At 52.4% G+C, this 111,142-nt stretch overlaps 8 protein-coding genes and 1 non-coding gene across 12 annotated transcripts; 4 read left to right on the forward strand and 5 right to left on the reverse strand.

Annotated features, from left to right (window-relative positions):
• Window positions 1-564: 564 nt before the first annotated feature.
• TRPM4 (transient receptor potential cation channel subfamily M member 4) lies at window positions 565-37,318 on the reverse strand. 3 transcript variants are annotated; one of them, XM_045531194.1, is made up of 25 exons: window positions 37,179-37,318; window positions 36,781-36,848; window positions 32,065-32,239; window positions 31,537-31,717; window positions 31,206-31,369; window positions 29,321-29,504; window positions 25,417-25,478; window positions 25,083-25,274; window positions 24,778-24,877; window positions 21,010-21,122; window positions 20,367-20,720; window positions 20,091-20,225; window positions 14,483-14,612; window positions 14,166-14,311; window positions 13,006-13,118; window positions 12,561-12,638; window positions 8,444-8,869; window positions 4,119-4,251; window positions 3,779-3,953; window positions 3,361-3,538; window positions 2,015-2,205; window positions 1,615-1,747; window positions 1,332-1,404; window positions 1,138-1,243; window positions 565-932 (listed from the first exon to the last, which is right to left on the reverse strand). In XM_045531194.1, exons 1-25 carry the CDS (start codon window positions 37,200-37,202, stop codon window positions 928-930), a joined length of 3,639 nt encoding a protein of 1,212 aa, XP_045387150.1. In that variant the 5' UTR covers window positions 37,203-37,318; the 3' UTR covers window positions 565-927. The 3 variants fall into 3 exon arrangements, with proteins under 3 accessions (XP_045387150.1, XP_045387151.1, XP_045387152.1); XM_045531195.1 differs by lacking the exons at window positions 31,537-31,717; window positions 32,065-32,239 and having other exon boundaries at window positions 37,179-37,196; XM_045531196.1 differs by lacking the exons at window positions 565-932; window positions 1,138-1,243; window positions 1,332-1,404; window positions 1,615-1,747 and having other exon boundaries at window positions 2,204-2,286.
• Window positions 27,876-27,982, reverse strand: LOC123624944. The gene has a single exon (XR_006730299.1). It is a non-coding gene; the product is annotated as a U6 spliceosomal RNA (small nuclear RNA).
• Window positions 37,319-38,838: 1,520 nt separating the features above from the next.
• Window positions 38,839-43,082, forward strand: HRC (histidine rich calcium binding protein). Its single transcript, XM_045531197.1, has 6 exons — window positions 38,839-41,134; window positions 41,210-41,280; window positions 41,854-41,922; window positions 42,184-42,238; window positions 42,727-42,763; window positions 42,945-43,082. The coding sequence occupies exons 1-6, from the start codon at window positions 39,031-39,033 to the stop codon at window positions 42,979-42,981; spliced, it is 2,373 nt and encodes a 790-aa protein (XP_045387153.1). The 5' UTR covers window positions 38,839-39,030; the 3' UTR covers window positions 42,982-43,082.
• Window positions 43,083-43,238: 156 nt separating this feature from the next.
• Window positions 43,239-60,850, reverse strand: PPFIA3 (PTPRF interacting protein alpha 3). The gene is made up of 29 exons (XM_045531198.1): window positions 60,611-60,850; window positions 60,260-60,361; window positions 59,703-59,867; window positions 59,257-59,331; window positions 58,685-58,759; window positions 58,170-58,391; window positions 57,011-57,157; window positions 56,787-56,921; window positions 56,331-56,414; window positions 56,050-56,181; window positions 55,468-55,530; window positions 55,239-55,318; window positions 54,896-55,040; window positions 53,888-54,075; window positions 52,619-52,841; window positions 51,822-51,985; window positions 51,563-51,690; window positions 50,760-50,853; window positions 50,170-50,251; window positions 49,321-49,521; window positions 47,593-47,655; window positions 47,409-47,435; window positions 46,047-46,222; window positions 45,543-45,640; window positions 45,137-45,312; window positions 44,982-45,050; window positions 44,571-44,742; window positions 44,107-44,178; window positions 43,239-44,024 (listed from the first exon to the last, which is right to left on the reverse strand). Exons 1-28 carry the CDS (start codon window positions 60,848-60,850, stop codon window positions 44,120-44,122), a joined length of 3,585 nt encoding a protein of 1,194 aa, XP_045387154.1. The 3' UTR covers window positions 43,239-44,024; window positions 44,107-44,119.
• A 5,091-nt stretch (window positions 60,851-65,941) lies between these two features.
• On the forward strand, window positions 65,942-66,324 carry C19H19orf73 (chromosome 19 C19orf73 homolog). The gene is given in 3 exon segments (XM_045531844.1): window positions 65,942-65,988; window positions 65,990-66,169; window positions 66,171-66,324. Coding segments are annotated over 3 exon segments (381 nt in total).
• A 166-nt stretch (window positions 66,325-66,490) lies between these two features.
• Window positions 66,491-69,915, reverse strand: LIN7B (lin-7 homolog B, crumbs cell polarity complex component). Its single transcript, XM_045531199.1, has 6 exons — window positions 69,841-69,915; window positions 69,297-69,415; window positions 68,983-69,054; window positions 68,160-68,369; window positions 66,927-67,090; window positions 66,491-66,600 (listed from the first exon to the last, which is right to left on the reverse strand). Exons 1-6 carry the CDS (start codon window positions 69,875-69,877, stop codon window positions 66,579-66,581), a joined length of 624 nt encoding a protein of 207 aa, XP_045387155.1. The 5' UTR covers window positions 69,878-69,915; the 3' UTR covers window positions 66,491-66,578.
• A 4,746-nt stretch (window positions 69,916-74,661) lies between these two features.
• Window positions 74,662-91,879, reverse strand: SNRNP70 (small nuclear ribonucleoprotein U1 subunit 70). 2 transcript variants are annotated; one of them, XM_045531201.1, is made up of 10 exons: window positions 91,720-91,879; window positions 90,741-90,897; window positions 88,812-88,874; window positions 88,641-88,695; window positions 84,085-84,149; window positions 83,876-83,938; window positions 82,029-82,110; window positions 78,756-78,857; window positions 75,564-75,651; window positions 74,662-75,453 (listed from the first exon to the last, which is right to left on the reverse strand). In XM_045531201.1, exons 2-10 carry the CDS (start codon window positions 90,885-90,887, stop codon window positions 74,823-74,825), a joined length of 1,296 nt encoding a protein of 431 aa, XP_045387157.1. In that variant the 5' UTR covers window positions 90,888-90,897; window positions 91,720-91,879; the 3' UTR covers window positions 74,662-74,822. The 2 variants fall into 2 exon arrangements, with proteins under 2 accessions (XP_045387157.1, XP_045387156.1); XM_045531200.1 differs by having other exon boundaries at window positions 74,662-75,480.
• Window positions 91,880-100,209: 8,330 nt separating this feature from the next.
• KCNA7 (potassium voltage-gated channel subfamily A member 7) lies at window positions 100,210-103,059 on the forward strand. Its single transcript, XM_045531203.1, has 2 exons — window positions 100,210-100,894; window positions 101,787-103,059. Exons 1-2 carry the CDS (start codon window positions 100,340-100,342, stop codon window positions 102,600-102,602), a joined length of 1,371 nt encoding a protein of 456 aa, XP_045387159.1. The 5' UTR covers window positions 100,210-100,339; the 3' UTR covers window positions 102,603-103,059.
• A 3,935-nt stretch (window positions 103,060-106,994) lies between these two features.
• NTF4 (neurotrophin 4) lies at window positions 106,995-109,701 on the forward strand. Its single transcript, XM_045531204.1, has 3 exons — window positions 106,995-107,078; window positions 107,916-108,038; window positions 108,798-109,701. Exon 3 carries the CDS (start codon window positions 108,810-108,812, stop codon window positions 109,440-109,442), a length of 633 nt encoding a protein of 210 aa, XP_045387160.1. The 5' UTR covers window positions 106,995-107,078; window positions 107,916-108,038; window positions 108,798-108,809; the 3' UTR covers window positions 109,443-109,701.
• Window positions 109,702-111,142: the final 1,441 nt, after the last annotated feature.

A 111,142-nucleotide genomic window follows, 5' to 3' on the forward strand; every position in this document is an offset into this window, starting at 1 on the left:
TGTGTTGGTGGTTGGTGACTCTCTTGCTATTTAACTAATAATTGCTGTCAGTACAGCCTTGTCATTACCAGTTTAGTTTGTTATGGGCTATTTAGTTTAACTGCATGTATAATGATGCACATTTGCCTCAACCCTGTGCGTGCCTGGCCTGCAATTTTCCACTAATTAGACTTTTTAAGGACACATATGTATTTATCTACTCAAATATGCATCATCCGCTTCCCTATTGCCAAAGCAGATGTACACAGCACCCACTCACCCTAACTCCAGGAAATAATTTGCTTATTATCTCAGGGTTATTTTTCCACTGAAAAGGAGAAACTCGTGGGGGCACAGATGGGTTCCTGGCCTACTGAAGTGAAAGCCACCAAAATAGTGCAGACAAGAGGTACTGAGTCTGAGGCAGGCGGGAATAGTAGGGTTGAGAGGAGGGATCAGACCCCAAGATATTTGAAATATAGTAGCAAATCCACCAAGGATCCCAAACCCACCACCTAGGTTCCAGCCCCCATCCCAGAAGGATCCAGACACTCACCAGTTCCCCAAGAATCAAGCACGCAGACGTTTTTCATCTCAAATGGCTTTATTTCCCCAGTGTGGGGAGAGTGGGGTCTGTGGTCCCTGTAACCCTAAGAACCCTCCAGCCTTCCCGTGCTGTGGCAGGGCCCTCAGAGGGGCAATGGCCCAGGCTCCAGAGCTGGGTCCTCCCAGAGTGGTTGTGGTTCTGGGGGGAGCCGGACATGCTGTGGTTTGCATGGATGACATCCCCCAAGGTAGTCGTGACAGCAGCCCAGGTGGTAGTCCATGGGCCTGGGGCCCACGCCAAGGACAAGGCCTCCAGGTGCACAGGGGTCGAGGTCCAGCTGGGCCTTACTCTAGGAGCAAACACTCCTGCGGAGGCTACTCCCTGACATCCGCTGACAGAGCTCAGTCTGGGGCAAAGAGAGAAGAGAGAGCAGGTGATTGGAGGAGAGGGGAGAGACCGGCAAAAGAGAAAACACGAAGAAAGACGCACAAAAAAGCTCAAAGAAGACCAAGAGAGTGACCCAGGGACAATGAAAGGGCAGTGAGAGAGAAAAACACACACAAACACAGCAACAGAGGTGGGAAATACACAGGTTGACCCTACACACTGACCTTTGAGCCCAGGCGGGGATGGGGGTGGCGGCCCACCTGGGGGCAGCAGCGCAGAGTGGCTCAGGGCCTCGGCCACCCAGCCCAGGACGCGGCTACAGTGCCGGACCTGGGGAGTGGGAGGGATGTCAGAGGACACGGGAACCGTACTCTCCCCGCTCCTGCCACAGCACCCCAGCCAGGCCCCAAGTCCTCACCTCCCGCTCCAGTCCTTTCAGGCGCTGCTCATACTCGCGGATGTGCCCCAGCTGCTTCAACGCAGTGTCCACCCTGGAAAGGGAGAGCTTCGGGCACAGCCCACCGGCCAGCCCCTCGAAGCCCCGCCCCTAGCTCCGCCTTCTGCCTGGCGTCCTCCCCCCCACCCTACCCTGCGGGCTCCGCCTCTGTCCCTGGTCTTTGCAAGCCCTACCCCTCCTCAGCTGACGTCATGGGATGTGCCCCCAGGCCGAAAGCCCCGCCCCGCCCGGGTCCCTCTCTCACTTCTGGGACGTGCGCTTGAGACGCTCAGAGTCGCTCTCCCGCTTGTCCCGAGCGCGCACCAGCAGGAAATGCTCCTTCTGCACCGATTCCCAAGTCAACAACTTACGTTCCTCTGCCTTCGAGAGGTTGACCCCTGCAGGGCGGAGTCTGGATGGAGTCAAAGGGCCCGCCCCCCGCCTCGGGCCACGCCCCCGCATCAGGCCACGCCCCTCCACCGGACACCCTCAGGGCCGCTCTCCCAGACCCCGCCCAGGCGTTTCCACAGCACGCTCCGCCCTTCACCGCCCAAGCCCCACCCACTAGTCTTTTGGGGCCTTTACCCCTCCTACCCCGCCCCCCACCTTTCCTTGCAAGTCCCGCCCCCTGTATTTCTCCTTTTTAGGCCAAGCTTTGTTCTCACGGAAATGCGAGGAGGTGGGCGACGAAGAGGAGGAGGACCTGCGTTGCCATCGCCTGAGAAGGAGGCGCACGTGGGAAATGATGATAAGGGGCGGGGCCAGCGCTGGCCGAGAGTGGAATTCCTGGATGAGGCTGTAGCGCTGCGCCTTCCAGTAGAGGTCGCTGTTGCCCTGTACTTTGCCGAAAGTGTGGCTGTGGAAGCCAGAGGTCAAGGTCACCCGAAGTCAGAGCCCAATCAGGAGCAGGGGATCAAGATTAGATGTCAGGCACTATCTGTTCGAAGTCCAAGGCAGCAGGCAGATGTCAAGATTAATAAAGTCAGAGGTTATTACAGGATAAGATTAGAAGTCAAGTTAGAAGATCCAAGGGTCAGAAGTCAGAGGTCAAGTTGGGGATGGTATCATGTATTAAACGTAGATGTTCGAGTCAGGATTAAAGTTGGGCTCAAAAGTCCTGGACACAAATAACTAAAATCAGAAATGAAAATGGAGACATTACTACTGACCTTACAGAAATAAAAAGGATTATAAAAGAATACTATCAACGGTTGTATGTCAATTAGATAACTTAGTTGAAATGGACAAATTCCTAGAAATATACAAATTACCTAAACTGACTCAAGAAGAAATAGAAAATAGATTTATCACGAATAAAAAACCTTCCAATAAAGAAAAACCCAGGACCAGATGGCTGCATTGGTGAATTCTACCAAATATTTAAAGAAGAATCAACACCAGTTCTTCTCGAATTCTTCCAGATATTGAAAAGGAGAGAACATTTCCTAACTTTATCTATGAGGCCAGCGTTACTGTGATACCAAAGCAAGATAAAGATACCACAAGAAAATTACAAACCAAGATCCCTTATGAATATACCAGTAAATGTCCTCAAAATACTAGCAAATCTAATTCAGCATCATATGAAAAGAATTATACATCATGACCGAGTGTGATTTATCCATGTAATACACTGCATTGGTATTACTAGAACAAAGTTGGGGTGCGGGGGGAACCACATGAATATCTCAACTGACACAGAAAAGGCACTTAACAAAATTCAACATTTCATGATCTAAAAAAAAAAAAAAAAAACTTGGGCCAGGCGTGCTGGCAAATTTTATATTATACATATTTTACCCCGATAAAACAAGTTCAGCCCGGGCTCAGGGAGAGGATCAGAGTTCAACGTCCAGGTCAGGAGCAGAGTCCGGCTGGGCTTGGGAACAAGCCAGCCTTAGATTTAAGTGAGTTTGGGAACTAAAGGCAGATTTGATCAGGCTGGGTTCAAGAGTCATGAGGGGGTCGAGGGTCATGCTGGGTGAGGTTAGATCAGACAATCAGGCCTCACCTGAACATAGCGATGAGCAAATTGACCAGCAGGATGTTGGCCACCAGCAGGAAGATGACGAGGAGCAGGACCACCAGCCAGTTGGCATAAAGGGAGACGCACGAGCCTGCCTGGCGCCCTGGCGGGTACGCCCAGAAACCTGGCTCCGACGAGCAGTTGACATGCTCCATGAGGGCCACTGTGAAGGGAGACACTCAGAGATGAGGCCGGAGGGGCAGAGACCTAAGGAAGTCCGAAAGCCAGAGGGGGTAGGGTGGGCAGAGACAGAGTGGCTGGGAGGCAGAGACCCAGAGGAGTGGGGCAGAGATACAGACAGAAGGGGACAGCGTCCCATGGAGATGATGGTCGCGGATGTGGAGAGTCGTTGGGAGGAGACAGAGACTCAGGAAAGGTGTCAGATCCTGTCATCCCTCCCTACCGTCCATGTCCTCCTGAGGGATCTGCCCGAAGATTTGCAGGTAAGGCCGGTAGAAGACACGGCGCAGGATACCGGGGAGGTCACGGTCCTTGGGCCTTAGGAGCCCCTCGGTGGCCACCCCATAGGCAACGAGCCACACGCCAAGGAAGAACAGGAAAAAGAACACGTCCTTCATCTGTGGAGAGAGGAAGGTGTGGCGGAGTCTGTCCCGCCCCGGCCCCGCCCTATCTCCTAAACCACGCCCCGAGCCAAAGCCACGCCCTTCTTCCCAAATTGCTCCCTCACTGGCCCCACCCCTTTCTTCTGTGGCCCCGTCCACCCCCCAGGCTGCGACTCTCACCATCTTGTTCACGATGACGATCTTGGGCCCCAGCTGCTTGTTGACCGTGAAGATGTGCAGCAACCGCAGCGTGAAAATCATGAAGTCGAGGCAGAGGACGGTGCGGCCCAGGTCATACAGGCCCTGGGTCAGCCTGGGGTGTGGGGAGACGTGGCAGGGGTCACCCAAGGGTCACCCAAGGGTCACAAGATGCCAAAGAAAACAGGAGTCTTCCCAATACCATGCTTCAGATGAAGCTGTGGCCGCCACAGGGCAGGACCAGGATCCTCCGGTTCACCTGGGTTTACTCAAATTTAATCGGTGCCAAGCTGGTCAGCACAGGGCACGGGCCCCTATTTAAAAATGGCTGCACCCGTTAAACAGTGACTGAATGCATGATGGCTTTAGCAAAGAGCTAGTAAGAATCAGGTTGGAAAAACTGCCAGAGTTCTGGTCCAACCTATAAAAGTATAGGGTTTTATTTCTACTTTTATTTATAAAATATAACTATATAGAGTTCCTGCAAACCAACAAAGTGCCTAATAGGAAACAGGATTAACACCGTACAATCCACAGAGGAAGTTCAAATGGCCAATATACATCAGCAATTTATGAGGAAAATAAAAACTATATCCCTATTTTGCATCATCATGTACTTACACTTTTAGGTGGATTAAAAACCTAGTGTAAAAGGCAAAACATTGAAAACTTTAGAAGAAAATATAGAAGAATTTCTTCAAGAGCTTGAGACAGAATAGGATGGCATCTAAGAACCCAAAAACCTTATAAACAAGACATAAAATAACAATAAAGAAAACGTTGATGAATCTGACTACTTTGAAATAAAAAATTTCTGTGCCTCAAAAGCTAACATATATATGATGGACTGAGAAAGGCAAAACATCATGTCTTCAGTATTCCTGCCAAAAATGCACAGCCTAGATTTGATTTTGAGGGAACATAAGACAAACCCAACTACAGAGGCACCAGCCGGCCTGGGCGGCGCGAACGCGTTTAGCTCATAAAAGACAAAGACAGACAGAGGAAGGGTCCCAGGTTACAGGAGATCAACAAACAGGACAACTAAAACAAAATGAGATCGTAGATTGGCTCCGGTAGAAAAAGGGTATCAGGGAGACAAGTGGTGAAATTTGAATAAGATTTCCTGGTTTTGATGATGTAAGACTTTAACATTTGTAAGATCTGGGTGAAAGGTGAATTCTTTGTACTGTTTTTGCAACATGTTTTATAAATCTCAGTTTATTTCAAAATGAAAAGTTAAAGAATAAAAGAAAGTTTAACATACAAAAGTGAAAAGACAAGCTATAGACTACAAGAAGATATTTAGAATGACAATACTACCAAGCATTAGGATCCAGAATACAGGAGAGCACCTACATACGTGTGTATGTGTGCGCATTCGTGTACAGACAAGAGATCAATGAACCTCAATTAAAAAATGGGGCACAACAACTATGACAACAATTGACACAGTATGTGTGCCCATTAAGCTTCCAAAAAGATGCCCAACCTACTTTCTACTCAGGGATGCATAAATTAAAACAAGGAGAGGTCATGTTTACCCATCAGATTGGCAAAAATTTTTTAAGGTACAATAAACTGAGAACTACAAAAGTTTTAACAGGTATTGTCAAGTATGCCCTCAAGGGGGCACTCTCCTACCCTGATGGTAGGCGTGGAAATGGATGAAACTAGAAGGAAATCTTTGTCAAAAATATATGTACCCTTTAACCCACCAACTTTACATCTGGGATGTAAACTTTTATTATTTGGGGATAATAAAAAAACATAAATAACCTAAATGTTGATCTACAGGAAACTGGCAAAGGAAGTATGATTCATCCTTCAATCCTGGAGATGACTGGACATTTCTCCCTTGCAAGCTAAGATCTTTCCATTTTTCCCATGCAAGAATTCTTCCTTTGCCTGGAAAGTACTGGGTTTGATAAACTGTCCAAAATATCGCTGGCATTCCTAGAGCATGGTAGCACAGGGCCTTAGCCCTTTCATCTCAAAAGACACCTTAACACAATACAAGAAATAAACTGAAGCATTAGTGTTCTGCAAAACTCTCCTATCTTGCTCTCTGTTTGAATAAATTATTCATGTCAAATACTTTGTAGCATTTCTAATACAGCATAGAAGAAGCCTCTCAGTGTGTTTGCTGAGAAAAGCTTGAATGGGGGTCATCGCTGTCAACCATCCGGGATGTGTAGGCTCCCTTGTAAAGAGTCCCCAAGTTGTGTCCACAATGCTTTTTGTCTACTCTCCTCAAAAGGAGGGTGTCCTAAAAGCTTGGACCTGAAATAAAGACAGAAAAAGAGCACGAGAGAGAGAGAGAGAGAAGAAAAAAAGAAAGGAAGGGGAGGGAGGAAGGGAGGGATGAAAGAAAGAGAGAGAAACCCCATCACAAGAGGACTAGCACCAGAGCAGCAAATATCTGATTCTAACCTCGTATTATCTTGAGTTGAAAATGAAAGAGACTGTTGAGAAACTTGGGCTGATTTCTACCTCTTGAGGTTTCAGAATTTTTGTCTTACTGCCTTACGAAAACAGCACATTCATTAAATTCTGGCAAGGAGAAATCTGTCTCTTCTGATCTTTAGCCAACAATGGTTAAAATCCTTTCTTCTGAAACTTGATGTGGCATTTTCAAAGAATAAGGTATATTTGCAAATAGTAAACTGACATAGAAAGTATGTCAGGGCATATTGTAGAGAAAAAGAAAAAGATGCCCGAAGAGTAAATAAAATATCATGTATTTTGTATAAAAAGAATTATGTGTATCTGTCTGTGTAAATGAGTAGAAAAAGATGCGCACCGAACTATCAATGGCAGTAAACCCAGAGAAAGGCAGGCTGCTTGCAACGATGGAAGAAAATCTTTGGTTTCTGTTCTATGTGTTTCATGTGCTTAATTTGTTCAGTGAGGACATATTTCCACATTTAAAAGATGTTTTAAATTGCTGGCAGATGAGACAGATGTGGCCTGAGGAGTTTATAATCTTGCATGAGGACAGAAACAGCACAAGCCCTAGTCAGAGCACCATTTGGGGGCATCTTGGGGCAACACAAAGGGGAGACCCAGAGTCTGGGGAGGGTAAGAAAGGCTTCCAGAAGCAGGGATAGCCAGGCTGAAGTCTGAAGGGGGTGTCAGAGTTGGCCTGGCAAGGAAAGGAGGGAAAAGTGTTTGAGGAAAGGGGAGCAGCATGAACCAAGACCCGAAGACAAGAAAAATTGTTCCCAAGAACGTTTTGACCTACCCTGTGCCCTCCCCTTGGGCACCACTCAGTATGATCTGGAAACTGTGCAAGAAATGAACTCACACTGTACAGCTCAGTCCTAGCAACAGAAAATAATTGACGGGAATTCCTCATAATTTGTTTATGATGAGTTAGTTATGAAATAAACAGAAATAACCAAGGTATTTATGGACTAAAAGGTTGACAGAGCACTTGAGCCTCCCTGATGAAATTCAAATCTATGAAATTTGATCCAGGAAAACTGGACATGAAAGAAGTCACAGCCACAAAGGAAAAGTCACAAACACAGACCCCAGATTTGGGTGGAATTCAATACGGGACAAAAACAGGAATGATGAATCACAGATTCATTGTAAAACTTAACCCAAATAATAACCAAGTTGAAATAATTTCAGAAACTGAAAATGAAAAGAATTGAAATGAGTTTAACTGCCCTGCATGTAACATTGATCAGGGAATTTTAAATAACTGGAAAATACTTTCTCGAGAAGAATCTGTCAGTACCAGTAAATTCTGAATAAAATTTTCTAATTATGCAGATTCTAAATATCTGGGATATTTAGAACATCAAGGCCAAATGCTCCTGTGATGAAGGAATTGCACATAGGTCTCAGAGAGGGTGGAGTGTAGGTGGGGAGAAGAGAAAGAAATTGGGGAGACAGCAGCAGGGACAGGTGGGCCCAGGCCAGGGGGTAGAAAGACCCTTCTGAGGCCCTGTGGAGGTCAGGCAGGAGGGAAGAGACCAGAATGCAGGGGGCTGGGGTGAGGGTGGGAGGGGCAGAGGGCTAAGCCACGGCATGGGTGGACCTGGGGGACCAGGCAGAGAGAGTTGGGGGTCAGAAGGGCTGGGCCTAGGACAAGGGCTGTGGAGGAAGAAGAGGGAGGAAGCAAGGATGTCACCCAGGTTTGGGGGCTCTCAGAAACATCTGGTAACCTCCAGACCCAGCAATACATAGCAGCAAGGCAGAGTGGCTGGCAGTGGGGCAATTGTCTCTGTTTTTCCACAATGAGCAAGATTGTCTCGCACGGAGACCCCGGCAGGAAGGGGCGACGGGACACTCACCGGCAGCCCACGCCCAGGAGGAAGCAGGTGAGGGCCAGCAGGTCGCACTGGTTCCAGGTGTCGGAGACGTAGAGGTGCAGGCGCTGGCGCAGCGAGGCCTGGCCGGGCCCGGGGCCCCCGCTGGCCAGGCTGCCCCAGCCGCCGCCGCCCAGGCCCTGGCGCAGCTCCTCGCACAGCATGGTGAAGGCCCAGAAGTACAGCAGCAGCTCGGCCGCGCCGGGCCGCGCCGGCCGGAAGTCCACGAGCAGCACGTGGGCGAAGAGCAGCAGGAACAGCAGGTAGCTGACCACGTTGCCCACGAAGGCCGTCACCGGCGCGCCCCAGAAGTGGGACCAGCGGCGCAGGCACCCGCACCCCCAACAGCTGTCTCCGCGGCTGGGCAGTTGCAGGGCGTCGAACGATGTCTTCTCGGCGGGGTCCTCCAGCCTGGGGGGAGAGGACGGAGGGAGGAGGCCTCAGCCCAACCCCTGAGCCCTGACCTGCCCCGCTGTCACCCAGACCTCTGGCCGTGCACGTCCCACGCCTCCCGGGCACCACCTCTGACCTGGCCTGACTGGCAACTCAGTCTGACAAGAGCCACCTTGTTGTCTTTTGACCCCTGCATCTAACCTCTGACCTCTGGAATCTCCTACCATCAACACTTTGATCTTCCACGCCTAAATTCTTCTACCCTTGTGACCTCTGACCCCTGGCCTGACCGTTGACCCCCACCTGGCTTTTGCCTCTGAGTCCCTCTTCTTCCCCTTCACAACCTGTGATTCTCTATGTCTGACCTGGGAACCATCTACCGGACTTCTGACCCCAAATGACCTCTGACCCCCCCCACTTTCATAATTCAGATCCTCCCCAGGTTTGACAATTCATGTCTCTATTAGCCCCAGCCCACAAATTCCCACATGAAATTATCCAGCCCACGTTTCTCATATAACTGGTCCTTCCCCATATCTGACGCTGACCACGCAGCCACAGTTGGCCACTGAGCTCTGGCCTTCGTGGTCTGCTCGAATCTCTGGCCCTTCTTGCCTGAGATCTGACCCTCTGTCCCAATTCCATCCTGACTCTTAATTCTCACCTCAAATCAAAAATGACAACATGAATAATACTAATATTAATAAATTCAAAAAGCTAACAAGAAAAACAAACTGAGTTGGAGGGATGTCTTTTCTTTAAAAACCAAGCAGAGGCCGGGCGCGGTGGCTCACGCCTGTAATCCTAGCACTCTGGGAGGCCGAGGCGGGAGGATCGCTCCAGGTCAGCAGTTCGAGACCAGCCTGAGCCAAAGTGAGACCCCATCTCTAAAAAAAATAGAAAAATTAGCCAAGTGTGGTATCGAGCGCCTGTAGTCCCAGCTACTTGGGAGGCTGAGGCAGGAAGATCACTGGAGCCCAGGAGTTGGAGGCTGCAGTGAGCTGTGATGATGCCATTGCATTCTAGCCCAGCAACTGAGCAAGACCTTGTCTCCAAAAAAAAAAAAAAAGAAAAGAAAAGAAAAAAGAAAAAGCAGAAAGAAGAGCGAAATCTACAGAAAGAACTGCTGGGGACAGCAGGTCAGATGCAGACAGAACTCCCTAGTGACAAGGGAAAACAGTCTTGATATTCCACACTTCACCTTCTATTCATCCTGTAACAAGAACGTGCGGTGGGTACGGAGCGCCCCAAGCATCTGAGGGGAGGAGCAGGGATCTGTCCTTCAACAAAGCTCTCCACAGTGCCTGAGAGCACAGACTCAGGAATAAGAAGATCGGGGTTCAAATCTCATCTCTACCATTTACCAGCCACGTGATCTGAGGCAAGTGACTTAATGCCTGTTATTTCATCTGCAAAATGGGAGTAAAAATAGGCCCTATTGCATTTGTATAGGGCTGTTGGGAAAATTAAACGAACTGATTTTCAAAAGGCTTTAGCACAACAGCTGCCGATTGTTAAGTGTCCTGTAACATTTGCTGTTACCAACACTATCATCATCATCATCATCATCATCATCATCATCATCATATAGTGCACAAGATGGGAAATTGCTAGGCACGGCCACCATCATTGATCCTGGTATCAGACACCGGGGTGTTCTAGCCAACCTTTTTCAGTGGCCTAAAGCTGACTAAATGTTTTTCTTAGTTTTTCCTTTTTTTTTTTTTTTGAGACAGTCTCACTCTCTTGCCCGGGGCTAGAGTGCCATGGTATCAGCTTAGCTCACAGCAACCTCAAACTCCTGGGTTCAAGCGATCCTTCTGCCTCAGCCTCCTGAGTAGCTGGGACTACAGGCACGTGCCACCATGCCCAGCTAATTTTTTAAATATATTTCTAGTTGTCTGGCTAATTTCTTTCTATTTTTAGTAGAGACAGGGTCTCGCTCTTTCTCAGGCTGGTCTCGAACTCCTGACCTCAAGCGATCTTCCCGCTTCAGCCTCCCAGAGTGCTAGGATTACAGGTGTGAGCCACTGTGCCCAGCCCTTTCCTATCTTGATAAATATTTTGTATTCTTTGTACCTTGTCTTAGAAAGCTATCTATCCATACATATATTTAAATTTGACGTGTTTCATGAGCCATGTAGTGGGTGTTACAGACTTCTGGCAGTCTGATCATGTTTTTAACAGTTACCAGAAACATTTTTTCCTCTTTTCTCTTTCCTCATTTATGTGGCTAACATGCAGATGGAGGGTGCAAAGACAGATATGAACTTGGGCTTCTTCCTCTGTTTCTCTACTGCCGTGGATTCAGGCTCTTATACACACACGTGCGTGCACACACCATTGTTCAACAACAAAAATAAATGCATTAACAACAGCAGTAGTAATAATAATTCCTATTAGTTGGCATCTTCTTATCTGCTGGGCCCTAGGATATGCCTTTTATGAGTCTTCTAAATGCATCGTCCCAACTGCCCCCTCGGACACTGTGGGAGACTGTATTACTCGTCACCAAATGTCCTGGCTCCCTTTCAGTGTACACTTCTCATGGAGAATTAAGAACAATGAAATCAACATCTGATTTGTTTTTGCCACTTCCGTGTGGCAGCTTTAAGAGCACAGCCTGGTGTGCCAGGTCTCTTTTCCCTCTCCTCTGAAACCAGCAATGCCCAAGCTCGGGTGCTTGCTCACCCAGAATTGAGAGTGCATGGAGCGGATCCACCACCCTGCCACAAATGGGTTGTGAGTGAGAAACAAACCTTTGTTGTTTCCAGTCACTGAGGGTTTTGGTTTTTTTGGTTTTTTGTTTTTCTGGTTTTTTTGAGACAAGGTCCCATGCTGTCACCCAGGCTCTGGAGTGCAATGGCATCATCACAGCTCACTGCAACCTCATGCTCCTGGGTTCAAATGATCCTCCTGCCTCAGCCTCCAGAGTAGCTGGGACTACAGGCAGACGCCACCACACCCAGCTAATTTTTTTGTTGTTGTTGTTAGAGATGGGGTTTTGCCATTGCCCAGGCTGGTCTTGAACTCCTGGCCTCAAGCAATCTTCCTGCCTGAACCTCCCAAAGTGCTAGGATTTCAGGCATGAGCCACTGTGCCTGGCCTTAATCTTTTGTTATGGCAGCATTACCTGACGTCACCTGACTAATAGAGGGCAGGCGTCTCATTTACCTTCATTTTACAGAAGAGGAAACTGAGGCTCAGGGTGAAGTCACTTCCAAGGTCAGAGTCTGGATTTGAACCCAGGTCTGCTTGACTCAGAGCCAAGTTCCTCAGCACCTCTGCCATGCAACATTATCAGAAGCCTGATCAAATTTCTGTTTTGTCTGCTTAGGCTTGATTTGGCAAACACCTTCACAGAGACCACAGCATAGTGATCAAGATCAGGGCCTTGGGGTCAGGCAAAAAATAGGTGAAAAATCTTTAAATGAACCAAATCCACCCAATTCCACTTGCTACAGAAGGATGGGAGCATATAGAGGGTGAAGCAAATCAATTTCTGGTGACAGCCTCCTTGGTGGCAGTACCAAATCTCGAGGCAAGCCTTGAGCTTGGCATTTTGGAAACTTCCTCAGTATCGTCAGTGGCTTGCTGAAGCCACAATCTCTGGCCTTGCTCCCAGTCCCTGATGGGACATGGAAGCGATGGGTGTCCTGAAGCTGCCCAGGGTGTCCCCACCTCACACGATGCTGAGGGTGTCACTCACCTGACAGGACCTTCCCCATTAACTCTCTTATTCACGTCAGACTCTAGGTCCTTCTGTGTGGACCTCTCTTCTGATTTCCTGGCATTGATGGAAGAACAGTGTGAGAAATGGGGAGAAGGGTGGGGGAGAGGAGTTCTCCAGAAAAACTCAAACTTCTTCACCCACAGACATGGCAGAGAGACATGAAAGTGGCCCCCTAAAGTCACCCCAAACTATCTTCCCCTAGAGCCATGACCAGAAAGGCAGAAGAATTGCCCCTAGAGACACCACAGGGAGCATCCCCAAAAGCCTACCTCCCAGGACGGTCCCTCTGGGGGAGGGAAAGAGAGTCCCTTTCCCAGGGAAGGGACATATTGGGCAGACCAAGTACGAAAGCTGGGCAGAAATGAGCAGAAAGGAGAAACTGAACACCCCCTCACCACCACTCTACCCCCAGGGGACTGACCTGAAGGTGATGAGGTCAGTGTAGATGAGTGGGGGACAAAAGAAGGCGAGAACCAGGGCCCAGATGGGCGTGCTGCTGTCCATCTGCCCCCACCACTTCTGTGTCAGCAGAGACTGTGGGGTGTAGGGAGGATCAGGTGCCAAATTGCTCCACAATCCCCTCCCTAAGATCCCTAGCAAGGGTTGGGCCATAGCTTGCCCAACATGGGGACCATAACTATTGGGGGTGCGCACAGTGGTCAAAGGCAAAGACAACTTGTCCCAGATTTTGCCTAGCAGAGTTAAACAGCCAACAATTATTGACAGCATATGCCAGATACTAGGCTGAGCACTTTACATAGATGAGCTCACTTAACCCTCACCATTCCCCCTAGAGGGTGGGTTAACTAGTATCTTCTGCTTTCACATATGAGGCACAGAGAGGCTAAGGAAATGGCCCAAACCAGTAAGTGGTAGAGCTAGAATCCATGAGTTTAACCACTGTTCACAGCAAAGGGCTCTGGGTCACTATTTGAAATGTCAGCCAAATCATTCCAGTAGATGAGGGTGGAACTTCCTGTTAGGTGGGCAGAACTTCCTGTACTGAAAGTGGGACTCTGTGAGCTCCTATCAGATTTAAATTAAGGATACTGAGAAAGTTTTCAAACTGTCAGATTGTCAGGATCAGAGAGACTTTGGGAGCAAGCAGGGCTTCCCAAGGGAGAGGATTTCCTACAGGAAGGGTGGGATTTCCTAGGTCAAAGTTTGTCTATGTCCAAAACACTAGGTAATTGTCCAGTGAGGTCATTCCAATTGTTGAGAACCAGAACTAAGGAACTCTTAAAAAGCGGGAAAGACTTCCTGTGGATGAGGCGGGACTTCCTTTGGGAGAAATGGGAGTGGGAAGGACTTCCTGTGTGGGAGGTGGGACTTCCTATTAGGGTCAACAGGAATTACTGTATCTGGAGTGGGACTTTTTAGGAGGATGGGCTTTAATGTGGAAAGGTCGGCTTTCTGTGGCAGGGAGTAGGGCTTCTTATGGAAACAGCAGCCTTCCTGAGAGAGGAGCAAGACTTCCTGGGGAAGGGATGGTCTCCAGGGGGAGGGGCTGCTCAAGACCATGATGTCAGGATCTTATCCCCATAGTTTCCAGAGTCCAGCTGGGGACTCTTAGATGCTCACCTGTATCCCATCCTGGGCAAAGAAGGCACGAGCGTCAGCCTGCATGGCAAGCTGGAGGCAGGTGGCATCGCCCCAGAGTGGGCAGTGACGAAAGAGTAGTTGGGTGGCCCGATTCTCGCTGCTGTGGAAGCACTTGCCAAAGAGGTCTGGGGCAGGGAATTTATATGAGAGTGAAGGGAAGCAGTGGGGAGACGGTGTGAGAGGAAAGGACAGGGAACTTAAAGAGAAGGGGCAGGCATATTCAAGGAGTGGGAAGATACACATCCCCCATCTATGGCAGCCCCCATCCGCGCTCCCAGGAACCATGCACCACGCACCAACAGCCATCCCCTCAAACTTAGTGGCCAGGTCTTTCCTCTTTGCTGCTTCCTCAGCCTCAGACTCCAGGCGCGCCAGGACTCGAAGCAGCAAACAGGCCCCAAGAGCTGAGGCCACCGCGTTGGAGCCCTAGAGAGACAGAGGGGAGCACGCATGGGTCAGAGTTTAAAGTGCACTTCAGAGAGGGATCAGGGAGGAGCAAGAAAGCCTGTGACCAAGGGAAGGTACAAAGTCAAAGTTCAGAAATTAAGTGGGGTCATCAGAAGCCAAGAATGAAGTTATGTTTGGAGATGAATCTAGGAGAAACTGGACGTCAGGTGAAAATGTCAGAAGTCAGGTGGTTCAGAGACCAGGGATACAAGTGAGGGGCTGGGCTAGAGTGAAAATGACATCAGCAGTCACGGACAGGTCAAGAAGCAATTGGAAAGGTCACCAAAAAATGGCAGAGTAGGGAAGTTCAAAGCTCCATCCCCCCACAAAAGCAATGAACAAGCTGGCAAAAACTGTCAGAATCACTTTTCCAGAATTATAGAATCTAATCCAAAATTTGCAAAAACCAAAAGCATGCTTACTGAAGACATAAACTGTTAAGTTTCAGTAAGAAAGCACTGTGACATTTTAACCTACCTGCTTACCATCCCTGGCCCCCTAGTGTCTTCAGTGGTGACCTTGAAGACAATGGCCCACATTCCTGGTGCAGGTTGCTGGCCTCTGAGGGAGCAATGCAGACCACTTTCAAAGAATGTGTGGTTGTGTGCGTGGACCTATCTGGTGGCTCCCTACAAGAACAGCTCATGGGCTTGACTTTGTTTCACCAGCCTTGGGGCTTCCCCAGAGCAGAAGTGGCTTCCCAAGTGGTATGTGTTGAAAGCATTTAAAGGCAAATGAATTAGCCTCAGCCACCTAAGGAAAGGAATCATAGTGGCAGCAAGCAAAAAACACACTGAACAGCTTGAGAGGAAAAGGCTGGGAAAGGAGACACTTGGGGGCATAAGAGCTTTGGAAAGCTCCCTTGTGTACCAGGAAATCCAGAAGGCTACACACATGACCAGGGCTAGAAAATACCAGAGAAGACCTTGAGCTGTCACCTCTGGCTGAACCTTTAAGCTCTTCACAAGCAGGAAGTGAAAACTAAAGAATTGTAAACAGTTTAGACAATTATTGAAAGAATGCTTCAACACAGAGACAATCTGCAAACTGAGAGAGTTTTCTTGTTCTTTTGTTTGTTTGTATGGCTCCAAGCATTTAGGGAAATCTCTGTCAGGTCACTAACTGCTACTAAGCTAACAGAACAGGGACTTCCATGGCCACACATGACAAAGATTACAGACTTTACAAAAATAGTTTAGAAAGGTCGCTATACAAACAAACAACTGTGAACCACAACAAGCAGCAAAGAGAAACCCTGGAGGGAAGGGGTAAGCTGATTTCCACAGTGGCCACATTATAATGTTCAAAAATGTCCACTTTCCAATAAAAAATAATGTGGCATGCAAAGAAACAAGAAAGTATGGCCTATACACTGAAAGAAAAGAATTTACTAGAAACTGTCCATTAGGAAACTCAGACATCGAAATTATTAGACATAGACTCTAAATTAGCTGTCTTAAATATGCTCAAAGTGCTAAAGGAAATCACAGACAAAAAACTAAAGGAACCCAGAAGAAAGATGTCTCATCTAATGGAGAATATGAATAAATACATAGAAATTATAAAAAGGAATCAAATAGAAACTCTGGAGCTAAAAAGTAAAACTGAAATGAAAAATTCACTAGAGGGGCTCAACAGCAGATTCAACCAGGCAAAAGAATCAGTGAACTTGAAGCTAAGTCCTTTGAGATTATCTAGTCTGAGAAGCAAATAGAGAAAAAAATGAAGAAAAATAAGCAGAGTCCAAGAGACCTGTCAGACACTACCAAGGATACTATATATATGCATAATATAAACTCAAAAAGGCAAGAGAGAAAGGGGAAGAATTAATATTTGAAGATATAATGTCCTAAAACTTCCAAAATTTGATGAAAGACATGAATCTACACATCCAAGAAGCTCAAGGAACTCCAAGTAGGAGAAATTCAAAGAGATCCACACCAAGACATATTATAATCAAATCGTCAAAGGCCAAATACAAAAAGAATCTTGAAAACAGCAAGAAAGAAGTGACTCATCACATACAAGTGACTTTCAATAAGATTAACATGTAGGATTAAATAATTATAACATAATTACAAAATTATAAAACTCTTAGAAGAAAACATACGGATAAATCTTCATGACCTTGGATTTGGCAATGGGTACTTATATATGACACCAAAAAGCACAAGCAACAGAAGAAAAAAATAGATAAATTGGACTTCATCAAAATTTAAAACTTTTGTGCATCAAAGGACACTCTCAACAGAGTGAAAAGATGACCTACAGAATGGAGAAAATATTTGCAAATTATATATCTGATAAGGAATTAATATCCAGAATATATAAAGAACTCTTACAATTCAACAATGAAAAAGATAACTCAATTTAAAAATGGAGAGCAGACTTGAATAGACATTTCTCCAAAGATATTAATATACAGATGAAGAATAAGCACATGAAAAAATGCTCAACATCACTAGTCGTTAAGAAAAGCCAGGGCTGGGCACTGCGGCTCACACTTGTAAGCCTAGCTCTTGGGGAGGCCAAGGTGAGAGGATCGCTTGAAGCCAAGAGTTCAAGACCAGCCTGAGCAAGAGCAAGACCCCATCTCTACAAAAAATAGAAAAAATTAGCTGGGTGTGTTGGTACACACCTGTAATCCCAGCTACTCAGGAGGGTGAGGCAGGATGGTCGCTTGAGTGAGTTTGAGGTTACAGTGAGCTATGATGATGCCACTGCACTCTAGGCCTGGTGACAGAGTGAGACCCTGTCTGAAAATAAATAAACAAACAAACAAACAAAAAAGCAAATCAAAAGCACAACTAAATACCACTTTATGTCCATTAGGATGGCCACTTTCAAAAACAAAACAAAACAAAAAACAGACCATAATAAGTGTTGATGAGGATGTGGAGAAACTGGAACCCTTGTTCATTACTGGCAGAAATATAACGTGGCGCAACCACTGCGGAAAACAGTGTGGCAGATCCTCGAAAAAGTAAACATAGAATTATCATATGATCCAGCAATTCCACATCTGGTTATATACACAAAAAAGCTGAAAGCAGGAACTCAGATATTTGCATACCAATGTTCACAGCAGCATTATTTATAATAGTTAAAATGTGGAAACAACCCAATGTCCATACATAGAACAAAATGTGGTATATCCATAAAATGGAATATTATTCAGCCTTTAAATGGAACGAAATGTTGAGGCCGGGTGCAGTGGCTCTCGCCTGTAATCCTAGCACTGCGGGAGGCCAAGGTGGAACGATTACTTGAGGCCAGGGGTTAGAGACCAACCTGGGCAAGAGCGAGACCCCGTATCTACAAAAAATAGATAAATTAGCCAGGTGTAGGGGCACACACCTGTAGTCCCGGCTACTCGGAAGGCTGAGGCAGGATGATCACTTGATCCGAGGAATTCAAGGCGGCAGTGAGCTATAATCACACCACTGCACTCTAGCCTGGACAACAGAGTGAGACTCTGTCTCAAAAAAAAAAGGAAGGACATTCTAATGCATACTAAAACGCAGATGAAACTTGAAGACATTATGTTAAATAAGTCAGACACAAAAGGACAAATGTTGTATGAGTCCTTATATGAGGTACCTAGAATAGTCATACTCATAGACACAAAGAGTAGAATGGTAGTTGCCAGGGCCTCGGGGGATAGGAGTTTATTGTTTAATGAGTACGAAGTTTAAGTTTGGGAAGAAGAAAAACTCCTAGAGATGGATGATGGTGATGGTTGCACAATAATGTACTTAACGCTGCTGAAGCACACATTTAAAAATTGCCAAAATGATAAATTTTATGTTATGTATATTTTAACATAATTTTTTAAAAATGGAAAATAAAAGTGTTGGCAAGGACACAGAGAAAATGGAGCCCCTGTACATTGCTGGTGAGAATGTAAAACGGTACAGCCACTGTGGAAAACAGTCTGGCAGTGCCTCAAAAAGTTAAACATAGAGTTTCCACACTGAAAACAGGTGTTCAAACAAAACTTGTGCATGAATGCTCCTAGCAGCACTATTCACAATAGCCAAAAAGTAAAACAACCTGATGTCCGTCAATGCTCTATCACTACAATGGAACGTTATTCAACAATAAAATGGAATGAAGTACTAACACACGCTACAACATGGATGAACTTTGAACACGTTAGGCTACATGAAAGAAGCCAGACACAAAAGGCCACATATTGTATAAGTCCATTCATATGAAATATCCAGAATAGACAAATTCACAGAGATCGAAGGCAGATTAGCGGTTGCCAGGAGCCAGGGGAGAACAGAATGAGGAGTGACTGCTTCATGAGTACAGAGTTTCCTTTTGGGGTGATGAAAATGTTCCGGAACTAGGTAGTGGTGATGGCTGCATAACATTGTGTACTGAAGGCCACTGAATTGTACACTTTAAAGTGCTTTAAGTGGTGAAACTTATGTCATATGAATTTTATCTCAATGAAAAAAAATTATATTGAACTTATGACCTAATGGGTTGAAGAAAGGGGGTCCTATTAAGGTATTTCTATCACATAAAAGCAGGCATCTTGGATCCATTCAAATCTTGTGACTCTTCTCTTTTCTTTTTTTTTTAAACTTCTTAAACATCTCTCAGATGTGTCCCAGCATTTCCACCCCAACTGCTTGGGTCCTGGCCATGATCTGGGCTGCCTGGAGAACCCAGCCTCCCCTCAACAGCTGGCTTCCTCGCCACTAGCTCTGTTCCTTACTGCGTTCCAGCGACAGTGATGCATCTACATTACAAGTGGAACTATGTCTAAGTGACTCCCCGTCAGCTGCGGGGGAAAGTCTAACCCCTTTATGTAAGCTGCCACTTTGAGAGGATGGGATTGATTTATATGGACGAACATGGGGAAATGCCCAACACACACACTTACTGTTTTTTTGTTGGTTGTTGTTTGCTTTTTGATACAGAAAGTCTCACTCTGTTGCCTGGGCTAGAGTGCCGTGGTGTCAGCCCAGCTCACAGCAACCTCAAACTCCTGGGCTCAAGCAATCCTCCTGCCTCAGCCTCCTGAGTAGCTGGGACTACAGGCATGCGCCACCGTGCCTAGCTAATTTTTTCTATATATATTTTTAGTTGTCCAGATAATGTCTTTCTATTTTTTTGGTAGAGACGGGGTCGCGCTCTTGCTCAGGCTGGTTTCAAACTCCTGAGCTCAAACGATCCACCCGCCTCGGCTTCCCAGAGTGCTAGGATTACAGGCGTGAGCCACCACGCCCGGCCAACACACACACACTTATTGTTAAGGGGAAAAGTATGTATGATGTGGGGAGAGGAAAGGAAGACGAAGCAGTTGGAGGCATGTATCAGGGACTGAGGATGCGGTGCCTGTCGAGGTGGCGTCAAAGGTCGGGAAATCGTGTGGCGGGCCTTGGTCGGCATAAAGGACAGGGATGCGGGAGGGCAGAATTAGGAATCGGAGCCAGCACTCACCATCTCCCAGAAGTACAAGGCCATCTGGGCTCTGTTCAGCAGCAGTGCCCACAGGAACAGGTCATTCCAGGGAGCCTGCCCCAGGCCAGCGTCCAGCGAGAGTTCGGAGGTGGCTCTGTCCGGGAGCAGACTCACCTGCCGCGAAGGGAGGCGTGGTGATGACTGGCCCCGCCCCCGCCGCCCCACCCGCGGTGTAGCCACACCCCCGCTCTCTGGCCACGCCCCTCCCCGAGCCGGTCCAGCCCCCAGGCCCCTCCGCACACGCCGGGTCCTTACGCTCTCCGCCTTCTCTTTGCTGCCCTGGCCCGGGTGGAGCTCCGAGGCGGCCCCGGACGGGTACCGCGGGGCGCACATCTTCCCCAGCAGCATCTTCAGCACCTGGCCCACCTCAGGGGGCCGGGGCTCCGCAGCCTCGCCTTTTAGGGCAGAGGCTTTGGCGCCCGCGCCGTGGGACACTTGGTCCAGGAGGCTGTGGATGAGCGAGTTGGGAGGCACCGCGCTGTAGAGTTGGTCCAGGCGCGTCGGGGTCAGGAAGTGGCCCAGGCTGAGGCCGTGGGAGATGAGCAGGCGCACGAACTCAGGCCGGTCGTTGAGCAGGGCGTCCATGAGGGAGGCCTCCAGGTGGAAGGCCTGGCCGGCGGGATGAATGGGGAAAGACATGAGCAGAGGACACACAGAAGGCCAGGTGAGCTCAGAGATTAAGGACAGAAGATGAGGGTACAGGGCGATGAGTGACAGATGGATGGACGGATGGATGGGGAGAATGGGAACAAGATGGGGTTAGACGACAGTCAGAGGTGGGTGGAGAATTAAGGGAAGGCTGGACAGCGTGATAGAAGGCAGGGCCAGGTGTCCTAGAAGTCAGCGAGGAAGGAGAGCACATCCCCTCTGACAGGATCCCCAGGCGCTGACCCCTCACCCGCCATTGGATGTCCCCCCGAAAGAGTTCGCTCTGGGCAATGTCCACGCGGTTCCAAGCCACCGCCAAACGCAGCTCGTCCAGGTAAGCTGAGGCCTCAGAGCTCCCACAAGCTGGAAGGTTGAGAGAGAGGGGGGGCAAAGAGTCAGCGGGAGGGTGGCGACCTCTGCCCAATGTCTGTTTTGCTTCTATTTGGGATGCCTGACATTTAAACTCTGCATAAAGCGGGTGTTGTGGGGCGGAGTCTGGGGTCGTTAAGCCGTCAGGCTATTACAGGCATAAGGTCATTCCGCTCAGGGCAGAGCACAGACCCACTGGTTCGGAGCCCCTAGGAAGAAGGAAAGGAATCATTATGGACCAGGCCATGGGAGGGATGGAGAGAGAAATCGGATACACTTCCTGGGGAACTCTGTCCCAGACGCACATAAGTACACTCAGAATGCTCAGTGCCCTCAGAGGTGGGCATAGACTATGATCAGGGCCCAGAGGAGGCTACAGGTGCAGAGGTCTGGAGTGGCCCAAGAGAGCCTCCTAGAGGCTGGAGGGCTTTGGAGAGACCACTAGGATTTGGAGGTGCGCATCTAAGGTGGGAAAAGAACCTTTGAGGCAGCAGGAACAGCTTGAGCAAAGGCCTGGACGCAAGAAAACACAGCATATGATTAAAAATGTGAATCACTCTGATTTCTGAAACTTGGGGTATGTGGTGAGAGGAAAGAGGTGACAATAGCAGAAAATGAGACTGGAAAAAATCTGAACATTCGAGGGACTCTGGGATAGCCTGGGGGTCATTGAAAATAGCAAGGGAGAACAAAAGGCCTTTAAATTTTTGATCCAGCGATTGGATGGATCCAAACATGTGCAGTCAACAGGGGCATGAAACCTTCTACAGAGCGCCTGTGCCATGGAGTTAGTTTTCCCTTCTGCCTCCACTTGCTCCACATCTACATCCAAAGAAAATCTATCGCGTTTTGGTCATCCCAAAAACTGGTATTACAGAGCTGAGCAACTGGGCTCTGGGGCAGGCAGACCTGGATTCCAGTCCCAAGTCTGCCAACACCAATTGAATGACTTCAAGCAAGCCACCGAACCTTGGGAGCCTCTGTTTCTTCGTCTATCAAATGGGACTAATAATGGTCCCCCCATATAGCATTGTTATCAATAACAGCAACTGTAGGAAGAGGTTCCAGCCTATGGGGAATGCGCAGCTTAGCCACTGTGACCTCGACGGTTGATAGCTGAGGAAACAGAGGCCTGGAGAAAGGCAGGGACATGTCTAGTACCACACAGCTTCATATTTCTTTTCGAATCCAGAAGCCAATTCAGAGTGGGATTTTCTAAGATTCTATGAATCTCCCCGACTTTCCTCACAGTTTCAAGAGAAGGAAAGAGACAGTTTCTAGTACTTGCTTCATCTTCTGCCTTAACCTGGCACCATTTGTCATCTAAACCCACCCCCGACCCCAGGCCTTTCATGCTCACCATGTCCCACACTGAGCTCAGTGTCTACCCCTGACCCATCTCCCCCTGGGTCTCCGTCTCCCAGTCAGTGAGGCAGACCCCCAGATCTGTCCTTGTCTGTCCCTCACTTCCCCTCCCATCCCACATCCCGTCGGTTCCCCAAGCCCCATGTCCAGCCCCCTGACTCTCTCTGCCTAGCCCCCCCACCGCTGCCCCCTGGCCTTAGCTGTAGCTCAAGCTTTGTCCCCTACCGCCATCCCCTTCCACCCCAACCACCATCACTGCAGTCTCATCTCCACTCTACCCCCAACCACTCACAGAGGGTCTTTCTATCCATAGAACTGACCCTGCCTCTCATGACAGTCTCAGCCCCTCCGCCTGGCCTTTGAGGTCCTGGGTGGTGTGGCCCTGCCCATCTCACTGGCCTTGTCTCCAACACTCCCTCATGCCACATGCTACCTACCAACCCCATGAGCCTCTTACCTCACCCCAAACATACCCCTTGGAATGTATGACCAAGAGTCATACAGACCTGAATGAAAAGCCTGTCCCCTGCTACTAGGTGGGTGACCTTGGGCAAGTCACTTTTCTCCTCTCTGAGCCTCTCTTCATCTGCAAAATGGGGGAGCTCATCCTTGCAGGCAGGGATGGGGGATAAGGAAGAAAACCGCTAGACTCTTACGGAGCATTCATTCCCTTCCGCTTCCTTCTCGCGGAGACCTCATCCGTTACACTCTGCCACCCCAAATCCCACCGGCCATCTCCAATGTCCTCAGCTGCGTGCGATCACTTCCACTGCTGCAGGCAGCGGGCTCACAACACCACCCCCTCAAACCGCATCTTACGGCGCTGCCCTGTTTTCCCCCAGGAGGCTTCTGAGATAACTTCTGTAAAGTGAACAAGATCTGCCCACTGTTGTCCTGTATTTAAGGATGTGCCCCCACAGGAAGTGGAATCGTTTTAAGAAGGGCCTCTCTTTATTAGGCCACACTGGGGACCAGGCACTGCTCCATCCTTGCCTCCGAAGCTCACCACACTCCTGCAACTGCAAGATATTATCTCCATTTTTAAGAGAGAGAAACTGAGGCTCAGAGAGGGGAACTCTCTTTCTCAAGGTCACACAGCAAGGAAAGAGCCAAGCTGGCATTAAATTCAACTTTGTCTTATTCCAGCGTTAAAAGTAACTGCCCTTTCCACTGCCCACAAACACGGGGATACCAGTGGGGTGAGGCCCCAGGGCTGAGGATGTCTATATGTTACCACTGTGCCTCTGGGCAGTGTTCAGCTAAGGAGGTGTTTCCCCTAGAAAATTCTTCTGACAACAAAATGATTCTCCCCACCCACATACCCACGGAGCCCTGGGGACCTTCCTTACTACTTCTCTGTCCCTCCCTCCAGCTTACTAAGTCCAAATTCCACTGACTCTTCAAGGTCCAGTTTAAATACCCACTTCTCCTTGACCTTTCTCCCCTACTGACAGTGATTCCTCCCTGTGTTTTTGTCTTAAATTTTACTTAAGGTTGTGTCTAAACCCCAGTAGGGTCTGGGATCCTTAAGAGCAGGAAACAGGTTTGCTTTAATTTGTGGAGCCCAAAATGATGTTTGTTGAATGACTAAATGAACCCCATCTCCAGTCTCTTCCAGGTGGTCATTGTGGTCCCTGCCTTGGTTTTCATCACTCAGTCCTCTAAGCTGCCATTTCTAGTGAAAGATCAGGAGATCCTCACTGGGACATGGCACTTTGGCTCATGTCCAACCAAAATGCTTAGCAGAAAAGGAAGAATGGGTGGGTGGGTGGACAGATGGAAGAATAGTTGGAGGGATGAATGAAAAGATGGATGGATGGATGGATGGAAGCAAGATCGATGGATGGAAGAATGGGTGGATTTGAGAATGAGTGGATGGAATTGTCAATGGATGTGTGGGTGGATAGGTAAAAGAGTGGGTAGACGGAAAAGATGGATGGATGGATGGATGGATGGATGGATGGATGGAAGAATGAGAGATGAATGGAAAGACGGGTAGGTGAATAGATAGAAAGATCAATCTGCACATATGGATGGATGGAAAGACGAAAGAATGCGTGGATGGATCCAACAGAGGGAAGCAGATGTTGGAACAACCTGAAAGCATCTGGGGAAACTGCCCAAGCAGCACCGTCCCAAGCCCCAGACAAACCGCAAAGAGGAAAGACAGAGAGATAAAAGGGCCAGGGCCTTAGACCAGAGAGGATGGATGAAGTACTCAGGCCAGGAAAGGCATCCAAGGTTGAGCTGAGAGAGGGAGAGAATTCGGCGGTCCAACTCTTACCCTTCACGAGGGCCTTCAAAACAATGGTCTCAAATTCCTCAGAGCCATCCTCAGATGAATAGACCGTCAGCAGCTCCTTCCGGGTCATAATCCTCTCCACCTGCAGAAAGCAAAGCCTCCATCCCCAGCCGGGCTCCTCCCGGGCCTCTCCGGAGGAACGCCGGAGGCCTCTCCCCGCTAGGATGTAACTCTACTCCCGGAACCTGGGAGTCAGGGCCCCCTGCCCCTCCTCCGTCAGACCCAGGAGCCTCGGTCCCCAGTTCCCTCCCATCCCAGGATCCAGAATTGGGCCCCCTGCGTCATACCTGGGCCTGCAGAACCTCAGGGTCCCCTTTGGGGAAGAAACGCCTAATCCGATCCCGGGCTTCCCCTCGCCTGGCTCCCCCACTCCCTGGGGCCAGAGTGTCCTCCAGGGTCTCCACCAGGCAGTCCGCCGCCCCCCCAGAGCCAGCCACCAGGAGGCAGGGGAGCTGAGCCTGGGTGGCATTCTCTATCCGCTACAGGACACAGGGGAGAGTCAGGTCAAGGAAGGCCGGACAGTCACCCTGCCTGGAGTCCAGACCCCCAGCCCCTGCCCCCACTAAGACTCAGGACCCAGAAGTCTCCCCTCCTTTGGCCCAGGCATCCGGGTTCTTATACCTTCAGCATCTTCTCATCACCATCAATCAGGAGGAGGAGGACAGGGATGTCAATTCCACTCCCTGAGGAGAGGAGAAAGGGGGCTTGGTCACCTCCCATCAGCCTCCCCTAGGGATGGGAGTGAATCACATTTCCCAGGAGCCCTTGCGGCAAACACTGCCCTCTCCCTAATCCTCCGTCCTGAGGCTCAGGGAACTGTCATTTCTTTGAGCACTTTGGGAAGGGATAGATATTGAAAACAATATGCTTAACTTCCCAAGGGAGGAGGAGGTGGCTGAGGACCAGGACTCCTGAGTCCCAGAATGAAGCACGTGTTTCTTGCATGAGTCAGTCCTGTAACTGATTAACCATCCCGGAGCCAGACAGGGCGGACGTTCAAATAGAAAAGGAAGGAAATATGGATAAAAAAGATTATCCAAACACAATATAGATATTTACCAAAGCCCAACAGTAAAATCATATAAGATGGTTTTATACTCTCCCTTAAAGTAAGAAACTAGACGGCATCACCACTGTTCACATTCCACTCATCCCGGAGTTTTGTGCTACTGTAATAATGTAAAAAAATGAAATATAATAATTGAAATTAAAACTAATATTTTTTTGGTAAAGCTAGAAGAGACAAAGGTATCTATTTGAAGAAAGAAATTATTTATATTCCCAGAAAATTGGAAGACTCCACCAAAAAATGAAAATTAAAAAAAAAAGGTTAATAAGAGAATTTGGTAAGAGAATTGAGAAAACAAAAATACACAAATATCAAAAACTTTTCTCCAAACTAGTAATTATAGGTATCTTATTCATGTTTGATAAAATTGTAAGATACCGGGAATTCATTCATCCAGAAACAATATACAGGATCTTTATGAAGAAATTTACAAATCTTATATAAGGAGAAAGCCTGAATAAATGGAAAAACTAACACTGAGTCAACTTGTCACAAATTAACACATAAATTTAATGCAGTTTGGGGAAAGGGAGAATTAGGGGAAGTGTGGAAGTATTTATCCTTTTCTGAATGGAACAAAATAATTTTATAATTTATATGGAAGAATAAATGTCAGGGAAAAGCAGAGAAATTTTTGAGAAAGGACAGTGAGGTGAGGCTTTCGCTCGCATGTATTAAAACGTCTTTATGGGGCTGAGAGGTAAAAATCTACCCATTGGGTACAATGTATACTATTCTGGTGACCGGCACACTAAAAGCTGGGAGTTTAGCATTATACAATGCATCCATGTAACAAAAAACACTTGTACCCCCTAAATCTACTGAAATAAAAAAAGATAAAAAGAATATAAAGGCCAGGCACGATGGCTCATGCCTGTAGTCCTAGCACACTGGGAGGCTGAGAAGGGAGGATCGCTTGAGCTCAGGAGTTTGAGACCAGCCTGAGCAACAGTGAGATCCCGTCTCTACTTAAAAAATAGAAAAAATTAGCCAGGCGTAGTGGTGTGTGCCTGTAGTCCCAGCTACTCGGGAGGCTGATGCAGGAGGATTGCTTGAGCCCAGGAGTTGGAGGTTGCAGTGAGCTATGATGATGCCACTGCACTCTAGCCTGGGTGACAGAGCACGAACCGGTCTCAAAAAAAAAAAAAAGAAAAGAAAAGAAAAGAAAAAAATCACATGTATCCTATAAAGATACACTATTTATGTATCTATATCTATATAAAACTATTACATATCCATAATAATTAAAACTTTAAAAAAATTACAATTAAAAAAACAACGCAGTTTTGGCACAGGAATATATAAACAGAGAGGTGGGGAAAAAAACGTTTCCAAACATTTCAACATATAAAGGAGCTGAATACATAACTGCAGGCATTTCAACTCAGCTGGGAAAGGACGGTTGATTTATTAAATGGTCGTGAAGAAAACATGGCTTCCCACTAGGAAGAAAAGAAATGTAGACTCCTGACCTCAAACTATGTAAAAATCATTTCCAGATGGACTAAAGGTTTAAATATAAAACCATGGATATTAAAAGAAGACTTAAGAGAATATTTGTCTTGGAGTGGGATGGGCCTTTTTAAGACAGGAAACCAAGGGGCTATAAAAGAAACAAAAGATATCTCTAACCACATAAAAATGATAGAATTTTTATGGCAATAGACACCATATTAAAGGAGCTTTTTAAATTTTGTGATACATATAACGGTCAAAGGGTTACTATTGACAGGACATAAAGAATTTCTACCAAAAGATAAGAAAGAAATAACCTATTTTAAAACTTCCAAGCGATATGAATAGAAAATTCATAAGTGAGGAAATCTGCTTGGCCAGCAAAATATATATCTTTTCATAGTAGTTAGAGAAATTAAAAGATCAAATTAAAAGCAAGATGTCATTTTCTTACCCATCAGATTGGCAAAAATAAAACATAAATACAGATGAAAGCAAGAATAGGCAGAGTTGGTTGGGAAAGGGCACACTCACACATTCTTTTTTTTTAAACTTTTTTTTTGTGGAGTGCTTCATGAATTTGCATGTCATCCTAGCGCAGGGTCCATGCTAATCTTCTCTGTATCATTCCAATTTTAGTATATGTGCTGCCAAAGCCAGCACTCAACTCACACATGCTTTGTGGAAGTGAAAATTGCTACAAATTTTTAGAAAGTTATCTAATCCTATATATTAAAATACACACACAGTAATCCTACTTTGAGGAATCTATTGTACAGAATGTAAAACACCTCTATGTAACTTACATACGAGTATATGAATAAATGTCCGTTCGAAGATATTTATTCAGCATTATTTGTCGTACCAAACACCAATAAAACCTTAAGTGTCGAACAATTGGGATTTTTTTTTTTAAGACACCCAGGTTGGTCCCAAACTCCTGGGCTCAAGTGATCCTCCCAAGTAGGAGGGATTACAGGTGTGCACCATGACACCCGGCAGGAAGTTTTTCAAATAACAGATGGCATACTTTTACAAAGGAATATCATGCAACTGTTAGAAAAAGAAGCAAGACAGAGAAGTTTGGAACTAAAAGGATGGTCATAAGAAAAATATAATACATATATGCATTAAAAAGAACAAGAAAGAAACATCTTATAGGTAGAAATATAATTGCATGGGATTTTATAACATAGAGAAAGGTATACAAGGATAAACTCCAAACTGTGGAACACTGATTATCCTAATGGGTGGGGGGAGGGTGAGAGGAGAAGATAATTAACTTTTTCCTTATATACCATTTTATGATTTGAATTGTTCCAATGAACACATATTAAAGCTGTCATAATACCTTATGTTGAGTGAGGGAAGCCAGTCTCAAAGGTTACATGTTATATTATTCTGTTGATATGACCTTCTGGCAAACATAAACTGCAGTGACAGGAGAGAGATCAGTGGCTGCCAGAGGTCAGGGAGACAAAAGGAATTCCTTTGCGGTTACAGGACTAGTGTGTACCCCGGTCTAGTCGTGGGTACGTGAATCTATGCACAGGCTAAAATTCATAGAACTGTGCACCCAAGAAAGTCAATCTTACTGTATGATAATTTCAAAAATAAGGCTAAAGTTGCCTAAAATCTAAATAAATTTTAAGAATTAAGTGAACTTTTTTAAAAATACAGAAAACGTTTATAAAGAAGCAGTTTGGGTTGCGTTCATTTTCTCCAGGGTAGTGGTGACTCCTGGGTGAGGACGGGAGGAGACTTCTGGTGCCTGGTACTATTTTTTCTCGGTGTGGATGCTGATTGCATAAGTGGGCTTAGAGTGTTAAAAATTCATCAAGCTGTCCATCTTCCTGTTTTTTCGTTATGCATGTGAGATGTCAAGATAAAGACTTTTTTAAAACACAGAAAATGATGGGGAAAGACGCTTAACCACAGCAAACCAGACCAGAGCACTGGGACCCAAGCGCCGGGCGGTCGGGGGTCCAAGAAGCCACTCACCGCCCACACCCGCCTTCTGCTGCGCGATGTAGGACTCGAAGCGCAGGCGGAAGCGGTTCTCGCCACCCAGGCGGCCGTGGGTGCCGTCATCCACCAGGAAGAAGGCTGAGTAGTTGTAGTCGAGAGGAAACTGTTCCCCATCCTCAGGGTCGTCGCGCCACTCGTAGGTCGCAGGGAACGAGCCCTGGGGGGAAATGGCCAGACCAGAGTCTTTCCATTAGAAGCGGGAGGGCAGGAACAAATCGCTCCTTCCCCTACCCAGGAGTCCAGGCCCCCAGCCCCTCCCCCCTCAGACCCAGGAGTCCAGGCCCCCAGCCCCTCCCCCCTCAGACCCAGGGGTCCAGCCCCAGCCCCTCCTCCCTCAGACCCAGGGGTCCAGGCCCCCAGCCCCTCCCACCTCAGACCCAGGGTCCAGCCCCAGCCCCTCCTCCCTCAGACCCAGGGTCCAGCCCCAGCCCCTCGTCCCTCAGACCCAGGGGTCCAGCCCCAGCCCCTCCTCCCTCAGACCCAGGGGTCCCGGCCCCAGCCCCTCCTCCCTCAGACCCAGGGGTCCAGCCCCAGCCCCTCCTCCCTCAGACCCAGGGTCCAGCCCCAGCCCCTCGTCCCTCAGACCCAGGGGTCCAGCCCCAGCCCCTCCTCCCTCAGACCCAGGAGTCCAGCCCCAGCCCCTCCTCCCTCAGACCCAGGGTCCAGCCCCAGCCCCTCCTCCCTCAGACCCAGGGGTCCAGCCCCAGCCCCTCCTCCCTCAGACCCAGGGGTCCAGCCCCAGCCCCTCCTCCCTCAGACCCAGGGGTCCAGCCCCAGCCCCTCCTCCCTCAGACCCAGGGGTCCCGGCCCCAGCCCCTCCTCCCTCAGACCCAGGGGTCCAGCCCCAGCCCCTCCTCCCTCAGACCCAGGGTCCAGCCCCAGCCCCTCGTCCCTCAGACCCAGGGGTCCAGCCCCAGCCCCTCCTCCCTCAGACCCAGGAGTCCAGCCCCAGCCCCTCCTCCCTCAGACCCAGGGTCCAGCCCCAGCCCCTCCTCCCTCAGACCCAGGGGTCCAGCCCCAGCCCCTCCTCCCTCAGACCCAGGGGTCCAGCCCCAGCCCCTCCTCCCTCAGACCCAGGGGTCCAGCCCCAGCCCCTCCTCCCTCAGACCCAGGGGTCCAGCCCCAGCCCCTCCTCCCTCAGACCCAGGGGTCCAGCCCCAGCCCCTCCTCCCTCAGACCCAGGGTCCAGCCCCAGCCCCTCCTCCCTCAGACCCAGGGGTCCAGCCCCAGCCCCTCCTCCCTCAGACCCAGGGTCCAGCCCCAGCCCCTCGTCCCTCAGACCCAGGGTCCAGCCCCAGCCCCTCCTCCCTCAGACCCAGGAGTCCAGCCCCAGCCCCTCCTCCCTCAGACCCAGGGTCCAGCCCCAGCCCCTCGTCCCTCAGACCCAGGGGTCCAGCCCCAACCCCTCCTCCCTCAGACCCAGGGTCCAGCCCCAGCCCCTCCTCCCTCAGACCCAGGGGTTCAGCCCCAGCCCCTCCTCCCTCAGACCCAGGGGTCCAGGCCCCCAGCCCCTCCCCCCTCAGACCCAGGGGTCCAGCCCCAGCCCCTCCTCCCTCAGACCCAGGGGTCCAGCCCCAGCCCCTCCTCCCTCAGACCCAGGGGTCCAGCCCCAGCCCCTCCTCCCTCAGACCCAGGGGTCCAGCCCCAGCCCCTCCTCCCTCAGACCCAGGGGTCCAGGCCCCCAGCCCCTCCCCCCTCAGACCCAGGGGTCCAGCCCCAGCCCCTCCTCCCTCAGACCCAGGGGTCCAGCCCCAGCCCCTCCTCCCTCAGACCCAGGGGTCCCAGCCCCAGCCCCTCCTCCCTCAGACCCGGGCGTCCAGGTCCCAGCCCCTTCCTTTTCCAAGACCCTGGGTCACACCTTGGGGTTGGTGAGGCTGTCTCTATTCTGGACCACACCCCAGGGGGCCACGCCCATGGCCACCACCTTGGTGCCCCCAGTGCTGGCCATCTGGTGGTCCCTCACAGCCATACCAACATGCCGGCCGATGCCTCTGTGCAGCCCCCCGGTGACAATCCAGGCTCCTACACGGAAACAGAGACGTGCAGAGACAGGGGGAGAGAACAGAGAGTGAGACAAAGACACACAGGGAGATTGGGGGTGGGGGGAGGGGGGCAGCATCCAGAGAAGTTGGGGAGATGGCATTCGGGCCCAGGCCCAGGAGATACAGCCGCCACCCACCCTCGGTCACCTGTGCTCTGGGCAGCCCGCACCAGCCCTCGTCGCAGCAGGTCCTGCAGCCAGGTCTGGAGGACAGGGCCCCCCGATCCCCCCAGCACTGACACCACCAGGTTCGGGGCACGGAAGCCCCATGTGCGTGTAACCAGACTATAAACTGTAGCTGGATCCGTGCGGTCAGAGAGCCGGAGGAACTGTGGACACACAGGAGGGGGGACATGGGAAGGGGGACAGAGACCCAGACAGAGGAGGACAGAGACCCAGAGAGAGGGAGACAGAGACCCAGAGAGACAGGGACAGAGACCCAGAGAGACAGGAACAGAGAGACCCAGAGAGAAGGGGACAGAGATCCAGAGAGACAGGGACAGAGACCCAGAGAGAGAAAACAGACGGGGCAGAAGCGAAGAGAGAGGCCAAGAGGGGGATGGGCAAAGGGGGAGACCGCGTTCAGCCGTGGGGGACCCCAGACGCTGGCTCTGGGAGCCCCTGAGGCATGCAGCCCCTCTCGGGGCCCCGGCCCTGCCCAGACATGCAGCCTCACGTTGCTGGGCTTGTGGTTGGCCCCCGTGAAGTTCACTTCCCCGTAGGCATCAGTGGGCTTCTCCGTGGTGTGTGCATCGCTGTCCCACACGGTCACCACGGCCGCCCCGAACGCATCCTCCACAGCCACTGATGGGTGGGCACTCCGGGGCCGCCCGCACTGGCAAAAGGTCCCTCTGGGGGTGTGAGGGTGGAATATGAACCCAGGGCTGTACCCACCAATCGCAAGCATCCTGTAGAGGTGTCCACACTTCTGTAGAGGGGGCTGTCTACATGGACTCCTGTCCCCAGAGGCAGTCGGGGTCCGTGCTGGCCCTGGCACCGGCTCTGAGTGCCGGCGGGGGAGACCTGCGCAGCGGACAGCTACAACCCCGCTTCTCCACCAGAATGAAGCCACAGCGGCTCATGAAAACATGAGCAGGCAGGTCCACAGGGCCCCACCCTCACTGTCACCTGCAGGGCCTCAACTGGAAAAGCAAAGAGAGCCTTCAGGGGGTGCCCCCGCTGTCCCCAGTCCAAACACAGGATGTTCACCATGAAAAGGAAAATCCACAGAATAATTCAGAGAGAGCTCTTGTGCTAAAGGCTGAGGCAGCTGTGTGACTTTGGGCAAGTGGCTTTACCTCTCTGAGCCTAAATCTCCTCCTCAAATGAAAAGACGGTAATAGCGCAGCTTATTCCATAAAACCAGAGGAGCTAATGAAAGACGGTGTTTCCTGAAATTACGATTGTGTACCAGTCCCAGAGCCCACTCCGCATGAACTTCACACAGAGCTTTAAATAACCTTGAATATCACAGCGAGAAAGTCATTCCTTTTTCGGTTCTCCCGACTGGGTGCTAGAATATCTTGAATGCCTCACCCTTTGCTTCCCTTTCTAACAGAGAAAAGCAGGCCTCAGGCCCCCAAAACTGGGCTGGCAATTTATTCGTTTCTTTCTCTTTGTGGCAAATGGAACAGGTTTTCCATTTATGGTGATCACATATAAAACTTTTGCCCCCTGAATAAATGTACAAGTCTCCCTTGCTATTTAAATATGATTGGCACCAGAGTTTCAAAGAGCCAGTAACAGGAATTTGAGGAATGAGGAACTCATTTGAAAATGTATCTAAATCTCTCTGAGGCCCGGTGCAGTGGTTCATCCCAGCACTTTAGGAGGTTGAGGCAGAAGGATCACTCGAGGCCAGGAGTTAGAGACCAGCCTGGGCAAGAGAGCAAGACCCTACCTCTACAAAAAAATTTAGAAATTGGCCAGGCATGGTGTGCGCCTGTAATGCCAGCTACTCAGGAGGCTGAGGCAGGAGGATCACTTGAGGCTAGGAGTTTGAGGCTGCAGTGAGCTATGATCGTGCCACTGCACTCCGGCCTGGGCAACGAGAGCAAGAACTTTTCTGTAAAATAAGTACATTTAGTCCTCGGTTGCAGAAGGAATTCAGATCTTGGGGGAGATCCATGTTTATGTAAATGGAGTGAGTGGGTTTAAGGACTACTTCTACGGAAGTGGTACACGGGTTTCACAAAAGCTGTGTAGACAATAAAAGAACAGCCACTGATCCACATGCAGTATGAACAGAATATGCTTGGGCCGGCCTTGGCACAGTGAGAACCACAATGAAGTTGTGTCCCCTCCTCCTTTCAGAGTCTAACTCCAGGCCCTGGCACACCTCAGTTTACCCACTTTATCCTTTCACCCATGGTAACCCCATCCTTGGGCCCACTCATTCCCCTCCAGCTACCTCCCACTCTTGTGACTACTTCCTGTGGCAAAACTTCTTCAAGGAATGGCCGAGCACCTGCACTGTCCAATATGGCAGCCACACAGGGCTCTTTCTATCCCTGGGGCTTCTTACATTCTAATACGTTAAAATTAAATCAAGTCAAAAATTCAGTTCCTCGGGCGCATTGGCCACTTTTCAAGTGCCCAGAAGCCCCAAGTGGCCGGTGGCTGCCATATTGGATGTGGATGTAGAACATTTCCACCATCGTGGAACATTCTGGTGGACAGCACTAGTGACTAGCCCCTCTGCACTCTTCGCCTCCTAACCTCTTTCTTAATGTGGCCACTGAAACTGACATTGTCCTTTATAGGAGCAGCAATTCCCTGCGTGTCCCCAAATACAATGGCCCCTATTCAGGTCTCATCTAACTGTATCACAAGGTGGCACTGGCCACAGCTAAAAGGCTCTGATTCTGGAATAGGTTTTCTTTGGCAGGGTATGCCTGGCCCCCTGGCCTTCCTCCCCTCCCTGGCTGCTCTGTCCCTGCCTTGTCTGTGGCTTTCTCTCTACCCCTTCACCACCCTCGGGGGGAGGCGCCCCCCAGAGCAAGGCCACAACAGCTTCCCTGCACGGTTCTCAAACTTGATGCTTGCTGTGGCGATTTGGAGGCTACACATTTGCCTTAAGGCATTCAGAGACAAATATTTTTAAATACTCTTCTACAAAAAAAAAAAAATGGCCTTAGAATTGCCAGTTTGCAACTCGTTTTTTAGTGTGACATCTCACCTACTCCCACAGTTTCAATTACTGTCTACAGCCAGGACGTCTCAGACCCCAGATGTAAGTACAAACCTTTTCCGAGTGCCAGACTTGGGTCGCTACGTGCCCCTCCGTCCCCAGAAGCCTCTCATACTCACAAAGCCCCACGCAGAGCTCAGCAACATTCCCCAAACCTGCTCACCCTCCAGGGTTCTCCACCTCAGGGACAACCTCACTGTGTCCCAGTCACCAGCCCATGTGTCTAGGAGCTATCCACTGATGCAGGTGCTCTCTGACTCCCCAAATCCACCAGTCTCCAAGCTCCACCCACCTGCCCCCTGAATCTTTGCGCCATCCCCTCCTCTCTGTGTCCCCAAAGCCCTGGCCTGGCCCAGGCCTTGTCCCCTCCCACTTAGACCCTCCATGCAGCCTCCTCCCTAGCTTCCCGAACTCCTGTTCATCCTAACACAGCCCCAGAGGGTCTTCCACACTTAGAGCCAACCTCACCCCTTTTGTGGCTCTCCAGAACCCCCAGAACAAGGTTCTAGCCCCTCAGGGTTAGAGGCCCTGAGGGGGCCCTGAGGGGTTAGGCTCTGAGGCCCTGAGAAGTCTGGCCTTGCCCTCCCCTCAGCCTCCTTACTCATGACAGTGCTCCCTACATCCTGAACTCGGCTCCAATTTCAAGCCACACATACTGCCATTGGGGGAGGCTTTGCACTTGCTGTTCCTACTCCCAGTATCACTTTCCATGGGCCTCTCTCCAGCCCACCTTCAATGTCAAACTCCAACTTAGCCTTCAAACATCACCTCACTGGCCCCTCCTCCTCCTTCAGAAACCATTAGTGACACCCTGTGTCAGTTCCAGGTCTTAGGGAGATGCCTCCTCTCAGCTCCCATAGAGCCAGTGGTGCATCTCTGGTAGCTGCCATTTTCTCACCTTACTATAGTTGTCCTCTGTGTGTCCTCCTCCAGCCAGACCAGAGGTTTCTACTTTTTCTTGACAACACCCCCCATCAGTAAAAAATTATTGTGTTTTTCTCTTTTAGAGATGGGGTCTTGCTGTGCTGTCCAGGCTGAAGTGTAGTAACTATTCACAGGTGTGATCCCACTACTGATCAGCACGGGAGGTTGGACCTGCTTCATTCCACTTGGGCCGGCTCACCCCTCTGGAGGCAACCTGGTCATCTCCCACTCCTGGGAGGTCACTATATTGATGCCAAACTTAGTGCAGACACCTGATTGGCATAGCACACTACAGCCCAGAACCCCTCAACTCAAGCGATGCTCCTGCCTCAGCCTCCCAAGTAGCTGGGACTACAAGTTCACACCGCCACACCTGGCAGTAAAAAGTTTTTGAGCACGCATGCCCAACAAACATATATCTGTTTATTTATATATGATTTACAAGCTGTACTGCACTAATATAATACGTTCAGAACAAAACACACACTAAATTAGGAATGTTGATGCTTCCTAAACCCCAAAGATTGTCTTGAGAAGAACTAGAAAGCCCAAATCCACCAGAGAGACCAACACTGGAGGCTGTCCCTGGCCACCCTGCACATGCCTGCACACAGTAATAATTGATACCTTCCAGTGGGAATAGCAGATATTTTCCAGTGCTTCCATGTGCTGGGCACAGTTCCAGAAATATCACAAGCATCAACTTGTTTAATTCTTGCAATAATCCCAGGAGGCTGGGGCTGTTTTTATGCCCAGGTGAAAAACGTGGCCCAGAGTGGTGAAATGATTTGCCCACAGTCACACAGCACATTTCCCAAGTGAAATTTGAACCCTGGCAGAGTCGTTGAGTTATAATTAGATGGAACGGATCTCCTCCCTTGGGAGCGCTGAATGAGGGTTTCTTGCATGGATGAATGAATGAATGAACGAATGAATGAACGAATTAAACAGATAGGCCAAAGAGAAAGAGACAAAGAAGTGACACAAGGAGACAGAGACACACAGAAGAGACATAGGGAAGGAAAAGAAACAGAACCGACCCCCGGAGCTTTTACACTGCCCCTGAGCGGGAGAATGGCGATGGCAATCCGGGGTGTCTACACAGACCCGAATCCTCCCAGAGGGAGAGCGCCTGCAGGGAACGCCCTTGGGAAGGTCCGCAAGGCCGGGAGTAGGGGAAGGGGCGGGGCCGGGCGGGGCTTGCGGGGGCGGGGCCTGCGGTGGGCAGGGTCAGCGGGCTGGGGACACTCCCCGTGGGCCAGGGGGCGAACTCCTCACCCAGTATCTGTGGGGTCAACTATGAACGTCGTGCAGGTCTTCTTCTTGAAGATCTTGGGGATCCAGCTCTGGGGACAGAAACAAGTGGCGCCGGTAGAAGGTGGTGGGTGAGGGGGACCCAGTTCAGTCCCACTGGACACAGAGTCACCCACTCGCTGGCCTATCCACCGACACAGGAGTTCGGGACCCCAGCGCCTTCCTCCCGCAGACTCAGGAGTCTCGACCCCCAGCTCCTCCCCGCGCCCCGATCTTACCCGTCCCCAGGGGCCCAGGAATCCGTGTCCCCCCTCCTTCGTCTGACCCAAGAATCTGAGTCTCTAACCCTCCCCTCTGGGAACCCAGAGGCAGGCCCCCAGCTCCCGGCTCCCTGGGCCCCGGCGCCCGGCGCTGCGCCCTACCTGCTCCTTCTCCGGCCCCACCATGCTGCCGCCGCAGCCGCCGCAACCTCCGGCAGCCCTCGGGCTCCCCGCGATGCCTCCACCAGACCCCCCTCCAGACTCGCCCGGGATAAACCGGATCCTCCACTTTCCAGCCCAGCTGGGGCGGGGCAAGGTCTGGGGGGCCGGAGTCTCAGGGACACGTAAGCCGGAGGCGGGGAACAGGGCGGGCCCGAGTCTGTGATAAAGTGGCAGAGGGAGACGGTGACCCAGGGGGTGGCAGAGGCCCGGGTGGGAGGTGTGCAGGGCCAGAGACTCAGGGACAGAGTGGGAAGGGGACAGAAACGGGGAAGGGGTGGGCACAGACTCAAAAAGGGGGAAGCCAGAGATGAGGGAGGGAACACATTAACCCAAAGAGAGAGAGAGAGACAAAGACTTGGCGCAGAGAATCAGAAGGGTGGGGAGGACTGAGACCCAGAGAGGAGGGTCCATTAACCCAGAGAGAGATGGGGAGAGAGGAAGACTCAGAGCAGCGATACGGACCCAGAGTAAAAGAGGAACAGAGACCCAGGGGTGGGGGCAGCGATGTACAGAAACCCAGAGAGAGAGGTGGACAGAGACCCAGAGAGAGGACAGAGACCCAGAGACAGAGGGGGACAGAAACCCAGAGAGAGAGAGGACAGAGACCCAGAGAGGGGGGACAGAGACCAGAGACAGAGAAGCACAGAGACCCAGAGACATGAATGCCAGAAATGGGGGGAGGGGACACATTGAGGCAGGGAAGACACAAAGGCTTGGGTGAGGGGCAAAGACTCAGGAAGTGGGTACAGGATTTAAGGGCGGATAGTACATTGGCCCACAGAGAAAGGGAGATGAAGACTTGCATGGGGACAGACACTCAAGTGTCAGGGAGACAGAATCCCGTGGAGTGGGGACAGGGACGCTGAGAGAGCAGATGACAGAAATGAAGAAAGAGGGGGACGTGATACAGAGAGATGGAGACCCTAAGAGTGAGGGCAGTTATGACAGGTGACGAGTGGGAGACACTAACACACAGAGACAGCCAGGGCCACATGTCTCCTGCCAGCTCTCCCTGATGAGGACAGCTGGGGCCTCCGTAACCTGACCTCCCCCCTCCCCACCCCAGCTGTATTTATAGCCCTGGCCCGGCCTGGTCCCCTGCCCCCAGATCTGAGTTCCAGGGACAGGAGGTCATGGGTATGTGTGTTGGGGGCAGGGCTCTTTTCACCCCGTGCCAGGGCCTACATATTGGCACCCACCCTCCACCAAAGCATCCCACTCTGGCTGGAATCTCCCCATCATCTAACCCTGATCCTTCCATCGCAGGGGTCTCTCCCCTCCAATATGTCCCTCCTGCCCCCCAGGTGCCCCAGGCTCCCTTAACTTGGCCACTGAAAGTCTAGCCTTTGTCTTTGCAGCTGCTAAACATGAGCTTGTTAGCAGGTCAAAGTCAAGTTCCTTGCCGCCAACTCCTGGCCAGAGGGAGACCCCTCCACTCAACCTCTCCCCAGCTGGGACAAGGAGGAACAGGAGGGAGGGGCAGGCGGGGACTGACCCAGAATAACTCAGGGCTGAGAGTAAATTTAGCCATAGAGAGGGGAGGAGAAAGACCCTATTGGCTGGGGAGTGGGGAGGGAGGGCTCCAGACGGGAGTCTGGGGCTTCTGAGAGAGCCTCAGAGGGGTGTCCAGAGCCGGACCTGAGGGCCAGAGGAAGGCGACAGGCAGAGACTGAGAGAGACACAGAGAGAAAGAGTCAGGCCCCAAAGGGCCAGAGACCCCAGCAGTCATCCACGTAGCCGTAGAGGGAGCTGGAGTGAGCCCTGGGAGAAGTTCTGTTGCCTGTCTATCCCCATGGGCCACCAGGGGCCATGGCTGCACACTCCTCTGCTCTGGGCTGCTGTGGCCAGCCTGCTCCTCCCCCCCGCCATGAGCCAGCAGCTGAGAGGGGCTGGGCTGGGCCTCAGCAACTGGAACAACAATGCCGGAGTTGCTGGGCCATCAGGGGACGTGTCAGCAGAGTTTGGGCACCACATCCATAACCGTAGAGACCATCAAGATGAGAACGAGGACGTCTCCACAGAGAATGGGCATCATTTCTGGAGCCACAGAGACCACAGAGAGGAGGACGAAGATGTCTCCAGGGAATATGGCCATCAACTCCATAGCCACAGGTACCAAGGCCACGAGGTGGGAGATGACAATGTCTCTGGTGAGGAGGTCTTGACAGAGCATGGTCAGCAGGCCCGTGGGCACAGAGGCCATAGGAATGAAGGCATGGAAGCCTTGGCTGAGCCTGGGCACCACCTCCCCAGCCACAGGAGCCAGGACCATCCGGAAGAAGATGAGAATGAAGTTGTCTCCAGCGAGCATCACCATCATATCCTCAGGCATGTACACCGAAGCCATGGAGGAGAAGAAGATGATGAAGGAGAAGAGGAGGAGGAGGAGGATGTCTCCACTGAATATGGGCAGCAGGCCCACAGGCAGCGAGGCCATGGGAATGAAGAGGATGAGGATGTCTCAGATGGACATCTCCATCATGTCCCCAGCCACAAGCACCAAGGTCATGAAGAAGAAGAAGAAGAAGATGATGATGATGGTGATGATGATGTCTCCACTGAATATGGACACCAGTCCCACAGGCACCAAGGCCACAGGGAGGAAGAGGACGAGGATGTCTCAGATGAACACCACCATCATGTTTCCGATCATGGGCACCCAGGCCATGAAGAAGAAGAAGAAAAAGATGATGATGATGATGATATCGTCTCCACTGAATATGGACACCCATCACACAGGCACCAAGACCACTGGAAGGAAGAGGATGAGGATGTTTCAGATGAACACCAGCATCATGTCCCTGACCACGGGCACCCAGGTCACGAAGAAGATGATGATGTCTCCATTGAGAATGGGCCCTGGGTCCATAGGCACCAAGGCCATGAGAAGGAAGAGGATGAGGATGTCTCAGATGAACACCAACATCACGTCCCTGGGCATGGGCACCGAGGCCACGAAGAAAAAGATGATGATGATGATGATGATGATGATGTCTCCACTGAGTATGGACATCAGGCCCACAGGCACCAAGGCCACAGGAAGGAAGAAGATGAGGATGTCTCAGATGGACACCACCATCATGTCCCTGACCATGGGCACCCAAGCCACAGAGACAAGGAAGATGAAGATGAATACGTGTCCACTGAACATTGGCACCAAGTTCCCAGACATGCCCACCATGGACTTGGACATGAGAAGGAAGAGGAAGAGGAGGAGATCACAGTTCAGTTTAGCCACCATGTTGCAAGCCACCAACCCCAAGGCCACAAGAGTGATGATGAGGAGGAAGACATTCCAGATGAGTATAAAACAGAAGTCCCTGCCCATCACCACCACAGAGTCCCCAGGGAGGAAGATGAGGACATCTCTGGTGAGCTTGGCCACCAGGCCCCCAGACATGAGCAACTAGACCACAGAGATGAAGGGACTGGCCATGGTCACAGAGCTTCCATCAAAGAGATTAGCCATCAGCCCCCAGAACACACAGGGGTCAAGGATAGAAGCCATTCAAGGGAGGGTGAGTCTGAGGAGAAGGAAGAGAATCACAGCTCTCAAGAGGAAGATGATGAAAGTTTGGAGCAGGGAGAGGAAGGTGGCTGCCATGGCTGCCTGGAGCAGAAAGATGAGGAGGATGAGGAGGAAGGTCATGGCCTCAGCCTGAGCCAGGAGGAAGAAGAAGAAGAGGAAGACAAGGAGGAGGAGGAAGAGGAAGAGAGGAGGGAAGAAAGGGCTGAGGTTGGGGCCTCACCGAGCAGAGACCACAGGGAGGAGGAAGAGGAGGAGGAGGAGGGGCTGGAGGAAGATAAGATCCCCTTCACCATCATACCCAACCCACTGGCCGGAAGGGAGGTGGCTGGAGGCGCCTCCAGTGAGGAGGAGAGTGGTGAGGACACAGGTAAATGTCCTGGCCAGTTGCGGGCAGGGAAGAGTGGTGTCAGTCTGGGTCACTGCTGCCCTCCTGTCCCCACAGGTCCGCAGGATGCCCAGGAATATGGGAACTACCAGCCAGGGTCCCTGTGTGGCTACTGCTCCTTCTGCAATGTATGTCCCCAGCACAGATCCACCCACCAGCCTGTCCCTGGAATTTGTCCCCGGGGGCCCTGGGGTACTGTGGGAGGTCTCAGAGAAAGGGAGGGGCAGGATCAGTTCCAGGTGAAGAAACATACTTCTGGGGCCACATGAAGGACAGACTGGAGGCCAGGAGGCTGGGGAAGAGGCTGGGGTAATGGTCTAGGAAGAAGAGGATGAGACTCAAGCTGCCCCAGGGGACATGGAGACAGAGACAGGGGTCTATGGCAAAGAGAGCCAGGGCAGGAGAGAGGGGACTGGGGCCTGACAGGCTAGCGGGAAAATAGGGAGAGAGGGGGTAAGAAGTACCCTCAGTCCAGCCCACACTAACTGGGGAACATGGGGTCACCCGGAGATAGGACACCAGAGGCAGGAGAAGGGAGAGAAGCCAGTTTAGAGGGAAGATACTGAGCTCTCAGTGTTGGAGGTAATGAGGGTGGGGAGTCCGGGGAAACGTCCACGGGGCAGGGGTGGACAAGTGGCAGATGCCCCCCAAGTGGGATTAGGGTTAGGCTTTCCGTCTAACCAGGCTCCTCCTGTCCCCAGCGGTGCACTGAATGTGAGAGCTGTCACTGTGATGAGGAGAACATGGGGGAGCACTGCGACCAGTGCCAGGTAAGATTTCCCTCCAACTCAAGGCTCCACCAGGCCTCAGGATGGCCCGGGACCGTCTGGGTACCCCCAGCCCTAAATCCTGGCCTCTGACCCCAATCTGACCCAACCGCTTACCCCTGATGCAGCCTTGACTCCACACCCAACGCTGACTCCGACCTTAGTCTAGACCTAGTCTCTGGCTCGCGTACGGTTCCCGCCCCCGTCCTGACTCCGCCCCTGACCACGCCCCAAGTTCACTCTCTCTCCCCATCCCCGCCCCAGCACTGTCAGTTCTGCTACCTCTGCCCGCTGGTCTGCGAAACAATCTGCACTCCAGGTGAGCATGGGAGGGGCCCAGGGAAAATCTGAGGAAGGGGCTGGTCCTAGCAAGGTGAATCCTGGTGAGGGCGGAGCCAAACCCGAGGGGCGGGCCCGGAAGATTGGTGGGGAGGGGCTAGACGGAGAGGCGTGGCCAAGGCTGTCAGCACGTGGGCGGGGCGGGGCCTGGACCGAGGACCACAGGGTGGAATTGTTGCAGCCACGGGGCAAGAATGGGTGGAGGGTTCAGGGGCGGGCCTAGAACCGAATGGGCGAAGCTAAAGCAAGTAGGAATCGAAGGGACGGGGCCACCGGAGAACAGGACCCTCCTCCAAGGAGGTAAAAAGGGGGCGGGGCCTTCAAAGGAGTCCCAGTAGAAGGAATTCAGTTTGAGAAGAAATTAGGAAAAAAAGGCATGGAGCTAGTCCTGATCCTGCACTCTGTGACTGTCCCCCTGATGTCCCTTGTGCAGTACCCCTCAAGCCTCTTTTCTCTGTTCTCCCACAGGAAGTTACGTCGACTATTTCTCCTCCTCCCTGTACCAGTAAGTGTGTGACGCGGGGGTAAGTTTAGGGCCCTGTTTAGAGAAGCTCCGTCCCACCAGGAGTTAGTGGATGACCCGGGGACTCCATTTCTCCGTCTGGGAAATGGGCAGGTTGATTATCTCTAAGCGTCCTGGGATGAGCTTGGGACGCTTCGGCTGACTCTTGCGTCCTCCTCTGCAGAGCCCTGGCAGATATGCTGGACACGCCAGAACCTTGACCTGGCCGCGCGGCTGCTACGCAGATGTGCCTCCCCCTGTCCTCCAGCCCCCTTCCCCAGCCATATTTATTTCTCGGAATAAACGTGCTCCCGAAACCTCATTGTCAGGCGTGGGGTCTGTACTCTCCCGGCATGCGAGTGGGGACTAGGGACCTGGACTCGGGCCTGAGGGATGGAGGGGCCTGGACTCCTGCATCCTCGAGGTAGTTGGTTTGCTTTCCTGACGTCCTGACAAACAAATCAGTCAACACGGGAGCTTTTTGAAACAGTTCTCTTTACCCGTGATCACTGAGTGATGCCTGGGGCTGGGAGGCCGACTGCAAGTCGGGGGTTGGGGTCCCCCACCGTCCCCCGCGCCCCCACGCCACGTCGCCCAGTGGCATCGTGGAAAGAGGATTCTCCCATGCAAACCCCGGAGCCGAGGGGAACGGGGAGCGCAGCGCTGTGCCCCCTATCCCCAGGGCACAGACACGGCCACAGCACGGGGGACGGGGAGGCCCCGGGGACACGAGACACGGGGGAGGAAGAGGGGACCCCGCCCGCAGCTGACCCCGAGAACCGGCGACCGGACGCGGCGGGGCGGGGCTGAATGGCACAGGGGGCGAGGCATGTAGCAGCGAGTCCCCCTCCCCTCCTTTAGGACGAAGAAGGAAGACTTGGGCCCCGCGACCGGGCAGGAAAAAGGGGAGGGGCAGCCTCTCCCCGCATGCGGCCCCGGAGGGAAGCCCCGCCCCCTGCCCGCGGGTAAAGGGCACCAGTCTCCCGCCGGAAACTGATCAATAAATTACAAAGTAGAGAAAAGGAAGGCGGAAGTTTGGGGCAGGATTTCCTCCTGCCCTCCTCTTTCCCCCTCTCAGTCCAGTTCATGTGGTTTGGTCCAGGCCCTGTGCACTGGGGAAGCGGGCGCGCTCCCCCGCCGGTCTGTACAGATGGTCCAGTCCGCGGCGCGAGCTCCCCGCCCGCTCTCCCCGGCCAGACCGTACTCCGGGCAGGAGAGGGAACAGCCCAGCGTCTGGAAGATTCTTCCATCCGAGTGAGGTCACCTGCATTGACGCCGAGCAGTGAGTGGAGCAATGAAGATTCTCTGCCGCCCTGCACCCCCAAGGTCGCCCCGACGGTCCTCACCTGGAGGCCTGCACTAGCAGGAGTAGGTCCGGACGGAAACGCCATCTGCCCGGGAACTCCCAGAACTCTGACCTGGGGGGACAGCGAGCAGCAGTTCAGCCGGGAGCGTCCGCCTCCTAGGTCCTCCCCAGGGCTTCTCCGACTCGGGCCTCCTCCCCGGGAGCTCTCCCTTGGTCTTCTCCTCCCGGTATCACCACCACCGCCTGGCTGCACATCGGTTTCCCTCCCTTCCCGGCTCCAAGGACTCACACTCGCACTGGGCGAGTGTCCCACCCCGGGAAGGGGCTGTGGGATTCATCCACTCCACATCCCAGGAGGGAGTTGGGAATATTGGAGCCGTCCATTCCTCGGGGGTAGGGGAAAAAAGACTAGGCCATCTGAGAACCTGCGATATCAAGTTGGTCCATTTCCCACCCTGGCGAAGGGGAAGGGAGAAGGGACCGTCGCATTTGGGAGCCCTTCACCTTCCGGCTGCAGCTTGCGGAGAGGGAGCCCTGGCGAGCCCAGGGCTCCTGCTGCGGCCGAGCGAATGTTAGGGGGAAGCATCTCAGCCGAGTCGGGGGTTACGCCTCGGAGGTCCTTCTCTCGAAACATCTTCCGCCAGGATGGGGAGCGGCTGAAGGACTTGGCGCTGTCCTAGGTATAGGAGCGGGGCAACGGGTTAGGTACCTGGGACCGGCCTGACTCCGCCCCTTCCTTTGACTCCACCCCCTCAGGGTAGTTTCTGTCCCTTAACCCCGCCCCCCTCCCGGCCTCGCCTCCAACCAGGACTCGCTAGCAAAGCCAAGCCCCACCCCTTCTGCTCAGACTCCCACAGGCCAGAGCCGCTCAGGAGCCGCAAGGAACAGAGCCTCGGGAGCTGCTACCGCGCCCACCTCGTCCAGCCGTCTGTCTGTGCCTAAGGAGATGAGGTTGCTGAATTCCTTCTCCAGGAGCTGTCGGGCCTGGGGAGGGGAGGTGGAGGAGAGAGGTTGGAGCATGCAGTCTGCGAGGTGGGATGCCCAGCATGCCAGGGCGAGCAGCGGCTCACCTGCGCATTCTGCGTGGGGATCTGCAGAAGCAAGGCCAGGTCGGAGTAGTCGAAGGTCTCATCCAGGGCGAGCAGCGCCCCGTGCACCCCGCTCTCCGTGAGGTTCGTGGCGAATTCCTTCAGGCCCAGCCCAGACACCCAACCCATGACCCGCTCATTGGACCACACCATCACGTCTGGGGACGAAAGGGACCCTGAGCCACGCCTCCGCCGTGGCCAGGCGAGTCCAGTTGTGCCCATACCTCCATCCCCATTTCCTCTTTCCTGGCCACGCTCCCCATGCTGGCGCTGCCCCTGGATTACGGTAGAGCTTTTTCTCTGGCCTCCCCGCCATCACCCCTCCTCCAACCCCGATCCCTACCCCTACAGCCGGTTCCCAGAGGGCCTCTTACACTCTTCTGCTCACCTCGGATCTGGGTCTGACTCTCTTCCCGCCTCCGCTCCAGGTCCTTCCGGTCATAGTTGAGCCGTTTCAGGCACATAATCCCATAATGCAGACTCACCCTGAGCAGCAGAGGAAGTGGAGTCACAGATGAGCCTGCACAACCCCGCTGGCTGCTGCTCCTATTGGGCCCTCCCCATTGGCTGTGGTCTTCTGGGAGAGGTTGGGGAGTTGATCAGTTCTATTCATTGTTGACCCTCCCAGGAGGTGGGGCATTTTCAACAGGCAGTTCCTGTTGGCTAACCTGGAAGGGGTATGGAGTTAACTAACCAAGCTGTCTCAGAATCTGAACTTTTCCTATGGATCATCTTATAGGTGGAAGAGGCACAGAGTCAGGATTTCCCCAGAACCCAGGCTAAAGAGCCAAAAATAATCCTGGGAATTTCCCATGGTCAATCCCATTGTCTAAAGACTCGCTAGGGGTGGGGCTTCCCCTTGGACTGTCCCCATTGGCCAGGCAGCCCCCACCTGTGGAAGCTGTCCACCATCTTGAGTTGGCCCCGGAGCTCCTTCTTGTTAAGGTGATCTAACATTCGGGCATCCACCAGCGACTCCATGAAGTAGCTGCGGTATTGGGGCAGACCCAGGCTGGGCAGCCAGTCGTTCCCCACCCACTCGTGGTTCATGTCGCCATATGCCAGGATCTGGGGCCATGGGCAGGTGAGGGAGGTGTCAGGCCCTCTGGCCTCTTCCCATGTGTGCATGAAAGGGGTACAGTCCACCCCCAAATCTAAGGTTGTTCTTTCCTCACCCCATAGCAGGACAACGACCCATCTCTGCTCAGGACAATAGACCAATCCAAAGTTGTCTCCTACCCCTTTATGACAGATTAGACTCTTGGCTACTCAAACCATAGTCCTAGGACCCACAACATCACCATCACCATCATCTGTGGACTTGATGGAATTGCAGAATCCCAGACCCTACTCCAGGCCTACTGAAATCAGTGTCTGCATTTTCACAAGACCCTCACATGATGTGACCTATATATTAGTTAATTGGTTGATTTTTAGATAAGGGGAGTCTCCCTATGTTGCCCAGGCTGGCCTTGAACTCCTGGGCTCAAGCAGTCCCCCAGTAGCTGGAACGACTGGCACCCAGCACTGTGCTATACATTAAACCATGAGAAGCACTAGTTTAACAGTGCCTCAGCTCAGTCCAACATCAACTACTCCCCCAAGTCAGGACAGTGGATTCTTTCAACGTCGCTCTCCTGCCAACAAAGGATCATCACTCTTGCAATGTGCGGAAAATCCTAGTCTAATGCTGTATCTGCCCAGGACAATATCTGGATCAGCCTAAAGTCCTTCACTCCTTTTTGCGTCTGGAGACAATCCACCCTTCCCCCTGGCTGGAAAAAAAGACCACAGTCCAACATAACTCCTCCACGGCTAGTGAGTTCAAGCCCCCTGCTTCTTGAGAACGAGGGTTTGCTCCTCCTCCACAACTTCTCCTTCAGCCTGGCCTGCCTCACCACCACCACAACCGATGCTTCCCTTCTGCCCTGCTACACCAGACAGTCCAACCTAGCCCCTGCCCCTCAGCCAGAGGGAAAACAGGATGCCCAATGTCTCTCTGCAGCTATAGCAATGGAACGTCCCTTAGAGCCCCCGAAACCGCAATGATGCAATGGCCCGTGCACCAGGCTGACAGGAACGGTCTGGGCTTCCACATCCCACCTCCAAGCCACGATGAAATAGTCCAGCACCCCCCACCCCCGCCCGTGGTGATGATGGAATGTTCTGGTGAGGGTAAGGCAGCGCTTGGAGAAAAGGGGACATCCATGCAGCGTGCACAGCCTGTTCATGCGCCCCGCCCCACGCCCCCTACCTGCTCCCAGCTGATCTCCTTGGTCTCCTGACCCGTTAGTGGGAAGAGGGGAGAGAAGGGGTGGGTTAAGGGGCAGGCATAGGAGGACGGAAGGGACGGACTTACAGCCACAGACTTGGTCCCCGCCCCCACCCTCAGAGAGTGTTAGTGCCACCCCCAAATGCCGCCGGCAGGGGGCACTCACAGGCTTGGTCGTGGCCGTAAGGGACTCCATCTCTTCGTGTGTCATCCACACGTTTCCTGTGGACTGAGGGGCAGGGGGTGTTAATAGGGGTGGGTGGGAGAGGGCCTCGGATGAGGGAAAGGTTAGGGTTAGGATTAGGGTTAGAGGGTAGTGCTCCTGAAGGCCCCAGGCCATACATTTATGTACGTCCTGCTTTCTGGTTCAGGGGCAGGCAGTCACAGAGAAAATGATCTTTTGTTGAGCACCTGCCATGTACCAAGCAAAAGAACATGAGCTTTAGAGTTGGGCGAATTCAGGTAGGAATCGGGGCCCTGATGGCATTTTGCTGAGTGGCCCGGTGCAAAGGATGTCACATCTCTGACCTCACACAGACACACAGGGTGAGGATTCAGAATGAGGTAGCAGACACAGTAATGGGGCAAAGGTTTGGTGGCGGTAATGGGGTTTGTTCACATTTCTTGAGCTACTGTTCCCAACAACCATACGAGTGAGGAACCCATACAAGGGTTCACACATTTATGTAGCTCCTGGTGTCAGGCACCAGGCACCAGGGTGCGGGACACGGCAAGGAATACAACAGACAAGGCCATTGTCGTCATGGTGGGGAAGATGCAATCAATCTATTGTAAATATGCTGAGAAGTTTGAACATAGACTGAATAGTACATGAAATTAACAATAATGTCAATGCCTTTGGGTTTGATGGGAGCATGGTGGCTATGAAGAAGAAAAAGGCCCATTGAAGTGAGTTTTTTGGGCCAACATGTTGTGATGTCCTCAAACATTCAAGTATAGGTTGAGCATCCCTAACCAGAAAATTCAAAATCTGAAATGCTCCAAAATTTGAAACTTTTTAAGCAACAACATGACACCACAAGTGGAAAATTCCACTCCTGACCTGTAACGGGTTGCAGTAAAAATGCAGTCAAAACGTTGTTTCATGCACAAAATTATTTAAAATACTATGTACAATTACCTTCAGACTATGTGTATAAGGCATATATGAAATGTAAGTGAATTTCCTGCTTAGCCTTGGGTCTCATCCCCAATATATCTCATTATGGATTTGCAAATACTCCAAAAAAAAAAAAAAAAACATTGGAATCCAAAACACTGCTGGTCCCAAGCATTTTGGATAAGAGATATTCACCATGCACTTCAGATACAAACACACACATACACACGTGTGCTCGCACACAAACAGCAGGTAAACCAGGTTAAGAATTGCTGAATGGATACATGTAACTTTATGTTTGAAATTTCTCTTAATAAAAAGTTGGAGCAAAAGGATACCATAATTAGAAGGCAGTAAATGCTATGGGGAAAATTACAAGGTGATGACATGCTGGAGTGATGGGGTAACCAGTTTAGCTGCTGAGTTAGGGAGGGCTTCTCAGGGGTGGTGACATTTTAGCGAGACCATGAGGATGAGAAAGGACCAACCTGGGGAAAACGCAGGGAGGGGTGTTCCAAGCAAGGGAAACAGCTAGTGCCAAAGACAGGAGTGAGTCAGGGAAGGAGGTGGCCAGGGGTCCCTCATGAAGGACCTTGTGGGACACAGCCAAGTTGGGGCAAGAGGCGAGGTCGAGAGACTTTGGGAAGGTGAGAGCCAATGGGGAGCAGAGTCTGAGGAATGCCCCTGGAGTGAGCGGGCCCAGGATTGGCTAGTCTGAGGGAGGGAGGAGGGGCCTGAGGGAGCGGGGGCGGGGATTGGCCGCCAGACACTCACCGTGCGGGAGGAGGCGGGGGCCGAGGGCGAGGTGAGTGAGACCATCTCCTGGATGGCCAGGCGCAGCTTGAGCCGGTGCAGCGGGTTGCTGATGCCGATCTCGCGCTGGATCTCCGTGTCCGACAAGTTGGCCATGATGGCGCCACTCTTGACATTGGCCCGGCAGGCGGCCACATACCACGCAGGCATGCCTACCCACAGCTGCCGCGGAGGGACGGGGAGAGGAAGGGACAGAGAGAACACGGGAGGAGAAAACGGAGGGAGAGATGGGGGGAGCGAAGGGGCGCGGGAAAGAGAGTCGTGGGAAAGTCCGCAGGGAGAAGACACAGATGGGACACGCAGAGATGTGGACGAGACGTGGGAGAGTCCCAGGGAGACAAACAGGAGAGACAGAAAAGGGTAGTGCCAGAGTGGACGGAGGAAGAGAGGAGAGAGAGACAGCATTGAAGAGAGAGGGGACGGGCAGAGATAGAGAGACACCCACAGAGACACATGGGGAGAAATGTGGGAAAGACAAACACAGTCAGAGATGGGGAGCGATGCAGAAAAACAGAATCCCACAGAGAGAGACACACAGGGAGACACAAAGAGACAGTCAGAGAGAAACAACAGGAGATCAGGACCCAGGAAGGCGTGGCCAGAGGGGCAGCATGGAAGGGGAAAGGGAAAGAAGCTGCTTAGATGAACAGGAAGCCTGACCCCTCCCCGGCCCTCACATGCCCAGCCCACCCCCACAGCCACCTCTGGGCAGGGAGCAGGACCCTGCTGGCTGGTCTCCGCCAGCTCCTGGTAGTGGGGCTGTAAGAGGGGTTGGGGATCAACAGTAAGGGCGTTTCTGGGCCCCAGTACCTCCAGCCAGGAGACCACCGTGGGTCCGTCCCAGGCAGCAAAAGGCAGGCCCTGGCGGCAGGCCTCTTCCAGGAGTTCGTGCCTGGAGGGGGGTGGTTAGGGGCCAGGACGTGAGTGGTCAGGGATGGAGACCCCCCAGCCCTTTGGATGGCCCCTTGACCACACACACTCATAAAAGCACTTTTTATGAATGTAGGAAACATGGTAGAAGGTCAAAAAATACATGTGAATCTCTGTAAATCCTTCACACACACACCCGCCACCCCCATCAAGAAAGAGTAAAAAATAAAGAAAAACTCTAGGAGATCCCAGGCAACAAGCAAGTTCAGGATCATGGACATCCCCTCCTCCCAGCATTTTTTTTTTTTTTTTAAGACAGGGTCTCATTCTGTTGCCCAGGCAAAATCATAGCTCACCACAGCCTCGAACTCCTGGCCTCAAGCGATCCTCCCACCTCAGCCTCCCAAAGTGCTGGGATTACAGGTGTGAGCCACCGTGCCCAGCTGCCTCCTAACATTTTATTCTCCTATGTCTACTATCACCAACCCTGCACACACAACACACATACACACACTTGCACACTCACTCACTTTCTCTTGTTCCTTCGGTCCTTGTCTCCCGGGCCTGTCAGCTTGGCTAGCCCCAGAGGGTCAGTGGCCAACGTCTCGTCTGAGGGTGTTCCAGCTGGAGGCAGGGAGGGGTCAAAACTTGGAAAGTCTCCAGAGGGAGGTAGAATCTCTCATGCTGGGGTAGTGAGAAAGATGCCAGGAAGGCAGAGGCCCTGAGGGAGTAGTGAGTGAGGCCACATCCAGGGAATGATAAAACCAGACAGGAACCAATGTCACCTCCCAGGCAGTGAATTGGAGATATTCCCAAAACAGGGCCAGATTCACTGGGCTGGCGTTGGTCAGGTGGCAGTGGTGTGCTGGTAAGTGCCTAACACCTGGCTCCCAGGTGAGGGAGAAGGGATTTCCTGATATGTAGCAACTGTCAGTTTCCATGGTGTAAATAATTCCATCATGGCCAATTTCAAGCTACCAATATGAGGTCAAGCAGCTCACGAAATTCCTACAACAACAGCTCTCACAAGCCAGTACAAGCAGACGTCGGTATACCACAGGAAGGACCCTGCCTTTAGGATGCTCCACCCTCTTTCTCTATTTAAAAAATAGGCAGATGAAATAACAAATTCATTTACCCACCAAGTCACCAGTCAGGCCCCAGACGACCTTTTCCCTCCTCATCCTGTCTACCTCTGCCAAATTCTGGCAGAGTATTCTAAATGATTACCAAATGAATGGAAACATGAGCGAATGTCAAAGGAATACGGAAAGCAGGAGAGAGGGAAAAAGGAAGGAACAAAAGAGGGAAAAGTTGGAATTGGGGTACTCACCAAGAGATGAGCTGTCCCGGCCTGGGGGTCCCATTCGCCCTTTCTCTTTCTTGCCAAAGAGACGGCCTATGGATGACTTGATGCTCTTCTTCTTGGGGGCTTTGTGCAGGGAATCTGGGGTGCCCTCACTGGGTAAGCAGGAGAGAGTGAGGGCAGACCCCTTCTGGGCTTCCCCCTCTCCTCCCAAGTCCTTGTCCACTTTCCTTTCTCATCCTCCCAAGCAAGCCCCTCCCAGTCCCCATCCCTTGTCCCTGCTGACCTTCCCCGTGAGGGTCCCCCATCTTCCAGGGACCCTGCCTGAAGTGCCAAGGCCTGGGTCATTCTCTCAAGACGGGCAGAGCGGGGGGTGGGAGGTGGGGTATCTCCTGGGATGGCTGGCCCCTCCCCTCGTGGAGCCCCAGCTTCCTCCTTGGGGACATGATTCTGGGGACAGATAGGCATAGATGCTGGATTAAGCTGGAGGAGTCAGGTTGGGGCTTCTCATTAATTGGAGTCTACTAGTGTGTGTCTGGGATGGCCCTGGTTTGGGGTACCATATCTGAAGATCACCTAGATCAAGTGGGGATGAGTTGCAAAAACTTAGAAGCAATGAGTGAAGTTCCTCCCATTTTTAGTATCTTCACTATTGGTGTCAGGAGCAGGACATACTCGACCTCAAAGAAAGCTAATGTTACAGTTTCTGGAATTAGAAAAGTTGGGTTTAAGGCAATAAAACAGGGCCAATATCTCTTGTCTCCCTCCAAGGTCAATTCTGAGGATCAAATTGTAGTTCTTAAAGGTATGGTTAGTCACAGAAACTTTTTTGTTTAATCCTATGCAGAAACTCGATGCATAAGACAAGTAAACGAAGACCAGACCTAACTAACATGAAAGTCGGGGTTCAGGAGCCCAGTGACTTGGTCTCCCTTTGCCCTTTGAGTTGGAACCTTTCAGGAAAGCTAAGGTTGTTTTGGAAAACCACTGGTGTGAGGGCTTATTTTTGCTGTTTCTTGGGGAGCCCTGTTTCTGACCTCTCCCCACCTCCCTGCCAGTCTGAGGAGACTTCAGAACACTCACAGCCTTGTCCGTGCCCTCACGGGCAGGGCTAGGGGGTGCCAGACGGGGTGTTGAGTGGCCAGAGCTGGGAGGTGACGGGCTGGCAAGGGTAGATGTGGTGAGGGAGGGGGGCAGTGAGCAGCTGCTACGGTAGCGGCCCAGCGAGTCCAGGCCAGAGCTGGACACCCGGCTCTCCAGCTCCTCTGCCCTCTGCTCCGTCGTCTCCTTCTCCTCCTGGATTAGCCTGAGAAGGGAAATCAGGGAGACCGGGTGACAGGGCTGTGATAGACAATGGGACAGGGAGACTGGAGATCACAACGGGCCAGGAAGCCCTGGTGGGCAAGGGGAATTCTAGGCGCAATGAAGTCACAGAGTTCTGGTGGATTCATGAAGCCCTCATGGGTTCAATGGGCATCAAGGGGTCAGGACAGTCATCAGGACAGTCGCAGGGAGTCATGGAAGGACTGTCAAGGCGATCAGGGTCTGCATTAGGGTGGCCCTGATGATAGCCAAGTGTTTTCTGGAAAATCATAAAGGGATTACTATGGGCAAAAGATCAAGTTCCAAGGCAGATTGCTAGAATAAGGTCACAATAAGAGCAGGGTGACATCAGGGACTCTGAGGTCAGTCTAGGATCTGGGAAGGTCATGGAGTCATTGAGTATTTGAGAATTGATACAAGTTGGAGTTTGAATGGAGGGTCGTGGTCGTGTTGGTATATTTGCTGGGGGCCCACGCGGAGTGTGTTCCCGTAGGAGAACTGCTGAATACGGCAACTGCTGGTGATTGGGGTGGATGTTACATCTGTGCGGCTTCTTAATAAATTGAGGACTTTTGTCATATTAGGTAGAAATTCTTGGTATATGGAATTGAAGTTCTTGATTAACATGTTAGGATGAGATTCTTGGTGTTTGGGGTTAGAGACTTTGTTTTGTTATTGTGTTGAGATTCTTGGGGGCCTGGGAGACTCTGGGTACTGGTTATGTGAAGCCACAAAATCCATAGTGTATTGGAAGATTCTGGATGTATTGGCTTGAGGATTTAGGTATTTTGGAATGCAGTCTTTGGTGTGTTGGGAAATGGTGAGTGCTGGTAGAGGGATATATATGCATAGAAGACTTCTGCGTGTATCTTAGGGGATTCCTGGAGGTTGGAAGGAGTGTTGGGCTGGGAGAATTCCTCAAGGGTGGTGGGAGAGGAGATGGGCTCAGGCCTTCAGATCAGTTTCCAGAGCCAGAGGGGCTGCAGGGTCAGCTCAGGCAGGGCAGAGCAGGACCGGGCCAGTTCTCACTTGATCTCCTTGTTGATGGCCTCCAGCTGCTCCTGAAGCATGATGGCCAGCGTCTGCACGTCAGCCTGTCCACTGGGGGACAGCAGCTCGGCCCCAAACATCCCCTCTGCCTCTTCCTCATCCGAGCCATCTAGCTCCCCAGGGAATGGGGGTGGTATGGAGCCTGCAGGGGCAGATCGCTCCCAATCCTGTCTCTGTGTGGGGACAGAGGGACACCAGGTGGGTTAGTGCCAAGGTTGGTGCTGGGTCTTTGCTCAGTGATTCTGACCTTGCCCACCCTCCCTGACTCTGCCCACTTGCCCTGATGTCTTTCCCAGCCCAGCTTTCTCTCTTGACAGGTCTCTGTTCTTTGTTTTTGTTTTTGTTTTCTTTAGACAGAGTCTTGCTCCGTCACCTGGGCTAGAGTGCTAGAGTGCAGTGGCGTCATCAGAGCTCACTGCAACCTCTAACTCCTGGGCTCAAGCGATCCTCTTGCCTCAGCCTCCTGAGTAGCTGGGACTACAGGTGCATGATATCACACCCGGCTAATTTTTTTCTATTTTTAGTGGACACAGGTCTTGCTGTTGCTCAGGGTGGTCTCAAACTCCTGAGCTCAAGCGATCCTCCCTCTCCCTCTGGCCTTAGCCTCCCCAGAGTGCTAGAATTACAGGTCAGGTCCCTGTACTTGACCCCTCCCCACAGCCCTCTCCAAGCCATGCCCATGCCCAGGACTCCACCCCTTCCCCATGAGCCCGCCCACTTCTCTTCCCTGCCTGGTCCCACCCACTCTGGAATTCTACACCCCTTTCCTCATCCCAGCGTTACTCTCAGGTTCTCACCAGGTAGCAGGACATCCGCATGAAGAGACATCGGGCAAGAGGGATGATGGGATTGTGGGGAAAGGACAGAAGACAGGGTGAGTCCCAGAGACCCTGCCTCTCAACCCAGCCTCCTCCCACAGCCCCAGGGATATCCCACCGCTGCCTGCCCAAGCCCCACTCAGTGCAGGCCCCAGAGGTAGCTGCTGACCTTGGAGGGCTCATCCTTGACCCCTGACCAGCGGCCCCTCTTGCCTGCCCGGGTGCTGCCAGCCCCATAGGGGTCCAAGTGGGCACCAGAAGGTAACGTGGGTGCCTGGGAGTAACGGAGCTCCAGGGCACTGCCAGGGAGAGACCTGTAGGCATGGGGAGGGCAGTCAGGGACCAAAGGAAACAGAGGTGAGGGGTCACAGAGACAGGCCTGGGGTCAGGGGTCATGAAGTCAGGGTCAAAAATAAGAGGGATGAGTGGAAGTCTCAGGAGGACTGTGAACTGGTATGAGCTTGGCCAAAGGGGCTCTATGGGCAGAGGTGGGGCAGGAGGGCTACTGTCACCTGGAGTAGGAGGATGGTGGTCTCCCCCTCAACTGGTCAATCTCCATCTGCATCCGTTCCATTTCTGCCAAGAGCTGCTCCTGGGGGGAGAGGGTTGGAGATGTCAGGTCAGAATCTGCCCCGCCCCTGAGGGACACCCACTACCAGCCTTGCTGACAGAAACCTCAGCAATCTCTGCCCCACTTCCCTCCTCCTGCCCCTTCGGGTCCTGCCCTGAAGGCCACCCTACCTTGTTAAGCAGCAGCTCATCCTGAAGCTTCTTCATGTTGGCTATCTCCTCACTCAGCGAGTTCTGTGAGGACAGGAGTGAAGAGAGAAAGTGGGGCCTGAAGAAGGCATGCCCTAGTCCCAAGGGGACTCAGGAGAAATGAGATGGGCACAACTGGTGAGGTGCGGGGGAGGGGGATGTGGGACCAAAGACATATCTGGGGAGAGGAGTCCTGTGAGCCCAAGGATGGACATCGCCTGTAATCTCAGAGAATTCAGGGTTTGAGGGTCTATAGGGTAAAAGGTTTTGAGAAAAGCCAAGGACTCGGGGTATGGGTACCCCAGAATTCAGTTCTTAGAATGTTTAGAACACCTCCCACTCTCACTCCCTGCAAACCTCCAGGTCCTCCCCATTCCAAATGTTCATCACTGCGTGAAAAAGTGTTCTCGGCAATGGAGCAGAGAAGTCTGTCGAATTCAGGATGCCTGGGTTTAGGGAGATCTCAGATAATGAATGCATCAAGGGATAAGGTGTGGGACCCCAGGATTCCAGCAAGAGGCAGTCCAGCATTGCTGGTCAGCACGGTCCTGGGTTGAGGCGCACCTTCTCTTCCAGTGCCCCCATGCGCTCCTTGAGGTGAAGCTGTAACCGCTCGTTGGACTCGCTCAGCAGCTTGTCCACTGTCTCAGACAGCCGCTTATTGTGGTCATCGTTCATCTTCTCCCGCTGGCGTGCCTGTCCAAAGGACAGCAGGGCAGGGGTGCTCAAGCCCATCCTGCCCAGAGCCCCGCCCCTGCTCAAAGCCCCGCCCCAGCCCTGCCCCTCACCTAAACCCCGCCCCCAGCCTCAAAGCCCCACCCTCTCTGCAGCCCCGAGCCCCTCACCCGCTGCAGCTCCTGGTTCTTCTCTTCCAGCTGGGCCTCCAGCTGTCGAAGCCGCTCCTCAAAATTCCCATGACGTTCCTCAGCCTGGTAGTTGGAACCCACAGCGTGGTGACTTTACCCCACCAGGGTAGTCAGGCTCCAGGCCCCACCTCCTTCAATGCTGGGTGTCAGGCCCCACCCCCAGAGTACCAGGTTCCTACCCTGCACCTGTGGTTCAGGCCCCGCCCCTGTGCCTAGTCTACTATCTCAGGACCTGTTCCGTCCCTCTCAGGTTCCAAACCACGCATCCCTTCGGCCCAGGCTAGAGAACATCTCCCACTCTCACGCCCCCACAAACCTTCAGGCCTACTCCATTCCAGGTCCTGTCCGTTCGACCAGATCCCAGGCCCCGCCTCCTCTAGGGCCACCCCTGCCCCATCCCCAGACTCCAGGCCCCCACCTAAGGCCTTCGCTCACCTTGTTGAGCGCTGCCACACGCTGGGCCAGCTGGGCCTCTATCTCTGGCAGTGTCTCCGCCTTCTGCAGCGTCTGCTGCAGCTTCTGCTTGGCGTCGTCCAACCACTCTGCCAGCTGACGGCTCTTCTCTTCACTCTGGAGGAGGGAGAGGCAGGGGAGGGAAGGGGCTAGGTCACTCGGGCCACAGCTTGGCCCCCAACGCCCCTCCCCGGCTGCGCCCCCACCTGCCGGTACAGCGACTCCTTGCTGGCCAACTCGTTCTCCAGCTTGTCATTGGCATCGTGCAACGACGTGGCCTCGCGCTGGGCACTCAGATAGCGCTTCTCCAGCGTCGTGATCCGCTCCTCCATATCCTCCCGCTGCGCCAGCGCCTGAAGAGGCGGCAAAGGGCTTCGTGGACTACAGCTCCCAGAAGCCCATGGGGTAGCCTAGGCTTAGAACCCCCAGACGAGGCACCCCAGGGTATCCTGGGAAATGTAGTGCCCTGTCACCTGCCCGTCAGAATGCTGGTACCACACCTGCCAAGAGATCCCAGGACTAGTCCACCTTAAGTCCTCTGCCACCTGAGAGTTCAAATGCAGGTACTGCACCTCCCATGAGCTTCTAGGGAAGTACTGGCTTAAATTCTCCATGTACAGATGATCTAAAGCCCATTGGAAGCCCATGGGATGTAAAGTCTCCACTCGAGCCAATCTCCTCAAAAATCCAGGCCTTAGATTTCTCAGTAACTTCTAGCACAGAGCAGGCTTAGAATCACAGAGCAAGCATCCTAGGGTCTCGCAGGAAGCAAAGTTCCCCTTTATCTAGAAAACAACACTTCCCAAGAGCCACCAGAGTAGCATAGGCTTACAAGCCTAAAGGAGGGGCTCCAGGGTCTCATGGGAAGTGGACTCCAACCCAGTAGCCTGTATGGTGGAACCACACTTCCCAACAGTCCCTGCGGCCATCCAGGCTTAAAATCGGAGGCGAAGACCCTAGGGGATGATGAGGAATAGAGTGTTCGCTCTGCTTTCTCATTCACTGCCTTCAAGAATCCTGCCCCCACGTTTCCCAGCAATTCCCTGGGGCACAGGGATTAGGATCAAGGGGAGGGAGTGAAATGCCAACAAAAGATTCAATTTAGAGGCACCAGAGAATGTCCCAATGATAACATGATAACTATGACCAGTTACTGACCACCTACTATGTGCCACATGCTAACTCTCTGATAAGAGTCATAAATCTGATTTTATGGATGAGGAATCTGAAGCTTAGAGAGGAGGAGAGGCCACACAGCTGGTAGACTGAATCCAGGTTCCACCACTCATGAGCTCTGTGATTTCGGGCGGAGAGGGTGGGGGAGGGGAGGGACAGAGGACAGCCCACCAGGGGCTCCAAACTCACCTCCTTGAGGTCGCGTTGCAGCTTGGAGTTAGCTTCCTCGGCCTTGCCCAGCTCGCGGTGAGCGGTGCCCAGCTCCTCCTCCAGCTGGCTCATCTGACGGCACAAAACCGCCAGGCGCTCCCGAAGCTGGCACACCTCTGCACGCTGCCGCTCCAGGGCCTCCTCCAGCTCGGCTGTGCGACGGTTTGAATCCCCACCAGGACCCAGGCCATTGGCAAGGGTCTGGAATGAGGGAGGAAAGGGCAGAACCCAGAGTGGGGAGAATGCAAAGAGAAAGTTGATCAGCTGAGGTGGAGGAAGGATCAAAGGTAGTAAGGATCATGCAGGTCAGAATCCACAGGGTCAGCGAGGGTCACAGAATTTAGCTAGGTGACCTGAATCAGAGGTCAAAGGCCAGTAATGGTCTTAGGGGTTCAGATGTCTTGGAGTCAGTGAAGATCACACCAAATATTAAAAAGTCCATCACAAAGTCAGGGAGTTGAGTGGAGGTCATGGAGAAGGGACTTCCATCTCACCTGCCCGTCCCCATCCTTGCCCGGCTCTTCCAGCCCTGACCGCCGCCTAGACAGCTGCTCTCGAAGGCTCAGAGTCTGGAAGAGTGAAAGAGGGATCAGAGAAAAAGGACTCCTCCAACCACCAGCTTTACTTCTCACTGGTGCTGGCCCTCTGAGGGGCTAGGTTCCCCCATCTGAGATGCCTCTGGTCCTGCTGGGCTCACCCCTACCCCATGGTCTACTCTTAGACCCTGTGGCCCCATTATATCTCTCCACAGCTGCCACCATCGAAGGAGTCTACCCTTACCCTTACTCTTAGCCTCCTAGTGGAGGGTTCGTCTTCAGCCCCGCCTTTCCCCATCCAACCACCTCCTCCCTAGTCCCAGCCTGAGCCCTGGTTCTCACTTAGGTCTCTCCCCGTAGCACTCCCCATTGAGTTCCTCCTTAGGACCCCCGCTGGTTTCTCTCCACACTACAGCCCCACTGGTTCTCTGTCCTAGTCCTGCCCCAGTAGGTTCTCTCTGGAACCCACCCAATTAGCTCTGCACCATTGACCACCGTTTAGCGCCTCCCCTTCTTGGCCACGCCCCCACCTCCTGATTGCTCAGCTCCAGCTCCTCCTCTAGTACTGCCACTCGCTCCAGCGCCATCCGCAGCCGCTCCCGGACCTGGGGATGGGGACAGGACAGGAGTCAGTTGGAGACCAGACACCCCCCCAATTTAGGACAGTTGACCTTGGCCCAGAGCATCCCTGGGACAGCTCTGATAGGACAACGTCAGGATTCCTCTCTCCATAATGGGCGTGCAGCCCCAACCAGCTACCCAGGCAGCCTCACCCGCTGGTAGCCCCCACCCTAGTTCATTTTTCTATTCTAAACCAGTCAGGTCCCTGTCCTCGCAGCCTGTCCCAATCATTCACAGTCAACATTCTTCCCACTCCCCAACCAGTCACAGCCAGAATCTCTTTCACTCAGGACAGCCCCAGTCAACCACGGGTTTCCATTCTTCCCCCCTCCCTCGGCTTTTCCAATTCCCATACCTTCTCATCCAGGGCCTTGTGGTGCTCGAAGAGGGATTTTAGAGCCTTGAGCACCTCCACCTCGGAGGAGACCCCGCCTGGGGACTGGGCCTGGCGCTTCACCACCGTCATGCGCAGTGACCTCTCGTGCCTGGACACCAGGCACTCCAGGTGTTCCAGGAGGAGCTACAGGGGTAGGACAACGGGTCAAGAAAAAGAGGCAAGGGAAAAGGGGCAGGATTGAGGAAAAGGGTGACAGGTGGGACGGACACATGGAGGAAGAAAGGGAGCCAAGCGAAGGGGCACCGAGAGAGTCAGGTCAGGAAAAGAGAAGGATAATAAAGGAAGGGTAGGACTCAAGGAAGGAATGGTACAGAAGAAAGAAGAGAAAGTTATGGAAATAGGGAGGGAACACGGAAGGAGTGGGACCAGAGGAGGAGACCAGCCAGGAAATGGGAGCAGGGAAGAGGAAAAGACCTGCAGGTGAGATGAGGGGCGTGGAGAGGGGGAAGATAGGTGGGGCTGCAACCCGCGAGGCCCCGCCCACCTGCTTAGGCCCCGCCCCTAACTCCCCTCACCCGCGTGTTGTTCCGCTCAGCCTTCAGCTCTGCAATCTCTTCCTCCCTCTCCAGCAGCTGCTCCCGACATAAGTTCAGCTCCTTTGTCAGAGCTGCAAACTCCTGTCCAGGCATGGGCAGGATCAAGACAATCAGATCAATAATTTCCCCGTCTCCTTCATTTCATGGGACTGGAAGTTTGAAGGCCCCGCCCTCCCCGCTGAGTCCCGCGCCTACGGGCCACTCAGGCCCCGCCCATCAACACAGGCCCCGCCCAGACCCCCCCTTCCAAGAGCCAAGCCCTGCCCCTTCCGGGCCGCCCTCTCCGCGGGGTCCCTCCTCCCTCAGGCCCCGCCCCGGCCCCGCCCAGACCTGAGGCAGGGCGATGCTGAGCTGACGCTGCAGCGAGTCCTTCTCGTGGCCGAGCTCGCGCAGCCGCAGCTGCGCCGTAGCCAGCCCGTCTTGCGCCTCGCGCAGCGTCTCCAGCAGGCGCTCGCGCTCCGTGAGCATCGTGACCATGAGGCGCTCCAGCTCGCCGCCCGCCTCGTCCGGGCCAAGCGCCGAGCCCCGCCGGCCATCCTCACTGATCGTGGGCATCACCTCGCACATCATGGCGGCGGTGCCGGCCTGCGGGTGCGGCGAGGGGGCAGGGAACAGACAGGCCTCGTCAAGGCACAAGCAGAGAAACTGAGGCATGCCATTCTGATACTACATAGGGGAAACCGAGGTGAGGCAATCCAGGGACTGCCCAGAAGAAACTGAGGCCCAGCCACTCTGATCATGACACAGGGAAACTGAGGCATCACCACCCGGGCACTCTGCCAGGGAAACCAAGGCACCAGTTGCTGCCAGGGAGAACTGAGATCTATCCACTCTAATCATGGCACAGGATAAACTGAAACCTATTGCTCTTTAGGAAAACAGCCCTGGCCACCCAAGCATTGGGGAAACTGAGGTCGGACTCCCTAAGACACTGGCAGCAAACCTAGGCCTGACCCACTCAGGAACCGAAGCTGGATGACCCAGGCATTGCCTGAGTGAATGTGGGACAGTTCTTTACTCATTCTAGCTTTGCTGAGAATCTCCCTCAACCCACTGTATGGATGGGAAAACTGAGGCCCAGGCCAGAACCATGTCTTAAGGAGGCCACAGGGCTGGGGACACAGACTTAGGTCACTAGGACGTGGTTACCTGTATAATGTTACAGGGATGGTCCTCACCTACTATCCAGCCTAACTCCTGCCTCTTGCAATTTCCCAGATATCTAGACCCTGGCTACGGAAGAGCCACTCCACGTGAAGAAAAAAAGCACAGTTACGGACTGTCCTCTCCACCACCCATGAGTGCAAGAACTAGCTCCCTCCTCCCTCAGATCACAGGAGTCTAGGCACCCCCAATCCCTTTCCTCGGCAAGACCCAGAAGTCTGAGCCTCCAGACCCCTCCTCCCTAATCCCAGGAAACCACACCCCCAGGAGACAAGATTCTGGGCTCTCATCCTACTCCTTAGACCCAGAAATCCCAGACTTTAGACCCCTCCTCCCCCAGGTACCCAGCTTCTCCAAGGTCTAGGAGTTCTGGACTCTCCCCTCCGCCCACAGCCCCAGCTCTGGTGGAGATGTAACCAACGGTGGGGGAGGAGGAAGGGGAGGGGTTTCTGGGGAAGGAAGGCAGGGCTTGGGTCACTAGAGCCAGGGGCGGGGCAGGGATGAAGGGAGGCCCCTTGAGCCACTCCCTCCCCACACATCAGGTCCAACAGGTACAGCTGGCCTGGCCGAAAGCAAGAGGGACTTTCACTCTGTTCCTTCCTTTCCTTCTCCCCCTGCGGGCAGCGGCCTAACCGGTTCTGAGAATGGATAATTCCCAGCCCCGCCCAATTATGTGGGCTGTGTCCAAAGCCTGGGGCTGGGGCCTTGGACTCACGTGAGGAGAGGAGGGGGCTGAGAGCCCTGGGACTGGGAGAAGAGGCAGCTTGGTGCCTGTACCCTTGGGTCTCAGAAGTGCTGTATCTGAGAATTTAGACAAGTGAATCTCAGCACTCAGAGTCCAGATTCAGGAAAATATTTATAAGAGGGCAGGCCAGTCTTAGGCCAAAAACCAACATGATATCTAAAACCCACAGCGACACAGGATGTTTTAGGGAGGCTGCTTTAGAACCTTAAAGTCACGGAGAAGGAAATAAAACACATAGACTATAGAAAGCTACTGGCACGAAGACACAGTACAGAGTGCAGAGAAGACATATGCTTCCATATTTACAGTATGCTTGGGGTAAGAACTGCACATAGGGCTAAGCAGAGGGGCATTTTCTAGAACTGAGGGCTGGAACCTACAACTTAGAACCAGCCAAGAGCAACCCAATAACAGTGTCTGGGTCACCCTAGGATCCCAAACCCAGAGAGCAGCCTAAGAGCATACCAAATGGAATACATAACAAATGTAGTCAGGAGATATAATCTAGAACTCAGAACATACTAGGGATGACGGTATAACACACAATATAACACGCGTCACATTCTTGGTTTTATCATGTGTCTAGATAATGCTAGAACTCCGAAAGCAAAAGATGTGTTCTAGAATTCAGAACATGCTCTGGAGGGGAAGAAAAACCTGGAAAGTAGCAAGAAGTTTGCCTAAAACTTAGAAGTGTCTGGAGGAAACTGCAAAAGGATGCATGTTGAGCATTGAGAATTTTCTGGACTAAAGAATGAGCTGTCAAAGGAGGAGGAGTAGGTGTTCTGGAAATAAGAACATTTCTAGGCTGAACACTCCAGAAGAGGAGAACCTAGAACATAGTTAGAATGCCAAGTGGCAGATGGAGGAGAAAGCCCACAATTCACCAGGGGAAAAGTTCTAAACTAAGGATGCACTAGAGGAAAGATGGACAGAGAAGGTGGGAAGGAGTGGGCCTAGAACCTAGAACCTGAGGAAGAAAATGTAATGTAGGACACTTCAGTGGGAATCTCCTAGATTTCAGAATGTGAAATTAGATGGAACCTAAACCAGGGAAGTGCATTCTAGAATTAATAGTACAAATTGGAAAAAGGCTAGAGCACATACTTGGAACACATACATTTTTTAAGTTAGAATAACCCTGGGAAGAGAATGAAATCTAGAACAACGTGGCTGGAACCTAGAACGTGCATAAAATGAAAATTGAGCAGAAAAGAAGTAAGGACTGGTTGCTAGAAATTTGGAACATGGCCGACGAGAGGGTGAGATGAGAATTTGGCTAGAGGATGTTATCTAGATATTTGAAAAGATAAATGAGAAAAGACATGTCTCAAATTTAGCATCTAGCCTAGAACTCAGACCATACTTTGAATGAAGACAGCACAGAGAAGTCAACTGGGGAATGTTCTAGAATTTAGAAGGAATCTAGAACATGGAGCAATGCAAGGGCACATGTGCAATTAGAAATATGGAAGACAGTGGGTAGGTTCTAGATCACCTAATGAGCCTAGGTCACAGAACACATCTAGAGGAAGTGATGTGTGTTTGGCTGTTCAGCCTGAAAGAATGTTTTTGGAAAATGGGACCCATGAGTGGCCCTCAGGAGGCAATGGCGTACTGGAAACATCTCAAGAAACTGGGTCTTAGGGGAAAGAGTAGAGAAGAGAATCCTGAAGCCCAGCACCTGAGATAATAAGGGAACGAGGCAGGGGTTTGCCAAGGCCACAGGAGATGTGAAGTTGATGGGGGTGGTCACGAGGCTGTGAGAATCTGGGTCCCTAAAAGTGAAAGCTGAGGAGCTTGATATCTGGGGGAGCTGCAGGGCTGGGGGCCTGGACCCCATATCCTTATGTAGGTAAAGGATGGGAGGTTAGAAGCTTAGAACCTGAGTTCTTGTTTGGAGGGAGGGCTGGGGCAAGTAGCCTCGGTGGGCAGTACGGAACCTGGGTCTGAACTCCTGGGCCCCAGAGGGGATGCAGGACTGGGGACAAGACATCTAGGTCTCCAAGGGGGAGAATGGACAGAAATCAAAGAATTGCATTAATAATTGCTTTCTGGAAGAAAGGAAGAGAGCCATGGCGCTTGAGTCCCTAAGGGAGCAGAGGTTGGGGTGACAGGAAGCTTAGTATATTTGTCTGAGGGGCACAGGGGCTGTTGAACCGGGTTCTGAAGGGGCAAGGGCTGGGAAACTGGACTCCTAGGTCCTGAAGGGGTGAGGACTATCAGCTGGGTCTGGCAGACGGAGTGAACACTGACAAGCTTCCAGAACAGGGTGGGAGCTGGATGCTCGGGTGCCAAGGTCCCTAAGGTGGATAGGGAAGGAAAATACAGAAGCCCTGGCATCTCAGGAAGCAGCTGGAGTCCCAAAAACCTGAGGTGCCGAGGACCGGGCCAACAGCCTGGCCTGCGGAACGGTGAGGGCGACCGGGACGCCCGGGTCGGGGAGGGCCCGGGTATCCCCGGGTCAAAGGCGCGGCGGGGGGGATCCCCGCGCCGCCTGCGCCCCGTCCCTGGCGGCTGCAGCATGAGGTGGGGGAGGCGAGCCTGCCGAGTGCGCTGACCATGGACAGCTCCGGAGCGGGCCTGTGTCCAGGGCGGCCGCCCAGCCGGCCTGGACCGAGGGACGCGACCGGCTGTTGAAGCCGAAGGCTGAAGACCGGCAGACAGGGTGCGCGAATGGGGGACGATGCGGACGCGACGGGGGGCAGCCGGCTGTGGCCGGGGGAGTCTGACACGGCCGTGCGGGTGTCTGGAGCTCCCAGGACTGGGCCAAGAAGGGGCATCTGGGTTCAGAGGGGGGCCCGGGGCTGAACTGGGAAATCCAGGCTCCTGGGCCCTGGAGGAGGCGCAAGGCGGCGGTACGCCTGGGATTCTAGGGTTCGGTTGGGGACTCTGGGCGCTGGGAGGGGCATGCCTGAGTCTTTGGGGTTGAGCTGTGAAATCTGGGCTCTGGGGTCCCCAGGGATGAGGAAGAGAATCCAGTATCTTGGGGAGGCGGGGGAGGCTCGCCGAGGGGTCCCCGGGGTGGGCGCTGCCAGGCGGGCCGGGCCGGGCTCTTACCTACCTGGTCCGCGGCGGCTGCGGGAGGAGCTGGGCTGCAGGAGGGACGTGGGGTGGGGTGGGGGGACCGGGCGGGGCCCCTGGCGACCGCCGGGGCCCGGATCTGTAGCTCCGGAGCCCTGTCTCCGCCGCTCGCGCGGGCTCCGCGTCTCTCGCTCCGGCTTGGGCGGCTGGGGACCCCCCTCCCTGTCACGGTCTCACAGCCCTCTACCCCTTAAAATAGTCCCCTGCCCCTGTCACCGTTCAGCCTCCCCCCGCGAGGCCGCAGCCGCCAGATCCAGGGGTGCCCACCAGCGCCCCCAAATCCCACCTTCCCCCCCCAAAAATTCCTCCTCCCTCCCCCTCCCCCCCACAGCACCCGGGCGGTCGTGGCCCCTTTAACAGGAGACTGACAGACGGTGCTGAGTGGCCAATGGGAGGCGGTGTCGGCGCCGGCCGGCGACTAGACCCCGCCTCCGCACGGGCCGGGAGGGGCCGCGCGGGCGGAGAGCGGGAGGCGGGGCGTAAGGCGCGTCGGCCTATAGGCGCGCGGCGTCAGGCGGCTGGGGCGGGAGGCGGAGCTCGGCAGGGGGATGATGTCACCTGGAGCGAGTAGCGCGCGGCGTGGAACGCGAGTCGCGACCCCGGATCCCGGCAGTGGCGCGCGCCGGCTCTCGCGCTGCACAGGACACGAAAGCCGGGCGGGCAGCGGGATGGGGATAAAGGTTGGATTTTAAGGCGGGGGCAGCTCCCGTAACGACCGCTCTGGTTGGGAAGTCGAGTGCCCACCGGTGGGCGAGTGCACCTTATTCTGCACCCCTGCGCCCGCCTCGGGAACTGCACGCGGCACCCCCACCCGCGACTCCCACGCAGACGGTAGTGCGGCCTGCAGGGTTCCCCCAGCGGACGCGGCTGATGGTTCGCTCCGCCCCGCCCACACACGCCGCCCACTGGCTCCTGTGAGGTTTCAGGACTCCGGAGGAAGGGGCTTGGCCTTCGCCCTAAGACTTAAGGGTCTGGGGCGTTGTCTTCAATTCTGTCCCCCACACTCAGATCCAGACTGGGTCCCAGCCTCCGCCCTCATACTTGTCCCTAGGAAGCCGGCTCGCCTCCGCCTTCAGACCTGGGGAGAGGTCTCTACCTCTGCTCTCAGACTCTGAAAAAGGGGTTCTTCAGGGCTTGGTCTGACCTCAGTTCCTCTCCCTCCGCACACCTCAAGACACTCTAACCCGAGGATGCAGGACAGACACACAGACACGCAGTGAGGGTCATAGATCTTTAAATAAGGAGCCAGTGACAATAAATACTGTACAGGAGAGAGGGCGAAGGGGAGGGTCCAGATCTGTGGTTTCAGCCTCGAGACTCCAAGGACCTGCAAGGGGATGAAGAGAGGGAAGCCATGCTCAGGGAGGGGCCCTGGGGAGCATGCGAGAGCCAGGACTGGGGTTCTAGAAGCAAGGGCCCAGGGAATTGGGTTGAGGGATTCCAGCCAGAGTAGGTTCAGATCTTGGGACGGGAGGGAGCTAGGGGGCTTCGGTCAGAATGACCTGGGGTGGCAGCCTGGGTAAAGGGTCAGGATCCCAGAGGAGAGGGACCAGGGCTGGGGACGCAATTCCAGGAATCGTTGGCCTGGATTGGGAGTCCGGGGTGAAAGGTAGGCAGTGGGGTCCCCAGGACACTGGTCACCAAGGGGCTCACGAGTAGCTCTGGTGCTGCTGGCGCCGGCGGGCAGAGCGCATCTTCTCAAATCGGGCCTCCATCTCCTCCAGCACTCGAGGCGTGTAACGCACCACCAGCTTCACCGAGCCCTGGGCCGCCTTCAGCAGCTCCACGGCCTTCTCGTGCTGCTCACCCTCAACACTCTGCGGGGCCCAACACAGACAGCTGGGCTAGGGCCTGCTGCCCTCACCCAGCCCCCACCAGGAAATGGGACCAACTGCTGGTGAGCCTGGTGCCAGCCCTGAGATGCCAAGGCCTCATGTCCTCCTGGTGGGCGAGTCATTAGCTCTTGCCTCAGTGCCCTCCTCGAAAACCTTGCAGGTTTCCTGTGTCAGGTTCAGTCCCATGTTCCCTCAGTCACTAGACGGATGTCCAGGCCCATCTTTGTTGCCCCTTCCCCATAGCCCACTAATACCCTCTTGCCCTGACTCCCTCTTCTTTGTCCCCATAGCTCTGGCCCCAACTCAGGCCTTGTCCTCTCCCCTCTGGACTCTTACCCTGGCCTCCTCCCTGGCCTCTGACCTCCCACCTCTCCCCTCAGTTCATCTCTCATAAAATCCCAGACAGGTCTTTCTATACTTGCAAGCTGAGCTTAGCCCTCACTCACTCACAGCCCTCCCATGGCTCCCCAGCACCCATGGGACAAAGTCCCAGCTTCTCAGGCTGGCACTCAAGCCATGCATGGCTAACCCCAAGTACCCATCTAGTTATGCCTCCATCTACTTGAACCACAATGATTTTAATTACCTGCATGCCACAGACCTCCCTTAGAACTGAGCCCTTTCGCTTCAGCTCAGAGGAGAGTCAAGTCAGAATCCTTACCTACAACACCCTCAGCATTCACCTTGTTTGCTTGAAGAACTCCTACTCATCCTTCAACACCCAGCCTGAATGTTCCTTACTCTGCAAAAACTTCCTACAGCTACACTGGCCTGGTGCCACATCTGGGCTCTCACAATGCTTTGTGCTTCCTCATTATTATGTCTCTGGAAGTAGGACTGTTTCAGTCAGGGTCAACCTTACTTACTAGCGAGGAAAAATCTTGAGTGTGGGAGCTGAGGGCAACTTCTCTCAGGGTCTGCAGCATTGCCCATCACGGGGCTGGCCACAGAGGCAGTGCTCAATCAGTGCATGTTGAATGAATGTCAAAAGCAGGGACTATGCTACCTTGGATAGACTGTACCCTCATCCCAGCCTCAGCCCTCTGCTTACCACACCGTTCACGGACAGCAGTTGGTCCCCTCGCTTGAGGCCTCCATGGCGGTCAGCCACGCCCCCTGGGATGACCCGGGAGATGTAGATGGGCGAGTTCTGCTCTTTGCCACCCATGATGTTGAAGCCCAGGCCCTCGTCTGTCTTGGGCAGCTCCACTACCCTGGGATGTGCATGGCCCTCACTGGCCGTGAAGGCGGCCACTGTGGCCTAGGAGAGAGAAAGCGTCAGGAGGTGAGGGTCCCTCCATGGTGGGCATGCAGGCTGGGGTGGGCAATCTAGGCCAGGAAGAGCGATTTAGGTCAGATTGCTACCCCCAAGCACAAGACACGTGCCATGACTCAACACAAGATTACTCCTACAATGACTGTGTGTCCTTTCGGTTCCCTGTGTGTGCTTCTGCCATGCCAAAAAGAAAATCTCCATTTGGCGTGAGTGTGGCATCAATACCCAACACTGGCCAACCTTGCTTTTCTACAGAAGAAAACAAAGCCTGTAGGGAGCTTCCAGTCAGCAACAAGAAGTGGCGTCTAACTGTAGTTCAGTAATATGTCAGTGTTCCGTGACTTCCCTTGTTTTCATTGTACAGATGTTGAGGGTTATCTTCTAGCCGGGAATGCCATACTGGTTTCCATCTGTAGTTGCTGAAGATGCCTTTATATGACATTTAAGTTAAAAAGGTGCCGTTATTTAATAACAGTTAAGGATGGTACATAGATTTGGCAAAAACCACGAAGAAGGAAATGGGAATGCCTGGCATTAAGATACTGGGCTAGACCAGGCAGTTCAGTGGACGCAAGAGCGGTGGGGCAGAGGTGCCCACCTTGGCTGTGGCATGGGCCCGGATCTCAGCGCTGCCGGTGATGTCCAGGGTGTCATACAGCTGCTCGTACACCTGGGTGGGCACGCACCAGCATTAGGGAGCCGCCAGCCCCCTGCTGCCCTAGACACAGGAGTCCAGGTCCCCAGAGACCCTCTCCCCTACCATCCAAGGAGCCGCCCCGCTCGCGCAACCAGAGCCAAGGAAACTACAACTCCCAAAGAACCTGAAGCGCGGGCACCGAGGTGGGCCGCCACAGAAGCTGCTAGGAGGCATAGTCCCCGGGGCTCGGGCGACCGCCAGCGTGCGACTCTCACCTCTCGGATGGCGGAGCAGAAGCGGCTCTGCAGGACTCGCTGGAGGGCCTGCAGCTTCTGCGGGGGCAGCTCCCCGCTGCGCTGGAGCCGCTCGAGGAGCTCCACGGCCCGGGACACGTCTGCGGGGCGGGGGCGGGGGCGGGAGCGCACAGACACGCAGAGTCAGACACCGAGACGCAGAGAACCACCGAGAGGAGCGGCGAGAGATGGAGTAAGGGCAAGCTCAGACAGACCCCAAGAAGGACAACGAAGCACAGTCGGACAACCCGCAGAGTCAACGGTGGCAAGGGAGAGACTTCGGCCAGCCGGGTGGCAGTCCCCAGGATCGCGCGCGCGCGCGCACGCACGCACATACACAAACACACACACAGACACACACACTGCTCGCCCACGGACCCTCCCACACCCAGAGAGCGCCCGCCCCGCCCACCCCCTCCGGATAAGTCCGCCCACCCGCGCCGGCCTGGCCCGGGGCGGAGCGGGGGCCGGGACTCGGGGACTCAGGCCACGGCTTGGTGGGCAGGGCCCCCTGGCGCGCGCTTACCCCGCTCCAGCCCCAGAGGCTCCACCAGCGCAGCCATGTCGGTGCCACCACTGCCAGCCGCCCGCCTGCCCCGTCGCCGGCGAGGAGGGCGGGGCTGCGCGAGGCCACGCCCCAGACGACGGGCGCCCCCTGCGGAGGCGCCGCCTGGCAGGAGCTGCGCTCCCAGGCGCCGCTGTTGCCCCGACCCGCTGTCGCGCGCGCCCGGCTGCCCTGCCCTCCGCCCCGGCCGGTCTGTCCTGTTTGCGACCCCTCCTGTTGCAGGCTCAGTCTGTCTGTCCCTTTCAGAATCCTTGTCTGCACCTCTTTTTGTCGTGCCCGCCACACTTGTCTATCCCCACTTGATCCTTTCCCCACATTCACTCAATAAAAGCATGTAAAATATCTTCAGAGCCCGAGGCGACGGACGTGAGGGTGAGCAGAGCAGACAAGCCCACCGCCCGAATGGAACTTCCAGTCTGGAGCAGACAACCAACTTCCGTGATAAGAGCTGAGACTGGGGAGGTGATGACCTGGATGGAGGAAGTCCTGGAGGAGGGACATTGCAGTCCTGGAAGGTAATATCAAAACGTGGAGCGTGGGTCACGGGTCACCGCCAACAGGCAGAAGGAGCCCACGTGTCTGGAGAGCAGAGTTGGGACTGATTTATGATGAAGGTGGAAAGGCTGGCAGGATAGTTTATGCCTGGCCTTGCGTGTTGGCACATGCTTGTTGAGGATTTTGGACATCATGCCAACTCCTAAGAGTAAAATGTGACATTCAAATTTGTATTTTAAGATGACTGCTGGCCACTGTGGACTGCATTGGATGGGTGCAGCAGGCCCAGCTAGCGCAGCAATCCCCGTGGCCGGCACCAGGGCCGAGGCCTGGAGGGTGGGTGGACAGATGTGAAAAGTGCCAGGGCAAGTCTTGGTGCTTAGCTGTATATGGGGATGGGAGGTGCAGGGGAATGGGAGTATTAAGGTGCTCTGGTGCCATTTGTTAAGCTGATCCGTGCTGGAGAGGGATATTGGATATTTTGAATGTGAGAAGCCTGTGCAGTGTCCAAGGGGAGAGGATATCTAAGTCTAGGGCTCAGAAGAGCCATCTGGCCCTGCAGGCAGTTTTGAGAATCTGGGCATAGGTGGCAGGTAAAACCACAGGAGTGGATGAGAATGCCGGGGGTAAGAGAGAATAGAATAAAGAGGGCCTAGGATTGGTCTCTAAAACACTTAAAGTCAGGAAGGCGGCATAGAACGGCCAGAAAGGTAGGTAAGAGGAAACCCAGGTGGAAGAAACCAAGAGAAGAGAATGGTTTTAAAAAGAGGAAGTGGTCAGTGGTGTGAAATGCTCTAGAGAGGCTGCGGACATGCGGGGAATGCAGGAAATGTGGACAAGACTTTGAGAGGCCTGGCTGTCACCCCTCCATCCTCTGGGTGAGCAGGATGGGGATCTGCAATCTGGAAAAGAGCTTGCTCAAAGTCGGGGGACTAAAGCCGCTTTGTCTAGCCCTCTCCCTTCTTCTTTAACAAAAAGTAATGCCTTCACCAGGTTAAACACAAAATGCAGTGACATAGAAGGGCTAACAATGAAAAGCACCAGCCCCTGTATTTGTCCTAACTCTGCCCACTTCACGAGGCGACGACTTATAGATGTTTAGTCTGAGAGCTGCTTCTGTGTCTAAATAACGTGCTAGTTCTTGATTTATCAATTTAGATGTAATAGATTACACATTGATTTTCTGCTTTACCCACCTTTCTCCTCTGTACCCATAGTTTTATGACAGCAGCTTTTAGTTCAATCAATAAAGTGCTCACATGTTGTCTACCTGTTGTTTACTGCAGAGCCCAAGTGGTGTTTTGTGATTGCCTCTCCTTTCTTGAATAGCTTTTTGCTTTTTCTGTGGCTTTTGTGTACCTTTGTTTTCTTTTCTTTCTTTCTTTCTTTTTTTTTTTTGAGACAGACTGTTACCCTGAGTGCCATGACACAGCAACCTCAAACTTCTGGGCTCAAGCGATCCTCCTGCCCCAGCCTCCTGAGTAGCTGGGACTACAGGTGCATGCCACAACTCCCGGCTGATTTTTATATTTTTAGTAGAGATGGGGTCTCACTGTTGCTAAGGCTGGTCTTGAACTCCTGAGCTCAAGCGATCCACCCACCTCAGCCTCCCAGAGTGCTAGGATTACAGGTGTGAGCCACCGTGCCCAGCCTTGTTTTCTTTCTTTCTCCACGTTCTCAATCTCTTTCAGATGAGTGAGATCAGGGTGGTACAGCTGCAGACTCAATTTCTTTCAAGGTCTCCAAAACAACTATTTTATTGAATCTTTTTATCCCAAAATTTCTTGGAAACCTCAGTTCACTCATGCCAATCTGGACCAACTGCACTCTAGCAACTGCCGTCCTGGGACTTCCCTCCACTGCTCTCCTGAATTGGATCAATGCCCCTTTTAAATCCTTCATTTCAGTGCAGTGGGGCTACAGCTAACTTTCTAAGAAGGTTGTGAGTTACCTCTTACTTTTGCTAGTTTGTCCAAGTCTATCTTTCCTAGCATTTCTGGTGTTTATAAGACTTCAGGTTATCTAGTATCTCCTCAACTACTGAATTCTTAGTTTTGGATATTGTTTCCCAGTTCTAGACTTTCCATTTTTTAGAGCCAGATCTGTTAAAATTCTCCATCTTTTCCTTATTTTGTAAACATGTCATAGTTATTTCAGTTTGGTAACTAAAACATCGGGACCACCTCTGGGTCTGTTTCCATTAGATATTTTTTTCCTCTTGGTTTTCAGCCATTTAAGTCCTCTCTAACATGCCTGGCAATTTTTGAGTGGATGCTGAGTATAAACACAGTATGTGTAGAGGCTCTGAGTGCTACCTTCCTCCAAAGCGGGTTTTCTTCTGGCTGGCAGACTGCCCAAATCCTGATGAGGTCTTGTTTTAGGCTTTCTTAGCCTGACCTAAGTTTAGTTGTGTCACTCTGAGCACTCAAGCAGGGCCGTTCCACCATAGTGGGCCTTGAACTGGAGGCGGGCCTTGAGCCTGTCTCTCCCAGAACAGCATGGCTGCTGAAATCTCTGCTTAGCTCTTTAGCCTCCAAGTTATTGCATTCTGATGAGTTTCTTGAGGGTCTTGCAATGACGATGAGCACCTTAGGAGTTGGCAAATGCCTCAAGGGAGGGTTGCATGTAGATCTGGGAGCTCAATGCCCTTCTACCTGGGAATTTTGCCTTCAAGCCCCAGCTGCCTGGTTGAACCTCTGTGAACTCTGCCCAGTGCAGACTGCCCTTTCCAACGGTCTATTCCCCATGCTAAATTGCTAAATGTGCTCAAGGAAAAAGCAAGGGTAAATACAAAGTGTACCTCTGTGTGCTTTCCTTCCCTTAGGGATCATACCCCTTTTCAAGTCTGGTCTATACTGGTTGCTCCCCAGCAGCTTTCGTAAGTTCTGTTTTTACATATTTCCTCTGATATTATTGTAAGTGGTCTCTGCTGTTAGTCCAAAATGGGTTCTTCCTAGCCAATACCAGAAGTCTAGTTACAGCATCTGAGATATCTATGAGAATATGCTAATTAGAGGTATTAAGTTCTTTTATTACTAAACTGTTCCTTTCAGGATCAGTTTTTCTATTTATCCTGTCATCTCTTGGCTTTTTTCTGAAACATCTGGGTATCTTGGTCGTTTCGGCAGACTAAGACCATTAAAAAACAGACTAGAATCCTGTGGGGTCAGTCACAGACTGCCTCTGGGTTAACAGACCAAGTTTGCCTTCAGGCTGAGAAACTTCTAAGACAAAAGCAGGTCTTGTATTTGCCCAGGTAGTGAAAGCTCACCTCCTAGGCATCCTGAGTGCTGAAAGGGAGGCCTTTGTACTCCTGGAGTTGTAGCCTCGACACTCTCTACAGTTCTGCAGGGCCAACTGGCTTCCTTCTCCAAGCTCACTAGACTGATGTGTTCTCACCATCTTTCATCTTCTCTCCAGAAACTTGCTGACATCTCAATTCCTGGTAGATGCTCTTCCGTTTCTGCTTGTTATTCTTCTACTTTCACTAGTAAGTATTAAGTCAAAGTGTCTGCCACAAAGCAATGGGAAGCCACCCCCCTGCCCTAAGCCTGCCTAGCCTTCTTGCTCTGCCCATTCCCTCCCACAAGCTGCACATTCTACATTTCCTGTGTCCTGCTCCCCTACAGATAATAGCTTCCCTTACAAACACTCAAACTTGCAGTTTCCCAAGTAATCTGGTCCCCTTCTATAATCCACTCCTCCACCAAGACAGGTGGTAGTATGAATAGCCCCAAGGAATGTGTGGAAGAGGTTAAAGAAGAGGATGAAAGCACAGGACCGGGGACACTCAGAGGGCTTTCTTACCACATCTTAAACAGCTCTGGTATATTGGGCATAGCCTAAGCCTTAGGTCCTAAAGCTCAGATTCTAGGCATCCCCTGGAAAACAAAGTAGGGTCATCAAAAGTCAGGTGACAGCTGGGTGGGATGGTTCATACCTACAAACCCAGCACTGTGGGAGGCCAAGGTGGGAGGATCGCTTGAGGCCAGGAATTTGAGACCAGCCTGGGTAATACAGCCAGACCCTGTCTCTACAAAAAATTTAAAAATTAGCTTTTTAGCTAATTAGCCACCACTTGCTGGCTCCTATAGTCCTAACTACTTGGAAGGCTGAGGCAGGAGCAATGCTTGAGCCCAGAAGTCCAAGGCTGCAAATGAGCTATGATCACACCACTGCACTCCAGCCTGGCGACACAGTGAGACCCTGTCTCAAAGGGAAAAAAAGAAAAGGCAACAATCTTCTCAGGAAGACATAGCAGTGAAAAAGAACCCAAGGCACCCTCAATCAACAGGAAATTAATTTTATTTTGAAATCCAAGGGGCCAGAACAAATAATGAAATTCCTACCCTTAGAGAGCAAACTTAGGTGGCCAAGGTTGGGGGAGAGGATGACAGCAAGAGGGTGGGCAGGATGACGTCCAAACAAAGCAAGTGGAGAGGACCTCTTCACTCTGGTGCAGCCTCCATCAAATACCCGTTCTCTGGAGCAAGATACCCGTCGCCTCCCTCAGACTCCATATACATGTCTCGACCATCGTTGCCCAGACCCTCCAGCCCATTGTCCTGGCCGCCACCACCCCCACCTCGGGCCTCATCCCTGCCCCGCTCACTACCCCGCTCCCCCCTCTTGTGCTCGCGATCCCGGTCTCGGTCACGGTCCCGGCGCCGCTCGCGCTCACTCCTGTGGCTCCGCCGTCGCTCCCGGTCACGATCCCGACCCTTCTCCTCTGGACCATCAGGGCCGTCAGGACCGAGCTCCCCAGGAGGGCCGTCATCAGGGGGTGCATCACCAGCCTCAGAGGGCTCGGCCATGTCGCCTCCGCCGCCGCCACCACCCCCACGCAGCTCCTCTTTGCGCTCGCGCTCCCGTCGGGCCCGCTCCCGGCTCCGGCTGCTTCGCCGCTTCCGTTCCCGGTCCTTGTCTTTGCTCCGCTCTCGGGAGCGCCTCCGCTCCTCCTTGTCGCGACTCCGTGAGCGCCTTCGCCGGTCCCGAGAGCGGGAGCGTCGCCGTTCACGCTCCTTGTCTCGCTCCCGGCTCCGCTCTCTGCGCTCCCGCTCACGGTCCCGGTCCCGGTCCCTGTGGGGAAGCGGGGAGGGGCCGGGCCTGGATGAGGTGGGCAGAGGTGTGTGGCAGGGGTCCCCCATGTGACCACCCCCCATCCCAGGAAACTGGTTGCCCAATCTCACCTCTCATCGTAGCGGGACGTATCATCGCGGCCTGAATGCCGGATGTTCACGTCAGCTCCACCTCTTCTGGTACCACCAAGGCCACCTCCTAGAACAGGGCAGATGAACAGAGGATCAGTCTGCGCAGGGACAGCACCGAAGGAGAGGAGTAACGGGTTTCCAAAAGCAAAGGCAGGAAAATAAGCCCCTGCCGTTTGTGTCCACAGAGCCAGAACTGTGTGCACTCTAGTCACAGGACAACCATGTCTTACAGGCACGACGTGGCTCCCACAGAGGGCTACTTGGGAAACAACCGTTACTAGAACCCACGTTTGACTCCAAAGGTCATAATCTTGAATACTGCTTACTACACAGCCTCCTCAAAACCTTCCCTTTGAGTCACCCTTGCCCTCATACAAACCCAAGGCCAGTGATCTGAAAATGTGATCTGCTTAAAAGCCTTTGGTGGCCTTGCCCGGCCTGAAGTCCAAACTTCATGTCAACTGGCTGTAAGAGCCAGCAAGAGCAGCCCCTGCCCAGCTTCCAAACCATGGGCAGGGGCTCTTGGCATTGTAAGCCTCTTCCAGTCTCCTCACACTCATCTTCTTCCTGCCACAGGATCTGTGCACATTGTTATTATCCTTCCCTGGAATGATCCCACCTTCATGTTAGCCCAAACATCACTTCCTCAGGAGGCCTTCCCTGACCTGCCAGACTAAGCCATCCTCCACTGCCTACTCAGTTTCAGAAATGCTTCCTTCACCTTGAGTTTGAGATCTGCTGTTTGGGTGAGCGGATTGCTACCTGCCTCTCCCACCAGGCCCTGATGCACCATGAAGGGGCTACGTCTGCTCGTGGTTACCAACACGTGGTACTGCAGCTGACATATAAAGGTAGATGTGTATTTGTCAAGTGCGTAAATGAACAGCCCTGAGAAACAGATGATAATAGCATCATCGTTTGGATGGGGAAACACTCAGATAAAGTCACTTGCCCACCGTGACTCAGCAAGGAAGGTGTAGCGCTGGGTCGTCACTCCTGTCTGCCTGCAGGTTGAACCTGCCTTTTCAAGTGCTCCTCTATACCACACTGCCTGGAAGAAAGCTGGAGGGAGGCAGGGCTCAGTTCCATATAAGAAATGACTTCTGGCCGGGTGCGGTGGTTCACGCCTGCAATCCTAGCACTTTGTGAGGCCGAGGAGGGAGGATCGCTTGAGGCCAGGAGTTCGAGACCAGCCTGGGCAATAGCGAGACCCCATCTCTACAAAAAATAAAAAAAATTAGCCAGGCATAGTGGTAGCTACCTGGGAGGCTGAGGCAGGACAATAACTTGAGCCCAGGAATTTGACGCTCATATGATTGTGCCATTGTACTGCTGTCTAGGCAACAGAGCAAGACCCCATTTAAAAAAACAAAAAAAAAAGGCAAGAAAACATAACGATGTCTAACCATGACAGTGGGGGTGGATGGGGAGACACTGCGTGGATACCAGGGAGACAATCAAATAGGTAGCAGGCAACTGACTAAGCACCTGGAGTGTAACAGGCACAGGACAGCTAGATTAATGTTTTCAATTCTCAGGTCACCAGCCAGCAATGAGTTGGCTATGGCTGCAACCAACATGTTAAAAAATAAAACAGCAGAATATAAAATACAACTATGGAGCCAGGCGCAATGGCTTGAGCCTGTAGTCCCAGCTACTCCTATCCCTTGAGGCAGGAGTTCAAGATTGGCCCGGGCAACACAGCAAAACCTCACCTTTAAAACTAAAAAAGAAAAAAAAAATACAACTATAGCCACATACAGACTGTATTATGACTGTTCTGGAAAACTTTTGTTTAGGTTATATGTATTTCTGCATATGCACTGTCAAGATGTTGGTTAACCCCAACAAAGTTTGAATGTCCATCAAACTAGAAGATTCAGGAAAGATTCTGACACTAGAAGATTCTGGAAAGATTCTGACACTCTAGGCTCTCTCTCCAACAGGAAATAGTAGAGCCTTAAGCACCCACTCCACCCCAGAGAAACCAGAGGAAGATAAGAATGTGCCTACTGAATGCAGACACTCAGCAGATGAGTGTGTGGTCTACCTAGCACAGGTGGGGCTCGAGCAAGAAGGGAGGGCTGGGCGGCAGGACAGGGGCTAAGGGTGGTTAACACTGCCTGGGCATCTGCCCAGGAAAAGATCTACTCTGAGAGCTGTCAGTCAGCCTCCTAAGATTCAGTCTTCAACAAGCGTGTCTGGATAAAAAGACCTCAGTCCCAGGTTCAGGCCCAACACTGAGCCAATTAGATGGGCCCTCCCCCAAATGTAGAGAGACTCATCCAGGACTAACTGTGCAGCAGGGAGTCATGGCACGCCACACTGGGCCAGTGCAAAGAAGCACAGAAGAGACCCATCTGCACAGATAGCAAACAAGGCAGAAGTGAGCTGCAGGGATGTCAGACGTGGGCTGTCCAGCTCTTGACAACTTCAGCGGCCAGGTGCTCTCGAGGCCCAAGGGCATCACATGCCTCTGGACTCCAAAAGACACCATGATTCTGTACTCACAAGCCACTTTATGTTTTAGGAAGCTCAAATGTATTGCTGATACTTGCAGCCAAACTGACCTTGACTGAGTCAGTGAATTGGCAGACAGTGAGGGGGACTATTCAGTAGGAGGCTCAAAGGCCAGATGCCACCGCTGTCTTGCTTTTGACTAGAAAGCAGCCTGGTACACAGCTGGTTTGGTTCAAACAGGTAACTTGCTCAATGAATGAATGAATGAATGAACAAACAAACGAGAGCAAGAGCACAGTGTAAACAGATGAGTGAAGTGACATTTACAAGCCCCACTGTGTGTCACTTGCCAAGCTGGGTATCTGATGCGCTGAGCTCACTGAACTCTGATGTTATTTGCACTGTCCAAGATGCGGAAGAGGAGGCAGGAAGAGGGGAAGTCCACCAGCTAGTAAGTATCCAGCCCAGCATCTGGGGCCCGGCTGTTCCTAATCAGTAACCCGGAATGAGAAGGCGGGCGGGCACCAGAAATATGATGGCAATGAAAGAGATGAGCTGGAAACAGAGGGAGGATGTCAATTGCTGAGCAGAGAAACTGGCAAGAGACAAGGAAGAGGACAGAAAGCAGCAGAGGGTGTGGCAAAGAGAGGGAAGAACAAGGCCACCAGGCCCAGGGTCCCTAAGAGCCCAGCATGGGCAGGATGTGCTCACCTAGCCGCCTGGGCCTCCAGCCCTTCACGGTTCGGCCCCTCTCCACATCCACAAGGACCCTTCTGCCATCAATCTTCTTGCCGTCTGCGTGCTTGTAAGCGGCTGTAACAGATGTGGGGAGGGGGGAAGGGGAGAGGAGTCCCCAGAGGGTCCTCTAGTCAGGACAGGCCCAGGTCTGTAGCATCCCCACCCCCATGTGTCCCCGTCATTGCACTCACACACACACACCCACCAGACAGCCAGGCAACTGACAGCCAGACCAGCCCTCTCCCAAACCGGCAAGGGGCCTGCTCCATCTCAGTCCCGGCTTCCTTCGCAGCACCCCCAACCGCCACCTGGGGAGCAAGATAGCCACCCCCAGCCACCCTCCCCCAGGCACCCAGGCCCTTCCTACTCCCAGACCCCGGACGACGGAGCAGCCCCCTCCTGCCAGGGTGGCCAAAGTTGCTGCAAAGAAACTGGAGGTTAACTCAATGCTGGACTCTGCTGTGGGGAGGGGGCTCCTCCACAACCCCAAGCATGCACCCTAAAACATCATGCTGGGGCAGGAGGCCCGGCTGGGCCGCTCCGCACCCCAGTTCACACCGGTTTTCTTTTTCTGTTTTTTTGGGGGAGGGTGAGTGTGGGGGTAACAGACATCAGAACAGAAAATGAACCAGAAGGGGGTGGGAGAAATCTTCAGGAAATGGCAGGGAGCAGAAAGGCGGGTTATGTGCTCCCACAGGGCCTGGAGGGGCCCCGCCACAGGGGGGCGAGGGAAAGTGGAGGGAGGCATAGGGAGACGTGCGGTGCTACTGAAAATCCCTGCCTTACCTGAGATGACTGACCCTGACACCCCCCCAGCCCCGCCCCATCTCGTCCTCCACATCCCCAGCTCCACACGTACTGGAGTCCACCCAGCTGGTGCCTAACACAGGAGGGTGAGTAGAGGAGGAGATGAGGGGAGAGGCTCGCTGCTGCTCTCGGGCAGGACACAGCGAAGGGCAGGCCTGATGCCCTGGCCTGTAATCACATGGGGCTGTCGGGAAGGCCAAAAAGTCCCTGTCCCCACCCCCAGCCCTGGCCTAGGGGGTTGTCCTCAACCAACCACGATACCCTGCCCCGCCCCAGCCCGCTCCCCCCCAAATAACAACCAGAGGAAGAGAAAAAGGTGCCATTTACCGATGCCGGCCTTGCGGGTGTCCAAACCGAGCGGGATGGGGGGGGCTCGGCAACTCCTGGGGGCCTGGCGAGGAGGCGGGCTTCCCGGGGGGGGGACACGGGACCGCTTACCTGGAGCCCCCAAGCTTACCTGAGCACGCGCACAGACCCCACCCCCACCACCATGGGGTCAGCTAAAGCTACAGGAAGGGGAGGTGGGGGGTTCTAGGGAGCCACAAGGGAGAGGAGCCACATCTCCTGCACCACCTGGAGACAGGCAGAGGAAGTGGTAGACCCCAAAGAAGCCTCATGGAGGCCTTAAAAAGGGGGAGATAAAGATTAACACCAAATCTGGGAGCTGGAAAACCTTGGGACTATTTTTTTGAATTTAAAAAGAAGGCTGGGAGGCCTTAGAAAAACTGTCCACCCTTACCAATTCCCAAAAAAGGCACACTAAGCTAGGCACATGGGCCACCCGAGGACCTGGAGTGACGTTTCCACCTGCAACTGCACACTCCCTCCCACCAGCTGCTTCAGCCTGAAGGCTGGCACACAGGGGTCCAGGAGATGATTGCTGCCGTGCTCTGAGGAGGAGGGGCCGCTTGGCCCCTGAACCCCGAGGAGGGGAGTGGGGGAAGGAATTTAAGAACGAGGATCACAGTCAAGCAAAGGAACCCTGCTCGGGTTCGGTATCCCAAACCCCAAAAGAGGCCCAACCCGGGAGGAACAGCAAAGAAAACATGTGATTGTGTACGTCTAGGCTTCTCTCTCTTTCCCTCTCTTAAGTCTCTAGACAGTAGAACCTACTACCTCTTCAGCTGTTTGCAGCCTGTCCCTTGATCCCGCCCACACCCCAGACCCAATCCCATGCACTTTGGGGAGCTCCTGACCACCTCTGGAGAGTGGCTGGGCACCACAGCCAGCCCCCTCTGGAGGCCTCAACCATGGTAAGGAAGACAGAAAGGGGGCAGAGCACCCCGAAACTAGCAGCCAAAAAAAAATATCTCCAAAAAGATTCAGTGACAGCCCAAGAAAAGGGATGGGCGGCAGGGAGAGAAGGGCTGAAAGGTTCCATATGGAGCCCTGGCCCTAACGCACCCCCATCTTCAGTGTTCTTGCCACCTTGCCGCTGATGTCATGAAGCCACGTAGGCAGGGGGTTGGGTGGAACCCAGTGGAGAGGCTGGCTGCCTTTCCCACAGGGGTTCATCCTTCCCCTCCTGGGATCAGCAAGATTTTCGGAGAGCATATGGATGGGGGCAGGAGGGGCAAAGGGCACCCAAACAAGGAAAGGGCTGTGGGTGCAGGGAGGCTGAGGGGGCGACTGGGGTGGGAGGAGGGATGCCTCGCTGCTCCTGAGCTGCCTGGCTAAGCTGGGCTGGTGTGCGGTGCTGAGTGATCTTACCCATGATACAAACCCTTATACCAACCATACACTGAGGTGTTGTAAGGGGAGCGTAAGCATCAGCTGCAAGCCAGCTGCGTGGTGGCTGCAGTGACAATAAGAACAGTCAATTAATACGGCGGCCCCTGGACACGCCGCAGCCCTGCCCGCCCCCACCCACCCATCCCTGCCCATGTGGACGCCGCGACAGCCTCAAAGGGGGCTTTGGAGCGGTGGGGGCAGGCGCTTAACACACCTACCACCCCACTGCCCACTGAGAACAGGGTGAGGGGCCGGGGGTGGGGAGGCGGAGGGTCGGGTGGCCCAGGCCCAGTACTACTGGGGGGAAGAGAGGGCAGGTACAAAGGCCAGTCCTCATTCCAACCTGGTACCCCCAATTCCGATGGGGGGAATAATGGGGAGAGGTTCCCCAAAAATCCGACCCCTCCCCCCACCTCCAGCTGGCCCCAGCCCCCACCCAGTTCCCTCCTTGCCCTTGAAGTTCAACGTGTGACACTTACCTCCCCGGGTTCACACACACACACGTTGTGGGGGATTTGGTTTTTGTTTTTTAAAAAACACGTATATAAAAAAAAAAAAGATATATCAGAAACAGAGGGAGGAGGAGAAGAGACATTGCTAATGTCAGGTGTGGCAGGGTGGGGAGGGGACAAGACGACTGGGAAGGGGCTGGGGCAGCAGAGAAGTGAGAGAGGGCCAGAGGGAAGGGCTGAGGTGGGAGGTACTCACAGTGCATGTCTCGCTCATGTTCATACTCGATGAAGGCATAGCCTCGGGGCTTTCCTGACCGCTTACTGTAGACCATGTGTATCTGTGGGGTGGGTGAGGGGCAGGTCAGTTCTGCCATAGGGAAACACCACCCAACCAATCACACAGCCTAGGTGCCAGGTCCTGGGTTGTCTGATGCCAGTGACAGATGATGCCTCAGCATCTCTCTGTCCTTCAAGAGCTCCAAGTGATTTATGCTCTAATGGCAGGAGCAAAGGGCACAGTGGAAACCAGAGGGGCACAGAGGTGGCTTCCCGGAGGAAATGACACTTAAGCTAAGACCCAAACAATGAACACGGATGAACAAGGGAATACAGAAGTGTCAGCCTGTCAGGTGGAACAGCAGTAACACCAAAGGTCTAAGGGATTAGGAGAACCAGGGGGGGCAGGAGGCTGGGTGGCTTGAATATGTTTAGACAACAGGATCCTCAGGAGATGAGGCCACAAAGGTGAACAGGTCCCAGGATCATCAAACACCCCTAATGCCAGGCCAAGGAGCACGGTCTATAAGGACCTGAGAAGGGTTAGGGCCAATGTAGCCAGCTCATGCAGCCGGGAAGAAACACAGGGAGTTAGGGAAACGGGGCAGGGGAGTTCTAGGGTAAAGAGACAGAAGGGCATATGCAGACACACACCCAGCATGTGCAACGCCAAGGAGGAGTGAGAGAATGGACAGAGCAATGGGTCCTACCATGAGAACAGGATGATATGGGAGGGGGTGGAGGTATGTAAGACCACACAGGTGGGGAAGGGCCCTGGAAGGCCAGGCTGTAGTAACTGGACCTCTGTCCTGATATCCTAGAGCCATGGGAGATGTGAGCAAAGATGGGGTCAGCTATGGGTGTCAGAAAGACCCTTTGGGATCATGTGGGAGATGGACAGTGAACAATGGTCTAGATAGGGCTGCTGGGACAGAAGAGGTCAGGATGAGCCAGGGGAGGTGATAGCATTTGAGCCAGTCCCCAAAGGATGGCTAGTTCCACATTCACATCACTACCAGTGACCAGCCCACTTCATAGATGGTTGTGACCCTGAGTTCACCTGGTCCTAGGACTTGAAGCTTGGGACCCTACAGCCCCCCGAAACCCAACTGAGATTCCAAACTGACCCAAAGTGGGATCAGAGGAATAAGGTCCCCTGAAGGCTCTCTCACAGGCCTTCGATACCAGGAACCAATCCCTATGAGAGCCTGGAGCTAGGGGGAGGCCAGCACGAGCCCACTCACTGCCCAGCACTGGGTGTCCCAGTTTGTGTGCAGGATGACCTCAAGCCCCCACTACTGTCCGGCAAGGGCCCGTGTCTGCCCACGTTAAGAGATTGGGAGGAAATAGGGCACAGAGCACTTAAGTGACTTTTTAAATTAAACAAAATGTTAGTAAAACATAAAGCCGTACTCTAAAACAAGAGTCAGCATACACTTGCTGTAAAGGGCCAGAGAGTAGGTATTTCCAGCTTTGAGGGACATATACTCTCTGTCCCAATTACCCAACCCTGCCTCACAGCAATAGCAGCCACAAACAATATGTAAACAAATGAGCCTGCCTGGCTGTGTGCCAATAAGACTTAATTCACAAATAGTAAATCTGTAGTTTGCTGACCCCTGCTCTAAATCAACAACCAGCAATGGTAACTTCTAATTTTACTTCCGTGCTACCCAAGGTCTGCTGCATGGAAGTGCAGTCAGGATGTAAACCCAGGCCATGAAGCGACGGGAGGCTTCCTCAGGACTGAGACCTTTCTCTCTTTCAGGCTGCAGCCCCCTCCTCCACCCACTCTCAATTCAAATAATCCTGACTCAAGCCACTTACTCTTTTGATGGGTCCGTACACCTCAAACTCTCTCCGGAGCTTGGATTCTGTTGTGTCATAGTTCTACAACAAGACAGATATCAAGTTAAATGGGAGCAGGGAGCTGTCCCAAAGCTCTAGGAACATTCCCCAGGACCTAGCCTATTGTCTTTTATCTCAGATCCTGGCTCTCAGTAGCCTGGAGTTCCAGGAGGGAGCTGGGGACTCACCACTCTCGCTACGAAGAGAGTCTTGAAGGCATCACCCTGAGCATTGGGATCATTGTGAGGGTCCCCTGTGCAAGAAGAGAATATGTAAGAAGGAGGCATCCATGGTCTCAACATGACAAACAGATGGGCAGAGACCAATCCAGTAAAGCTGGGATGTGGCAGGCCTAACTGCCATTTCAGACCTACATACCCAAGGGCCCCCTCCCTCCCAGGTGTAGGGTGATCCTAGCAGTAACTGAGCCCAGCTGGGCCTCTCTGGAGATGCAGCCTGATACCTGCCTCTCCCAGTGCAGAGCTCCCTCCCTCAGGCAGGGCTGCACTGCCACCCGCTGGACACAGACTACAAGTACAGCCCACAGGAAAACCTGACACCAAACCACCCTAAGGCGAGGACTGAGAGCCAAGAGGACAGGAGAATCCAAGCCCTGCTTTTTCCTCTATGCCCCAAGGCCTCTGGGAGGAAACAAGGGCTGGTGCTAGAGCAAACGAGAAGAGCTGATTGGCATTACATCAGGTTCCTACTCCAGCCTTGCTATAGCAAGGCAAACAATTGTCCTACCTGGCCACTGAGGAATAATAATCTCCAAAGAGAGGATCCTATTAAGAAATCAATCCCGTAAGTGGTTCCACTGGGAATAAGTCCTTTTCACCAAATAAGGTGACCCCAGCACATATAATGCCCCTGACTCCTGCTGGGGCCCTAAAGGCACTCTGTCCATTGCACAGCAGAGGTGTTTCTTCTGCGTTATAGTGTTACCCTCAGAAGGCCCTGTCACATTCTGGGAGAATATGAGAAAAGGAATAAAATTAATAATTTATTAAGCACATACTATGTATGGCCCAGACACAGTACTGGACACTGAAACTTATCTATCATTATTTTGCAAATGGAAGCAAAAACCCAAGTCAGAAAGCTTAAGCAGGCTTTGCCTCTCAGCCCTAGCATTCGTACTACCAGGCTTCCACCCTAAATCCCTGGAGGTTATTTTCTCAGGAAAACAGTGTGGGAGTTGCAAGAAGCCAGAGAAACAGTCTCAGATCTGTTTCTTCTGAGGGTTTGGCTATAAGCATAAACCAAGATCAAGATGACTTTTTAAGGATTTTCTAAAAAGCAGAAGCCTGAGCCCAAACTTAAGGGAATACCTATCTGGAAATAACTGCAAAGACAACTCCATCTCTGTGTTTCCCCCCCATGCCTTAGTTCCTTGCCACATCTCATCCTTTCCTGTGCCTGGGTCTCTCAACATGCACTGCCTCACTCTCATTCACTCACCAGGCAAGTACTAAGCACCTAGTATGTGCCTGGAACTGTTGTAGGTGTTGGGGATTTGGCAGTAAACAAGACAAAACTGGTCCCTATCCTCACGGAGCTCATATGTGAATGGAGGGGGAAAATAAGGAGACCATATACAATTACATTAGATGATGACAGAGAGATGGGGAGAAAAGGTGACTTTAAAGGGAAGGTTAGGAAAGGCCTAAGATGGTGACATTTAACTGAGAACCTGAAGGTGTCACAGCAGCAACAGGAAACACACCTTGAAATACCAGGCAGTAGTTGGCATAACAGGTACTGTTGGAACACTACAGTGGGACGATGAATGCTGCCTAGGGGAGTGGACAGAGGCCAATTAAGAGAGCTGAGCTTCCTGAAGGGCAGCCAGGAGGTGCCAGCAGACAGAAGGGAAACCACCCCAGGCCCACCGCCTAAGTCACCTGTAGTTCTTGCTTACCCAAGGGGCCCGTGAATGTGACTACAGGTAAAAGCAAGTGCAGCCAAATCAATACTACCCAAGTATCTGAAGAACACATCAACTGAAAAAGAGGGGCACGGAACTAATGCTGGTCAGTGGTCCACCAGTCAGTGTACGTGTGCACTGCGCTGGCAACCCTATCCTCAGGAAATCCTTGCTTAAAGGATTTATCTAGGTACCAGCCCAGAGGAGGGGCTCCAAGGAACTGGACTGTGGAGCTGGGAAACCTCATTAGACTTCAGAGGGCTATGATAACATCTCACTGTTCGTAAGCATACTCGCCTCAAAAAGCCTCCATTTTTTCATCTTAGAAATGGGAATAACCACCCCCGCTGCACTTGGAAGCTGTGGTAAGTGAATAATAAGCTGTGCTAAGTATATCAAGTGCTCAGAAAGGGGGCAAAGTCCCCTTGAATGGTAGCCATTAGTTGTGATGAAGCACAGCAAGCTTCTATAGGTAGACACACAGAAACCCTACTGAACTTGATCCATTATTTTCCTCTTCTATTATGGGGAAGTTCAAACACTTTTAATGGAAGTAGAGAACAGTAGAATGAATTCCTGTGAGCCAGCTTCTGTTATCAGCATATGACCAAACGTATTTCATCTCTGCCCTCCTCCAGCCCCACTGGATTATGTGAAATCAAACTCCAGACATCACATCATTTTGGTCTCTAATAAACACTTTGAAAAAAAAATTATAACTACAGTACCATTATTACATCTTGAAAAAGTTAACATTATTAATTCCTTAACCTCATCTATGATCCAGTGTCCAATATTTCTTAATTGGAACTGTTTTGAAAAAGCATTTTTTATAATTAGCTCATTTAAATCGAGATCCAAACAAGTTCCACACATATCATTTGGTTGATCTTTTCGTTGTTTTTTAAACAGGGTCTCACTGCGTCACCCAGGCTGAAGCGCAGTAGTGTCACCACAGCTCTCTCCAACCCCTGGGCTCAAAATGATCCTCCTGCATAGGACTCTCAAAGTGCTGGATTATAGGCATGAGCCACCAAGCCCAGCTATGTCTTGACTTGATTGGTCTCTTTCCTGACCTCCTTATTTTGTCATTTATTTGTTAAGGAAACTGGATTTCAAGTTTATCCTGTACAATTCCCCACATTCTGAATCTGGTACAAGGTGAGTCTTGGAATGGCGAGCAGGGACTCTGGTCTTCACGTGGAGAACAAAAGGAAGCTCTTAGCAGAAGTACAACAATCAGAATTGCACTTAATGGGCCAGGGGCAGTGGCTCACACCTGTAATCCTAGCACTCTGGGAGGCCAAGGTGGAAGGATCGCTTGAGCTCAGGAGTTTGAGATCAGCATAAGCAAGAGTAAGACCCCATCTCTACTAAAAATAGAAAAAAAATTAGCTAGGTGTGGTGGTGCATGCCTGTAGTCCAGCTACTTGGGAGGCTGAGGCAGGAGGATTGCTTGAGCCTAGGAGTCTGACGTTGCTGTGAGCTAGACTAATGCCACGGCACTCTAGCCCAGGCAACACAGTCAAACTCTGTCTCCAAAAAAAAAAGTATTTAAGACAGACCCTCAGTGGACTTTGGCTGGGGAAGATGGAGGCAAATTAGTTAAACTGTGACCACATCATCCAGGATAGTGGTAGTGGACATGGAGAGAAGGGTCAGATTTGTGACACTTAAAGTAACAGGGACAGGTCTTGGTGACAGGTTGAGAAAAGGGCAAAAAAGGGTCATGACTTGCACCGTCAGATGGCCATGTCCCAGAGAAAACACTCAAAGGAGACCAGGTTGGTGGGGAGGGAAAATCACTATTGTGGTTTGGACACTGAGTCTGAGATGGTTTGAAGCATCTGAGAAAGGACACCAAGGCAGCTGCTGTAGCGACAGTCAGTGCTCAGAGAGCTCCCAGCTAGATGCCTGCCAGGCACTTGATTAAGCACCCTAAGCAAATCAGCCTCTCCAGGGTTTGGAGAAAGTGATTCACCAAAGCTCACAGGTGTACGGAAGAAAACCCAAGTCTTCTGACTACAGTGGTGCCTTACTTAACAATGGGGCTATGCTCTGAAAAATGTGTTATTCAGCGATTTCACTGATGTGCAAACACTAAAGCATGTAGTATGATGGTAGAGCCTACTACACACTTGGCTACGTGGTATAGCCAATTGCTCATAGCCTACAAACCTGAACAGCATGCTACTGGACTGAATGCTATAGGCAACTGTATCACAACGGGAAGTATTTGTGTATCTAAACATACAAATCTTACGGGATCACCACCATATATGTGGCTTATTGATAACTGATACATTGCTATGCTGACTGCCATGGTATGAAGTTTTCACTGTAACAATAAAAGGCCAATGGTGACCTGACCCTTTGGTGAGTTTGGTTAATGGCTACAATGCACCCATCTCATGTCCCAATTCCTCCTGTACCAGGAAGGGATAGAACATCCCTAGTCTAAGGATCAGGGAGCTAAGCGTGGAATGAGGACTGACTCACTAGACTGTACTTCACTGCCTGAGCCTGGGAGATCCAGCTGGGCTATGGCTGCCCCTTAAGTACACTCCCCTGCAGGAGGAGCCCAAGGTACTAGGGGTCTCTCTTCATGCTAACCTTTACCCCATGCTCTCTTGCTTAAAAGACTAAACCAAATACAGTGCTTGGCAAGTGGTAGGGGCTAAATAAGTAAACCAACAACCCTGCTCCCCCCACCCTAAAACAGGCCTCTGGGAGAGTAGGGTACTTGGTGTGACCTGGGAAGAGGAACACCAAGGGTTTGGGGGAAAAGAGAGGTGAGAGGAGGCATTAGAGACTTACACATTTTTAGCTCCGTCTCCACTTCCTGCTGTCGCCGCTCAATCTTTTCCCGTCTCTGTTGGGAGAAAGGAGAGGTGGAGAAGTGAATGCAAACAGAAGTGCTCTGATGTCAGGGACCATCTGGAAAAAGTGGCAAAATAGACATGGCGTTAGGAGGCAAAAATGACATACCTTCCTCTCCATGCGTTCCTCCCTGGTTTCTGCACGAGTTGGAGGAGGGGCATCTCGAGGGTCCTAGGAACAAGAAGAGGATGACAGGGTGGGAAGGACTGGGGGAAATGGCAAGGGACACCTACCAAGGAAATAAGCATTTCAGCCTCCTCCCACAACCATCTACACAAATAAGCAAACAAACATGGACAGTTCAGTGGAAGCAGGGGAGTGGCACAGACCAAAGCATGGTCCGAAGACCAACACTGTCTATAAACTGCTCCTGGTCTGTGACAAGATAAGTACAGAAATTGGAAGTATTCAGAAACTTCTACAGCAATTTGACAGGGTAGTTTTATGTTCCATTAAGCCTAATAATGAAAATTTGGTCTTTTATTTTGTACATCCTTCTTTAAAAACAAATTGCAAGAGAAACGAAAAGTAATTCTATTGTTTTTATCAAAAGCATCAATCTGCAACAGACTGGAAACATTTGTTCTTCACTACAGTTTGAAAAGCACTGGCACAGGTGACACCTTGCTTAGGAACACAGCTTCAAAGGTCCTATCTTCCCTGTTTAGGAAAGACACTGCTGCTCATAGCTCTAAGGAGCATTTACACCGAACAAAGTGCCAGAGGATGTGACAGGAGCGGCGTGATGGGAGGGCCCTTTCTTATGAGCACCAATGAGCAGGAACTGGGCCTGAAGCAACAACAGCAGACGGTGCAGGACTCTGAAGCTGACAACTGGACACTCTCTGACAGCCAGGGCAGTTCACCAGCCACTCGTTAAATAGCAAGCCACACATGACTGATATCAAAGGGTACCACCGGCCTGTACCCACTACATTAATTTAATTGGCTAGTAACACTTCCTGAATGCCAGTTCATCAAGGATGGCAAATCCCACTAAAGATCCACCCTTCTGTTATCTAGTAACTCTGTTTTGCAACTCCCTCCATCTCCAGCTACACTTCCCTACCCAATGCCAGAATGTTCCTCTTATGCCTTCTAGCTGTGTGCCAGCATTTCTCAGGTGCACTGTGATGCACCTTAAGGGATAGAAATCATTACCCTATTTTTATGAATAAAAAAACTAAGGTCCTGGAGCCTAAGTCATTTATTCAAGTTTACCCCAAAGGCACAGAGCTAAGATCCCCAAGTCTTGGCCAGGTGCAGTGGCTCACACCTATAATCCTAGCACTCTGGGAGACAGAGGTGGGAGGATCGCTTGAGCTCAGGAGTTTGAGACGAGCCTGAGCAAGAGCAAGACCCCGCCACTACTAAAAATAGAAAAACTAGCCACATGTCATGGCGCATGCCTGTAGTCCCAACTACTCGGGAGACTGAGACAGGAGGATCACTTGAGCCCTTGAGTTTGAGGTTGCAGTGAGCTATGATGACACCACTGTACTCTACACAGGGTGACAGAGTGAGACACTGTCTATAATAAACAGATAAATAAATAAATCCCCAACTCTTAAGCACTCTAGTACCCAGGGCAATCCTTCATGCATACCATCCTATTAACGATTAAAAACAGTAAATACATTAGCAAATGCTGACATTTACTGATTGCTTGGTGCCAAACCCTTTGCTGTTTAATTCTCCTTCAATATCATGAAGATGTTACCATTATTCTCTTGCTAAAGATAAAGAAACCAATGCATTTAGAGGATATAACACTTGCCCAAAGTTACATAGCTGATAAATGGAGTGGACCAATGACTACCTGACTCAGGAGACTGAATTCTCAACCACTACTTAATGAACTTTCACAAAAACCCTACAACAGACATACTATCAACCCATTTAAGACAGAGAAACTGAAAATCAGAAAGACTACATCATCTGCTCAAATCACACAGCTAGAACACAGCCAGAGGCTGGATTCCCAAACCCAGCTCCCCCCAAAACCCAAACCACTCCTAGTCTGCTCAGTGCACTCACCTCAAACTCTCGAATGTATGGCGCAATGCCACAGTAAGGTTGATTGTGGTGTTTTTCATGTGGCAGTTTCTCCAGGGGTGGCAGGTATGGGATGGGGTCACGGGGGGCAAAGAGGGCCAGAAGATTGGGCGGCAGGAACTGGGTCATCTTGCCAAGTCTAAGAGCAGAAGCAGGGCAGTTTTATGTTAGAGTAGGTCAGCAGAGATGAACCCCTTATTACTCTTTGGCTCTCAAAAAAAAAAAAATAGGAAAGAAAGAAAATAAGTGAAACAGGAAGAGAAATTTCAGTATCAGAACAAGCTTTGTAAAGGCAGAGAATGATTCTATGTCACAAGAGAAAGGGATAAATCTGGGTGAGAAAGCAAGATCTTGGTGGAATGGGGTGAGGCCAGGGCCTGAAGAGAAACAAAGGCCAATAAGGGAAACAAAGACTGGAAGAGGGTTTCTGAGTAATGAAGTCTCAGAATCCTGAGCCAGGAGCTGTGGGGCTGAGAAGTTCCCTAGGGGTTCGTGGAGAAATCAAGGATCCTGAGAAGGGAGGCCCAGAGCTATTGTGACTGGGGGTCCTGTACCTTGCAAAACATTATGAGACGGAGGGCGCAGGTGAAACGCGCAGGGAAATCTCCTAGTAAAGGGAGAAAGTCATAAGGAGCAAACCTCTCAATCCAGGGGCTTGTGGGTAATAGATCTGGGCCCCCAAGGGCGAAAAGAATTATGGGTAAGGGTCCAGAACAACATAGAAAGGAAAGAAAAAAGGCAACGCACCGCAAGGGCCTGTGGGTAGGGGACTGAGGGGGAAACCGGGATGGCTGTGAGAAGCGGGCTTGACTGCCCAGAGAACTCTGGGTGCGCGGTGCAGAAACGTGCTGTGGTGGGGACGTGGGAAGGGGACCCAGCCGCGGGCGAGTGGACTAAGGCCCACCGCAAGGGCTTGTGGGTAGCGGCCCCACACCCCGTAAGGCCGCTCAGTCACCCTCACCCGCCGCGCGGCGCCCTCTTCGGCCTGGCGTCGGTCTGGAGGCTCGCGGCGGCTGCGGCGGCCCCTCACAACAAAGACTCCTCCGGCTTCGACTCGGGTAGCGTCCGTGTCTGTCTGCCTCCGTCGCCCTCTCAGCGCGCGCACCAGGCCACAGCTCACGAACCCGCGCGGCCTCAGCTCGCGACGGAAGCAGGGGGTGGATCCCGGGCTCAAATCCCTCCGCCGTCCACAGTGCGCATGCGCCGCCCCAGTCTAGCCCAACCCACACACCGGGACACGGCACCGCCGCGGGCACAGCGCACGCGCGAGGTCGCTAGGCAGCCTTCGGTAGCCTTAAACTCCTTTGCTGCGGCGGGCAGGCGTCCGCGTTGCGCATGCGCACTCAGCACACAGCCGCCCCTCCACCTCCCGCTCTGGGTTCCAACCGCCTCTGTCCGCGAGATTATTATTGATGCTCCGCCCCTTTCCCCATCCCACTACGCGGCTCTTTCGCGCATGCGTGTTACGTAGTGTACTGTGATAATTCGCCGCCGCCTGACAAAGAGTCCCTAAGTGAATGACATGATTGCGTTGATGTCTGATCTATTCAGCCAGCAACTGTATATCGTGTCTTCCTTTTCCTGGGCAGTGGAAAACAACAAGAACGAAACTGTTCATCGAGCATCCTGTGTGTGCCAGCCGCTCTTTGGGCTCTGGGGCTACAGCACGTGATTAAAGCAAAGTCTTTTCCTTATTGAAGCTCACATTGTACTGGGGGAAACAAGAAAGGTGTTTAAACGATTAAATATAATTTCAGATAGTGGCCAAGATAATGAAAAAAACTAAGGCAGAATAAGGGAATAGGAAATGAAAGCGAGGCTATTTTAGAAAGAGTGATAATAGAAGGCTCCCATGAAGTAGTAACATTTGAACAAAGGCGGGATAGAACGGAGATCTAGGCAGGGTTAACAGCAAGCCTGGTGGCAGGACTCTCAGGTTGTTGACCATGAGATCAGAGAGCTGGCAACCATGTCTTTTAGGACCATGTAGACCTGCAAGGAGTTAGATATTGTATTTTAAGTTTTCTAGATAGAGTCGATAACCTGTTTATTAATAACTACAAAAATGATTGCAAAATTCAAACTACTAATTTCATCTTTCAGGCAACCTGCAACATAAAAGCACATACTTTTAAAAGTATTTTGACACTTTTGCTTTATCTGAGTGCGTATATGACAACTCTCTGTGCTATTTTTGCAGCCTTTCTGTAAGTCTAAAATTATTTCAAATTAAAAAGTTTAAAGAAAATAAAACTAATCCTGCCCAAAGCTGGGCATGGTGGTGCACACCTGATGTCTTGGCTCCTAGCTACTGGGGAGGTTGAGGCAGGAGGATTGCCTGAACCCAGGAGTTGGAATTCAGCCTGGGTAATATATAGCAAGACCTCCTCTATAAAACAAAGAAACTAATCCTGCCTTAATAATGTATTTTTCTGTACCATTTGAAAGTAAATTGGGATATATTTTGAAGATAGAGCTCGCTTATTCAGGTTATGTAGAAATTGAATTAGGCACTTCATTCCTAAACACTTCAGCATGTATCTCCTAAGAATAAGGACATTCTCCTACATAACTACAAAATTATTTTCACTTCTAAGAAAGTTTATCCAGCCCCTGTACAGATTTTCCCAATTGACCCAAGAATGTCTTGTTTTAATCCCAACCAGGATTAAATCAGGGTTCACACATTGCATTTGATTGTCAAATCTCTTTATTCTAATATAGAATAGACACCAGCCTGAGCAACATGGTGATACCCTATCTCTACAAAAAAATTTTTAAAAATTTAGTTGGGCGTGGTGCCACACACCTGTAATCCCAGCTACTCAGGAGGCTAAGAGTGGAGGATTGCTTGAGCCAAGGAGTTTGAGGTTGCTATGAGCTATGATGATGCCACTGCACTGTAGCCCAGGCAACACAGCAACACCCTGTCTCAAAAAAGAAAGAAAGAAAGAAAGAAAGAGAGAGAGAAAGAAAGAAAAGAGTAGAGGCACAGGCCACCACACACACCACACCACTTTTTTGTGTGTGTGATTTTTCTCTCCCTAAATTTCCTGAGTTCAGATGAGTTTCCTGTAGAACATCTCACATTCTGGATTTGTTTGTTTCCTCATGGTGTTTAGTTTGTTCCACTACCTCTGTTTTGCCTGTAAACTGGAAATTGAGTCCGAAGGATTGAAGTTAAGCATTTTTGGCAAGAACACTTTCCTGGTGATACTTCAGAGTTCATATTGCATCTCATCTGGAGGTGCATGTCAGATGATCCCACTATTATGATGTTGCCTTTGGTCACCTGGTCATGTAGCAAAGTGCCTGATCTCTCTTTATAAAGGTACATTTTCCCCCTGACAACCTGAGTAGTGAGTCTCTGAAATTCTGCAAATATTCTGTTCCCCAATCATCTCTCGCCTAATGATTGTAGCAGCCATTGCTGAGCTCTGCCTGCATCAAGTATGAATGGTGTGGGGGGGTAGATTTTATTTGCACTGAAATAGGAAGTTACTAAGGGATTCTGATCAGGGGAAGGACATAACCTGATGTACATTTTTAAAAGACCATTTTAATGGCTATGGTCAGAAAAAAATTCAGGGAAGGGGCTGAAGGGGAAACAGGAGATGGTTAGGAAGCTACAAGTTCCAGGGAAGCGATGATGGCTTGGACTAAAATGGAAGCAGTGGGATGGTAAGGAGTGGTCAGATTAGGGTTGTATTTGAAGATAGAGCTCACTTGTTCATGTTCTGTAGGAATAGAATTAGAGTGTATGGAAAAGAGGAAAGTTACAAATAACTCCTAGAGGAGGTTAAGGAGACAACGGAATACAATGTGGGATCCTGGATTGGATTCTGAAGCAGAGAAAACATCTTAGTGGAAAACTGGTGAGATTCAAATAAGGTCTATAGTTTAGTTAATAGTATTATACTAATGTCAATTTCCTGGCTTAAATAATTATACTATGGTTGAAATTGCTGGAAGCAAGGTGAAGGATATAGGGGAACTTTACATTATGCTGAGAGAAGTCAGATTCAAGAAGCTACATACTGTATTATTCCATTTATTTGACATTGTGGAAAAGCCAAAAAAACCCTACAGGGACCAAGGGACAGAAAACAGAGCAATGGTGGCCAGGAGCTGGGAATGGGGAAAGGGGTTGACAACAAAGGGAAACTAAGGAATCTGGAGAGAGTCAAGGGACAGTTCTATAGTTTGATTGTAATGGTGGTTGCACGACTGCATATATTTGCCAAAAATGTACATTTAAAAAGGCAAATTATACTGTATGTACATTAGACCTCAATAAACTTGACTATCTTGCAGATTTCTGAGCAGAGGAAAAAATAATAAATAAAACAATGAACTTGACCAAAAAAATGGCTCCCCCCAAATATTCGTTGATTACAAAGGGGAAAATAATAAGTTTACAGTGGAGAAACCCCAGACACCACTCTAACCAAGGGATCAAAGTTTACATCACCAGTGCTATGACAAATGGACATCACATGCACCCAATATGATGTGATGAGAAGGGCATGTCACCTCTGTGGCTTTCTCTCCACCCTCAACCCTCCCCCAATTATAACCTCAATCTAATCAAGAGAAAATATCAGATAAATACAAATTAAAAGATAGTCTACAAAATAACTGCCCAGTATTTTTCAAGTGTCCAGGTCATGAATGAACAACAAGGAAAAAGTAAGAAACTATCACAGATTGCAGAAGACTAAAAAGATATGACAAGCAAATGCAACCTGGATTGCATCCTTGAATGGGGAAAGGACTATTAGTGGAAAAACAGGAAAATCCGAATGGAGTCTGCTATTTGGTCAAAAGTATTGTGCCAATGTCAATTTCTTAGCTTTAGCAAATGTGTCTAGCAATGTAAGATGCTAACATTAGCGGAAGCGGGATAGAGTATTCAAGAACTTTGTGCTATCTTCATAACTCTTTTGTAAGGCTAAATATCCTTCAAAGTTAAAGTTTTAAAAATACTATTATTACATAAGAATGATACCAAGGAATGGGAGAGCCTGTGTATATTAGTTTCCTGTTGCTGCTGTAACAAATCACCACAAACTTGGTTTAAAACAACACAAATTTATTAGCATACAGTTTTTGAGGTCAGAAGTCTAAAATGGGTCTGCAGTGCTCTGCTCCTTCTGGAGGCTCTAGGGGAGAATCTGTTTCCTTGCCTTTTCCAGCTTCTAGAGGCTGCCTGCATTTCTTGGCTCAGGGCCCCTTCCTCCACCTTCAAAGCGAGCAGTGGGGCACCTTCTCCCTCTCCGACTTCTGCATCCATCCTCACATCTGTGAATCAGAACTTACTGCCTCCCTCTTATACAGACCTTTATGATTACAGTGGGCCCACCCACGTAGTCCAGAATCATCTCCCCAATTTAAGAGCCTTAATCTAAGTCCATCTGCAAAGTCCCTTTTGCCATATAACACATTCAGAGGTTTCAGGGATTAGGACATGGACATCTTTGGGGGCCATGAGTCTGCCTCCCACTGCGATAACACAGAGAATGAGTTTGATAACATGAGCAGAGTGTGCAAGTAGAACAGGGAGTTGCTGTGGGAGGTTTGCAGAGAACAAAAATGGGTAACAGTTATCTTGGAGAGACAGGGTACATTGATCAGGGGCATGTAGCAGCGTCGGGCTGGAATTTGGGGTCATGAATATAAAGTGATGAGTGTTCCATTTTGGTCCAGCCCCCTTCAGTGCCCCTGGGCAGGCACAGAGTAAGTGAAAGATTTACTAGGGTTGAGTTTGGCTCAACAGTGCCCTGGAGGGGGTTTCAGGCAAGGGCGTGACTTTATTGGTGGACCATGGGAGGTAAACAGGGGAAAGAGGAGAGGGAGGACACCGTACAGGTGGTCAGACATGGTGAAAAGGTAACAGAGTCTCAAGGGATTGTAGGTGCTGGTGATTTTGGAAGTTTTAAAAGTTTGGGTGATGGGGAAAAGATGAGCATGGACAGAGAATGGGAAGATAAAAATCAAGAGTTTAGAAGCGGTATAAATTACTGGTAATGGCAAGGACAAAGATACGACCATGAAAATGGGTGGCAAGATTAGGGGGTGACAAATAAGGGGTGCAGGGTTTCTTCAGGGGATAGCAAAAATGTTCTAAACCTGATTGTGTTGATAGATGCACAACTCTGAATATACGAAAAGCGATTGAGTCATACACTGTCAATGGGTGGCTTGTATAGTATGTGGGTTATATCTCAATAAAACTTTTTTAAAGAAACAGAGGCCAGATGCAGTGGCTCACGCCTGTAATCCTAGCACTGTGGGAGGCCAAGGCGGGTGGATCATTTGAGCTCAGGAGTTCAAGACCAGCCTCAGCAAGAGCAAGACCCTGTCTCTCCAAAAAAAAAAAAAAAAATAGAAAGAAATTAGCTGGACAACTAAAAATATATATAGAAAAAATTAGCCGGGCATGGTGGCGCATGCCTGTAGTCCCAGCTACTCGGGAGGCTGAGGCAGGAGGATTGCTTGAGCCCAGGAGTTTGAGGTTGCTGTGAGCTAGGCTGACACCACGGCACTCACTGTAGCTGGGGCAACAGAGCGAGACTCTGTCTCAAAAAAAAAAAAAAGAAAGAAAGAAAGAGAGACAGAGGTGCTAAGGCAGGGCAGAGGGCAAGACAGATGGAAATGATGGGATGGGAGTACCCAAAGTTCACATTCTGTTTCTCTATTACTGTGATGGTCTTAACAAATCACCCCAAAACTGCGTGGCTAAAAACAGCAGAAATCATTCCTTTCATTCGTAAGTCTGAAATTTGGGCAGGGCTTGGTGGGAAGGCTTATCTCTGCTCCAGGAACAACCGTGGGGGTAGCTTGTGTGCTGGAGGACCCGCTTCCAAGTGGCTCAGTCCCATGGCTGCAAGTTGCTGCTGGCTGTGGGCTGTGAGTGTAGCTGGGGCCAAAGGCCAGTGGCCTAGGGTCCTCTCCACCTGGGCCTTGCCATGTGGTCTGGACGAATGTCTCAGGAAAGAGTCGGGCAGAAAGTTTCGTGGCCTTTTATGACTCATCCTCAGAAATCACATGGTGTTCCTTCCCTGGTGGTCTGTTAGTTGAAGTAGTCACCAAAGGCTGGATACACGAACTGCGCATGATGGGCTGTGGCAAGGTTCTGGACAACCATGTGGGACAAGAAATATGGCTGTGGCTCTTTATGGAAAAGACAATCTAGTACAGGCCAGGTTTTAGACAGATCATCTGTGGGGATACTGAAATTACTAAGAATTTTTTGTTGTTGTTGTTGAGACATAGTCTCACTTGATTGCCCTGGGTAGAGTGCAATGACGTGATTGTAGCTCACCGCAAGCTCCAACTCCTGGGCTGTAAGCGATCCTTCTGCCTCAGCCTCCCAAGTAGCTGGGACTACAGACACACACCGCAAAGCGCAGCTGGGTTTTGTTGTTTTGTGCATTTTTTTTCTTTTTCTTTTTTGTAGAGATGGGGTCTCACTGTTGCTCAGGCTGGTGTCGAACTCCTGAGCTCAAGTGATCCTCCTGCCTTGGCCTCCCAGAGAGCTAGGATTACAGGTGTGAGCCACCGCGCCCAGCCAAAATTACTAGAATTATGATTATGATAGTAGTTTTGCAGTGACGGACAGGGAGCCAGGATTTAAAATCTTCCATGAATGAGCAGGAGCAGCCAAAAGGCAACAGGATGAGTTCATCAAGGAAAGATGGGAAGAGGTGTCCACCAATGGCTTGAGCTTCAAAGCAGCTGAAGTGTCTGGAAGACACAGACAATTGTCTGGAAATTGCAAGAGGGAGCAAGAAGATACCTGCCTACCTTCGGGCTCAGTAGTAGGAGGGAACAAGAGAGAGGGCTTTGGGGTCTCCTGGGAGGACAAGGGGTCAGTTACAGTAAGAAGGTGCTCAGAGAGGAGGGGGATGCTGCTGCTGACAGGCATGACTTCCTGTCACTCAAAAGGCGGGGTTGCAGAAAGGTGGGAAAACTGGTCAGGTTGAGGGTGTGCAAAGCTGGGTTGGAATGAGGAGTTGGAAGAAGAGCCACTCAGAAACACCAGACCCCACCGTGATGCCACTTCAACTCAAGGAAGGGACTTGGGGTCACCGCAGAAGCTCTGGGTTGATTTATGGAAGTTTCCACCATGCAGAGGAACACAGAACACAGAGATCAAAGACTCGCAAAGAGGAGACAGAGACAAGAGAGATGGAGGGACAGAGACCCAGAAAGAGGGACAATAGAGATCCAGGGAGAGAGTCACAGAAATCCATAGAGAAACATAGTATCCCAGAAAGTAATGTAGACAGAAAGAGGGCCAGAATTCAGAATTAGCATGTTCTAAGGTTTTGTGTCGCTCTCCATGCCCCCAGCAGAGGGCGCCCGGGACCCCTTTCCCTGGAGTCCCGGGGTGACCAATCTGCCACCTCGTCCCCCTCGCAAGTCCATCCGATGGGGCTATTTTTACGCGGTGTCATCAGACACCGGTGGCTGAAAGGCCATCGTCACTCAAGGCCCGTCTTGAGAGTGACCCTGTGGCATCTTCCCGGCTCACTCCCCACCCATTCCTGGCAACTCCGGCCTCCTTTTGCACTATTTGCAGGGCTACAGCTCAGGCCCTGCTAGGTTTCAGGAAGTCTCATAGAAAATCCAGGTGGAGACCGCAGTGCAGACGCTGGAGACAGGATGGGGTGTGGGTGAACTTGTTCAGTGGTTTGCAGCTGCCAGAGCGACCCCAGGACAGGACAACCATCAGGACAGTGGCAGAGCTGACCAGGAGTGATGATGATCAGAGAGATATCCAGAGATATGATTCCAGAGACCCTGAGTCCTCTAGAGTCCTAAGACACTCCCAGGCATTCAGAGATACAGGGAGAGACTCAAAGGGGGGCCCAGAAAAACCCTGGGTCAGACACATGGAACGCTAAGAGATAACAAATGAAAAGAGATTCAGAACAAGAGAAACAAAGAGATCAGGGAGACGAGAGATAAACAGAGACAGACCCCCCAAAACAAGGGTCAAAATAAAGACATAGATCCGGAGACCAAGACAAAGAATCTGGCAGAGACCCCCATACAGAGGCCCCCAGAGTGACAAACCTCACAGATAACTGACCCATATAGTCAGAAAAACATCCCCACAAGAGACAGACCCAAAGGGATGACATAGCCAGACGCTGAGCCACACAAGAGGAGAGAGAAAGGTGGAAACACGCGACTCCAATAGAGGGCTCAGATTCTCATAAAAAGAGACGAAACACGCATACACGGCAACCTGGAGAAACGCAGGACCGAGATCCCAGGCGACAGAGAGAGAAAAAGGGAAAGGGGAGCTGAAAGGGCAGACGCGGACAGCGCAGCGCGGCGGAGGCTGGGGGGCAGGGCGGGCGCCCCGGCAGAGGGCGCCCGGCCGCCCTCTGCCCCGCCGGGGTCACGGCGCCCCCTCCCCCGCGCCCTGGCCGGACTGCCGGGCTATTTTTACGCGCGGACACCGGACACCGGGCTGGGTCGGCGGCGGCGGCGGCGGCCGAGGCGGGGCCGCACCGGGCCGGGCGTCGGGGCCACACGTCCGTTCGCGGGTCGCCGGGGCTGCGCGCGCCATGGAGCCGCGGTGCCCGCCGCCGTGCGGCTGCTGCGAGCGGGTGGTGCTCAACGTGGCCGGTCTGCGCTTCGAGACGCGGGCGCGCACGCTCGGCCGCTTCCCGGACACGCTGCTCGGGGACCCGGCGCGCCGCGGCCGCTTCTACGACGACGTGCGCCGCGAGTACTTCTTCGACCGGCACCGGCCCAGCTTCGACGCGGTGCTCTACTACTACCAGTCCGGAGGGCGGCTGCGGCGGCCGGCGCACGTGCCGCTCGACGTCTTCCTGGAGGAGGTGGCCTTTTACGGGCTGGGCGCGGCGGCGCTGGCGCGCCTGCGCGAGGACGAGGGCTGCCCGATGCCGCCCGAGCGCCCCCTGCCCCGCCGCGCCTTCGCGCGCCAGCTCTGGCTGCTCTTCGAGTTCCCCGAGAGCTCGCAGGCCGCGCGCGTGCTCGCTGTCGTCTCCGTGCTCGTCATCCTGGTCTCCATCGTGGTCTTCTGCCTAGAGACGCTGCCTGACTTCCGCGACGACCGCGACGACCCAGGGCTCGCAGCAGTGGCCGCAGCTGGCCCGGTGAGGGGCGGGGCCTGGTGGAGAGGGGCGGGGTTGGGGAGGAGGTGGGCGGAGCTAGGGGATCTGGCCAATCATAAGGCGGGGCAAGGGGCTGTAAGGGGAAGGCCCCCCAGGGACGGCCTGACCCGGAGACCTCGCTGCTAAAGCTGGGCTGGAGGCGGGGCCTGAGGATCCGAGTAGGAGGACCTGCCCTGTCAGAAGGTGGGGTGGCCCAGGTGAGAAACCCGGCTGCAGAGGGCAGACCCCTTGGTGCAGGGGGCAGGAGGAAGATTAAAAATCAAAGCTGAAGGGACGAAGGAGAGCCTGAAGAATCCGGGGTCTATGCAGCTGGCGCTGACCAATGGGAAGGATGGGATGGAGGTGGTGAGCCCCAGGGCCTGAAGACAGTGAGCTGAGGTCTGGGGCCAGGGCCGGAGTAAGAGGAGAACATCACAAAGTAAGTCAGGCTGAGGGCAGTTAGTGGAGGGACCTGGGGTTTGGCCCGCAGAGAAGGTCTTTAGCTACATAGCCCGGGCTGGGGTTGCGGAGGGCAAGGAGAGGCTAGGCACCGGGGGGCGGGGCCAGGGCCAGGACCCTCCCCTTGTAGGAAATCAACGCTGGGGGCGCGAAGAGGTTGCACCCTACTCAAGCATCATTTCAGGAGTCCCTGCCAAGGAAGGGGCAGGGACCGCCTCTCCAGCCACCCACCAGGTCAGGAGACCAGAAAGTCGGCCACCCAGGGATGATCCCTGGGGTCCTGGGAAGGAGTCTAGGACCACCAGGTTGCTGGGGGCTTTGGGGCAGTGGCTACCGACCCATCTGTGAAGAGAAGTTGGCTATTTAAACAATGAATAAGATTGTCCCAGTGTCCCAGCCCTGGCCTGGCCCTCCCTGAATGTTTTCCTCTCTGCAGTTCCCTGCTCGGCTGAATGGCTCCATCCCTGTGCCTGGAAACCCACCCCGCTTGCCCTTTAGCGATCCGTTCTTTATGGTGGAGACGCTGTGCATCTGTTGGTTCTCCTTTGAGCTGCTGGTGCGCCTGATGGCATGCCCGAGCAAGGCGATCTTCTTCAAGAACGTGATGAACCTCATCGATTTTGTGGCCATCCTTCCCTACTTTGTGGCGCTGGGCACCGAGCTGGCCCGGCAGCGAGGAGTGGGCCAGCAGGCCATGTCACTGGCCATCCTGCGGGTCATCCGATTGGTGCGTGTCTTTCGCATCTTCAAGCTGTCCCGACACTCAAAGGGCCTGCAGATCTTGGGCCAGACGCTTCGGGCCTCCATGCGAGAGCTGGGCCTCCTCATCTTCTTCCTCTTCATCGGTGTGGTCCTCTTTTCCAGCGCGGTCTACTTTGCCGAAGTTGACCGGGTGGACTCCCATTTCACCAGCATCCCAGAGTCCTTCTGGTGGGCTGTGGTCACCATGACCACAGTTGGCTATGGAGACATGGCACCCGTCACTGTGGGTGGCAAGATAGTGGGCTCTCTGTGCGCCATCGCTGGTGTATTGACCATTTCCCTGCCTGTGCCTGTCATTGTCTCCAACTTCAGCTACTTTTACCACCGGGAGACAGAGGGCGAAGAGGCCGGGATGTACAGCCATGTGGACACACAGCCCTGTGGCACACTGGAGGGCAAGGCCAAGGGGGGCTTGGTGGATGGAGAAGTGCCTGACCTACCACCTCCACTCTGGGCGCCCCCTGCGAAACACCTGGTCACCGAAGTGTGAGGGACAGTTGAGGTCTGCAGGACCTCATACCTCCTTGGAGGGGAGGGAGGGGAGCAGGGTGGAGGGAAAGGCTGGGGGGGAGGGGATTGGGTTTAGGAAGAACTAGGTTAAGTGGTAATGAACAGGGGAACACTGAGTCTTGTTGGGTCTTGAGTTGTGTGGTTTGGCAACTCCTGTGGGTACCTCCTTAAGTATGAGCGAATGGCAGTGGGTTCTGTTGAGTTGTGGAGGACTCCATTGGTTCATATTGCATTGAGTTGTGCAAAGCTCGTGGGGCCTTTTGGGGTAGTGTTGAGATAGGTTTTGTCATACCATTTTGTGAGTTTCCTAGGTCAGTGTTAGGTTGGGTTGAGTTGTGAGTTTGGGTGAGTCTTGTCCAACTGCACTGTGCAGGATTCTGTGGTTTTATGGGTCCCCTAGGCCCATGGTGGGTCAAGTTAGGTGGTCACCCATGGCATTGTTGAGATCAACTGTGCGGTCATACATGGTGTTGAGTTCCGTTGAGACACGTTAGAAATTATGTGGCTTTGTGATTCTTCTAGGGCCATGTTATTTTAGGTTCTGTGAACTTGTGACTCATGTAGAAATGTGAAGAGTCACTTGATAGAATGTGAGCTTTCTAGGTCACATTGGGTTAAGTTGGGTTGGAATGGTTAGCCAAATGAGTCTTATAAGGTTCTGTTCAGTTGAGTTGTCTAGAGTTATGTGGCTGTAAGCTTTTCAGGGCCACACTGAATTGAGCTGTGTTGAGATGTACGACAACATGAGTCTTGTAAGGCCAGTTCATTTGGGTCATATGACTGTTCGAGTCTCATAGGGCCATGCTGGGTTGAATTACATTGAGTTGTGTCATTGTGCGTCCTGTAGGAATGTCAGGTTGAGTCGGACTGTAAGGATGAGTTCCATAGGGCTATGTTGGGTTATTTTGCATTTAGTGGTAGCACCAGGACCCAAAGGTAACAGTGCTGGGAGAGAATCGTGGATCAGGGAGCAAATGTGTGGCAGTGTAGACTCTGGGAGATGTACCAAGCTGGCTTCCCCCAAGTTACTCACTATAGTGGGTGGGGGGAAGGGGAGCTGGGTTCTGTATCCACGGGTTCAGGTGTTCATCCAGAGACGATTGGGGTGAACTAGGAAGATGTAGATGCTCCTTCTGTTTACTCACATCCACTTCATTTTGCCACCTAACCCCCTCCCCTCCTTGTCCTCCCCTGCAGTTTTACTCCCAGACCTGAAGGTCAGAGCCACAAGGGGAAGGGAAGGGGGAGAGGGGAGAAAACTGTGCTCTGTCCACACATGATGGAGAGACAGAAACTTCAAAAGGTGGGGCCCAGAGACCAGGAGAGGGATAACGACCCAGACAGAGGAAGAGATAGAAACCCGGAGAAGAGGAGACAGAGACCCAAAGAGAGAGGAACAGAGATCCAGAGTGACGGGAGGACAGAGACCAAGAGCAGGGGATAGAGACCAAGAGAGCAGTTTCAGGCAGCCAGAGAGGACATCGAGAGTTTGAGAGAGATTATAGAGTCTTACAGAAAGGGAACTGAAAAAGAAGAAAGCAGAAAAAGTCAGTGCCAGCTGGGCATGGTGGCTCATGTCTGTAATCCCAGCACTTTGGGAGGCTGAGATGGGAGGATCGCTTGAGGCTAGGAGTTCGAGACCAGCCTGGGCAACATAGTGAGACCCCATCTCTACAAAAAATAAGAAAAATTAGCCAGATGTGATGATGCGTGCCTGTAATCCCAGCTCCTCAGGAGGCTGAGGCAGGAGGATCACTTGAGCCCAGGAATTGGAGGTTACAGCGAGCTATGATCAAGCCACTGCACTGCTCCTGGGCGACAGAGGGCAATCCTGTCTCTAAAAGAAAACAAACAAACAAACAAACAAAAAAAACTAAAAAAAACTCAGTGCCCCTGAACCTGAGAAAGACACAGTCTCTGTTCCACGGAATCATAGAGATCCTAAACCAGGCTGATGGCCCCCTCCTCGCAGCTCAGGAAGGGTGTCAGACAGGCTGGGGGCTTCACTCTGTCTTCCAGGAGAGAAACCTGAGTCTCAGAGCAGGGGAGTGGCCTCCCCGGGTCACACAGCACATCCCTGGGGGCCAGGATTGTGGCAGGCTGCCTGCTCCACGTGTCCCCATCAGCCTCCTCGTACACAAGGGACCTCCCGAGTCCAGAAGCCTCATTTCTCACAGACAAGGGGACTGCGGCTCAGAGGGAAAAGTGTTACCCAAGTCTTGGAGCCAAAAATGTTCAGAGGTCTTTCAGAGCTAAAGGGCATTCAGAGAAGGGGAAGATGGTTGTCATCACTAACACATATAGGGCTTCCTATGTGCCCGGCATCATCCAAAGTAACTTTACTTGTATTAATTTATTAAAACCCACCCAGTGGTTTACAGAGTGTTGTTGTTATTTTTAGCTATAAACTCCCCACGGTTTTTTTGGTCAAATAAAATCTTCCTTAGAGGTACCAATGTAAAGCATCGCAGGGGAACTGGCTGGAGGGGAACAGGCCTCCTTTTGAGTCCCCCTCCATGACTCCAAATGCATCTACGGAATTCAGTTTGGAACCCCCTGCTTTAATCTAACCACCTTTGTATGCACCTAGAGAGAAAAAGGTACAGGTTGTGGGAGGAGTTTGACCACGGTTAAAAATAATATAACCTTTAGGTAGTCACTTCTCTCTGAAATGGAGAGAAAGCCACATTTAGGGACAGAAACAGAGACAGATCTCACAGTGACAAGAAACAAGGCAGAGTCTTAGAGGCACAGACCCCAGCACAGAAACCCAAAGAGGAGGAGACGTGTGGAGAGGAACCGAGACCTGGAGAGACGACAAAGACCCAAAGCAAAAGCGAGAAAGCCAAGGGCAAGAGAGAAGAGAGCAGAGGGCTGGGTGTGGGGACAGAGACCCCCAGAAGAGAGGGAGATACCCAGAGAGAGGGTGAATGGGACCCAGAGAGAGGGGGACAGAGACCCAGAGAGTCAAAGACCCAGAAAGAGAGGGACAGAGACTGTTTCCCAGCTACTTTTATTTGAAAACCATCCCTATGACCCCCCTACGACTGGGGGTTACACAGAGTCCTCCTGGTAGGGGGTAGGACCTGCTGGGTGTTTAGGGATGGGGGCGAGGAAGTGTGGTGAAGTCAGAGAGGTGACCTGAATGGATACCCAAAGACTGGGAAGTGGCCCTTCCCCACCTCCAATAAACAACTGGAGCTGCCTTCTGTGTTGCCTTGGCTGGGACGGGGAGGAGGAGAGGGGAACACCCTAATCCGGGGACACCCTTCCTGCCACCTTGCCATGCTATATTTAGGCAGAGGGAGGGATGTGGGATGACCCCCCAAGGCGGCGTCAGTTTTCCTTCTGAAAATAGCTCAGGGGGAGGGGAGCCCAGTCTCAGAGGTGTGGTAGGGTGAGGGCCCCTGCTGCCCATGTGACTGTCCCTGGACACTCAGGCTCCTGTGTCATCTTTCTTAGGGTCTCTTACTCCCTCTCGGGGGCTCTGTCACCCTCCTGGAGTCTGTCCCCTTCTCTTGGGGTGTCTGCCCTTTATCTCAGTCTCTGTCTTCTTTCTCTGGGTTTCTGCCCCCCTTCTCTCTCTAGGTCTTTGTCCCTGTCTTTCTCTTGGTCTCTCTCCCCTTTTCTGCATTTCTGTGCCTTGTCCCCGTCTCTCCCTTATCTGTCACTATTCTCTCTGTTTCTCTAAGAGCAAGTCCTTCTGTTCTTAAAACATATCTTTGTCTATCTCTGAGTCCTATGATACCTTGAATGTCTCTTATCTGAGCTCAGGACAAGACCCTCTCTCCCTAGTCCCCACCCAGGAAATTCCAGGGGAGAGGATGATGTGGGACAGCCCCCCCACATCCACTGTCTCCCCGGCCTCGGGCCTTATCACTGCCCAAGCCCAGCTGGTTAATGTCTGGCGTGGAGCTCCTGGGAAGTGGGGATGAGAGCAGAGGGTGGGAATCTGCCCCAGGATTGACACGGAATTGGCAAAAGACGGCAAAGGAATCTCAGACCCAGACTCCTGGGGCTAATGGAGAAGGGGGCTGGGGGCTGGACTCCTGAGACCGAGAAAGGAGGGGTCTGGGGGCTGTGTGCTCAGACAGACTCTTGGGCTGGGGAGGGGAAGAAGTGGCTGGGACCCAGACCCCTGGGTCTGAGAGAGGAGGGGCTGGGGGCCCGGACCCCTGGGTCTGGGGGAGGAGGGGCCGGGGGCCTGGACTCCCGACTCTGAGGCGGGCCGGCTTGAGCAAGCCTGGCCGGGCTTCGGAGGTCTCGGCACGCTCGTGCAAGGCGGGATCCCCCGGCCCCTCCTCCGCCGTCGGGCGCCGCCCCGCCCCCGACCCGGGCCCTGCGAGCGCGAGCAGCGAGGAGCCGGCGGGCCAGCGGCGTCCCTGCAGCCAGCGAGCGGGAGGAGGAGCTGCCGCCGCGCCCAGGGCGGCCGGGGCAGCCGAGCAGGGCGCCCCAGGTAAGAGCTTCCGCGCCTCCTCCCCCGGGATTGCGGCGTCCGGGTCGCCCTGCCCCCGGGTAGGGAGGGACGGGGGCGGGGCCGACAGGGGCGGGGCTTGGCGGAGGAAACTGAGGCAGGAGGGAAATGCCCCAGATGTGCAGCCGCTTCCCTGCAGAGGGGTCTCGGGAGTCTGGACCCTCAGCTCAGACCTTCTGGGGAAACGGGGGCCTGGGAGTCCGCATTTCTAAGAACCCGGGGAGGAGAGGCTTGAACTCCAGAACTCCTGGGTCTGAGGGAGGAGGGCGCTGGGGGCCGGGACTCCTGGGTCTGGGGGAAAAGGCAGCTGGGGACCCACACTCTGCCGGTCCTGGTCGGGTCCGCCTGCGCTCCTCTTCACTCCCACTCTTCCCATTTCGCCGTCTCCGCGCCAGGGCAGGCAGCCACTCCAGGTATGTGCAGGAGAAGTCTTGGGCGGGCCCTGGCCTGTCCTGCGAGGAGGGAACATTCCAACAAACAGCCTTGGGGACCCAGGGCTTCTCGAGTGTGGGCCCTCAGGGACCCGGGTGTCCAGGCAGTTCTGCCCCCGCCCTGTCTGGGAGATGAATGGGCCGAGGGGGATGTAATCTTTCCCAGCCTCCTTCATCCGCCGCCTCTCCCCTCCCGTCTCCTCCCCTCATCTGCTTCCCATCCCAGCCAGGAGCCGTCACCTGGGCAGAAAGGGGGCCTCTGGGAAGGGGCGGGGCTTTGCCTCTGGGTATCCTACACTCTCAGAGGAACTCTGGGAAGGGGGTGTTTGGGATTCAGGCCCCCTCCCCCGCTGCCTATGTAACCTGCCTGTTCTCTTCTTCCCCCTAGGTGGTTGCCCCTCCCTCTTCTGAGATGTCAGGAAGGAGGGAGCCACCTGTGTCCTCTACAAGGGCCCCCCGGAATCTGGGGGCCCCCAGCCACAGAGCTCGGAGGTGGAGGAGGTGCTGACAGGTCAGGTAACCACTGGCTGCCTATCCGTCCTCTCCACGCCTCCCTTTCCCAGGACCACAGGCTTCCAGAATGTTGCAGAGAACCTGCAACATCCACGCCCCCACCAGGCTCTCCCAGCCCCAGGTTAATTTCACACACAGGGAAAGTGATGCCCAGCCTGAGAGGGGAAGTATCTTGCCTTGTTAGTGGCAGTTTTGAGCTGAACTTGTTCTCCCTAGGATTCCAGATTATGGTCTTTCTCAAAAATTTGGAAGGTCACTGGGCATGGTGGCACACGCCTGTGGTTCCAGCTACCTGGGAGGCTGAGGCAGAAGGATTGCTTGAGCCCACGAGTGCAAGGCCAACCTGGGCAACATAGCAAGACCCCATCTCTTAAAAAAATTTTTTTGGAATGTCCTCCAGGCTACAGGACATAGGATTCCTCTGGTTGTAGAGGTGGGATCGCAGAGTGGAGTTGCCTAGACAGGGTTTAAGTCCCTCTGTGCCATTTGCTGGCTGTGTAACCTGGTCCAAGTCATTGTTGACTTCTTTGAGCCCCATGTGTTTCCCCATTTGTTGGCTATTAAGTAATAGTAGTTAAATAATCATTAGTCTAGAAGTTGGGCATCATCTTAGTCCTAGAGTATAGGGTCCCCCAAGGTTCTAGAACAAAGGCTTGGCCATGGTTCTGGTATCAGGCCTCCCATGAGGTCCCTAACTTCTGTCTCTCCTTAAATTTTTACCCTCCTCTCTAACCTGGGTCTCCTTCTCTGTCTCCAGGTGCTCCAAGAGATGCTCCCCCTCCCCTCATGCTCCCTTCCCATCCTCCTCCTCTTCCTCCTCCCCGGTGTCCCAATGGAGCCCCACCCCCCACCTTCACCATTGCCTCCTTTTCTAGCCCCTGAGTGGGACCTCCTGTCCCCCAGAGTAGTCCTGTCCAGGGGTGCCCCTGCTGGGCCTCCTCTGCTCTTCCTGCTGGAGGCTGGGGCCTTCGGGGAGCCAGCAGGCATCCCAGCCAACCGCAGCCGTCGCGGGGTGAGCGAGACGGCACCAGCAAGTCGCCGGGGTGAGCTGGCCGTGTGCGATGCAGTCAGCGGCTGGGTGACAGACCGCCGGACAGCTGTGGACTTGCGTGGGCGCGAGGTGGAGGTGCTGGGCGAGGTGCCTGCGGCTGGTGGCAGTCCCCTCCGGCAGTACTTCTTCGAGACCCGCTGCAAGGCTGATGGCACCGGGGAAAGTGGCCCAGGTGGGGGTGGAGGGGGCTGCCGGGGTGTAGACCGGAAGCACTGGATGTCCGAGTGCAAAGCCAAGCAGTCCTATGTACGAGCATTGACCACTGATGCCCAGGGCCGTGTGGGCTGGCGATGGATTCGAATTGACACTGCCTGCGTCTGCACACTCCTCAGCCGGACTGGCCGGGCTTGAGGCCCATGCCCAGGAACTGGTCAGGCCGAGACAGAACAAAGCTGGATGCTGAGGGACCTCACAGGTGGCCTGGCTGCTCCAAGGGCCTCAATTTGGGAACTTGTCAAATGATCACAAAATCACAGCTTTCTGATTTTGAGAGCTCAATCTGTGCAGGATGGGCAATGAAACTAAACGGGGTTTTGAAGGATGAATAGGAGTTCTCCTGGAGGAATTTGAGGGTAATAATGATGATGGTAACAATAATGGCCAGTATTTACTGTTTACTGTTTATCTGTTTATCAGCCCTAATACATAACTCCTCAGATCAACTGTCATGGATTTGACCATCCCAGGCCCTTGGCTTTAAGTTGCTGACCACTCAATCTCAGAGGACGCCACTTTGCCCACCCTGGGGACAGGGAAAAGGAGGGGATATGTCAAGAAGTGGGTGGGGGAGGATAGAAACTGGAACATGCTAGCAACCAGCCAAAGCACCTTGAGGACATGGCTCACAGAAGACCTCTCAGTGTCTGGGAGCTGGAGATCAAATGAGAAATTTAGTTGGTGAGAGGGGGCGAGTGTTGGCTTAGGAGTCATAGTGAGCCAGTTGTCACAATGGGAGCACAAGCAATGTTGAGTCATAAGAAGTCAGGATGCTGGAGAGGTCAGCCTTGGGCAGGAACCTGGAGTCAGGTTTCTACCCCTCCTTTCCTGTCCCAACCTTTACCCCACATTGGGAAAGAAATAGACCTTAAATTTGTCCAGCTTGAGTGGGACATGAGATTCTGACCAATTGGCCTGCCCCCTGGCTAGGATCAGGGGTTATTGGACATTATAGACCAGCAGAAGGGGCCCCAGAAGCCTGGATTGGGAGAGAGGAGGTCCCTGGGACCCTGGGTCAGGCTGCAGAAGGTGGCCTCAGCTTTCCCTGTCTGAAGAATGGGCTGGTGGGATGAGAGAATAGGGGCTCAGGAGGCAGAGACCTTGACCAAAAGTTTTTTATGGTGAGGAAGTGGTAAGGTAAGTCAGGGGCAGACCCCACCCTCCAAGCACTCCTTCATGTTTAACCACTCCATTGCTGCACATCTGTTGCCAACACACACACACGCAAACACATTTTTAGGTTCAGCTTTCAGCTAAGGATGTAAATGTCCCCTTCCCCCTCTTCTACATCCTGGACCCCTGGACAGAGTGGGGTCTGGCTGCCTCAGTTTCTGTACCTCCTTGTTTTAGATCTGTCATTCCCACTCCTTTTTGCCACCTCCTTCTGTCTCTAACTTCCTGTGTCTCTTGTTTCTGGGTTAGTAGTTTCCTTTCTGTCCCCGTCCGTTTCTCGCTCACTGTCTCTTACCCATTCTTGTGTGTATTTCTTTCTCACTCAGCAAAATTCTTTCACATGCCCCCCCCTCCTTTTTTAGACAAGGTCTGGCTCTATTGCCTGGGCTAGAGTGCAGTGCTGTCATCATAGCCCACTGCAACCTCAAACTCCTGGGCTCAAGCGATTTTCCCACCTCAGCTCTCAAGTATCAGGCCTACAGGTACGCCACCATGCCCGGCTAATTTTTCTATTTTTTGTAGAGATGGGGTCTTACCATATTTCTCAGGCAGGTCTTTTTTTTTTTTTTTTTTTTTTTTTGAGACAGAGTCTCACTCTGTTGCCTGGGCTAGAGTGAGTGCTGTGGCATCAGCTTAGCTCACAGCAACTTCAAACTCCTGGG

This window comes from Lemur catta, chromosome 19 (assembly GCF_020740605.2).
Source record: "Lemur catta isolate mLemCat1 chromosome 19, mLemCat1.pri, whole genome shotgun sequence".
NCBI lineage: Eukaryota > Metazoa > Chordata > Mammalia > Primates > Lemuridae > Lemur > Lemur catta.

Coding starts and splice junctions, on each gene's coding strand:
- LIN7B (XM_045531199.1), bottom strand. CDS start 69,877: ATGGCTGCGCTGGTGGAGCCTCTGGGGCTGGAGCGGG. Junction 69,055..69,296: donor TCTGCTCCGCCATCCGAGAG/GTGAGAGTCGCA, acceptor GTGCCCACCCAG/GTGTACGAGCAGCTGTATGA. Junction 67,091..68,159: donor TGCTGTCCGTGAACGGTGTG/GTAAGCAGAGGG, acceptor TGGGCCCCGCAG/AGTGTTGAGGGTGAGCAGCA.
- HRC (XM_045531197.1), top strand. CDS start 39,031: ATGGGCCACCAGGGGCCATGGCTGCACACTCCTCTGCTCTGGGCTGCT. Junction 41,135..41,209: donor GGAGAGTGGTGAGGACACAG/GTAAATGTCCTG, acceptor CTGTCCCCACAG/GTCCGCAGGATGCCCAGGAA. Junction 42,239..42,726: donor CGAAACAATCTGCACTCCAG/GTGAGCATGGGA, acceptor GTTCTCCCACAG/GAAGTTACGTCGACTATTTC.
- KCNA7 (XM_045531203.1), top strand. CDS start 100,340: ATGGAGCCGCGGTGCCCGCCGCCGTGCGGCTGCTGCGAGCGGGTGGTG. Junction 100,895..101,786: donor CAGTGGCCGCAGCTGGCCCG/GTGAGGGGCGGG, acceptor TCCTCTCTGCAG/TTCCCTGCTCGGCTGAATGG.
- NTF4 (XM_045531204.1), top strand. CDS start 108,810: ATGCTCCCCCTCCCCTCATGCTCCCTTCCCATCCTCCTCCTCTTCCTC.
- TRPM4 (XM_045531194.1), bottom strand. CDS start 37,202: ATGGTGGGGCCGGAGAAGGAGCAG. Junction 25,275..25,416: donor GTGATGAGAAGATGCTGAAG/GTATAAGAACCC, acceptor TGTGTCCTGTAG/CGGATAGAGAATGCCACCCA. Junction 12,639..13,005: donor ACTGACCTCATCACCTTCAG/GTCAGTCCCCTG, acceptor CATCAATGCCAG/GAAATCAGAAGAGAGGTCCA.
- PPFIA3 (XM_045531198.1), bottom strand. CDS start 60,850: ATGATGTGCGAGGTGATGCCCACGATCAGTGAGGATGGCCGGCGGGGC. Junction 59,332..59,702: donor ACAAGGCCCTGGATGAGAAG/GTATGGGAATTG, acceptor CCCCATCCCCAG/GTCCGGGAGCGGCTGCGGAT. Junction 56,922..57,010: donor AGGAGTCGCTGTACCGGCAG/GTGGGGGCGCAG, acceptor TCCCTCCTCCAG/AGTGAAGAGAAGAGCCGTCA.
- SNRNP70 (XM_045531200.1), bottom strand. CDS start 90,887: ATGACCCAGTTCCTGCCGCCCAATCTTCTGGCCCTCTTTGCCCCCCGT. Junction 82,111..83,875: donor TGTACGGACCCATCAAAAGA/GTAAGTGGCTTG, acceptor CCCACCCCACAG/ATACACATGGTCTACAGTAA. Junction 75,481..75,563: donor ACGTCCCGCTACGATGAGAG/GTGAGATTGGGC, acceptor CACCTCATCCAG/GCCCGGCCCCTCCCCGCTTC.